General features: G+C 40.9%; 1 long non-coding RNA gene across 2 annotated transcripts; it reads left to right on the top strand.

Annotated features, from left to right (window-relative positions):
- The first annotated feature begins 4,737 nt into the window (after nt 1-4,737).
- LOC138990185 (uncharacterized) lies at nt 4,738-81,231 on the top strand. 2 transcript variants are annotated; one of them, XR_011466291.1, is made up of 9 exons: nt 4,738-4,812; nt 9,854-9,982; nt 14,071-14,216; nt 20,304-20,373; nt 25,529-25,618; nt 36,274-36,332; nt 72,098-72,185; nt 73,097-73,236; nt 80,845-81,231. It is a non-coding gene; the product is annotated as an uncharacterized lncRNA (long non-coding RNA). The 2 variants fall into 2 exon arrangements; XR_011466292.1 differs by lacking the exon at nt 14,071-14,216.
- Nucleotides 81,232-125,277: the final 44,046 nt, after the last annotated feature.

Genomic DNA, 125,277 nt, shown 5'->3' with positions numbered 1-125,277 from the left:
CTTGACAAGTGGACCTTTGTTGGCAAAGTAATGTCTCTGCTTTTGAATATGCTATCTAGGTTGGTCATAACTTTACTTCCAAGGAGTAAGCGTCTTTTGATTTCATGGCTGCAATCACCATCTGCAGTGATTTTGGAGGCCCCCAAAATAAAGTCTGACACTGTTTCCACTGTTTCCCCATCTATTTCCCATGAATGGTTGGGACCATGGTCTTAGTTTTCTGAATGTTGAGCATTAAGCTAACTGCAGTGATTTTGGAGGCCCCCAAAATAAAGTCTGACACTGTTTCCACTGTTTCCCCATCTATTTCCCATGAATGGTTGGGCCACGGTCTTAGTTTTCTGATGTTGAGCATTAAGCTAACTTTTTTACTCTTTCACTTTCACCAGGAGGCTTTTTAGTTCCTCTTCACTTTCTGCCATAAGGGTGGTGTCATCTGCATATCTGAGGTTACTGATATTTCTCCTGGCAATCTTGATTCCAGCCTGTGCTTCTTCCAGCCCAGCGTTTCTTATGATGTACTCTGCATGTAAGTTAAATAAGCATGGTGACAATATACAGCCTTGACGTACTCCTTTTCCTATTTGGAACCAGTCTGTTGTTCTATGTCCAGTTCTAACTGTTGCTTCCTGACCTGCATACAGGTTTCTCAAGAGGCAGGTCAGGAGGTCTGGTATTCCCATCTCTTTCAAAATTTTCCACAGTTTATTGTGATCCCCACAGTCAAAGGCTTTGGCATAGTCAATAAAGCAGAAATAGATGTTTTTCTGGAACTCTCTTGCTTTTTCAGTGATCCAGTGGATGTTGGCAATTTGATCTCTGGTTCTTCTGCCTTTTCTAAATCCAGCTTGGACATCTGGAAGTTCACGGTTCACATATTGCTGAAGCCTGGCTTGGAGAATTTTGAGCATTACTTTGCTAGTGTGTGAGATGAGTGCAATTGTGCAGTAGTTTGAGCATTCTTTGGCATTGCCTTTCTTAGGGATTGGAATGAAAACTGACCTTTTCCAGTCCTGTGGCCACTGCTGAGTTTTCCAAATTTGCTGGCATATTGAGCACAGCACTTTCACAGCATCATCTTTCAGGATTTGAAATAGCTCAACTGGAATTCCATCACCTCCACTAGCTTTGTTCATAGAGATGCTTTCTAAGGCCCACTTGACTTCACATTCCAAGATGTCTGGCTCTAGGTGAGTGATCACACCACTGTGATTATCTTGGTTGTGAAGATCTTTTTTGTACAGTTCTTCTGTGTATTCTTGCCACCTCTTCTTAATATCTTCTGCTTCTGTTAGATCCATACCATTTCTGTCCTTTATCGAGCCCATCTTTCCATGAAATGTTCCCTTGGTATCTCTAATTTTCTTGAATAGATCTCTAGTCTTTCCCATTCTGTTGTTTTCCTCTATTTATTTGCATTGATCGCTGAGGAAGGCTTATCTCTCCTTGCTATTCTTTGGAACTCTGCATTCAGATGGTTATATCTTTCCTTTTCTCCTTTGCTTTTTGCTTCTCTTCTTTTCACAGCTATTTGTAACCTCCTCAGACAGCCATTTTGCTTTTTCGCATTTCTTTTCCATGGGGATGGTCTTGATCCCTGTCTCCTGTACAGTGTCATGAATCTCCTATGTAAAGGTGCTATTTCTCATAGCTCAGATGGTAAAGAATCTGCCTGCAATGCAGGAGACTTGGGTTCCGTCCCTGGGTTAGGAAGACCCCCTGGAGAAGGAAATGGCAACCCACTCCAGTATTCTTGCCTGGGAAATCCCATGGACAGAGGAGCCTGATGGGCTATAGTCTATGGGGTCACAAAGAGTCAGACATAACTGAGTGACTAACACACACACATTCCTCATCAAAATTTTAACAACAGTATTATTTTCCATTGATACTTTCCAAATTTCATCATTCCTTCTAAATTTATAGAAGGTTGTCATTATTCTGTAAAAAAGAAATTCCCCATCTCCCATTTATTTATGTATTATGTATTTCTTTATATCGGTATGAACTCAGGGACAAATTTTATTGAGTGTATAATATTCTATTACTTTTATTATGTATTTTGATGTCCAACAGAAGGATTATCCTTCTGTATTTTACATCTACATATAAGTCAATAATATATGTTACTATTTCCTTTAAAAGTCAGCAATCTTTAAGGTAAATTAAGAGATTAAAATATTATTTTTAATTTTTTACCATTTGGGTGCTCTTTATTCTTTCTTATAAATCTGTGTTTCTCTCTGGTGTTCTTTCTCTTCTTTTTGCAAACAAATCTTCTCTTGTCATTTATAGTAGTACAGGTCTGCCATCCTATACTCTCTCTGTTCTCCTTCTGGAACTACAAATACATAGATAATACCTCACTTGATATTGTCCCTTAGTACATTTAAACTTTATTAATTTTTGAAAAACTTTTTTTCCTTCTGTTCTGTGGTTTAGATCACTTCTATTGATCTGTCTTGAAGGTTCAGTTCAGTTCAGTCGCTCAGTCCAACTCTTTGTGACCCCATGGACTGCAGCAGCAAGTCCTTCCAGTCATCACCAACTCCCGGAGTTTACTCAAACTCATGTCCATTGAGTCGGTGATGACATCCAACCATCTCATCCTCTATTTTCCCCTTCTCTTCCCTCCTTCAGTTTTTCCCAGCATCAGGGTCTTTTCAAGTGAGTCAGTTCTTTGCATCAGGTGGCCAAAATATTGGAGTTTCAGCTTCAGTATCAGTCCTTCCAATGAATATTCAGGACTGATTTCCTTTAGGATGGACTGGTTGGATCTGCTTGCAGTCCAAGGGACTCTCAAGAGTCCTCTCCAACACCACAGTTCAAAAGCATCAATTCTTCAGTGCTCAGCTTTTTTTAAAGTCCAACTTTCATGTCCATACATGACCACTGGAAAAACCATAGCCTTGACTAGACAGACCTTTGTTGGCAAAGTAATGTCTCTACTTTTTAATATGCTGTCTCGGTTGGTCATTAACTTTCCCTCCAAGAAGTAAGCGACTTTTAATTTCATGGCTGCACCATCTGCAGTGATTTTGGAGCCCTAAAAGTAAAGTCTGTCACTGTTTCATCATCTATTTGCCATGAAGTGATGGGACTAGAGTACATCATGAGAAACGCTGGGCTGGAAGAAGCACAAGCTGGAATCAAGATTGCCGGGAGAAATATCAATAACCTCAGATATGCAGATGACACCACCCTTATGGCAGAAAATGAAGAGGAACTAAAAAGCCTCTTGATGAAAGTGAAAGTGGAGAGTGAAAAAGTTGGCTTAAAGCTCAACATTCAGAAAATGAAGATCATGGCATCTGGTCCCATCACTTCATGGCAAATAGATGGGGAAACAGTGGAAACAGTGTCAGACTTTATTTTTTTGGGCTCCAAAATCACTGCAGATGGTGACTGGAGCCATGAAATTAAAAGACACTTACTCCTTGGAAGAAAAGTTATGACCAACCTAGATAGCATATTCAAAAGCAGAGACATTACTTTGCCAACAAAGGTCCATCTAGTCAAGGTTATGGTTTTTCCAGTGGTCATGTATGGATATGAGAGTTGGACTGTTAAGAAAGCTGAGTGCCGAAGAATTGATGCTTTTGAACTGTGGTGTTGGAGAAGACTCTTGAGAGTCCCTTGGACTGCAAGGAGATCCAACCAGTCCATTCTGAAGGAGATCAGCCCTGGGATTTCTTTGGAAGGAATGATGCTAAAGCTGAAACGCCAATACTTTGGCCACCTCATACGAAGTGTTGACTCATTGGAAAAGACTCTGATGCTGGGAGGGATTGGGGGCAGGAGGAGAAGGGGATGACAGAGGATGAGATGGCTGGATGGCATCACGGACTCGATGGACGTGAGTCTGATTGAACTCCGGGAGATGATGATGGACAGGGAGGCCTGGCGTGCTGGGATTCATGGGGTCGCAAAGAGTCGGACACAACTGAGCGACTGAACTGAACTGAACTGATGGGACCGGATGCTATGATCTTAGTTTTCTGAATGTTGAGTTTTAAGCCAACTTTTTCACTCTCCTCTTTCACTTTCATCAAGAGGCTCTTTAGTTCTTCCTTTCTTTGCTTTCTTTGCTTACTGCTATAAGAATGGTGTTATCTACATATCTGAGGTTATTGATATTTCTCCTGGCAGTCTTGATTCCAGCTTGTGCTTCATCCAATCCAGTGTTTCTTATGACGTACTCTGCATATCAGTTAAATAAGCAGGATGACACTATACAGCTTTGACATACTCCTTTCCCTGTTTGGAACAAGTCTATTGTTCCATGTCCAATTCTAACTGTTGCTTCCTGACCTGCATACAGATTTCTTAAGAGGCAGGTCAGTATTCCCATCTCTTGAAGAATTTTCCACAGTTTGTGGTGATCCACACAGTCAAAGGCTTTGGCATAGTCAATAAAGAAGAAATAGATGTTTTTCTGGAACTCTCTTGCTTTTTTGATAATCCAACAGATGTTGGCAATTTGATCTCTGGTTCCTCTGCCTTTTCTAAAACCAGCTTGAACATCTGGAAGTTCACGGTTCACATATTGTTGAAGCCTGGCTTGGAGAATTTTGAGCATGACTTTACTAGTGTATGAGATGAGTGCAATTGTGCAATAGTTTGAGCATTCTCTGGCATTGCCTTTCTTTGGTATTGGAATGAAAACTGACCTTTTCCAGTCCTGTGGCCACTGCTGAGTTTTCCAAATTTGCTGACATATTGAGTGCAGGACTTTCACAGCATCATCTTTTAGGATTTGAAATAGGATCTTGAAGGTCACAGACTCTTTTTTTCTGCTATTCCAGTCTGTAGGTAAGTCCATCTAGTGACGTTTTCATTTGTGATATTATGCTTTTCAGTCTAGAACTTTATAATCTTTTTCATAGTTATCATTTTTACTGTTGAGATTCACCAAGAATTATGGCTACTTTTCCTTTAAGTCATTTAATACACTTATAATAGCTGCTTTAAAGGTCTTGTTCATTAATTCCACTATCTGATCATCTTGGGCATCTGTTGATTGCTTTTATTCTTTACCTTGGGTCACATTTTTCTCTTCCTTCACATGTCTAGTAATTTGGATTTCAAGCTGATCATTGTGGATAATATATCTTGGAGAATCTTGGATTTTGTTATCCAGTTATTTTATGATAATTTACTTGGCTAAACTTAAACTCCAAACTCTTCCTCCCCTTTTGTGAGCAATAGTTAAAATTTCTGATCAGTTCTTATAGTCTTCTTCCTATTGTTTTCCTCTGAACTTTTTTACCCCATATGTTTGTAGTCCAGGATTCCACCAAGAAGTTGAATGAAATTTGTATGCAGAATTTTGGGATCCCCATGCTGTGGCATCTTTTTTTTCTGAGATTTCTTTGCTCAATTTCCAGCTACTCTCATAGCCTCTAAATTCTGTCTGATTCTTCAAACCAGTAAGACTGCTTTCTGAGTGAGTTCTAGCTGCCCTGTGTTACGTGGACTGGAGCTTGCTGTCCAGTGAAAACCCACAATCTACTTAGTGTGATTCCTTTCTTAAAAGGGTTGTATTCTCTCCAGTTTCCCCCTGCTTCTGATCAATTGACAGTGCCCTAAAATTCTTTAAAAACATTTTGTTTAGAGGTTATAACTATTATCTGTGAGAGGTTTAACCGCTACATGTTCCTCTGCCGTTCTCGGAACCAGAACCTGCCATCATTTCTTACCTAGACTATAGCAATGGCCATCTCATGGGCCTCCTTGCCCCAACTCTTACCCTTTCAGCCTGTTTTCTTTTGAGAAGTCTGAAGTATTCCTTTAACATTGAAGTCATCTCATTTCACTTTCATGGTCAGAACCCTCTATTTATTTCTCACCTCATTCAAGTAAAAGCAAAATTCTCTGCAATGACCTACAAAGCCCTCTACCATCTGGCCTCTCATTGTCTCTCTAACTGTATCTCATGTTCTGCTCTAGGAACACTTGGCTCCTTGCTGTGCTAGTACACAGTAAATACACTCCTATCTCAGGGCATTAGTCCTGGCTATACCCTCTGCCTCAAATGCTGTTCCTTCAGATATCCACCTTGCATATTCCTTCACTTCTTGCTTCAGGTCTGGCTCAAACATCACCTTCTCAGTGAGGCCCTGAGCATTGAAGTAAGCATGCAGTCCCTTCTCTTCCCCTCTCTCCATTTCTTATCTGTTTTCCTTAATATATTTTCTTTATAATACTTATCATCATCTAAAATATTTTCATTTTACCCTTTTGTTTATTTTCTACTTCTACTGGAAAAAATGAGCTCCTCAAAGGCAAGTTTTTGTCTCTTCTGTTCATTGCTGCCTCCCCAATGTCAGAACAGTGCCTGGCAGTTAAGAACTGCTCATTGGACATTGTTCAAAGGAGACCAAATAGCTTTGGATCATCCTCCTTTGCAGGTAGGTCTTTACTTAAACAAATTAGTGATGAAGTTTGATTTCTCCTAACTAGGGATCAGGTGATGTGGTAGGTCTACCAACCTGTTACTGTAAGACAAACCTATGTTCTTTCAGTTCCGGATATGAAGAGCAGCAATAATACACAGCATTTTACCTAAAGACCTGTCTTAACTTTTAATTTGTATGGTAGTTTAGACTCAGTGTAATACAAAACTCAGAGGCTTTGGTGTTGGACAAAAGTAGCCGCTCTGGGCTACTTGGCACCTCTGAGCCTCAGTTTTCTTACCTGGAAGTGGGATAATGGCCATTACCTAGACTTATTAGTTGAGATTAGGTGAGTTTGACTGACAAAAATCCAAAATAATGAAGAATCAAACAAGATAAAAGTTACTCTCTCTCTCATATATAGTCTGGAGGTTGGTCCAGAGCAGGTATAGCACTCCATGCCATTAAGGCCTCATTTCATCATGTGACTCTGTCCATAGTAGCCTGAAGTTCCAGGGTGGCTGCTCCTGCTCCAGCTTCTGTATCTACTCTCCAGCTAACTGCAAGAAGGGAAGAAGCAAAGTCTCAAAGTCTACCACAACACATTTATCCAATAATCAGAATGTAGATAAATACACATAAAATGTAGTGTTTATTTTGGAGGCTATCAGGTCACTTGAAAATGCTATTAACCATGGCAAAAGGGAAGAATGAATGTTACAGGGCAAATGGTAGCCTGCCATTCTAGCTAATTGTAAAGATTAAATGATTCCCAAGGATCATGATATCTTGAAAGCACTTAAACTATTAACTATCTTCTCCTTTTCTACACTGAATCATCTCTTGGCCTTTCCCTTTTAAGAAAATGAACATTCTTTAATCCTTTTCTTCTGGTTCTTGTTTATTACACATTTCTTTTTTTTATCAGTAGTTGCTTTATTTTTGAAGTATAGTTGATTTACAACATTATATTAGTTTCAAGTATATGATTTCTTACACATTTCTGCTGTAGTTTTCTAAGCCTCCTCCAACTCTCACAGGCAGAGATGAAATCTAATCAAACCAATCTAAATAGAGCTGTTCCAGGTCTCGTTAAGCCACTGTTGCACATTCTTGGTTGGACCTGTCATCCCTATGCATGCATGCTAAATTGTTTCAGACATGTCTAACTCTTTGTGACCCCATAGACTGTAGCCCACCAGGCTCCTTTGTCCATGGGATTCTCCAGCAAGAATACTGGAATGGGTTGCATGCCCTCCTCCTGGAGATCTTCCCCACCCAGGGATCGAACCCATGTCTCTTATGTCTCCAGCATTGGCATATGGGTTCTTTAACACTAGCACCTCATCCTGATAGCAGTTCCTTAACAACAAAACTGTCTTGATCACTGGTTTGCAAGAGGTGTCCTTCAGATCCTCAGAATTCCTTGGAATCAGATGTAGTAAGACGGAGTTACAGTATTTTATTTGTGTTTGTTCTGATGCCTTTAGCTCTTTTCTCAGCACTCTATGTAAATTGAAGTTCTAAGAGGTAACTCTCCACCTCTAAATGATCAATGCTTTTATTTCAAGTAGAGGAAATCTTCCTTCAAATAAAATCTTATAAATACACCCCGAACAGACTGAGGCACAACTGTACCAATTGAAGCAAGACTGGGGCCATAGGCAAGTAACTGGTCAAGATCATCTCTTAACTCGTTGAAAATCAGTTAGTAGAGGATGAATGCTACTGATTATGAAAAGGAGTTTGGAAGGAAGTAAATATTCTTGTTCACCTTGGTAACTCTGGCTATAAACTGAGGCCTGGTTGCCTAGCATCTCAACCCAATCCATGACAGGCCATGCCAGTACTTCCCCTGGACTCTGTCACAAAAAGAAGCAGAATTAATGATTTAAAATGTCTCCAAACTGATCCACAAATTATAAACAAAAGATAAACATACAAAATCTTGTCAGGCCTTCAGTGTGCTGGGAGCCCAAGGGCAGAGTGGGCAGAGTGGGGTGAGAAGAGTGAGATCAGTGAGCTCCCCCCCGCCCCGCAGAACAAATAATAAATTGGTCTGATTTCCCAACCATTTCCTTGCCTGCACCCCAACATAACACTGCCTTTTGCTCTTCACTTTTCTCACTACCATCTTCTGCATTAGACCTTCTAGTTCCTAGACTCTCCCTGAGTTCTCAAAAGTTGTCTTTCCTGCGTTTTGTCAAAAATGTTGTTCTGACTTTTGCTACAGATTGACATGCCTCCCTCTTGTTTATATGCTGAGAGCAGTGGTTCTCAAATGAGGTCAGTTTTCTCCCTCAGGGGACATTGGGCAAGGTCTGGAGATATTTTTGGTGGTGTCACTGGGGCAAGGGAGTGGGGTACCACTGGCATCTAGTGGGTCAAGTTACAGATGCTCTAAACATCCTACTGTAAACATCTTACTCTGTGTGGTGATCCCCCACAGCAAGGATTGATCTGGCCCCAGATGTCAGCAATGTCAAAGTTGAGAACCCCTAGCTAATGCATATATTCTCTACAAGGACAGTAAACTCAATTTTACAATGGCTCAAACCTACCTGACAAAATCTTATTCCTTAGTTACTTAGTATTTAATTTCCTAGGAAGAGGGGTAGCAGTTAATGTCTTAAAAGGATCCTTATGAGAACAATAATGGAAAAAGAGTTGAGAAACACTTAGCCTAATGTTGGGAATCTTTCAAGGTGAAGAATCAGTGTATCAAGCCTTTACACAAAGCACAGAGTTGCAATTCAGCAGAAGCTGGTTCCTGGCATTGATACATAGCAACCTCCTAGAATTAAACATGAGTCTAAGATAGATGGGTACTGCTTTTCCTGGCAAGAAGGGCAGGCAGGCCAACCATCAGTGATCCAGTCCTTCTTTGAGAAAAGCACATATTCTTTCAGATGCCCCAAAGGCATCTTAAAATGTTTTAGGCCAGTAATTTACTTAATGACACCCAGTGACCTAGAAGAATTAATGTGCCTTTAAATGATGAGTTTTTATGGCTTCCTTGAAGGCCCTAATTTATTCGGTAGTTGAACTCTGTAATGTAGAAAACACAGGCAAGACTTTTAAGAGCATCCCATTCCCATCACTGAAAAAACACTACTCATTTGAGTTAGCATATTTCTTTTTGCTTAAAGGTATTGCAACTATTAAAAAGGCTTGAAATCACATTCCTTCTCTGAAGGTCAAAAGCAAGCATATCTTGCTGAGACATTTTTTTTCTTGCCCAGGGTATTAGAAATGCTATAAAAATGACTCATATATATAATTCCAGACTCTGGGCCAATAAATTCTGTTTCCTCTAGCCAGTTACTATTTTTTTTATTATTAATACAAATTTTTATTAGACCTGTTGGAATCCCTTGAGATTTTACACTTTTACTAAGAGGAAAATGGAAGATGTGTGAAATTCAGCAGACTGTCACTCTGATACTCTTTCTTTCAAGGCTGTTTGGTTTCTCCAAGCTCTTGTACCTTGTACTTGGGAGCAGTTCCAGAAGATGGTTTGCTCAAGAAGAGGAGACTCCAAGGAACTTCCGAGGGTGGAGCCCACAGCAGCGGCTGGTCTAGGATAGGTGAGGAGGTGAAACTACTTTTCATATCAGAAAATACTCTCTCCACTTTTGAGGACAAAGTCTGGGGCTTTGTTGATCAGAATAATTAAGTGGAGGTCAGTCCAGGAATGTGGCCTTCTTGGTGGACACAGCTGCAGACGACTCTGGGAAGAAAGGCTTCTTGCTTCCTGTAACCGTGGGCTGTTCCGCTGGGACTTCCTGTCACAGGCAGTCCTGAGGGCTCCAACCATTCCCCCCACCCCCCAAGTTTTTCCTCCTACCAGTTTCTCTCATCTTTAAACAAAAGAATAAGGGGGAAAATGAGCTCATTGAAATTGATGCCAAAAAGATATTTTATAGCAGAACTACTTTATAAATGAATTCACATGTCTCAAAACATTTTTTTACTAAGTAATTTTAGTTATAGCTTAAAAAATAAAATCAGGAATAGGAAAGAGAGAAAGGCCTTTAGGAAGCCAAAATAGAAGTCTTATTGGATTCAGTTTCTAAATTAGAGTCCCTGGGTTCAACTCTTACTGTGACAATATAGGACAGAACCATTGAGTTTACGTGTACTCGATATTTTCATTTTAAACCTGGTCTGGCGTACCAACAGAGGAAATTATCTTGGCACCATGAAAGCTTGCATTTTAGAGTCCTTTGAGAATGATTTAATTGAGTTTCATGGTATTTTACATTTTTAATTTTAGTGTCACAATCATCAATGTTTATTTAATAGTACATAGAACGTGTATTGTTTTTGTTAAGCAAACAAATGATCTAAGGACCTAGAATAACCATTCCACAAGCCAAATGCAATGGCTTGAATAAAATGAACATACAGTTTTGTAGGCTTAGTCCTCTCACTTCCAAGTAAAGTGCAATGATGAGAAATTTAATGTTTTATATGGATCATACATAAAAAGAACTGTTCTGGCACAATGTCTCAAAGCTGCTGATAATAATACCTCAAGCATGTGTGCATGTCACCAATTTTCAAATACCTTCTTCACACATATTACCTCATTTGATTTTCACAGCCATCCATCAGGTGGGCCTGGCACACATGTAGTAGATGTGGATCCCACTGTCTAGAAACCACATTATTTCTGACTCTGGGTTGGTGGAAGTCAACTTTTGGGGCTCTGCTAGCACTCAATTTCCAAAACACACCCCTTCCAGATAGTAGAATCACAAGCACACCTTCACTGAGCAAGTCACAAAAAGCCTCTTCCTTCAGGTACAGAGCTTGGGGCTCAGAGAACACGTAGATTTCAGCCAGCCTGCACCCTCACCCCTCAGCTCAGGCACTTTTCTGTAAGCCACCAACATGCATGTGCAGTAGTCTTGACAACCTTCATCTTTCCTGGGCCTCTCCCCCATCCCATCTGGATAGGTGGATGCTTGGAATTTCTAAGACCTCAGGAAGGAGAGGTGGGAGAGCAGGGGAGCAACTCTGGTTGCCACTGTGCTTTCCATTGCTTTTATCTGCATCTCACCTGCAGGGCTGGAGGCTCGCTGCTGTTTCTATTACATATTCGGAGTGTGGGAACGCTTGCTCAGAAGCCTGTGATCCCTTCCCAGGGTTCACCATGCAGCCATTTCCCCACAGAGCTTCTGCAGAGAGCAGCCTCAGCTTGTGGTTCTCTCTCAGAGCTCACCTCTGTCTCCATTGCTCATTCTCTTTTGTCTTCTCTCTCACTTTGTCTTCTTCCTCTCCATAAGCCAGCCAAGAGGTCCTCTCTGAATCTGGGGAAAGAGAGGAAGAGGAGAGAAGGGTTTTTGTAAGACAAAGCCAGATCTTTGTCTAAGCTACTTCTGATCTGGAGATAGAATTAACATCAGGATAACCCTGTATGTCAGCCCTGCACTCAGGCCCCATCCCAGGGGCCCCTGCTCCTTAGTGAGAGGAAATGCTGGCATCTAGTCGAGGTCACATGCAGAATCTCGCCCAAGGTGTTGGAAGACCAGCATGCTGTCTGTCGCCCAGAAACTCTGCTCTGGCTTGCCAGCCAGGAGGGCTTCCCTGGACCCACGCGGGTAGCGAGGGAACCCCTTCCCCTCTGGCAGGGGAACCAGGCAGCGGGAGATTTGGGACATCTGGACAGCGTGGCACAGGGTCACCTTCTCCTGTCCTCCCCCCAGCATCTTGTCCAGACGAAGGTACTTATGGATCCCTGTGTTCAGCTACTTGGTCTTTTTATTATCTGCTCTGGAGAAGGAAATGGCAACCCACTCCAGTACTCTTGCCTGGAAAATCCCATGGATTGAGGAATCTGGTAGGCTACAGTCCATGGGATCACAAAGAGTCGGATACGACTGAGTGACTTCACTTTCTCTCCTGCCACAAGCCTACACGGAGACCATGAGAACATGGCTGACTTCTGGACCTCCTTGAATAGAAGGAAGGAAAAAGGAAAGGATACAAAGTGGGGAAAATTATCTACCCACAATTACTATTTTTTTATAATGGAAAATAAACTACTGTGAAGGATAGAACCTTCACAGACCGAGGCCAGAGTCTTTTACATCATAGTATGATAAAGTGAGCCAGGTATCAAAATAATTCCAGAGGCAAAGGATGAGCCAAGGTTGCCTATGTTTTGAATTGACTATTAGATCCATGTGGTAGAGGATAAGAATTGAGTTGTTCCATTTTTTTTGTTTTCTGCTCTGTTGGGTAAAAGATCTCTTGGGAGTAAAGGAGTCCAACCCTTGATGAGATCTCAGACAGGCTGTCAGGCAGAGAGATTCTCTGGGAAGGCCAAAACTAGCCAGCTAACCTGGATGTGTAAACCTTGCTCCCTCACTGTGCTTCCCCATATGTTGAACACATTGAAAAGCATGATGTTCTTGAAAGAGCCCCTTTGATGTTCTGTTTTTCTTGATGGAGAGAGTAATGTATGCTTTGAATTTCTTAGGAAAGCTTAGAATCTGGGTAGGGATTGGGGGAGTGGTGGTGGTGATGGTGGTGGGAGGGGACAAGAAAGTGACATCTTCAAGGAAAAATCACCACTATGGAGGTAGTGTTGGGGGGTGGGTGAAGGTTGAACAGAATTAAACAGGACAAGAGTTTAAGGGAGAGAGAAAAAAATAAAAGAATAAGCATATAAAAGGCCTATAGGTGAGAAGACATGACTTGTTGAAAGAATTGAAAGTATTTTGTTTTTCCTGGAGCAGAAAATGCATGGACAGGATAAAGAAAATGACATGGGGGAAAATTTGTTGTTGTTGTTGTTGAGTTGCTCAGTTGTGTCCAACTCTTTGTGACACCATGGACTGCAGCATGCGAGGCTTCCCTGTTCTTCACCATCTCCCAGAGTTTGCTCAAACTCCTGTCCATTGAGTTGGTGATGTCATCCAACCATCTCGTTCTTCTTAAAGTTGGAAAATTAAGGAAGAGAAGTTAGCAGAGGTAAAATTGACTGTATATAGCAAAAAACCCAAATAACAGTGGCTAAAATAAGATAAGTGGAGTGAAGTGAAGTGAATTCGCTGAGTCGTGTCCAACTCATTGTGACCCCATAGACTGTAGCCTATCAGGCTCCTCCTTCCATGGGATTTTCCAGGCAAGAGTGCTGGAGTGGATTGCCATTTCCTTCTCCAGGGGATCTTCCCAACCCAGGAATCGAACCCGGGTCTTCCACATTGCAGGCAGATGCTTTACCGTCTGAGCCACTAGGAAAGCCTATAAATAAAATAAGATATGCACTTGTTTTTCTCATGGAACAAGTGAGAAGTGGGTAGCTATTGGCTGATGTTCTTTGGGTGACTTGTAATCATCAAGGCCAAGATCTCAATATGCCTCTTGTCCCTTTTTCATGGCTTTAGCCTGCACTTCCACTTTTCAGGAAAAAAGGCAAAAATAGTTCATATTTATTGAATCTGATCTTTAAAAGTTTTTCTGGAAGCCCCTCTTCAAAACTTCAACTTAGTCTCATTATCTAGAACTATCCAGACATCACAGAAGAAGACATCACAGAAAAATGTTGGGATTCACTTTCAATGGATATATTTGATTTGTATTTTCAATTTTTTGAACTAATCACTGTGTCCAGTGCACTGATTGGCCCAATCCAAGTCCTTGTTTTGTTATTCCTGAACTACAGCAGGAATTTCTTTTGAATTTCATCCTGCCGGGCCCCTGTTCAAGAGACTTCACAGACTTTCCATGACCTGGAGGCCAGCATTCAAGACTCTACTCCAGTATGCCATCAATTAAATTCAACAAAAATATTTTGGGTAGCTACCCCAGGTAAGTAGCCTAGACTAGTCCATGCTGCTAAATGAGCACAATGATTTCCATGGCCATGCCTAAACCCCTGCTTCCCTCAGTCATCCTGTGCATCTCATTTCCTTGAATCCACTATGCCTTTCAGAACTCTGCTCAAGTCCATCCTGCACATTAACTTATGAGGGTTCCCTCCTCCTTTTAATTCACAAAACTGTTTGCCCAAACCAATGTCAATTAGAAATGGACTATCTTGTTGTCACTTGGTTTTTATGTTATTGAGCACTTGTCCTAAGTTTCCATATAACCATGTCCTATTCATGGGAAATAGATGGGGAAACAGTGGAAACAGTGTCAGACTTTATTTTGGGGGGCTCCAAAATCACTGCAGATGGTGACTGCAGCCATAAAATTAAAAGACGCTTACTCCTTGGAAGGGAAGTTATGACCAACCTAGACAGCATATTCAAAAGCAGAGACATTACTTTGCCAACAAAGGTCTGTCTAGTCAAGGCTATGGTTTTTCCAGTGGTCATGTATGGATGTGAAAGTTGGACTGTGAAGAAGGCTGAGCACCAAAGAATTGATGCTTTTGAACTGTGGTATCGGAGAAGACTCTTGAGAGTCCCTTGGACTGTAAGGAGATCCAACCAATCCATCCTGAAGGAGATCAGCCCTGGGTGTTCATTGGAAGGACTGATGCTAAAGCTGAAACTCCAATTCTTTGGCCACCTCATGAGAAGAGTTGACTCGTTGGAAAAGACTCTGATGCTGGGAGGGATTGGGGTCAGGAGGAGAAGGGGACAACAGAGGATGAGATGGCTGGATGGCATCACTGACTCGATGGACATGAGTTTGAGTGAACTCCAGGAGTTGGTGATGGACAGGGAGGCCTGGCGTGCTGTGATTCATGGGGTCGCAAAGAGTCGGACACAACTGAGCGACTGAACTGAACTGATCCCATGTTTACATCTTCTACATATAATAAAACCTTCAGATATGCTTAATGTTGAAGGAAGAAAACCAGTGAACGAATGAAAGATACAATTTGACTGCTCCAAAAGCATGTCTTTCAGTTTTAAGATTATTATGAAGCTTTCTTGAGTAAAATTCGTCCCTTGACCTCAGAACTATGTGACCAGATTTCCATTGAGAATGAATCCAGATACCCTGTGGGGACTTAATCTGTTACATCTCCAGATCCTTCCACATATTTATTATGAATACTTTCTTCTGTAGATAGAGAAATTGATTTCACAGAGCCTCAAAATAAATTTTAGCCAGGTGTTGATAACATAGGAGACTCATCAAGTTAGTATCTGTCCAAACAAAAGAAGCATATGTAATTGCTGGAATTGTTTGAAATAAAAGAAACTCAGATTGTACAGTTACTGTTTGATTCTGATGCACAACAAGATATATTCAGAAAAGTAACACTTGATTGCTAAGTATAACTATATCTAAATAGTAGTCAAATTTTCTAAGAAAGCCTCATAAAACTCTGGAGAGTTAATCTTGAATATAGCAAAGAATTCAAGTTAGACTTATGTTGTGTCAGTAATCAGTCCAGCTTTGTAATGTGATTTTCAAAATACATAAAGGGGTATTTGACTTTTCAGTAAAAGTGATGAACACTTAAACCTTGTGACTGTATTTGATTTATCTATGGAAACAATGATTAAGTGCGAGGTGGGTGCATGAGGTTTGCTCTTTTGATAAGGCATTTGAAGAGGAATTAAAATTCTTTCCTAGGTCTGCTGGCATTGAGTATATATACGAACGTCTCTTTAAGTAAAAAAAAATGCCTGGAATAATCTTTTCAAAATAGAAAGTATTTGCCTTCCTACTTCAGATAACTTTTGTTCAATAAGACTAGCCTACACACTAAAAATTAATGTCAGAATCTTTCATAATGTGAATTAATCTCAGCATCTGTAACTCTTTCTCAAATTAGCTCTTTCTCAAATGAGGCTCTTTTCCATCCTTTCTGCCTCTGGATAGCAGTTTGAGGCCCAGGATTACCAGGTCCTGTTAGCAGCATAAAGTAGTGGAGACAGCCCTAGGCCTCTCCCCTGAGTCAGTGTTCACCTCCACTCCTGCTCTTTGCTTACACTACTTGTGAATCCTGACTGTAAACTGATCACCTGTCTCATCACCCCACCCCACGTCTACACATGTGCCAGGAAACGCTTATCCTCCTGCTTTAGCTAAATTCCCATTGAGCTAACTTGGGGGCATCAAGGAACAGCCCCCAAACACAAATTTTAGCTAGACTCCTGATCAGAACTTGACCCAAGTCCCACTTCCCGACTCAACGCCAAGTGGCTCTTGCATGCCACTTATCTAGTGGAACCTTCCACTGTCTCTATTTTGCCTCCTAGTAAATTTGAAACAGAGTTGTCAAAAGCTTCTATGGAATTATTCTTATCCTATGAGATCAGGTCTAGGAATTGTTAGGTAAATTTTGAAATATTATTACAGTATAAAGTTTAAAGAATGATATGCATTTACCTTAAATAATCTATTTTAATGTACATTTACTCACCAACTTTTTGATGAAGGGCCAAGTTCTCTCTGATTACTATTCTGAGTGGCCTTTATTACATAAACCATTCCATTGTGTATTATCTATCATTTCTATTTTTGGTTTGTTTATTGTGGTGGGAGAGCTTAAAGATACTTTTAGATCTAAGTTTTTATGATTCTTTCAATCATTTAAAGTTTTCTTGCCCATGCTTAAATTGATAGAAACTTTATTTTGTGTAGTGCTTTGCTTTTATCAAGTCCTTCCAAAGCCTTTGGCTTTGTTTTCAGACACGACTCTCTTTACACACTCATATATCATTGATTTATACATATACATGATGTTATATAGTTATATTCAATAACAGGTTTTATAAGTGGGTTTAGGAACAAATGCAACCAGCTCTTGGTAAGTATGCATCTCAACCAACAGGAGCAGAAATCAGAAAACAAGAGAGTCCTCTAGAAGCAGTGCGTGAGTATTCAAAGTGCTGTGGGCATCATTCAGTGTGTGCTAAAGAAGGAATGAAGATACACCAGCAGTTAGACAAAAGCATCAACTGGACAATGGTGTAGAGCATCTCCCACTTTAGGCAACCTGAGAGAAAGAAGATTTTCTTTCTCTCTCAGCTCTATATAGTCAGTCAGTCAGTTCAGTCACTCAGTCATGTCCGACTCTTTGAGACCCCATGAACTGCAGCATGCCAGGCTTCCCTGTCTTTCACCAACTCCTGGAGCTATATAGTAATATAGGGAAAGAATCTGACTGGGTCATGTGTCTACCATATGATGGATTACTGCTACCAGAAACATAGGGTTCTATGACAGCTCAACTTGTATCACATTTGGGACTGAATGATTCTCCTGGAGTTGCCAGCATAACTGTCACAGCAGCCTGGGGTAAGTAACTAAATCATAGACAAACTCTGATCTAGTTAAAAGCAAGGCCTTGGGGTGGGAAGTGGTAATGGAAAATTCTTGTAAGGACACTACATTAAATGTTCAATATTAAATCCCTCTTCCTTCTTTTTACGATTGCTTAAAATTTCTTAAGAGTAAAGAGTATGAGATGATGTTGATGATGATAATGATAACAAATGGCTAACAATGATTGAATACCATGATGTGCAGCACTGTTCCAAACACTTCATATGATTATTACTTAATTTATCATCTCATGATCCCTAATCTCCACTGGGCCCATTACTGCTAGCCAGCCATCCCTAGTTTATTCCTACCTCCCAGAAAACTGTTTATAGCCTCATAGCTTTCCTCAACCTCTCCTCCTCTACATCTTTATTCAGTTGATGAATTTGCTTCTCATTTCACTGTGGAAAAAGAAGCTGTGACAAGAGCTCCTACCACTTCATGTACATACCTACCTACACATGTACTATATTCTCTGCTTTCCTGCTTATTTCCACGTGTCAACCATCCACACCCCCATCTACAGCCAACCCTTCCACTTGGGCGCTGAATTCCATCCATCCCTTCTCTCACATGGAATGTCTTATCTCCTTTAATTATTTCTTCCTCCAGGGCATCAATAATTGTCCCTTTTCCTCTTCGTATTTCTATTATCATACAAGACAGTCATTCCTCCCATGCTGAAAAAAAAAATCTCTAAAGTCTCTTTTGACCTCATATCTCATACTAGTTATTGCCAAATTCTCTACTCTCCTTGATGGAGCACATCTCTTGGTAGAATTATTTATACTTGTCTCCAATTTGTCTTTCTCTCCTAAACCCTCTGCAATGAAGCTTTTACTCCTACCATTCCATCAATTATTATCTTGTATATCAGCAAAATTGAGCAAAGTTGATCATTCTCTTCTCCTTGGAATTCTTCTCTTTGTTTCTAGAACAATCTTTAGATTTATTCCTTCATCACAGAGTGCTCTTGCTTAGGCTCCTTTCCTAGTTGCTCCACACCTTTCTAACCCCTAAATGTTGGAATACCTCAGTCTGAATACCTCATTATCTATACTCAAACCCTGGAAGATTTTGTGGATTTAAATATCTATATAAACTGATGGCTTCTCAATGTATATATTCAACTTTGGTCTTTTCCCTAAATTATAGACAGATGCCTGTTCAACAGCTCCACTTGCCTGACAGTAGACATCTCAAACTCAGTACAGTCTATTCTGCTATAACACTTATTTTGAAATTGTGAATTTGTCTAACATGATTGATACATTAGGGAATAATTTGAGCATAACACTAATTTTGCCTTTGCTTATGTTCAGTTTTGTCTGTGAGAAACACTAGGTGAATGAAGAAAAGGGCACCCAGCTGAGCGCACAGGAACACACAATATCTACCAGCTACCTCTATTCACATGGTGTGCTATTCCACAAGTGTGTGTTTGACTCTTCTTCCACCTTCATGAACTTTTCTCCACTAGAAAACACTCAGTCAATATCTCAAACACTTAAGTATCCTAGATGAAAAATGCCAAGCCGTGCACACAAAGAAGAGGTAGTTAAGTACTGAGGAGAGGCTTGAAATAATAAAGTAGGGTTTTTTAAACTAGAGAATACAGGCAGTCTTTGCATAGTGCCATGTTAACTGAAACTTATGCAAATAGGAAGGGGCTGTGTGCTCCGTTTCCTGGTTCCTTAGTAACTGACACCTCTTAGCAAGGACACAGTTCTGAAATGCCTGCGTTTTTCTTGACATGGTGTCATGCAATCAAGAATGCTTGTATGGGACTTCTGCTGACCAATAGGTTGAGGGAATCCACACTGCAGACTCTGATAGACAATGCCATAAAAATGAGAGTTTAAAAGTCCATGGTTGGAACAACTTTGAGTACAGTGGAGTCAGTAAGAATAAGGCCTAAAGACACAGAAGGAATGGAAAGGTATGGATTGAAGACCAAATAGTGAAAGGTGTTTGCTCAAATGCCATATTGTCAGTGGGGCCTTCTCTGACCATACTATCTAGAATTTCACCTCAAGTCCTCAAATAATAGTGCTGTCTATCCTCCCTTTAAAACTCTTCTTGGTCAAAGTTAGTCACCACTAGACGTAGGATCTAGTATTTCACATATTTATTAGTTTATTTTCTGTCAGCAGGTGATAGTTTTAAAACATGACTGCAAATTCTTTGACATTTCTCTCATAGAGCGGTGAGGTTTCTGCCCCTGTCCCCAGAATCTTGGCAGGCATGGTGGGAATGACGTTATGTAACTTCTGAAGCAAGGTGATAAAAGGTTGTGCACTCTGCCGTGTTCACTGGAACACTTGCTCTTGGAGCCTGACTACCCCAAGGCAGTCGAGCTGTGTGGAAGCCCTGGTCAAAAGGAGAAGTCACTTGTGGTGCTGGGAACAGCGTCAGCCAGGCTGAGTCTGAGTCATTTAGCCCACATGGCCAGAGTCTAGTGGGAAGATGAACGTACATGTAGTCTCATTACATAGTTAAAATTCAGTGTGAAAGATGCTACAGTGAGATATTAGCAGACAGCTGTGGGAACTAAAAGGACAGAGTACCTAATGGGTGAGGGCTTAGCCAAGAGGTCCGTCTGAGTTGTCCTGAAGGATGGAAGAGGAATTAAACTCTAGGTCTTTTTCCTATTACTTTCAGGGCAAGGAAGGTCCATTCTTCTGACCACAGGAATCAGCCAGCTGACAGGAAGCATAACCTGAGCAATACGGTGAGTATTGGGATTATGTAACCTGATGCTATGGAATAAAACTAGCAGGTTTAGGCATGACTGTAGATGGAGGTGAGCAAGGGATTCCCTTTGCTGGGCCTGTTTTCTAGTCTGTAAGAGACAGAGATTAAAGGATGTAGAGAAGGTCACTCTTACTCAGTTCTGTGATTGTTGTTCTTTCCTAAACTAGATCTTTTCAAGGTTAAACAGTCTCCATTCTGTCAAAAGCAGAGACATCACTTTGCCCACAAATGTCCATATAGTCAAAGCTATGGTTTTTCCAGTAGTCATATATGGATGTGAGAGTTGGACCATATCTATAAATGGAGTATAACCTTAAAAATGTGTGCATCACTGTATTGTAACCTGTAGCTTATATAATATTGTATATCAACTATACTTAAATTTTTTTCAAACAGTATTGTATCCCAGCTAGAGCAACCCAAGGGTTCATCAGCTGTCTTCCAGCTATATCAGAAGATCAAGGCCTTTCTCACATGACCTCCTAATTGATTCATCCATGTACCATGTATTGTGAGTTTATGCAATTGATCCAACCTAAATGTTGGACTTGACATTTGTTCATGTTGAATTTATCTTTTAGTCCCAGAAGCATCTAGCATAGTCAATAAATATTTGTTGAATTGATTTTCATTTTGCTTTAGACTGTCAACACAATTTAACAGAAGCTTTTTGAATTTTTATTAATTTTATATTCTATAACCCCAAGCCTTTCTACTTTAAAGATGTAGGTTTGAGGTTTGAGATGTGTTAAAACAAAACAAAACAAAACAAAACAAGACCACAGGCCCAAACTAAGTCTTAATTACATACTGGGCTCACCCAGAAATATAATCTTAAACCAGTCATTCAGGAATCACCTGATCAGCACTAGTGAGATAATCTGCCTGATAGACCCCTGACAACTCCTAAAGGAAAGTGACCTTACAGTAACCAACCAACCCACGTTTTTGCCTAGTATAACTTCCTTGTTTCTGCTCCCTCCTGTCTGTAGTCCTCTTTCCTTCTGTACAGCTCCCTAGAGCTCCTTTCTTTCTGCTAAATTGGATGCTGTCTGTTTTGAACTGATTTTTGCTCAAACTCTTAAAAGTTTTAATATGCCTCAGTTTATCTTTTAACACATGAGAGCATTGATCCTGTATTTCCTCTCATCTGTGTATTTTCTCCAAATTAGACAAAGATCCAATCTCTGCATCCATAATGAATGTGACCTGGAAAAGACGTAAATCTGGTGTTTTCTACCAGCCCTCTCCATTAATGAGTAAGATGTATCCGGCTAACAACTGTGCTAAATAAACTAACTCTGTGAAGATCACAAAGTACAAGGTTCTCAATGTGTGGATTTTTCCAACATGACAAATCATAACATAGTCCTTTAAATGAAGGACTCAAAAGTGACAATTCTCTAAGGAGAAGGAGATGTAAAATTCTCAAAGCTCTCTGTCAGTTACTCTCTGGCCCAGGGCTATTGATTTAAAGCACAAAGTTGAATCTGAAACTTCATATCAAGCCATCTGCTTTTTGTAAAGAATTGTAGAAGTTGTTCTGAATCAGATTGTTCAAGAGAGTTTCTGTGAGCGCCCGTGGAAAAGACCCTGAGACATAGCAGAAGCAGAATGGAAAAATGGTAAAGCCTCACAATCTTCATTGGTCCTGACTGTCCTTTTCACCCCAGAAACCATGCCCACCCTCCCAAATTCAATCCCTAGAAGTGCCTTGGTGCCTTCCCCTCCCTTGCAGCAGGTGAGGGGTATGAAGAGGAGGAGCCTGGAGGGACAAAGGACTCTAATGATTGTATTTTCCAGCAATTTTTTCTCTTAATTCTGTGCTTTTCAAAAACTGCAGGAGTGACTGCATGTAAATAGCCCTCTCTAATGGATGTCTGTTACCACTGACTCTTTTCAGGTTTAATCCATTAAGTGCCTTCTCTAGAAAAAGGATACATTACCCCACAATCCACAGGGTCAACCATAGAAAATAAAACACACCCTGAATGGGGCAATGTGAGAAGAGAAATCCAAACAGCCTCAGATGGTAAAGGGCTCTTTGTAAAAAAATTTTTTCAGAAGGGAAGCTAAATCACGAGCCTGATGCTTGTGCTAATCTTTTTCGCTCCTTTTTTTCCTCCTCCCTCAGGAAGGAAGCCATTCAGGACACAAGCAGGCTCTTATCCCGGGCTTCTTATCATTAACCAGAGGAGCCTGTGCTAGAAATGAGATTCAGAGTCACGGCCAGGAAAGGCTGTTTCCTTAATTGAGAGCCTCCCTTTTGAAGTCCTGTCTCCCTGATGGAGCCTGGAGCTGGCTGGGTCCCTCTGGCCAGGATCAAGCATGTATAATCTCTTGCACACCACAAGCAGATGCTCCAAGACATGGAGCCTTTTTGAAAGGTCTTTAATAAGATTTCTCAGCCCTGCACGTGTCGGGCAGGCGGCGGGAGAAATAGTTTTCAGAAAAGCCACTGATCAAAGGGCTCGAGATTTAAGGCATTTCAGGGCTTTCCGGCCAGATTTACCTCAGTTAGAACTCTGCAGTTCTGGGGGATTCTTGGCACCTTGAGGATATTCTCCATTATCCTTTCCCTGCCCTGTCTCCTCTGCCAGACTTAAGGACCCCTTCTCTTCCAGTTCCTACAGTTTATGGAAATTAAAATGAGTATTCTTTGATATGTCATCTTCTTTGGGTTATTTGGAGATGCACAAGGCTGTCAGGAATCCTAGGAGAATGTTCAGTAGATGAAGCTAACACCCTGTTTGGAGTTGATTTGGGGGAAGGGCATATTTTTAAAAATCAGCCAAGCTCATATGTTGTTGGAGTTGATTAGATTCTGAATCCAAATATCCTCTGTAAGTGAGGGTAAGAGCAGACATAAGGACAGGATTGGAGTGGAATTAAATGATGTAAACCATCCCCACTCCAGTACTCTTGCCTGGAAAATCCCATGGACGGAGGAGCCTGGTAGGCTGCAGTCCATGGGGTCGCTAAGAGTCGGACACGACTGAGCGACTTCACTTTTACTTTTCACTTTCCTGCATTGGAGAAGGAAATGGCAACCCACTCCAGTGTTCTTGCCTGGAGAATCCCAGGGACAGGGGAGCCTGGTGGGCTGCCGTCTTATGGGGTCGCACAGAGTTGGACACAACTGAAGCGACTTAGCAGCAGCAGCAAACTGTGAGAAGCCACTAGCACAAATGTTCCAAAAGGCTCAGAAATGTTTATTATTAGCTTATTGTTAGTTTGTTATTACCCCTGTGGTTGGGAGAGCCTTTAGCTAGAGACTAGACTGTCTAAGCCTAACACAGAGTTACTAAAGCACACTAAAGCACAAGAGTCAAGGCTTTGTCATCTACGGTCATGCAATATCTCCTGGATGGAGAAACTAGATTATTTTAAACACACAGTGCTGTGCTCCTGCTGTCCCACCTTGGCCCTGGCCACTCCTCCTCTCCCACTTCCTACTTCCTCTTCTCTATGCCCATTACCCCTTCCTTTTTGCCATTCTGTCCCCTACATTCAGCAAAACCCCCAAACCAGACCATTCTAATCATATGCATTCTTTTTCTTCAGCCTGGGCTGCTGAGTTCTGTGTTACAGAGAAGTCCTTGCTGCTCAGACAGAGGTCACCACAGCATCACAGATTCTGATGTCAGCAGGAAATGTCTCTATATGTCTCCAATTCACATGGCAGAGAGTTCATACTGGGCTTCCCTGGTGGCTCAGATAGTGAAGAATCACCTGCAGTGTGGGAGACTTGGGTTCGATCCCTGGGTTGGGAAGATCCCCAGGAGGAGGGCATGGCAACCCATTCCAGTATTCTTGCCTGGAGAATCCCCATGGACAGAGGAGCCTGGCGGGTTACAGTCCATGGGGTGGCAAAGAGTTGAACACGACTGAGCAACTAAGCACAGCACACATAGAGTTCATACTCCTCAAACCCTAGCCTACCTTCTCCCACCTCGTCAGCAGATGACGTGGTCTCTTTGGTTACTGAGAAAAAGGAGGCCACCAGGCAGAGATCCTCAACCCACTGCTTATGGGTCTGCACACTGACTGCCACCCAGACTCACCCCTCCCCATCCTCTAAGGCACTGGTCCATCTTTTTCGCTTGGGCTCAGGATCCCTTCTTCTGCATCTTATTCTTTATTAAACTTCCTAAATGCACTTAGCCACATTCCTCTCTCCCTTTCTCTCCTCCTCTTTCTCTTACACACACACACACACACACACACACACACCCCACACTCTTTCTCTTTCATCTATCCATATTTCTTTTATTCTGGCTTCTGCCTTATCCTGTCTTCTTCCCTTAATGGCCAAACTTCCTGAAAGGCCTCCCACATCATCTCTGTTCTCACAGTGTGTTCACTTCTACAACCGGGCTTCGCTTTCTACCCCTCCCCACAGTGAATCTACCTTGCTGCTAGGTTGAAAAGATTCTCTTCAGGCTCTGTGTCATTGGATCTGTCTGCAGCATTTCCCATCAACTTTCCTGACAATACTCTCTGCTGATTTCCATGACAGCACTCCATGCTAGTTCTCAACTCTTCAATCACACCTGTTCAGACTCCTAATTGACTGCCCCTTATCCATTAGTAGCCCTCCCTGGGTTCTGGCTTCTCACTCCGCACATTCTCCCTGATTATCTTATCCTCATTCCCAGCTGGAACCACCACCTCACTCCGACCCAGATCACTCTTTTAAGCTCTAACTGCCCACAACTGCCCATGGGACACATCTTCTTAGTTGTTCCACAGGCACCTCAAAATCACCATCTTGTTAACCAGTTTTCCTGTCCTCTTACCTAAACCCAGTCTCATCTCCCCCATCAAATCAGTCACCAAAGGTAGTTGGTTGGTTCTCCCTCCTAATTTTTCCTTCTTCAGCTCTCCATCCAATAGTCACTACTTAGTGCAGGAGCCTATTTTTTTGCCTAGGTGCAACAGCCCCAAATTCATCTGTCTCTGGTCCTGCTAGATGCCCCCCATTCCCCAACAGCATTGCCTTCAGGAAGAGCTTTCCACAACCAAATTTCATAGCCTCTTGGGTCCTTCATGATCTCCTTCTCTGAAAACCCAAAGGGGTGGGTCTCTGCAACTCTGATATCACTATATGATCCTAACCTTCCTGGCTACAGGTGAATGGCTCAAGGAACAAATATGATCCAAGCTGAACCAAGCAGATTCTACTAAGAATTTACAATGAGGACCCAGAAGATTCTAAACAGGTATGTCAGCACTTAAACTGAATGAGTATTCACTAGGTGATTTTTGTTTTCTTCTGTTTTCTGTGTTTTCTAAACTAAAAAAACCAACATATAGCAGTTTTCTAAGAAGACAAAAAAAACCTTGCTATTGGTTTTAAAATAAAAACTGTAGGATTTTATCTTCTACTCTCAAGTCAATTCTCATTGAAATGCTAACTTATATGAAATAAAAAGAACAGATTGACCATAAACAATAATATTTACTTGTGTGGTCAAAATATTCACAGGTCATAGGAATTAAGGATTTCTTCCTACTAAATTCCTTCACTGCTTTCCTCCTTTTCCTACTGTTTTTCTGGTGGGCCTCCTATAAAACCTTTAAGATTCGACACAGAAGCGATAATGGTTGGTTAAAAGTCTGGGCTTTTGACCAAACAAATGTAGATTAAAATCCTAGCTTTACCCTCAACAGGGTAATTGCGGACAATCTACTTAGTATTTTGTGTCTCAGATTCTTTCTGTGTGAAACAGGAAGATAAAGCCTGTGTCTCAAGATTGCAGTGAAGTTTATATGGCATTGTGTATATAAAGGTCTTGACACAGATTAAGCTTACGCAAAAAATCTATCTGTCGACTTGCTAGGGCCCTACCACCCTGAGTGGTTGTCGCTGATCTCTAACCCTCAGTGCCCCTGGTCCTGTTCCCCAATCTGGCCCTCACCCTTGGCTCTAACAGTTCTCCTTTTCAAGATCAGAAACTCTGAGGTCTACATATTAAAAAATTGCCCTCCTTTCACTGGACAGATAGGGCCTGGGTAGAGGATAAGGGAGAACATGGGTTATTTCAAGAAGTACTCCCAACCAGACTTCCCAAGGACAGACAGGGCACACCAATATGGCCCTATACAATGGAGCCCCCACCCCCACCAACTGTTCCTCCAACTTCAACTCCTACTCTTTCCCTGCTGGTTTAATGATCTCCTATCACACTGTCTTTTTTAGTTCTTCTTCAGACCCACCATGAATGTTCCTGCCTTGAGGCCTTCACCTCTGCTGTCTCCCCTGCCTCTTTCCTTGCACTTACTTGGCTGGCTCCTGGACTTCATTCAGTTCTCTGCTCAAATATCAGCCATGCCGTCTCTGCACACTATCTAAGACAACTCTCTCCCCCCAGGTAACCTCTGTCACCCTGCTTTATATTCACAGAGCACCTATTGCTATCTAAAAGTATGCTCTTTATTTGCCTACGCGTGTGCAGCCTAATGAAGGTGACGTGTTTGTCTTTTTGTTTGCTACTGCCAAGTATGATGTCTGAAACATAACAGGCATTCAATAAATATCTGTCAGGCAACTAAATAAAATGTTAGAACAATCAGAAAGCATGTCAGCAATATATATAGTCAGATAAAAATACGTGGGCTTGGGAACTTGATAGAAATGATAGGCTTGTAACTAATAAAAAGAAACCAGAAGGGTGAGCCAAGAATAGGAGTTGACAAGGGAAAAGATATGTGCTAGAATGACTTAAGACAAGTTCAGATGATAATTTAGACTGACCTGAATAGAGCAGAATTGTTATTTTGGAGGAAAAAAAAGTGGGGGGCGGGATGCAGAGATGGTAATGGTGGTGGTGACTGGTGGTAAATTCAGACTGCCTGTACAGCTGCGCAGGCTGTGCACCACACAAAGCATCACATCTCAATTGTTGTCATTCACAATGGGAAGCTTCCAGCCATTATTTCTTCTGCTTTTTTTGTTTCCTCTCTTCCTGGCACTCCAGTTATGCACATGTTGCTGTACTTAGACGTGTGTCACATTTCACTAAGGCTCTAGCAATTGTTCTGCATGTTCTTTCCTTCTTCAGACTGAACCATCTCCATCTATCTTCAAGTTTTCTGATTCATTATTCTGCCAGCTCACATTTACTGTTGAGCCTGTCTAGTGAATTTTTCATTTCAGTTACTGTATTTTCAACTTGAGAATTTCCGTTTGGTTTTTTAAAAATAATTTCTATCCTTTTATTAATGTTTTCTATTTGATGAGACATTATCACCGTATCTTTCTTTTTAAAGCATGGTTTCCTTTAGTTCTTTGAATATCTTTATAATGATTGCTTTGAAGTCTTTGTATAATCCCACATCTGGGCCCTATCAAGGCAGATCTTGTCTGCTCTTTCATTCCCTATGTATGGGTCACATTTTCCTCTTCCTATGCCTGTGTTATAATTTTTTGTTGTTGTTGAAAACTGTGTGTTTTAGGTAACAGCAACTGTAGCAACTCTGGATTCCAATTTCCCTCTCTTGTCTCTGGAGCTTGTTTTTATGGTTTGTTTGTTTAGTAACTTGGTTAGACTATTTTAGTGAAGTCTGTTTCCCCCTCTGTCTCACCCTCTGGCAGTGTTGCTCCTCAGAGGGTGAAAACTTGGGTGTGTACAGAACCACCCTGGAATGACAGCAGGTTTAGCAAGCTGAATGAGGCCTGTATCCTACAAAGAAGAAATGGGAGACTTGTACCCAGGAGGTACAAGGTACAAGTGACAGGTCCCACTGTCCTACTCCATTTTATACTTTGTTTTAAATAAAGTTGATTTCTTTAAGAAGCGCATGGGGGCTCTCTTTTCTTATGGACTTTGTCTCCCCCAGGTCAAAACCTCTAAGCCATGACTCTGCATGCTGGGAAGGGTGAGAGCCTCTCCTCTTCTCAGCTTGTCTCTTCCAGGGTACAGCCTCAACCCCATCAGTGAGTTGGGATGAAGGTGATCACCTTCCAGGGTTCTTGTTCCATGCCTGGGTTAGAGCCCTGTCTTCTAAGTGGTAGCTGAGTTTCAGAAGAGACCCGAACCTCTCAGCCACACTCACAAGGAATCTAGCCTCTTTAACAGACCTGGAGGGGATAAGAAATGCTCTCCTGGTGAGATATAGTAACTTTTGATAGGGAGCTGAGGGGAGAGGAAGCCCCATCTTGGCTACACCTGCCTGTAGTGGAATTTCCCTTCAGCTGAGATGCAGGGGAAGTGGTGGGGTGGTGGGGGGTTGGGGGTGAGGGGGATGGAAGAAATGGGTTGTTGATTCAGATGCCTCAGGATCTCTCTGATTTTGAAATAAAATTTAATAAATTTTCTTGAGTAAAGAAAGGTTTCCTCATTTAGGACAATTTCCAGAGACTTTAAATATGGTTTCTGTTGTTTTAATAGTTTTCACGAGTTTTGCTTATTCCTCTGGGGAGTGGGTCTGCAGAGCTCCTCACGCTGCTGTCCTTGTATATGCATCCTTGCAGGCTTGTATCTTTATGATAATGAACACTTTCTGGCAGATGGCTGTAAGACATCTTATTCTACCAAACTCAGCATGTTCCAAAACTTTCCATCAAATAAAAGTCGTGTCTTGGGGAAGGTACACATTTTCTTGATTTGTACAGAGGCTCCTTTAGGTCAAGCCTTGGCCTTGGTGGTGAAGGCTAGGGGGTGGAAGTATAATGTGATTGGAGGTGGAGGTGGTCCTAACCATATTATGGTGTCAGGACTGTTGCATTTGACTGTGCATGTTATATACTGTGCAGCTGTAGGGTCATCATAGATTTATATTTGTTATTATGATTCTGCAGGAGTGTTTCTCATTTGCTCCTCCTGGTCTACTCTTCCCACTTCATCACCTTGCTCTGTGTCCAAGAAATTGATCTGTATGAGCTGTTTCAATGTGCCGCCACACTCTCTGGCTTCTGGTTGAATTCAGAGAAAATCAGAGGGTAAAAAGAATGTGAGAGCATTTCTTATTCCCCTTCTGTTTGCTAGGTTACCATGTCTTGCCCACATCCCTCTACTAAAGGTCCCACTTTGGTAACTACATTCTGCCCTTAAATCTCCAGGCCTAGTGGGTGATAACAACTCCTGACTGTTGCAACCGCTGGGGTACTACACTCCCCATTATTTGTTTCCCTAAATCCTACCCAAAGCTTTGTAAATAGTCCTTTTATTAACTGTACCTAAAGTATCCAATTTGAATGTACCATCTGTTTCCTGGTGAGACCCTGGCTTATAACAAGGATTTTACTGCAGATGGTAGTCAAATATCTTGAGGGCAAAGTACCTTTTCTGTCTTGCACCTGAGCTAGCCATCCTAGAGGGGGTAGGGGAATTGTAGGAAAGTGGTAGTGGTGGTTGGGGTGGCAGGGCTTATGCAATTATTCTGAATGCCAGGATAAGATGAATATGTGCAATAGACATTACAGATTCTTAAACATGTGCACGATGCTCTCTAAGATAATTCTGGCAGCTTTGTGAAAACATCCTGGGATAAAGGATAACTTCAGAAAAAGAAGCCAACTAGAAAACTGCGGCTCTATTATTGGAACAAGACAGTAAGGGCCTAGAGTAGAAAAGAAAACCTAGAGGGAAAAGAAAGCATCCCGTAGACCTAGTAAAGGGTAAAGGCAGAATTTCCTGATGAGTTGTGTTGGAGACAGAAGGAAAACAAAACAAAACAAAACAGGAAGAATAACTGTAGAACCTATGGGTAAACTAGAGAGTTGAGGAAGATGATAGAAATAAAAATGATAAGAATGACTAATTGAAGCTTAGGTATTTTAAATGCTCCCTGAGTTGTGACCACAGGTTTTAAGAGCTAACAAGTATTAACCCTCTTAATCCCCTACCAACTTTGTGAAATAGATCTCGTTACTACAATTTACAGGAAACAGAAGCACAGAGAGCTCCAGTTACTTATCCAAAGTCACACAGGAAGCAAGTTACTGAATAACTGAGCTGAGATGTAAAGTCTAGAGCCTGAAGCCTGCTACCTCTGAAGATGTGTAGGAAGTGCTAAGGGCTCAGGGAGCTGGGGTCCTAAATCAACTCTCCAACTTTATCTTTATCCCTGGTGTGCATCAAAGTGGCCATAATTAACTCCTTACTGTTTCCATATTCACCACATTCTTTGTACCTCTGACTGGAATGCCCTTGCCTTCTTGCCCACCTAACAATTAAAATAATAACATTGTTGAACATCTGTTGTATATGCTGTGACTGTTTTGTGTGCTTGATATGTATTTGCTCCTTAATCTTCAATGACCACCTCTTGAGTTGGGTATTATTATTATGACTATTATTATGATTATTATTCTTATCCATTAAAAGGTATGCTATAGGGAGCAGGGATTTCTGTCTGTTTTATTTATCAGAATGCTGCCTAGCTCAGCAAAGATGTGTTGACTGAATAAACTTTACAGATGAGGAAACCAAGGCACAACTTGGGCTAAGATGACACAATAGTATGCCGTGGGGACTGGCTGGCGCCCAGCTGTCTGGCTTCCTAGTCAGTGTAGTATCACTAACTCCCTCCAACCCAGTTGTTAAGATCAGCACGGACATCACCTCCCCTGGAAGCTGGAAGGGATCTTTTGGGAAAACTTTCCCACTCCTCTCCCCTTCCCATGGGAGGTCTTAGGAACAGCTCATCCTGGGCTTTGAGCAAGATCACCAATCATGAATCAGCTTGCTCGATTTTCAAATCCTGCACTGCTTCTTTGTGGTCTTCCTCGCTTCTCCTTGGCCTCTTCCCTTGTTTTCTATGCTGCTCTCCTCGCATGTACTTATTTTAGATTCCCAGGATCACACTCCCACCCTCAGCCTTGCCCTTTATCTCCCTTGGCCAAATTCTGGCAGTAACACTGTCCATATAGCCACTCCCTGCCATTCCCTGGGGCCCAGTGTGCTAGCTTTGCAGAAGATACTTGGGTTTCCATTTCTATCCAAACTTTGATCCTCTCCAAGCCTCTTTTTATAGTCCGCAAATTGCATTTCCTGTTTCCTCTCAAACTTTGAAATTAGGCAGTGGAGGCTGCCCTGGGTGTGGTACTCTAAAAGTAGGACTGGCTTCACCTCCTTCTTATTTCTCATAATGTAGCAGAAGAGAGAGGATGGTCAGTGAGTATTTATTAGATGTCTAGTAGAATTCCAGCAAGGAGCTCAGGTGAACACACCTGTGGGGAGAGAGGACGGGTAGGATGGCCTTAGAAGGACACTGCTACTGCAAAGCCTTGCTTTAATTCATGTCCTAAAATTAAGCAAAAGGAAAATTCCAAAAGGATAAGTAAGCAGCCTCATCACATTTCCCAGACAGGAGCAGATTGTGTCAATGATTGTGTTCTGTTAAGCATTGCATTTGCTGTGACCTAATGTCCCACGAAGGAGCTCTGGTTCCAACAACTGACAGTGATAACTAAAACCAAAATCTCCGTTTTTCCAATTGGAGATTAAAACTTATATCTGGAGCCATGCGTTTAGGGGGAATACAACTTGGTATTTCATAAGCCACAAATACTATTCTTTTCTTTCGGGAAGGAACCCGTTCTTAGGAAACCAGTTAGGGAAGGCAAATTGCCTTTCGCGGTCTCGTTTCGATTCCTGGCTCTAAGAGTTTGTGACTCATGACCACAGACTTCAGCCTGAGCCTGGGCAGCGGCCTGGAGCTGGGAGTGGAGGTTATTACTGGAGATGACTAACCAGCATGTAGCTGAGGTAGCGGAATCTGGTGCAGCTAATGAGAAAAGATGACTACTGCTTTTTCTTTTCCATAAGCTGGAGGTTTTCTTTGGCAGAGTTTCTTCCTATGCATGAAAATGGCAGACTTGCCGCTCCAGATGTTAGGTTTCCATAGATGTAGAATTATAGAATGTCAGAACTAGAGAGGGATCATCTCTTCCATTGTCTCAAGTTATATAGAGAGAACTAAATTAGAAAGACCAGGTAACTGCCTTTGCTAATAAAAGCTTTCACTAATGCTAGGGTCCAAGGTTTTTCCTGTGGAAGCCAGAAGGATGTCTCCATGGGCCATCTCCAGGTATGGAGTAGAATAATTTGGAGAGAGCAGAATATTCTTCTGTGGATGACATTTTGTTGACACTCCTTTCGAGGTTTAGCAATGTTCTGATTATCAGTGACATAAGCAAAGTCAAGAGATGTGGGTTTGATTTCTGGGTCAGGAAGATCCCCTGGAGTAGGAGGTGGTAACCCACTCCAGTAGTCTTGCCTGGAAGGTCCATGGGACCACAGAAAGTCAGACATGACTGAGCCACTGAGCACACACAAGAGAACGTCTTCAGTGCTATCCTAGAAAAAAATAGGAGCTCGTGGAGCATTGCAGAAGTTGACCTTGAATTCTGCATGTTGCCCAGAGGGGCCTCTTGCATATTTCACATTTTCAGTCTGCCGATTGTGCAGACTATATGTGGTGGGTTGCACTATGCCAAGTTACCTTGGGTGGGAACTTTGTTTCCGTAGATCCTCTTCCTGCCCTGAGCCAGGTTAGAGTTGACCAGGAGTGGAAACTGCACAAGATTTGAAAGGCAGAAGAGAGGCCATGGCTGTCACTTTCTGAGGGTGTTTTTGGAGTCCCGTGTAGTGAAGGATGGGCAAAGCTTATCCTCACTCTGCTCTGCATCCAGACAACTGGCCATGCTGACCAGCAGCCCCGAGCCCCTTGCCAGATACCAGGCTACAGACCCACAGCAGAAACAAAGGCCAGAGCTCCCTGAAAACCTCATCACAACCCCACTTCATAATCGCCCTTCAGTCCTTGAAACATGATTAACTCCTCTGCTTGACTAGTTTACGACACTTCATCCCCCAACTTGCCCTTTCACACCTTCACTTCCCCAGCTGCTCCCACACTTGTGTGAGATCTAGTTCCTCTAAAAGGTACTTTATCCTGAAACATAGAGTGACTCTGCCCCTCTGACAGAACCCTGAGTCATTCATGCTGGATCTCTAGGCAACGTGAGCCTGGAACATCCAGGGCTCCTCCCTCTCCCTGCATTTGGAAATCCTCTATGAAATCCAGATGGTAAAGGAGGAAGCAGGAAGTGCTGTTACTGCACGCAGGCAAGTGTATGTTGTCAGCGCCTCCCTGTAAGCCTCCTCAGGTAAATAGAGAAGGGCCCTGACTGTTAGCAAAGTCAGGGAGGATGGAGGAAGCTGAGGGCTATACATCCTGGTGGGCCCACCCATGGGGATAGTGTTTCCATCAGGCTAAAGCCTTTCCTAAGACTTTGCAACCTCTAACCCTGTCTTGTTCCTTGCTTCCCTCTAAAGAACTGAGCTGTATTACAAGATTTTTGATACCCTCGTTATCTAATGGATCTACAGAACTGAAGACTGGCTTCCTTAATCTATTTTGACAGTTCCTATTTCCAGACCCTTCTGGAATGAGATAAGTTGTGAAAATCAATCTTAAAAGGACTATGATTAACTGAACTTTTCCATCCCCTATAAAATGCATAATTTGTAGCTTTTCATGTTATTGTTTTCACCCTGTCATTTAAAAACATGACATGATAGTGGTGAAAAAGTCAGACTATCATTTGAATTAACTTCCTGAGGCCTAAGGGGAAAAGCCCCAAATTAGAAAACTGCTAAACTCACCAGATTTTAGCTGAACTCTAAATGGCAGAGGAAAGACGTGACTATATCTGACAGTAGGATATCAGGTGAATTTTTTAGTAAATTTTTTTCTCTTTTCTTCTTTATTGGGCAATGTAAATTTTCCTTTTAAATTTCCACATTGATTTTTTTTTTAAAAATAGCTGACTCAGAAGTTTCTGAAAACACTGATAGCAGGTTGTTAAAACAGATGTTCTAGAAGAAAAGATTCTCTGGTTAAAGCTTGGGAAATATTGGCTTCATTCAAAACAAGAGACAGAATGCCTCCTTGTCTTAAGATCTGTGCTGGACACCTGGCAAAATGTATGTGGCCCCAGTATAGTTAAACAAGCTTGCTTCCTGGAAGGTTCTTTAGCACCAACGTGCATCATGAATTCCAAGGGGAAACACTGCCACATTTGTCCAACTGATCTGACCACCCTTCTTCCTCTTCCTCTCTCTTTTCTACAGCTTACACAGTGGAAATAGTTTTCCTTAGGATACTTGTTTGTGAATAGCTGACTTAAATAAAATCCTGAGCCTAACTCATTTGTAAAAAGAGTATTTTTAAAGAACACCATTGAACTCTTATCCAAGTCAAACCCCGCATCATTTAAAAAAAAATGAGAAGATGCTATCCATTTTTTTATATATGAACTAACAGCATTGACATCATATTTGTTAGCAACGCAAAGATGGATCTTAATGGTTTTTTACAGCTTTAAGTGAAACAAATGTTTAATGTATCTGCTAGAGTGGTGATAATTCACAAAGTAGAAAAACAGCAAGCAAATTCTTGACTTTGGGCTTGTTTATACTTCTGTTGTAAAAGATGAATTCAGTACAACTTGATATGTAGTAGAAGAAAAAATCTGAGACTGGATTGTTTTTTGAATTATAGTCCAAGTGTCTGCTTTTGTCCATTTAAGGACTATCTTCTCTGGTACTTTTAGAGGAAAGGGGAGCTTGTCTCACTTCTCCTTCAGGGCTAGTCCAAACCAGCCCAGTTCTCTCTTATGTCCTGGCTGCAGCTCCTGCTTGGACCTCCATTCACCTGAATCCTGGTACCCTGGATTCTGTTGCCTCCCTTGGTATGATGCTTCTGTGATACATGCTGCTGGCCTCGCTGGCTGAGCCATCCTGCAGGCTCATTTGCCTACATCATTCTGTTCCTGAACTTCCCACCATGATGTTGGTGGTAAAAGACTTCATTTTTTTAAGTAAAAGGAATGAGATTTTAGCCATTTCATCCTGATGAATTTCTAACCTCCTCGGAGCCCTGGATTGTCTCTTTTGTTTGCTCACACAGTCTCTCTTTCTCCCTCTCTCATTCTTTTAAAAGTTGAGCATATGGAGGTATAATTTATATATGATCAATACTATGTAAAGTTCACCCTGTTTAAATGTACAGTTATATGACTTCTGACAAGTGCTACAGTTGCATCTGTGTGTGTGTTTGTGTGTGTGTATGCTCAGTCATGTCTGTTTCTTTGGGACTCCATGGTCTATAGCCCACCAGTCTCCTCTGTTCATGGAATTTTCCAGGCAAGAATACTGAAGTGGGTTGCCATTTTCTTCTCCAGGGGAGCTTGCCAATCCAGGGATCAAACCTGCAGGTGGATTCTTTACCACAGCGCCGCCTGGAGAGCCCACAGTTGTATGACCACCACCTTAATCAAGATGTAGAACTCTGCATCACCCCCCTAAGTTCCCTTGTTCTCCTTTCTAGTCACCCTCACCTTACCACTAGCCCTTGCCACCACCAATCTGTTTTCTCTCAATATCTTTGCCTTTTCAAGTTGAATTTGGTGATTGGGATTGACATATAGACACTACGATGTGTGAAATAGATAACTAATGAGATAACCTACTATATAGCACAGGAAACCCTTCTCAATGTTCTTTGGTGACCTAACTGGGAAGGAAATCCTAAACACAAGGTATATATGTATATGTATGGCTGATTCACTTTTCTATACAGCAGAAACTAACGCAACATTGTAAATCAACTCTACTTCAATAAAAATAAGCTTTAAAAAGGAATTAAAGAGGAATCACACTGTATATAGCTTTACTTACTTAGCATTAATACATCTGATAGTTTTTCCATGAATCATCGGTTTGTTTGTTCTTACTGGTGAGTCGTACTCCATTGTATGGCTGCACATTTCTTTTTTTAACCAATTTGCCAGTTGAAAGACATTTGAGGTGTTTCCCATTTTTGGGTATTTATTAATAAAATCACTGTAAACATATACTTACAGGTTTCCATGTGAATAAAAGTCTTCACTTCTCCTGGGAAATGAGATAGCTGAATCATGGGGTAAGTGTATGTTTAACTTAATAAGAAACTGACAGCTTTCAAAGGTGGCTGTTATGTCATATTGCATTCCCACCAGCAGTGCATACATCTCCAGTTGATCCATATCTTCATCAGCACTTGGTATTTTTTTCTTTTAGCAGGTCTAATAGGTGCTTGTATAGTGATACCTCACTGCGGTTTTAATTTGCTCAGTGACTGACAGTGTTGCATACCTTTCATGTCCTGTGTGCCACCCATACACCGTTTTTGGTAAAGTGTCTGTTCAAAACTTTGGCCATTTTTAAAAACTGGATAGTTTGTTTTCTTAATATTGCATTTTTAAGGTTCTTTATACATTTTTGTTATAAGTGCTTCATTAGACATATTTTACAAATATTTTTCCCAGTTGGTGATTTATGTCTGTAAAGTTTCTTAATTGTCCCTCAAAGAGCAGAAGTTTTAAATGTTGATTAATCAATTTTTTATTTTATGGATAATACTTCTACTGTGGTATATAAAGATGTTTTGCCTAACTCAAAGTCAAAAAGATTTTCTCTTATGTTTTCTTCTAAGAAATTTATAGTTTTAAAATTAAAATTTAGATTTAATTCATTTTTGTATATGGTATAAGACATGGGTCAAAGTTTTTTTTTTATATATAAATATCTAATTGTCCACCACAATTTGTTGAAAATACTATTCTTTCTAAACAAATTACTATATTAAGTTTCTCCAGAGATGCAAAGGACTTTCCTGATGAGTCTGTTGGTAAAGAATCCACCTGCAATGTGGGAGACCTAGGTTCAATCCCTGGATTGGGAAGATCCCCTGGAAGAGGCATGGCAACCCACTCCAGTATTCTTTCCTGGAGAATCCAGATGGACAGAGGAGCCTGGTGGACTGCAGTCCATGGGGTTGCAAAGAGTCAGATACAACTGAGTGACTAAGCACAGCACAGAGACACAAAACCAATAGGATATATGTTTATATTTCTGTTACATGTACTTTATATTATGTTTATATTATATACAAAATATATACAATTATTTATTATGAGGAATTGACTAATTTAATTATGTAGGCTAAGAAGTACTACCATCTGCAAGCTGAAGCCCCAGGGAAGCTTTGGTATAATTCCAGTCCAAATTCAAAGGTCTCAGAACCAGGAGCACAGGTGTTTTAAGCTTCAGTCCAAGAGCAAAAGACCATTATTTTCATTCAAGCAGTCAGGCGAAAGGAGAGAAAATTCTCTGTTCCTCTGCCTTTTGTTTTATTCAGGCCCTCAATGGACTTGAAGATACCTGCCTACACTGGGGAGAGCCATCTGCCCTACTCAGTTTACTGATACCAATGCTGATCTCTCCCAGAAATACTCTCACGGACACACCTAGAAATAATGTTTATCCAGATTTCTGGACATCCTGTAACCTCTAAAGTAACACAAAACATTAATCATACCAATTACCTTGGAACCTTTGTCAGTAATCAATTGACCATGTATGTGTGCTCTATTTCTGAACTCTCTATTCTGTTCCATTGATCTCTCCTTTCATTAATACCACATAGTTTTGATCCATGTTGCTTTATAATGATTCTTAAAGTCAGAGAGAATAAGGTCTAATGTATTTCCCAGGTGGCTCAATGGTAAAGAATCTGTCTGCAATGCAAGAGACATGGGTTTCATCCTTGGGTCGGGAAGACCTTCTGGAGAAGGAAATGGCAACCCACTCTAGTATTCTTGCCTGGGAAATGCCATGGGGAGAGGAGCCTGGCAGGTTACAGCCTACAGGATCGGAAAGAGTCAGACATGACTTAGCGACTGAGCACACACACAGCACGTAAGATCTTACAGTCTTGTTCTTTTTCAAAACTGTTTTGGCTTTTCCACATAAATTTTAGTATCAGCTTGTCTATGTCTACAAAATATAGTTCTATTACTTTGGTTTAGGTTGTAGGTCGGATCTTCAGATAAATTTGGGGAGAGTATTGAGTACAATATAACAATATCTCTCTGATTCATTTATTTCTACCAATCTATCTTCTAATTCACTAATCCTATCTTCTGCCTCTGTTATTCTACTATTTGTTGCCTCCAGAGTGTTTTTAATTTCATTTATTGCATTATTCATTGTATATTGACTCTTTTTTATTTCTTCTAGGTCCTTGTTAAACCTTTCTTGCATCTTCTCAATCCTTGTCTCCAAGCTATTTATCTGTAATTCCATTTTAATTTCAAGATTTTGGATCAATTTCACTATCATTATTCGGAATTCTTTATCAGGTAGATTCCCTATCTCTTCCTCTTTTGTTTGGTTTGGTGGGCATTTATCCTGTTCCTTTATCTGCTGGCTATTCCTCTGTCTCTTCATCTTGTTTAAATTGCTGAGTTTGGGGTGTCCTTTCTGTATTCTGGCAGTTTGTGGAGTTCTCTTTATTGTGGCTATTCCTCGCTGTGTGTGGGTTTGTACAGGTGGCTTGTCAAGGTTTCCTGGTTAGGGAAGCTTGTGTCAGTGTTCTGATGGGTGGAACTGTATTTCTTCTCTTTGTTCAGTCGCGCTGTGGGGAGGGAGGGAGGGATGCTGCAAGCAAATAACACTGGCGTGCGCTCGCAGTGCCTCAGCCACACTGGGTCTGCCCCCGCTCACTGCGCGTGTAGCCTCCCTGCCCACACTGCTCGGGCTCTAGGTTGTTCCGCCAGGAACAATCCGAGGCTGGCCCTGGGTTGTATGTACCTCCCAGGTCCAAGCCGCTCAGGTTCAGGCACTCGGGTAGTCCTCAGAGGCGCAGACTCAGTTGGGCCTGAGTATTGTGCTCTTCCCAGGTCCGAGCAGCTCAAGTGATGAGGTGTTTGGCGAGCGCCAATGCTGCGACTTATCGCCTCCCCGCCACTCGGTTATCTGGGCGCAAAACCGGCGCACCTTCTTAGGCAGATGTTAACCGTCCAGACCCCCAAGAAGTTTTAGTTAGCAAAGAAGCCTGCTTACAGTTTTATAGATAATGTCTCTCTGGGGCTGCGATTGCCCCCTTCCGGCTCTGGCTGCCTGTCACCGGAGGGGGAAGGTCTGCAGCCGGCTATCTCTGTTCAATTCTTTGTTCCGTGCGCGGGCCTGGCGGTCTTAGGTTGGGGCTGGCTTTTCGCGTGGTAGATATCCCACAGTCTGGTTTGTTAGCCCAAATTATTTCGCTCAGATAGTGCTTAGGGTATTCAGGCCAGATTCTTACTCTAAGCGATGCAGCCCGCGCTGCGCCTCCCTGCCCAGCCCCCGCTTGTTAATGGCGCCTGCAGGCGTCTGCGCTGCTTCTCCGCTGGGGGAGTTATCGTAGGACTCGCAATCTTCGAGTTTTAATTGTTTATTTATTTTTTCTTCCTGTTATGTTGCCCTCTGTGCTTCCAAAGCTCGGCACAGATTCGGCAGTGAGAAGGTTTCCTGGTGTTTGGAAACTTCTCTCTTTTTAAGACTCCTCCCGGGATGGAGCTCCGTCCCTCCCTCTTTTGTCTCTTTTTTTGTCTTTTATATTTTTTCCTACCTCCTTTCGAAGAGTTGGATTGCTTTTCTGGGTGCCTGATGTCCTCTGCCGGCATTCAGAAGTTGTTTTGTGGAATTTACTCGACGTTTAAATGCTCTTTTGATGAATTTGTGGGGGAGAAAGTGTTCTCCCTGTCCTACTCCTCCGCCATCTTGGGATAGATTGGTAGAAATAAATGAATCAGAGAGAATAAAAGAAAAACGAATTAAAAGAAATTAAAAGAAATGAGGACAATCTCAGAGACCTCCAGGACAATATTAAACGCTACAACATTCGAATCATAGGGGTTCCAGAAGAAGAAGACAAAAAGAAAGATCATGAGAAAATACTTGAGGAGATAATAGTTGAAAACTTCCCTAAACTGGGGAAGGAAATAATCACCCAAGTCCAAGAAACCCAGAGAATCCCAAACAGGATAAACCCAAGGCGAAACACCCCAAGACACATATTACTCAAATTAACAAAGATCAAACACAAAGAACAAATATTAAAAGCAGCAAGGAAAAACAACAAATAACACACAAAGGAATTCCCATAAGGATAACAGCTGATCTTTCAATAGAAACTCTTCAAGCCAGGAGGAATGGCAAGACATACTTAAAATGATGAAAGAAAATAACCTACAGCCCAGATTATTGTACCCAGCAAGGATTTCATTCAAGTATGAAGGAGAAATCAAAAGCTTCTCAGACAAGCAAAAGCTGAGAGAATTCTGCACCACCAAACCAGCTCTACAACAAATACTAAAGGATATTCTCTAGACAGGAAACACAAAAATGGTGTATAAATTGAACCCCAAACAATAAAGTAAATGGCAGCGGGATCATACTTATCAGTAATTACCTTAAGCGTAAATGGGTTGAATGCCCCAACCAAAGACAAAGACTGGCTGAATGGATACAAAAACAAGACCCTACATATGTTGTCTACAGGAGACCCACCTCAAAACAGGGGACACATACAGACTGAAAGTGAAGGGCTGGAAAAAGATTTTCCATGCAAATAGGGACCAAAAGAAAGCAGGAGTAGCAATACTCATATCAGATAAAATAGACTTTAAAACAAAGGCTGTGAAAAGAGACAAAGATGGTCACTACATAATGATCAAAGGATCAATCCAAGAAGAAGATATAACAATTATAAATATATATGCACCCAACATGGGAGCACCGCAGTATGTAAGACAAATGCTAACAAGTATGAAAGGAGAAATTAACAATAACACAATAATAGTGGGAGACTTTAATACCCCACTCATACCTATGGATAGATCAACTAAACAGAAAATTAACAAGGAAACACAAACTTTAAGCGATACAATAGACCAGTTAGACCTAATTGATATCTATAGGACATTTCATCCCAAAACAATGAATTTCACCTTTTTCTCAAGCGCACATGGAACTTTCTCCAGGATAGATCACATCCTGGGCCATAAAAAGCTAGCCTTGGTAAATTCAAAAAAATAGAAATCATTCAAGCATCTTTTCTGACCACAATGCAGTAAGATTAGATCTCAATTACAGGAGAAAAACTATTAAAAATTCCAACATATGGAGGATGAACAACACGCTGCTGAATAACCAACAAATCACAGAAGAAATCAAAAAAGAAATCAAAATTTGCATAGAAACGAATGAAAATGAAAACACAACAACCCAAAACCTGTGGGACACAGTAAAAGCAGTCCTAAGGGGAAAGTTCATAGCAATACAGGCACACCTCAAGAAACAAGAAAAAAGTCAAATAAATAACCTAACTCTACACCTAAAGCAACTAGAAAAGGAAGAAATGAAGAACCCCAGGGTTAGTAGAAGGAAAGAAATCTTAAAAATTAGAGCAGAAATAAATGCAAAAGAAACAAAAGAGACCATAGCAAAAATCAACAAAGCCAAAAGCTGGTTCTTTGAAAGGATAAATAAAATTGACAAACCATTAGCCAGACTCATCAAGAAACAAAGGGAGAAAAATCAAATCAATAAAATTAGAAATGACAGTGGAGAGATCACAACAGACAACATAGAAATACAAAGGATCATAAGAGACTATTATCAACAATTATATGCCAATAAAATGGACAACGAGGAAGAAATGGACAAATTCTTAGAAAAGTACAACTTTCCAAAACTCGACCAGGAAGAAATAGTAAACCTTAACAGACCCATCACAAGCATGGAAATTGAAACTGTAATCAAAAACCTTCCAGCAAACAAAAGCCCAGGTCCAGACGGCTTCACAGCTGAATTCTACCAAAAATTTAGAGAAGAGTTAACACCTATCCTGCTCAAACTCTTCCAGAAAATTGCAGAGGAAGGTAAACTTCCAAACTCATTCTATGAGGCCACCATCACCCTAATACCAAAACCTGACAAAGATGCCACAAAAAAAGAAAACTATAGGCCAATATCACTGATGAACATAGATGCAAAAATCCTAAACAAAATTCTAGCAATCAGAATCCAACAACACATTAAAAGATCATACACCATGATCAAGTGGGCTTTATCCCAGGGATGCAAGGATTCTTCAATATCCATAAATCAATCAATGTAATACACCACATTAACAAATTGAGAAACAAAAACCATATGATTATCTCAATAGATGCAGAGAAAGCCTTTGACAAAATTCAACACCCATTTATGATAAAAACTCTTCAGAAAGCAGGAATAGAAGGAACATACCTCAACATAATAAAAGCTATATATGACAAACCCACAGCAAACATTATCCTCAATGGTGAAAAATTGAAAGCATTTCCTCTAAAGTCAGGAACAAGACAAGGGTGCCCACTTTCACCATTACTATTCAACATAGTTTTGGAAGTTTTGGCCACAGCAATCAGAGCAGAAAAGAAATAAAAGGAATCCAAATTGGAAAAGAAGAAGTAAAACTCTCACTATTTGCAGATGACATGATCCTCTACATAGAAAACCCTAAAGACTCCACCAGAAAATTACTAGAGCTAATCAATGATTATAGTAAAGTTGCAGGATATAAAATCAACACACAGAAATCCCTTGCATTCCTATACACTAATAATGAGAAAACAGAAAGAGAAATTAAGGAAACAATTCCATTCACCATTGCAACGAAAAGAATAAAATACTTAGGAATATATCTACCTAAAGAAACTAAAGACCTATATATAGAAAACTATAAAACACTGGTGAAAGAAATCAAAGAGGACACTAATAGATGGAGAAATATACCATGTTCATGGATTGGAAGAATCAATATAGTGAAAATGAGTATACTACCCAAAGCAATTTATAGATTCAATGCAATCCCGATCAAGCTACCAACAGTATTCTTCACAGAGCTAGAACAAATAATTTCACAATTTGTATGGAAATACAAAAAACCTCGAATAGCCAAAGCGATCTTGAGAAAGAAAAATGGAACTGGAGGAATCAACCTACCTGACTTCAGGCTCTACTACAAAGCCACAGTTATCAAGACAGTATGGTACTGGCACAAAGACAGAAATATAGATCAATGGAACAAAATAGAAAGCCCAGAGATAAATCCACGCACATATGGACACCTTATCTTTGACAAAGGAGGCAAGAATATACAATGGATTAAAGACAATCTCTTTAACAAGTGGTGCTGGGAAATCTGGTCAACCACTTGTAAAAAGAATGAAACTAGAACACTTTCTAACACCATATACAAAAATAAACTCAAAATGGATTAAAGATCTCAACATAAGACCAGAAACTATAAAACTCCTAGAGGAGAACATAGGCAAAACACTCTCTGACATACATCACAGCAGGATCCTCTATGACCCACCTCCCAGAATATTGGAAATAAAAGCAAAAATAAACAAATGGGACCTAATTAAACTTAAAAGCTTCTGCACATCAAAGGAAACTATTAGCAAGGTGAAAAAGACAGCCTTCAGAATGGGAGAAAATAATAACAAATGAAGCAACCGACAAACAACTAATCTCAAAAATATACAAGCAACTCCTCCAGCTCAACTCCAGAAAAATAAATGACCCAATCAAAAAATGGGCCAAAGATCTAAATAGACATTTCTCCAAAGAAGACATACAGATGGCTAACAAACATTTGAAAAGATGCTCAACATCACTCTTTATCAGAGAAATGCAAATCAAAACCACTATGAGGTACCATTTCACACCAGTCAGAATGGCTGCGATCCAAAAGTCTACAAATAATAAATGCTGGAGAGGGTGTGGAGAAAAGGGAACCCTCTTACACTGTTGGTGGGAATGCAAACTAGTACAGCCACTATGGAGAACAGTGTGGAGATTCCTTAAAAAACTGGAAATAGAACTGCCTTATGATCCAGCAATCCCACTGCTGGGCATACACACTGAGAAACCAGAAGGGAAAGAGACATGTGTACCCCAATGTTCATCGCAGCACTGTTTATAATAGCCAGGACATGGAAGCAACCTTGATGTCCATCAGCAGATGAATGGATAAGAAAGCTGTGGTACATATACACAATGGAATATTACTCAGCCATTAAAAAGAATACATTTGAATCAGTTCTAATGAGGTGGACGAAACTGGAGCCTATTATACAGAGTGAAGTAAGCCAGAAGGAAAAACATAAATACAGTATACTAACGCATATATATGGAATTTAGAAAGATGGTAACGATAACCCTGTATACGAGACAGCAAAAGAGACACTGATGTATAGAACAGTCTTATGGACTCTGTGGGAGAGGGTGGGAAGATTTGGGAGAATGGCATTGAAACATGTGAAATGTCATGTATGAAACGAGATGCCAGTCCAGGTTCAGTGCACGATGCTGGATGCTTGGGGCTGGTGCACTGGGAGGGCCCAGGGGGATGGTATGGGGAGGTTGGGAGGGAGGAGGGTTCAGGATGGGGAGCATGTGTATATCTGAAATTAAAAATTATAAAAAAAAAAAAAAAATAAGCAGGGTGACAACATACAGCCTTGACATACTCCTTTCCCAATAAAAAAAAAAAAAAAAAACAATATCAAGTCTTTGAATCTATGAGCACAATACTGTCTCCATTTGTTTAGGTCTTCTTTGGTTTCTTTTATCAATGTTCCATAGTTTTCACTCTACAAATAAATATTCCACAAATTTTGTTAGATTTATACTTAAGTATTTTTGTTTTTCAATGCTATTATAAATGGAGCATTTAAAAAAACTCATATTTCAATTGCTCATTCTTAGTATATACAAACACATTGATTTTTCTTTTTTTTTTTTTCCTCTAATTTTATTTTATTTTTAAACTTTACATAATTGTATTAGTTTTGCCAAATATCAAAATGAATCCACCACAGGTATACATGTGTTCCCCATCCCGAACCCTCCTCCCTCCTCCCTCCCCATACCATCCCTCTGGGCCGTCCCAGTGCACCAGCCCCAAGCATCCAGCATCATGCATCGAACCTGGACTGGCAACTCGTTTCCTACATGATATTTTACATGTTTCATTGCCATTCTCCCAAATCTTCCCACCCTCTCCCTCTGCAACAGAGTCCATAAGACTGTTCTATACATCAGTGTCTCTTTTGCTGTCTCATTACACGGGTTATTATTTACCATCTTTCTAAATTCCATATATATGCGTTAGTATACTGTATTTATGTTTTTCCTTCTGGCTTACTTCACTCTGTATAATAGGCTCCAGTTTCATCCACCTCATTAGAACTGATTCAAATGTATTCTTTTTAATGGCTGAGTAATACTCCATTGTGTATATGTACCACAGCTTTCTTATCCATTCATCTGCTGATGGACATCTAGGTTGCTTCCATGTCTTGGCTATTATAAACAGTGCTGCGATGAACATTGGGGTGCACGTGTCTCTTTCCCTTCTGGTTTCCTCAGTGTGTATGCCCAGCAGTGGGGTTGCTGGATCATAAGGCAGTTCTATTTCCAGTTTTTAAGGAATCTCACACTGTTCTCCATAGTGGCTGTACTAGTTTGCATTCCCACCAACAGTGTAAAAGGGTTCCCTTTTCTCCACACCCTCTCCAGCATTTATTATTTGTAGACTTTTGGATCGCAGCCATTCTGACTGGTGTGAAATGGTACCTCATAGTGGTTTTGATTTGCATTTCTCTGATAATGAGTGATGTTGAGCATCTTTTCATGTGTTTGTTAGCCATCTGTATGTCTTCTTTGGAGAAATGTCTATTTAGTTCTTTGGCCCATTTTTTGATTGGGTCGTTTATTTTCTGGAGTTGAGCTGTAGGAGTTGCTTGTATATTTTGAGATTAGTTGTTTGTCGGTTGCTTCATTTGCTATTATTTTCTCCCATTCTGAAGGCTGTCTTTTCACCTTGCTAATAGTTTCCTTTGATGTGCAGAAGCTTTTAAGGTTAATTAGGTCCCATTTGTTTATTTTGCTTTTATTTCCAATATTCTGGGAGGTGGGTCATAGAGGATCCTGCTGTGATGTATGTGGAGAGAGTGTTTTGCCTATGTTCTCCTCTAGGAGTTTTATAGTTTCTGGTCTTACGTTTAGATCTTTAATCCATTTTGAGTTTATTTTTGTGTATGGTGTTAGAAAGTGGTCCAGTTTCATTCTTTTACAAGTGGTTGACCAGATTTCCCAGCACCACTTGTTAAAGAGATTGTCTTTAATCCATTGTATATTCTTGCCTCCTTTGTCGAAGATAAGGTGTCCATATATCGTGGATTTATCTCTGGGCTTTCTATTTTATTCCATTGATCTATATTTCTGTCTTTGTGCCAGTACCATACTGTCTTGATAACTGTGGCTTTGTAGTAGAGCCTGAAGTCAGGTAGGTTGATTCCTCCAGTTCCATTCTTCTTTCTCAAGATCGCTTTGGCTATTCGAGGGTTTTTGTATTTCCATACAAATTGTGAAATTATTTGTTCTAGCTCTGTGAAGAATACTGTTGGTAGCTTGATAGGGATTGCGTTGAATCTATAAATTGCTTTGGGTAGTATACTCATTTTCACTATATTGATTCTTCCAATCCATGAACATGGTATATTTCTCCATCTATTAGTGTCCTCTTTGATTTCTTTCACCAGTGTTTTATAGTTTTCTATATATAGGTCTTTAGTTTCTTTAGGTAGATATATTCCTAAGTATTTTATTCTTTCCGTTGCAATGGTGAATGGAATTGTTTCCTTAATTTCTCTTTCTGTTTTCTCATTATTAGTGTATAGGAATGCAAGGGATTTCTGTGTGTTGATTTTATATCCTGCAACTTTACTGTAGTCAATCGTATGTCCTACCACCTAGCTGTCTGATTTTTCTTTTTATATTGACTTTTTATAAAATGTGACCTTGCTAAACTCATCCATTACTTCTAGTTCATATTTGGAAACTAGGGTGTTTTCTATGTAGACAATCATATCTGCTAATAGAGATAGTCTTATTTCCTCCTTTCCAGTCTGTATGCCACTTTTTCCCTTGTCTTATTACAGTGGCTGGAGTCTTCAGAAGGATGTTGGTAGGAGTGTTGAGAGTAAATATCCTTGCCTTATTTCCAATCTTAGCAGGAAAGTAATCAATCTGACACCATTATTATGATGTTAGCTGTAGGTTTTTAAATGATGTCCTTCATCATATTAAAGAAATTCCCCTCTACTCCTGGCTTGCTGAGAATTCTAGCATGAATAGTAATTTTGTCAGAAGTTTTATTCTGAATCTATTGAAACAATAATATGTTTTTTTTCCCTCAGTCTTTTGATACGGTGAATAATATGATTGGTTTTCAAATATTGAGCCAACATTGTATTTCTGGGATTAACTCCTTTTGGTATGATGTATTATTTTTATTACTGGAATCAATTTTTTAATTTGTATTTATTGCTATGAGTGTTTGACAAGACTCTTGAGAGTTCCTTGGACTGCAAGGAGATCAAACCAGTCAGTCCTAAAGGAAATCAATTTTGAATATACATTGGATGGACTGATGCTGAAGCTGAAACTCCAATACTTTAGCCACCTGAGAAGAGCTGACTCATTAGAAAAGACCCTGATGCTGGAAAAAATTGAAGGCAGAGGAGAAGGGGATGACAGAGGATGAGATGGTTGGATGGCATCAGCTCAATAGACATGAGCTTGAGCAAGCTCTGGGGGAAGCCTGGTGTGCTGCAGTCCATGGGGTCACAAAGAGTCGGACACAACTAAGCAACTGAACAATTGTTATGAGGATTTTTTACATCCATGTTCCATATCTATGTGAGATGTTGGGCACTCACTACTGGATATACTGACACTGTTCTAGCTATGTAGATGTCTCAGTGAACAAGACAGAAAGTATCCCTGACTTTGAGGAGCTTACATTCTAATTGAGGGGAGATGAGCATTATTTATTAAGTATATAGTATTAATATACGTCATGCTAGAATGTGATAAATGACATGGAAAGGAGAAAAATTATACCAGGGGACTAGGAATATAGGAGTTTGAGGTGGAGCAGAACTTAAGTTTCTTGAAAAGGTGAGATTTCAGCAAAGACCTCGAGGAGGAGAGGAAGTGAGTCTTGTGACTATGGGGAGCAGCTCTTCAGATGCAGGGAAGAACAAGTGCAAAGGCCCTGAGGCAGGAGTGCCTCTGGCCTGTGCAAGGGGACCAGGGAGGGGGCAGTGGAGGAGATGAGCTTGGGGAAGGAATGGGGAAATAAATCATGTGGGGCCTATGGCCATTTTGAGGACTGATTTCTAGACCAAGTGAAATAGAGAGCCATTGAGCAGAGGAGGAACATGATCTGAGTTGTCAGAGCATCACTGACTGCTGTGTTGAGAATAGACTGTTGGAGGACAGGAAGAAGGAGGAGGACCTATTAGATTAATGCAGAGATGGGGTGATAGGGCCAGGGTGTTACACTGAGGGTCGTAGCAGTGATGCAGCCTGACTTGTATGAAAGGCCCAGTCAGTGCGATTTGAAGAGGAAAACAATGTGAAGTGGGAAAGAAGGAGCACAGTAAAAATGACTGCAAGGTTTTTGTTTTGAGCTTCTGGAAGGATGGGGCTATTGTCAACTGGGGTGGGAAGGCTGTGGGTGGAATGGATTGGGGACCAGAGCATGAGGATCAGAAGTTCATTTTTGGAGAGGCAAGTTTGAGATGTCTTTTAGACATCAGGAAGTGTTATCTCCTAGGCAGTTGGGTGTGTAAACCTACAATTTGGGTGAAAAGTATGAGCAACAGATATAAATGGTCTCTAGAGGAAAACAGCAGCTGGCAACAACTTTTGTTTTAAATAGGGGATTTTTCCCTCCTCCTGGTATAAGGCTTCCAAATTAGTAAAATCCTTTGATGATTTTCAAAGTCTAATGTACTTTCACACATTAAACCACATTTTTTGGAGGGATTTAATCAAGGTAAAGTAGCTTAATTAAAACAAAGGATTGTTAACAGAATTAAAGATCCTTAATCCATTAATTCATTTTTCTTCTATTTTCCTGGCTGAATTTTGAAGGGAAGCAGGATGTTGAAATATGAAGGCTGTGGGCTCTCTTGACATGAGACCAAGGTTTGTGTCTAGGTTCCACAGTTTATCAGCTGTGTGGAAGTGGCAAATTATTTAGCCTCCATGAAGTTGAAATAACTCCATCAGGAGTAATTACAGCACTAACTGTCATTAAAATTAGAAAAAAAATTTTTACCAGCATCTATAGTAATTTATTAATTCAGCAAATAATTATGACCTATTTTGTGCTAGGTGATGAATATTCTGCTATAAATAATAGACTGTCTTTGCCCTTATGAAATGTTCAGTATTGGAAGCAAGCAGTTTATTAAAGAAGAAACTAGAATGTTAAGAAACTTGTGAAAACCTGCTCAAACTCACTGATGGGGAAATGCAAATTAAACTCAATGAAATATAACTTCATACTCATTAGATTAAGAGGGAAAAAAGTAAGAGTATCCAAGTTTGGTGAGGCAATGGGGGAAACAAATTCTTTTTTTGATGAAGGTGGGAGTTCAATTGTACAGCCACCTTGGAGATGAACTTGACAATATCTAATGAAATAGAAAATGCACATCCCCTCCAACCCCAAAGTTCCACTGCTGGGAATGGCGTCTGGGAAACTCGTGTTTCTCAGCATGCTCAAGGCAACATGCTCAGGATATTCACTGCAGCACTTGTGATAGCAAAAAGTGGAAACAACCTAAATGTCTATCAGTGGGATTCAAACAATGTGATATTATTCAGGACTTTCGATGAATTCCATAGGTCACTGTGTATAAATCTCCCCGCAAAAGATGGGTAAAAATGCAAGTTGCAAAAGACACTACCCTTTGTCCTATTTAAACACTACACAAAACAGTATCATATGTTCTTATGTAGGAAAATGTTAAAGTATAGATAGGAAGATACATGCAAAGGTGGTTACCTCTATGGAGGAGAAAGAGGAATGAAATGGATGGGGTGAGGAGGAGAGACTTAGCTGCTTCTGTGATGATTTCTTGCTTAGAAATAAAAAAGAAGTGAACAGGGCAAAATTATTAAATCTGAGAACTTATAAATGGACTGTTATTATATATACTTTTCTGTTTGAAATATTTCATAAGCATTTAAAAATGTTATTGTGGTAAAATATACATAACATGAGGAGAAGGCAATGGCACCCCACTCCAGTACTCTTGCCTGGAAAATCCCATGGATGGAGGAGCCTGGTAGGCTGCAGTCCATGGGGTCGCTAAGTGTCGGACACGACTGAGCGACTTCACTTTCACTTTTCACTTTCATGCATTGGAGAAGGAAATGGCAACCCACTCCAGTATTCTTGCCTGGAGAATCCCAGGGACGGGGGAGCCTGGTGGGCTGCCGTCTATGGGGTCACACAGAGTCCGACACGACTGAAGTGACTTAGCAGTAGCATACATAACATGAAAGTTACCATTTTAACCATTTTTGAGTGTACAGTCAATGGTAGTAAGCACCTTCACATTGCTGTACAGCCATCACTACCATCCATCTCCAGAACTTTTTTCATCTTCCCAAACCCACACTCTGTGGCCATTAAACACTAACTTCTCATTCTTCCTCCCCTCAGCTCCTGGCAGTCACCATTCTACTTTCTGTCTCTATGAATCTGCTACTCTAGGTACCTCATAGAGGTAGACTCATATGTTATCTATATTTTTGTGACTGGCTTAAAATAATATCCTCAAGGTTCATCCACACTGTAGTGTGTGTCAGAATACTCTTCATTTTTTAGGGCTGAATACTATTCCACTCAGAGAAGGCAATGGCACCCCACTCCAGTACTCTTGCCTGGAAAATCCCACGGACGGAGGAGCCTGGTGGGCTGCAGTTCATAGGGTCGTTAAGAGTTGGGCATGACTGAGCGACTTTACTTTCACTTTTCACTTTCATGCATTGGAGAAGGAAATGGCAACCCACTCTAGTATTCTTGCCTGGAGAATCCCACAGACAGAGGAGCCTAGTGGGCTGCCGTCTATGGGGTCACACAGAGTTGGACACGACTGAAGTGACTTAGCAGCAGCAACTATTCCACTCTGGGTAAATTCCACATTTTGTTTATCCAGTCATCCCTCGATAGATGCTTGGGTTGCTTCCACATTTTGACTATTGTGACATAATTAAACCATTCAAATCAAAATAAATAAATAACAGGGAAGTTATAGTTAGATAAAGTAAAAATAGAACAGTCTTTTACTCAATAAGAATACCCAGAGATAAGCTTTTATCACACTAAGTCTGTACCCACTGATCTAGGTATGCTCATGGGAACAGTTGGCACAATGTGAATGGTGTGTGTGTGTGTGTGTGTGTGTAGTGTTTTAAGCTGACAAGAAATCTTTTTCATTCATGGGGCACCATGGCACAGACAATCCACACTAGCAGGCCATCCACTCTGTCAGAGGTGGGGCTGGCTGTGAGGGGCGTCTGTGCTCTGCAATCCCAGCTTCTGCATCTGCCCCTCCAGGAGCCACTTCCCCCACCACAGATGGTGCCCTGGCTCAAGCCAAAGTTTCCTTCTCAGTAAAGCTGGTACAAGTCAACAAAGAAAACAATCCCAGTCGATTGGCACGTGGTAAGTATTTGGGCTGAGAAGTATTTTGAGCCCCCTGTGCCAGCACGACAGTTGCAGCTGAGGCAGACCGGGACCCACCCAATTCTGGCTCACAGCAGCATGCATCACACCCCATCACTACTGCTCATCTGAGTGGTTCCAGACGCCTGCCACCAGGGGTTCTCAGACTGAAAGTACTGGACCAGCTTCTCCTCACCAGTGTTCCTCAGAATTGCTTTAAATGACACAGGACAGATGAAAATGGAGCTGCTGTGGTTAAGGGGTGGGAGTGGGGTGAGTGTGAATTTGGAGGATCCAAACCCCAGTGGAGCTGCAAGGAAGCCCTACTCAAGGCTACTGACCACTAGTCTAAAAGCCCACTGGCATATGGGGACACAGGAAGGAAGAGGATTCTAATCCAGAGAGGGGTAAGCTCTTGTATGTAAGGTGAACCAGATATTCTGGTTGAAGTGTATGTGCGTGTGTGTGTGTGTGTGTGTGTGTGTGTGTGTGTGATTGCCAGAGCCCCCTCCATATTGCCAGTGTGGTCTCTTAAATATGTCTTCCAGACACTTAGGGTTCCTCAGGGAGTGATTTGAAAATCTCTGACTCGTCTAACCTCACTTAACCCTTATGATGCTCTGCAGACCGTGTGTCATCATCCCCACGTAACAGGGTGAAAACCCCACAGGCTGGAAGTGATGGAGCCAGGGAAGCTCCTTCCGAGATCTGAACTGCCCGTCTTTCAGCGGAGGCACACACACGCTGCAGCAGCTTAAAGAGAGAAGGCTTCTGGGAACTGAGGGTTCTGCCCCCAAATGAACCGTCCTTCTTGTAGGGGAAGCCCACTCTGGCATGCAGAATCAAGCAAATTCTAGCTGGTCAGGGTGGGGTTTGGGGGACGAGGGCCAAGCTCAGTGAGGTGGAACCAGGACTGGGATTACTGCTCATCTCCTGGGGAAGTCCCCTGCATTCAGGTCTCTCTTCCTCCAGCTCCTGATTCCCAGGCTCCTCACCCCCTTCCAGAAAGGGACCCAAGCTGCCAGGTGTCTGGTAGAAAACATATGACACATGGCAAAGCAGCAGTGGCTTCCTTCCTCCCAGACTGCCTGGCCCTCCAGGTGCCCAAGTCTACTCTTGTCTAAGGGGAAGGGGAGGGGCCGGCAGGGGACAGGGGAGAGCTCTGGAAAGCAGATGTGGTAGCTGTCTGTGGGGGTGCGGGGGGGGTGGGATGAGGGTGCCTTATGCCCAGTTGGAGGAGCAAAGGCCACATTGGGAGATGGTTGTGGCCATTGTTAAAAGCTCTGCTTAGGAACTGGGTTTCAGTTTAAGTCTCTCTGTTACCAAATGCAAGTCCACATGCCTGATGCACAGTAAGGCCAAACAAACCGAAATGTCAGAGTTTGGAACAGAGAAAGGTTTATTGCAGGGCCCAGCAAGAAGAAAGGGTAGCTTATATCCCCAGAACCCCTAAACTCCCTAAAGGGTTTCAGCAAAGCATTCTTTCCGGGGGTGCTGCATACAGCTTGCAGAATCCCAGACCAGGGGTTGAGCTAGGCCATGGCAGCGAAAGCACCAAGTCCTAACCACTAGACCACCAGGAAACTCCCTCAGCAAAGCATTTTAAAAGGCAGGGAGAGGGAGGGACGTCCCAGGATAAGGGATCAGCTCATGCACAATACTGTGATTGGCTGATATTGAGATAACAGGATGGTTAACATTATCAGTCCTTAGGCACCAGTAGGTCTGGGGGTTCTGTGCTCATAATCATCAAATAGTTAATTCTTCCGTTTGGTGATGGGTTTTGGCATCTGAAAAACTCAGGAAATACGCAAGAGATATTATTATCTGGGACTTCAGAGAGGAGCTACAGCAGAGGATGTGGAGAAGGCCCCATAAGCTCCTGATCCATCTCTAGACAAGACCCTTTTCTCTAAGGGCCAGTTGAAAGGTGAGCTATAAAAGGAAAAGCCCACAAAGGGCTCTCAAGGGTAGGACCAGAAAGAAAAATGGGAGCTATCTCAGACCCTGAGAAACTGTCTCCACCTTTGGTGAGTAGAAACAGATGGTGGCAGGCCACTCACAGAGACTTCGGTTCTGGAGGCAGAAGAGACCCTGCAGAGCAGCCCAGGGACATGTGGTGGAGGAAGGGAAGACTCGAGGGTGCTAGATCTCCTGAGTGCTAAGCCTGTTAAATGGACGCGCTTGCAGAGCTCACTGCCAGATGGGGCCGGAAATGGGCCCAGTGCCCAAGTTGACAGGGCAGTGAGTGGAGGCACCCTCAGACTGCAGCTCTTCAACCCTGTAGCCTGTTTGTTAAAGTACTTTTACCTTCTCCTTCTTAACAGCACCCCCCCATACACAGCTCCAGCCCCCCCTTTTTTTTTCTTCTTTTTTTCCTCCTTTCACTCTCTTTTCTTTTGTAAATGGAGTCACCCAGCAGATATTTGAGTGTGTAGGCATGTACACACATCCAAAGGTTTGCCGACTTGTTTTAAGATACTATTTTACTTTTAGAATTTAAAAGTACACTCATTAAAAAATGGCTAAACCTAAAATGTTTTTGCAAATTTCAAAAAGTCCTTGAACACAATTAGAGTTGTACTTTTTTTTTTTCTTTAACTTTCCCTGAGGAAATTTAGCATGAACCTGTCTCCCTCTTGTGGATTTAATCTTATCTCTTGGTTGTACTATGTGTCTAAAATCAGAGTACAATTTATTGCAAACTTTTTGCTGCCTTGCTTTTCTTTGCAAAAGAAAAGGAAGCATTATTATTATCAAAGGAAAAGTTTACTTTTCTGATTATAATTAGTATTTTGAAATAAACTTATTCTAACACATTATAATGCCAAAATTCTGCCTGTAAAATCTAATGCTTATAGATTTAAGATTAAATTAAAACTACTTAATCCTTAAATATTAGACTGACTATTTTCCATTTTATAGTTAAGAAAAGAAAAACCATGACAAAACTAAATTTGTGCCTCACAATTTCTTGCAGAATTGTTAGCAATGATGACACAGTACAACAATACTTGATATTTTATTGATCATTTTCTTCTTGCCAAGCATTGCGAAGCACTTCACCTAAATTATATTACTTACTCTTGGCAATGAAATTATTAGTCTAATTTTGCTAAGAAACTGAGGCATAAAGTGGTTAAATACTTGCTTAAAATCACACAGCCCTTGCTGGGGTTTAAGTTGGATTAATATCAGTAATCCTAAATGGAGACAGAGGAATGAAGAATAGCAGAAGCACCCATTAAATCCTCTCCCACATTTTGGCCTTTGGGAGATGAGCTGAAAGATATATGAATAATCCATAGGGATTTTTTCCCCCTCTGAAATATTTTCAAGGATAATGGGCTTGTAAATAGAGTAGATTAATCATATTTTATAATATTTGCAAAGTTAAACTTTAAAACATGGAATACTTACGATTAATAATAGACATCACTCCTGCCACAAAGAGGGGTTGAGACCTAGAAGTCTGGAGGTGGAGATGGCTGCCTCCTGTTGTTATTGCTCCATTAACACTTTCAGCCACACCCACCCCATTGATTTTGTGAGACAGAGATTACAAACTAGCAAGAACATGACAGGACAAGACTGCCCTGCAGATCCGGAAACCCCTGGGGCTGGACGGCAAGAAAGGGGAGGGTAACAGAGGCTCTTTCGAAACAAGTCAGTCTTTTAAATATTCACTATGGTGTCTTTGTCTATGAAATGTCATTCTGCTATCTTTGAACCACATTTAGGTCTACATACAAGAGACAGGACGAATGGATGCTATTAGCGACCTCTTATCAAATTACGGAAACTCGATGGCCTTGGTGATTCCTGTCTTCATAAATTTGGCTGTGAGTCAAAAGGAGCTGTTCTTGGGATGGGGCTACCCTATCACCCTGTCAGCACCCTTCTTCTTCCTGAGACCATATGGCATAAGGGGAAAAAAAAGGCCCAGGGAGTCCAATAGTCATGTTTCTGAGCAGAAACATCTGGTATTAATTGCCAAGAAGGCAACATAAACACAGCAATTCTAGAGTGGCTGGTGAATGAGATCAAGCATCTTTAAACATGAAGATGAAAATGGTAGCCCTTCAGATAGCAGCTCCAACTGACTTAGAGAAAATACATGTTCAAAGGAGTTTGATTTTAGTCATGCCTGCGTGCTAAGTTGCTTCAGTCATGTCCAACTCTTTGAGACCCTATGAACCATAGCCCACCAGGTTCCTCTGTCCATGGGATTCTCCAGGCAAGAATACTGGAGTGGATTACCATGCCTTTCTCCAGCGGATCTTCCCAACCCATTAATTTTAGTCAATGGACTTGAATACAAGGTACTGGGATGCTCTCCACACTAGAAACCAGAAAACCCAAACTCAACTGGCTAAATAAGGGGCAATTTTTTTCCCCCTCAGGAAAAAAAGAAATGTTGAGGCAGCTGCAGGGTTGATTAATTCAAAAGTAAAATGATATCATCAAGGATTTAGGTTCTTTCCATATTTTCACTCTGCTATCTCATCTTGTCAGATTTATCCTCTAGCTTACTGTAATTGTCACAAGACAGCAACTACAGCTCCATGTGTTTATGAAAACATTCAGTAGGAGAAGAGAATATCCCCTCCTTGGGATTTTTTTTTTTTCCTTTTAAGAGCAAAGAGGATGCTTCCCAACATTCCCTAGTTGGTATTTGCTCATTATTATATGTTGTCCAGGACTAGATCACATGTCCATGTTTAAAACAGTCACTGGCAAGAGAAATTATATCATCAGAACTGGCTTAGACCAATTATGATTCATCCTTGAGTCACATGGGAGAGGAATCACCTCAGGAGTGAAATAGGCGCTCTGCCTGGTGGCACTCGTGGTAAAAAAAACTCCCCTGTGAATGCAGGAGACACAAGAGATGTGGGTTCGATCCCAGGTCAAGAAGATCCCCTGGAGGAGGGCACGACAATCCACTCCAGTATTCTTACCTGGAGAATCCCATGAACAGAGGAGCCTGGCAGACTACAGTCCATAGTGTTGCAGAATCAGACACGACTGAAGTGACTTAGCAGGTTATTATAAAGAAAAGGAAAGGGAAATGGTTGTTGTGTTAGCAACAAATGTTGGCTACATATGGTTTAGAATATGTGAGTATGTATGCATGTGTTTTCTTTTTTAAACATTATTTAAAGATCCTATTTATAGTCCAGACCCCAACTCAACTATTTGGAATGTAACTTGGCAGAAATAACCAAAGCCAACACCTGTAGGAACTTTGAATAAAAACACCTCTTAGTTACAAAAGAAAGAAGGGGGGAAGAAAGGGATAGAAAGAGAAAGAGGGAAAGAAAGAGACAAAGAAAGCCTCTGAGTTCACTTCTCTTGGCAGGAGGGGATTATAAAGAAAAAACAGTGCTTAGTACTGTCACTTTATATTTCAGCCTGACAATGGGCATTCCCCAAGTACCTCTGCAGGCAGTTTCTATACCAACACAGAGAATAAAACCTATGAAGTCATTATTTCATGTTTTATAACTATAAAAGTAATTTTATATGATAAACATTTTTAGTATTTACCACGCTACCTGTGTATGTGTGTGTGTGTGTGTGTGTGTGTGTGTATGTTGGAAGGAGAGAGAGAGGGGTAGAATGAAACTGTAGTTGTTTAGGATAAGTGCTTTAATAAGTCTCTTGTATACAGAAAATGAGGCTCCAGGGCATGTTTAGAAGGAAATAGCAAAGAGAGAGTGAAATTGCCTTGCATGTGCAACAATCGAGAGAGAGGAGGAAAGAAGAAATGAGAAGTGAGCTGTGCAGCAAGTTGGGAGCTATGGCTGAATTTAAAATGAGAAATTTCTATAGCAGGGTGATCAAGGGACTTTTATGAACAAGGATATCTGAGACTTCATTTGAACTTGTGTGATATATGATCCTCTTTGGTCACCCTAATCTGTGTCATCTTGCTTCACATTCTAATGCTGGTGTGAGTGTTTTAGGGGAAATCAAAATGGCTGCATCCCACATCTGGATCAGTGCAGAAGAAGGCAGAGAAACATCATGATGTTTGCATGAGATCCAGAGTTTTGTAGAAGCCTGGCACCACAAATGACTCAGAAAGTAAACCCCAAAATGCACAGAGATTTTGGAGATGGTCACAAACTCCAACTGGGATTTAGAAAGGAAGCAAAATTTTGTTTAAATCTTTAAGGAAGGATAGTGTCAACTGACACTTGGCTTGCATCAACATAATAAAAAAAAATTTGCAAAGACACAGGGCATAATTTTACATCCTCCCCCCAACCCACATTTCATAGACATTCTGTGTTTTAAAAAAATATATTCTATCTAAATCTGGATTCTTAAAAATTTTATTACAAGTTATAGCCTATTCCAATTCAAAAATAGAGAAAATTTTATAGGCCTGCCATTACAGATGATAGTGGAAGATATTTGTACAGTCCTTATAAATACCTTTTTGTAGATTTGGACAAGTATTTTAAAATTCTTGTTGTGTGCCTACCAATAACTAAATGCTGAAATAGCAAATGACTTGCTCCCTTGAATTTTAAATAGTGAAATTGCATCAAATGTGCTAAAACCTCAAAATAGATGTATTGAGCTGACTTTAATTAGTGTGAACTATTAAAACAGATTTATTGTGGTTGTTCTTTCTTCAATATCTATTTATCTCTTACTTTTACATTATTCTTGACCTTTTGGCTCTAAGAGTTAGGAAATGTGTTAAAAGTCTGTCTTATGCAGGAAAAGTTTGCCCTTTTATTTCCTTACTGCTGCTGCTGCTGCTACTAAGTAACTTCAGTCGTGTCTGACTCTGTGTGACCCCATAGATGGCAGCCCACCAAGCTCCTCTGTCCCTGGGATTCTCCAGGCAAGAATAGTGGAGTGGGTTGCCATTTCCTTCTCCTTACTGGATATAGACAAATTTTCATGGTAGATACAAACTCTAGTTTTTTTAAAAGCAAAATACTGATCTTGAATATTAGCTGCTGACACAAACAGATGCGTGGACCTGTAATAATGTGCATGAAAGCTATGTTATGATTTCTAACCCTGCTGTTTAAGAAGTTTCCTTGAATATTACATAAAACAGATACAGATCACTGACAGCAAATTAGTGCCTGCTTTTCACTTTAAGGGGCCTTAATAACACTGGAGTTTTACAATCTGAGGAAATATTAATGCCACTTTTCTGTGCCTATTTCTGGAACATCCTTTCTACATCTGTGCTATAATCAACTCTTTCCCACCTGTGCACTAGAGACCCCCATTGAACTTGTGTAATTTTATAGAATATTAGGAACTCATACAGGAGTTGAATAGTTTTTTTAACCTGTGTGTGTGTATGACTCCTTGTAAAATGTGCATAGATACTACTGTGATTAAGAAAATACAAATTCATTGAAAAGTACTACTAGATTAATAGTTGCCTTTTATGGAAATTCCCTGATAGTCCAGTAGTTAAGATTCTGCTTTTCCACTACAGGCAGCACAAGTTCAACCTCTGGTCAGGGAACCAAGATCCTGCAAGCCACATGGCGCAACAAATAGTTGCCTTTTGTTTCTGGAAATTTCATCAGGAAATACTATGACTATTTCATGTGTCTATCTGATAATTTCTTTTTATGTTTGAAAAAGTGTTTGTAAAGGAGCAAAAAAAAAAGAAACAACCTGAATGCCCAACATTTTTGTTGTTTATTCACAGAGTTGTGGCCAACTTAGGGGGAGGGTTAAATAACAGATGGTGGATACTTGTAATTGAACTATTAGGCTTTCATTAAAAATCATGTTGTAGAATAAAATATTGAGTGACAAGAAAGAGATGTTAGCAGGATATTATTATACGGAAAAAAGAAAGTTATAAATCAATATAATGGTATAACATTACTGTTTAACAAGTTTGGTTCAGTTCAGTTCAGTCGCTCAGTCATGTCTGACCCCATGAATTGCAGCACACCAGGCCTCCCTGTCCATCGCCAACTCCCGGAGTTCACTCAAACTCATGTCCATCAAGTCTGTGATGCCATCCAGCCATCTCATCCTCTATCATCCCCTTTTACTCCTGCCCCCAATCCCTCCCAGCATCAGAGGCTTTTAAAATGAGTCAACTCTTTGCATGAGGTGGCTGAAGTACTGGAGTTCAGCTTTAGCATCATTCCTTCCAAAGAAATCCCAGGGCTGATTTCCTTCAGAATGGACTGGTTGGATCTCCTTTCAGTCCATGGGACTCTCAAGAGTCTTCTCCAACACCAAGTTCAAAAGCATCAATTCTTCGGTGCTCAGCTTTCTTCACAGTCCAACTTGCACATCCATACATGACTACTGGAAAAACCATAGCCTTGACTAGATGGACCTTTGTTGGCAAAGTAATGTCTCTGCTTTTGAATATGCTATCTAGGTTGGTCATAACTTTCCTTCCAAGGAGTAAGCATCTTTTAATTTCATGGCTGCAATCACCATCTGCAGTGATTTTGGAGCCCCCCAAAATAAAGTCTGATGCTGTTTCTACTGTTTCCCCATCTATTTCCCATGAAGTGATGGGACTGGATGCCATGATCTTCGTTTTCTGAATGTTGAGCTTTAAGCCAACTTTTTCACTCTCCACTTTCACTTTCATCAAGAGGCTTTTGAGTTCCTCTTCACTTTCTGCCATAAGGGTGGTGTCATCTGCATATCTGAGGTTACTGATATTTCTCCCGGCAATCTTGATTCCAGCTCGTGCTTCTTCCAGCCCAGTGTTTCTCATGATGTACTCTGGATATAAGTTAAATAAGCAGGGTGACAATATACAGCCTTGACGTACTCCTTTTCCTATTTGGAACCAGTCTGTTGTTCTATGTCCAGTTCTAACTGTTGCTTCCTGACCTGCATATAGGTTTCTCAAGAGGCAGATCAGGTGGTCTGGTATTCCCATCTCTTTCAGAATTTTCCATAGTTTATTGTGATCCACACAGTCAAAGGCTTTGGCATAGTCAATAAAGCAGAAATAGATGTTTTTCTGGAACTCTCCTGCTTTTTCAATAATCCAGTGGATGTTGGCAATTTGATCTCTGGTTCCTCTGCCTTTTCTAAAACCAGCTTGAACGTTCACGTATTGCTGAAGCCTGGCTTGGAGAATTTTGAGCATTACTTTACTAGCATGTGAGATGAGTGCAATTGTGCGGTAGTTTGAGCATTCTTTGGCATTGCCTTTCTTTGGGATTGGAATGAAAACTGACCTTTTCCAGTCCTGTGGACACTGCTGAGTTTTCCAAATTTGCTGGCATTTTGAGCGCAGCACTTTCACAGCATCATCTTTCAGGATTTGAAATAGCTGCACTGGAATTCCATCACCTTCACTAGCTTTGTTCATAGTGATGCTTTCTAAGGCCCACTTGACTTCACATGCCAGGATGTCTGGCTCTAGATGAGTGATTACACCATCGTGATTATCTGGGTCATGAAGATCTTTTTTGTACAGTTCTTCTGTGTATTCTTGCCACCTCTTCTTAATATCTTCTGCTTCTGTTAGGTCTCTACCATTTCTGTCTTTTATCGAGCCCATCTTTGCATGAAATGTTCCCTTGGTATCTCTGATTTTCTTGAAGAGATCTCAAGTCTTTCCCATTCTGTTGTTTTCCTCTATTTCTTTGCATTGATAGCTGAAGAAGGCTTTCTTATCTCTCCTTGCTATTCTTTGGAACTCTGCATTCAGAGGCTTATATCTTTCCTTTTCTCCTTTGCTTTTTGCTTCTCTTCTTTTCACAGCTCTTTGTAAGGCCTCCCCAGACAGCCATTTTGCTTTTTGGCATTTCTTTTCCACGGGGATGGTCTTGATCCCTGTCTCCTGTACAATGTCATGAACCTCATTCCATAGTTATTCAGGCACTCTATCTATCAGATCTAGTCCCTTAAATCTATTTCTCAGTTCCACTGTATAATCATAAGGGATTTGATTTAGGTCATACCTGAATGGTTTAGTGGTTTTCCCTACTTTCTTCAATTTAACAAGTTACAGACAGATAAAATATAGAAAAAAGAAGACATCACTATAAGCTTACTATTTTTTATCTCTGGGTAATGAAATTACAGTTTTTTCCCCAATGTTCTATAACTTCAGTTATAAGGGAAAATTTACATTTATGTTTAAGTTTCCTTTTTTAAAAGAGTTTGCTATTGTCCCTCAAAGAAATAGTATTGGTGACCATTGGCTTTTCAATCCATTAGATATACTAAAGCTGTTTAATCTGGAGGTGTGTGAGATAGTGTTGACTAGTTTTTGCTGGCAGCCCTCTCCCTCACCCCATCTGTGGCAGTTCTGCTAATGATGTGACTTGATGCCTGTCGCCATTACTTGGGGAGGAAGCACAGCTGGGCACTTCTTTCTCAGAGAACAGGAGAGGTCAGAGGCCTTCCCTGATGACCATGAGAAGAAGAGTCATTTTAGGTCGTGTTAAGAAGATAAAAAAATCCTCTTTATTCTAAACAAATGTGTGTGTGCATATTGGTGTGTGCAACATATATGTATGTAGTATTTTGCAATAAGGGAGAATGTAATTAAAACCAGTGTTGCTCTGGGCTATTGTGGGCCATTACTGGCCCTTTTGCTGAACTGCAGATGGACAGAATTATGTTGCCTTAATAACGTGACTCTTAAGTGCCAGCTGTCATACAGCATGGCAGCCCTCCACGCTAACAAAGCCCTCATTAAATGGTTTGCTCGGAATAATTTGCCTGCTCTCCCTGCCTTTCTAGCAACTGACAACTCTGCTCCTCCCCCTCTCCACCAGACCTTCAGTGGACACCGTTAATCACTGAAAGAGAAGTCTTTGCCATGTGTGATGGGATGGTAATTTTTTTAATAGTACATGTCTTTATATTATTTTTATGCCCTGTTTCAAAAGTTTTTAAATGAGGTTGGTAGCTAACATCCTGTGCTATCATTCATTTTGTGGCAAAATAATAATTGCTAATTTTCTTCTTCAGAGAACCAGGGCTTTATCAGGAATAATATTATGCAAATGACTATGCAAATATAAGCAGAGGAGTATCTGGGAAAAAAAGGAGTTTAGATAAATCCTTCAGAACACATCCAAAGTTGACTGAAAAAAAATAACTGTGCATTTTAAACTATGAGGTCACCATCATAGCAAAGGGAATTTATTACTAATGAGAATTTTGTGTGAAAGCTCTGCACTCAAAATAAAAGAGGTAGGGCATGCATCAGTATTTATTCAAGCTTAATTTATTTATGATATTATGGTTGTCCTTGTTAACTGTTAAATCTTCTTGGTATGGGTCTCTTCATTCTTTAAGTGATGCCTAACAGTCTAAAATACTTACTTAATGTTCAAACTTCTATTAGCATTAAGAATTAATCCTTTATTTTCTCCACTATCTATGTTTTTTCCTTATCATCAGTGTTTTAGTTCTTTCATGTTGATTATTATTGGAGGAAAGTACATTGAAATTAAGAGAAAAATGCTCAGATCTTTCAAGACATAGCTTATAGGATATTGGTAAAGAAAGAGAGTCTTTAAAAACTCTACATTATTCCTCAGGATCCTTTGGAACAGTGGGGAAAGAAGCCTGATTATGAACTCCAACACTGTTTATTTCATATATGTGATATATGTATATATTTAATGATCAAAGAGGAAAAATATGGTTATTTAGTACATTTCATGATAATAAACCAGAGGTTTTTTAAAAGACCTATTCTTTGAATTTGACATGAGATGAATATTTAAAAGGTCCTTGCTTTAAATCTCTATGAATCAAATCTATACCCAAGAGTGACCTATATGATATTAGGAGAAAAAACAAAGGCCTTTCTGCTGTAAAATATCTCACCCACTCTTGCCTGGAATTCCCACTGGAAAATCTCTCTCTGCTATGCAAATCTGTTGCCAGAAAATAGTGAAATATTGGACTAGAGTAAATGAAGGGAGCTGCCTGGGTCTGAATCAGGGGGTGATTCATAAAGAAAGGTGGATACCTGGGCCACACTCAGTTCTACCTCTTCACAACCTGAGGTTTGCATTTTCAGCAGACTCAGCACTCTATAGAACTACCTCAGACTGTGAAAAATTAGAATGGGATAATAAAGTATTAGTTTCTGTATAGAGCCCCTCCCCCAAGGAGACAAAGGAGCCCTTCCCACAAGGAGACAAAGAAGGGAGCAGTTTTATGATGATGCCCTGGGGGTTTGGTGGGTGGTGGAGAAGGTGAACTCCAGTTAGAGTTCAGAGACAGAAAGAGGATAGAGAATCAAAAAGAGAGAGGTGGCAGCTCTTTGAGAAAACCTCAGACATCACTTCAAGACAGACACAGAAGGCCAGACATCCTCTGAGATTTCTGGGGAAATAGAGCTCTGTGCCCAGTTGCCAAGGCTTTGGATTCCAAGGGATCTGAGGAGGACCCCAGTTACCACCTGCATTAAGTAATATCTCTGGACCTCAAGTGCCTCATCTAATAACTAGGTATAAAAGTGGGCTTCCCTCGTAGCTCAGCTGGTAAAGAATCTGCCTGCAATGCAGGAGACCTGGGTTTGATTTCTGGGTTGGGAAGATCCCCTGGAGAAGGAAATGGCAACCCATTCCAGTACTCTTGCCTGGAGAATCCCATGGACAGCCTGGCAGGCTACTGTCCGTAGGGTCGCAAGAGTCGAACACGACTTAGTGACTAAACCACCACCACCACATGAAAGTGAAATGTTTACCAGGAAGAAAAGTTGCTGAACAAGGAAGATAAAATAACAAGACAGCCAATGGTATGACTGTTGGAGCTTCCAGACATGGTGACCCAGCTCCAGCTTCTACTCTTTGTGTGACCTCAGCAGGTTATTTACTATAATCTATCTGAATCTCAGTTTTCTCAAGCATCCACTGCTGTTAAACATCTATCAGGCTACCCAGTGGGCTCAGTGGTAAAGAACCCACCTGCCAAGGCAGGAGATGCAGGTTCAATTCCTGGGTCAGGAAAATTCCCTGGAGAAAGAAATGGCAACCCAGTCCAGTGTTCTTGCCTGAAAAATTCCATGGACAGAGGAGCCTGGGGGGCTACAGTCCATGGGGTTGCAAAGACAGACACGACTTAGCAACTAAACAACAGCAACAAACTACCACGTGTTGTTTCACCGGCTCTTCCCTGGTGATCCAGTGGTAAAGAATCCATCTGCCATGCAGGAGATATGGGCTTGATTCTGATCTGGGAGGATCTTGAGTGCCCAGAGCAACTGAGCCCGTGTGCCACAACTACTGAAGCCTACATGCTCTAGAAGCTGTCCTCCACAACAAGAGAAGCCGCCGCGATGAGAAACCTGAGCACCACAAACCACAGAAAAGCCCGCACAGCAATGAAGACCCAGCACAGCCAAAAATAAATAAGTCAAATTATATAGTAAAAAGATCTCTCTATTTTATATGTGCATTTTCTTATGTAAATTGCATTATTTACATGTAAAGAATCTCTACATGTAAATACATGTAAAGAATCTCAACAGTACCTGGCACATAATAAGCAGCTTAATAATATTACTTCTCATCAATATTTCAGATATAAAGCAGTTGGCACCTGGTGGGAATTTAATAAATGAAAGTAATTATTAGTAATAATAATCACTTCTGGCTTCAAGGCAGGATCTGTAGCCAAAAGCTTCTTGTGCAATCCTGACTGAACCCCATACCTTATTCCTAGATTTTCATAATAGTTCTATTGAGGTTATTTGAGATAACATCTGGTTAGGAGAGTGATAGTTACACAGTGGTATAAGCACAGTAATCAGGCAGAGAAATACCTGAATGTTTTATGAAGGTGTGTGGGTGGAGAGCCTGGGGTGAGCTTCAAGACTCCCCTCAGTCCTTCTGCAGGGATAGCCTGACAGCTGTGTCAACAGCAAAGCACCAGCTCAGTCAGTAAGAGCTGATCTTTCAGAAGCTAATGGATATGCTTCAAAAAAAAAAAAGATTTGAAAATTTAAAAATTGTACTCACTTGATTAAAAGCCTACCACATTCCTACAGGTCCTGTTTCCTGCTTTGAGTTGAGCTGCCCAACAATCCCCACAGTGATGGCCACTTCTTTTTCAAGGCTGGAAATAGTTGTAATATTTTTCCCCCTCTGGTGACACTGTGTTTTATTCTCTGGTTTTCAAATTTGAAATGGGTGCCCAGTTCAGCATCCTTTGTGGCCACATGCATCCTATAGTCTTTGTAGAAGAATAAATACAGGAAAACTGTTTGAACCTTTCTTCCTGCCAGGCATTGGTGTAATTTATAGTTAAATGGCAGTCAGAGTGGGGGCAGTGTGGTACTCATGGGTGAGAGATACAGAGAGATAGATGAACCCAGATAATTTCAAGAATCTCAAGTTGTGGTTTCACTGTGGCCAAACATGGGGCCATCAGCCCCTCGCGGGGAGCTCTAAAAAGCACTGGTGATGTGTGCTAAGTTGTGTCTGACTTTTTGCGACCCTATGGACCATAGCCCACCAGGCTCCTCTGTCCATGGGATTCTCCAGGCAAGAATACTAAAGTGGGTTGCCATGCCCGCCTCCAAGGGATCTTCCTGACCCAGGGATCAAACCCTGTCTATTCTTTACCACTAGTGCCATCAGCTCAGTGTTTTGGGAAGCCCCAAAAACACTCAGGTGAGAAAAGTCTCTGGTGGAAACATTACAAGCTTGGCTGCCACTCACTTCACTGCAAAACTGAAATTATTGGATGCTAATTTGTGTCTCTTACATTTTAAGGCTTTAAAAAGACATCATAGATAACATTATTAGCTAGAGACTCTTAAGTAAACAGGTAAATTCCTCTTGTGGCTTAGGTGAAGTCCTGGAGTGGGTAGAAATAGAATGCTTATGGCCTGAAAAGCACGTGTCTATGTGCATATCGCCTAACTATTGATTTATCAAGGAGCAGACTAGTGATCTATCTAAAAACCTCCCAAGCATAGTTCTCTTTTTATTAAAACCAATAACCTGCTGGTTCTTGTGGAATGTCAAGAACAGTAAACACATATGAAAATGCACAGTCACAAGAAATCTTTTAGTTAATAAGAGAAATGTAGAGAGGAAGTAGGATCATTCTTTTCATGTAAATGCTCTAAAACAGTTGCTCTTTGAATCAGGATAAAATTAATGTCACTACTAAAGTTTCGGGCAATCTTGATAATTCCAGTTAACAAATATTTATTGTGCACCTGCCGTATATTTGGGTACAGCGTGATGAACAAGAGAAAGAAGGTGCCTTCAAAGACTTTCGTGGGAAAGATGAAAAATACAAAACTTATGTAAACACAGGATCTATAATGCAAGGGCATATGATATGTAACAGCTGTCACTTTGTGGGCTGTTTACTAATAGCTAAAGAGAATAAGATATTTTTCAAGAATCGGTGATTAGGAAGATCATTTGAAGATGCATTTGACTTGGACACAGGAGCTTGGCTTAGCTGAACTTCACAGGGTCTGTGTATAAGAAAAGTGAGGTGTCAGCTGCTGTCATATTTAAGAGTCTGGACTTCATGCAGAAGTGGTGAACCATTGACGTGTTTGAGCAGAGAAGTGACATAAAGTGGTAATTAAGAAACCGTAATCTGATGGAGTTGAGCAGGAAAGATTGTATCAGGAAGGGTCTGGAGGCTACGAGATAAGCAGAAGAATGTAAGAAAGAGGCTAAATGGGAAGGGATCCAGTCCAGCACGAGGGTATAATCCAAAGGCACAGAAAAGAAAAAAAATATATGGAAAGTCAAGTTTTATGGTTTAGAAACTAACAGACTCATGAAAAAATTGTTTGAGTACCATCTAGAAAGCATCTAAATAGCTTTGCTAGAGTCTGAGGCAAAAAACTGATTGCTTCAATCAACTCAGTAAATACAATTATATGCTAAATATTTTTATTGTTCAACTAGGTCTTTTGTAGCAGCTTTGTAACAGAAACAACATAAGCTAAAACTTAAAGATACACACATACTGTTCAGTCTGTTTGTATGTAAGTTTATGCATTTTTGTGTGTGTTCATGCATTAATTTCTGGGTGGGGAGGAGCTGTTTGTAGAGCAAGTTGATTTTGAAAACAACAGTTTGGGCCTCACAAAAGTTATGGTTTTAAGGGAAAATATGAATCACTATTTGGAATATTCTTCTTTTTTTCCCCTGAAGTACAACTTCATATTCCAGAAGCAAAAGATAAAAATTTTGATAATGGATCACGTGGCAGATGAAGCTTAGCTATTTGTTCTTTTGTAATTCCTGCCACATGAGAGCTGTGTTCCCTGGCACCAAGATGACATCCACTAGAGTAAGAGCATTGCTTAAGGCTCCCAAAGAAAGAAAGAGAAATTGGAAAATAAGGTTTGACGTTGGCCTCAATTTATGATAATGGGTACTTAAAATAGGGAAAAAAAGCTTGTAATTTTGAGAGGTGTGGGAGGGAGTGGTTGAGCATGTATATGATACAGCTTTTGTCAATAATTAGTATTCAGTTTTCCTAGAAGTTGTTTTCTCCCCGTCTTTCTCCTATTAAAAAAAAAAAAAAAAGAAACTGTAAGTGAGAAAAAAAGAAAAGAATTGACAGCAAGGGCTTAGTTCTAGCTCAAAATCCATTGTGGAGGCATATGCTCTATGCAATATTTACGAGGGATGATCTTTGATCTTTGTAATTGGTAGGAAAGCAGTCTCTGGTGCTGTTATGAATTGGAAAGTGCATATGACTATGGTTCTATTTCCCTAAGCAATGACCATTTTATAGGTATAGGTCCTGTTTGTAATTGAAGATCTTTAACCCTTTAATATGATACTGTTGAAGAAGTCAGAGCCTTCAACTCTCAAAGAGGCTGTCTTGAATCTTTCTTTTACATATGATTCTCTTCCTGTTCCATTCTTCTTCAGAAGGCCTCTTATTTATACTATTTGCTTAATATTTCTCTCCTCCCATTGGTTGTTAAGTTTCAGGGGTATCTATATCTAGCCATCTAGTCCTGACCACTTCTTTTTTTAAAATTAATTAATTAATTTTAATTGGAGGCTAATTACTTTACAATATTGTAGTGGTTTTTGCCATATATTGACATGAATCAGCCATGAGTGTACATGTGTCCCCCATCCTGAACCCTCCTCCTACCTCCCTCCCCATCCCATCCCTCAGGGTCATCCCAGTGTACCGGCCCTGAGCGTCCTGTCTCATGCGTCAAACCTGTACTGGCAATCTATTTCACATATGGTAATATACATGTTTCAATGCTATTCTCTCAAATCATCCCACCCTCGCCTTCTCCCACAGGGTCCAAAAGTCTGTTCTTTACATCTGTGTCTCTTTTGCTGTCTCACATATAGGGTCACCGTTACCATCTTTCTAAATTCCATATATATGCATTAATATACTGTATTGGTGCTTTTCTTTCTGACTTACTTCATTCTGTTTAATAAGCTCCAGTTTCATCCACCTCATTAGGACTGATTCAAATGCATTCTTTTTAATAGCTGAGTAATATTCCATTGTGTATATGTACTACAGCTTTCTTATCCATTTGTCTGCCGATGGACATCTAGGTTGCTTCCATGTCCTAGCTATGGTAAACAGTGCTGTAATGAACATTGTAGTCCTGGCCACCTCTTTGAGCTTCACTTACCTATATCCAGTTGTCAATTCAATTTTTCTATTTTAATATTTAATAATCACCTCAAATTTATCAAGGCCAAAACAATATCCCTCCCATCCAAGAAAGCCTGCTTCTCACTCAGGCTTCTCCATCACTAGATTTCTCAGCCAAAAACTGAGGAGCCATTCTTGACTTTGTTCCCTCCCTCACATACTGTGGCCAATCTACTGACTCCCTGTCACCTCTAACTCTCAAGTATATTCATAGTCTGTCTGCTTCCCTTCATTCCCACTGCTACAATCCTAGTCCAACCACCATCCTATCTTTGTAATGGCCTCTGAACTTGCCTTCTTGACAACATGATACTTTAAAAGGGTAAATCAGGTTGAATCATTTCCCAGCTTAAAACACTCCAGAGGCTTCTTGTTGCAATTAGAATGAATTCCAAGCCCCTTGTCTGGCCCACCAAGACCCTATGGCACCTGGCAGTATTGATCAATTTCTCCTCTACTCACTATTCAGTGAGTCAGTCATAAAGATCTTCTTTTAGACTCTCAGAAAAACAGACACTTTGCAAGCTTCTGCCTAGAACTCTTTCCCCAGATCTAATCTATCTTATTTGCCTTAATATCTCTGGTACCAGAAAGGGTGACTAGGATGTAGTGGACACTCAATAATTGTTGGCTGAAAGAATGAATACAGTTAGAATTACAGAAGTCAAATATTGTAGTCAAGGAATCATCAAGACAGGGCAAATCCATGTTACCTAGAAAACTTTGAAAATGGAGGAAGCATATGTGGAAAACAAGCTCAGGTCTATTTATCTTTAAGAAAGTTATCATACATAATACATCATCTTAACATATGATAGAAATATATTATACTTCAGATATTACATTATTCCTAAGAAGCTGTGTAAGTTTTCACAGTTCTTTTACAACTCTAAAATACAGTATTCCTAAAGATAAGAGGAGAAAAGGTGCAAAAGTATATTCCAAGTATATTTATACCTTGATTTTTGCATGAATAACTTATATAGCAAGTGTTTTGCATATGAATTTGATTATGGAAAAACTACAGGGCCTTACAAATGAGAGATATAACTGTCTAGCTGATTTTTTTAACATATGCTATGTTAAAAGTGAGTTCATACCAGACCATTTTCCAAATCAAGCCCCAAAGCAAATGCATTTTTAAATGAAATGAAATGTATACAAAATATTAGTTTCAATATCAGACAATAAAATAATACAATTAATCCTTCACCTTAGGCCTTCTTTTTCATCAAGAACACAATTTTCCCCTCTTTCAGAAAGGGCTGACAATTGACTTCTTCCATGGTTGAAGGCAAAGTACCTGTGAACAAACCTGTTTTTCATTTAATATAACTTTCTCTCTTGCCCCTTTAAAGACACATACAGAAAACTTTCCTAAGGAAACCTTTTAGCTTTTCTTCCCTCAGGATTGCTATTAATAAGCACACCAAAAACAAGGGAGGTTTGAACTATTTTAAAATATGCAACCCATAGTAATGAATTAATTACCATATAATACTTAAAGCTTTGATTATTCGTACATGAGAGCTTCCATTATTAATGATTGCTTATGAAATTAATCTTTCTAATTTCCATTATGATTCAAATTAACTTGATTAGTTGGTCTCATGATTCACATTTCTATCAACCTCTACTTTTAATTTCTGAAGCATAAAATGACATAAAATGTCTTTGGGGGAAAATCACTTAAAATTAAGATTTTACTTTGATATACTAAGTAAATGAATTGAGTTAGATGAATAGTAATTGAACTTTGTTTTCATTCACACACTGTCCTCTGGTGTTTAAATGTCCACATTGCATGTTAAAAAGGAAAACCCAACATCAAATGCAAAAGTTAATCGCTTCTTGCACTTGGGAAGGTACGTTTGTCTTTATGTTCGGTCTAATCAACTATCTGCCTTATTTAGATTGTAGGTAAATGGATGAAAAATTCAAATAACATGAAAAAATTAAGTGCTTTCTAAAAACACAAACTAAAGTCTTAGAGAACGCACATTTGTGTCAATAGGATACAGACTGTCTTCTTAAGGGTAGACATGGAGATTTCTTTTAAAGTAAAATCAATCAGTACTAAGCAGTATGCTTCATTTCTTCTCCCTCCCCTGGATTTTTTTTCTTTAAGACACTAGTGTTTTCCCTAGAGATTTTGACAAGGAAGAATTTAGTGATGATCTAGTGCAGGCATGAGGAGCAATTCAGCCCTCAATCAGGGCTTTGTGCTTATTTAGGAATTATGTAATTCTAATAAATATCCCCTAATTGCTTTAATTGAACACTTTCCCCCTCAACATCTTCTGTCCCTTGATTTGAAGTGAAACCAGGGTTAAAACTCTAAAAGCTGTCTCTTTGTTTCAGTTTAAGTATCTTTTTAACTGGCTGGAGGCTGGACTCATGGATTTAATTTTTTTATCGTTGCATTTAATTTTTTGAGCAGTCTTTCTCCCCATTTTCTTGAATGACAACTATCATCATGTTGCTTTTTCAAATGTCTTGAATCTAATTTTATTTGTTTGGTAGAGTTGACTGAGGAAGCTCCATGAGGTCCATGACCAAGATAATGGGAAATGATAAATGTCTGCCTGAGGGAATTTATCTTTTTATTACAGTTATGTTCATGAGAAGCTCGTCATTCCAAGTAATCAGCATGATGCCATGAGGGAGAAGCTACTTGCTGGGAGTGATGCGTTTTTGCAGGTAAATCTATTTCCCTGAAGCTGGAAGAATACTTCTCAGACATATCAATGGGAGCAGTCCCTCCTCAGGAGCAAAGGGGGGCCAGATGACCTCTTAGGTGATTGCTGACATGAAGAACCTGTGACTGAGAATATCTTTTTGTAAATTTCCCACTATAGGGTAGTGATGGATAATACCCAGCAAAACCTGATCCCCAAGAAATGAGACATTTTCTCTTAGAGTGAGTGATTTGTATTCTGGAAAATTAGGATAACAATCATTGGATGCTATTTCTAGTAGTAAAATAAAATTATTTGTACATTTAGAAAGGAATATATCTTATGGATCACCTTAGATGTATCACAGCCCTGCTGAGTATATCTAGGACCCTCCCTTTCTGGAGCTTCATGAGGGTAGGGAGCATGTTTGGCTTCTCTCACTATCAAATCTGCTGTATCTAATAAAATACTTCGCATCTAATAAGCCTTCAATAAATATTTGTTGGAGGCAATGAACAAGTGAAAGTTGGCATGGTAAAATCTAAAGCATCCAAATGGTAATATTTTTAACACTCTACCATTGATAATCTATATCTACCTGTCGGCCTGTCTACCTGCCTATCTATGTATCTAATCTCTCATATATATATCTATATCTTACATCCAGGAAAAAGATTACCTTGAGATCTGTAAGGAACTAATATTAATGGTTTAATTTTTATAAGTAAGGAATTGCTTTAGTGAGAGACACAACATCAAAGAGGTTTAAGAGAGAAGTCTGCTGACTGGCATGGCATGGTGAGGTCACTATGGTTTGAGGTCTGGCCCTAAGCTTGACAGATGCAGAATCTAGATAATGTTGCTCAATCACTGATGTTACTGCTATCTCAAAATTTACCAATACTACTATTGCTACTGCTGCTGCTATTACAGGAGGCCTGGCGTGCTGCGATTCATGGGGTCGCAAAGAGTGGGACACGACTGAATGACTGAACTGAACATTTATTAGAAGTCAATCGTGCCAGGCTCATAGTCTTAAAAGCTTCATTTAATCCTCATAACAACTTCCTGAGGTCAGTACTATCATTGTTTCCATTTTCATAGAAGAAGAAACTGACATTCAGAGTGGTTAAGAAATTTGCTCTAACTCACACAGCCATAGTCTCCTTTGTGAATGGGGAACCCCTGTTCAGCAACTCCCTTACTCCCCATGCCCCTTGGTAGGCCATGGGATATAAATCTCTGTCTGGGAAGGTCAGGCCTGACAAAGCCTAAATCTTCCTTCTCTACTGGACAGTCTCTGGCTTCTTCTCTGCCACTGCTGTAACTTCCCACCCAGTACATCTGGGCAGAGCGGGTGGGGAGCCTGTCCTTTAGCAATGCTGTGGAGAAGAATATGATTTGGATAATTCGGATGATGCAACTTGCTAGATACTGTGTGCAAGCCTGAGCTTAGCATCCCCAGTAGTAATGTGGAATGTCTTAAATCTGGGCCTGCCTCTGTCCTCTCTGTCTCCTACCACTCAGGAATGTCCCAGGCACACTCACCCCAGGCCTACTGCATTAGGATCTCCCCAAGTTTGGGTCCAGAATCGTAAAAAAAAAGAAAAATCCCCAAAGTATTCAGATCAACTCAATTGTGCAAATACCAGTTAAAGTCCTTGATATCCAAACCTGAAAGAATGAGGTCAAAAGAGTGAAGGTTTCCTCTGAAATCTCCACCTGGTTTCCTGAGACATACGAGACCAGACCTCCCAGGCCCATTTGGTACAATACCATCAACACAAACTTTGCTGCAGGAGGCAACAGTGGTTGTTGAGCACGTACTGTGTGTTTGGCACAACTAAGTGCTTATAGGTATTGTCTTAATGGGTCCTACCTAATGTAGTAGGCCTGGGGTGGGTGTGCATGGGGTACTCCTGAGGGGCAGGGTTCAATAAGAGGATAAGGGCTGGTCCAGATTCAACTACATAATAGCGCTTATACTGAGGTATAAAGACTATAGGTAGCTTTGGTTAGGGAGACAACCTGTTTCCAGATAATAAATAATGCAACCCCATGGACTATAGACTCCATGGAATTCTTCAGACCAGAACACTGGAGTGGGTAGCCATTCCCTTCTCCGGGGGATCTTCCCAACCCAGGGATCGAACCCAGGTGTCCCACATTGCAGGCAGATTCTTTACCAGCTGAGCCACCAGGGAAGCCCAACAAATAATGAAACAAAATACTATTGGCTTGTTTTCTTCTTTAATTCATGCCCCTGTCCCTCTGACTTTGAGAACTGTCAGGGCAGGGAGCCTGTCTGTCTTGCTCACTGTTCTGTGCCTTGGGCGTATTTTAGTGCACAGAGCATAGGAGGCTCAAAAATATTTGTCAAATGCATGAAAGAAAGGGCAGTGAAATGCTCACTTCTACTGTTAAAACCTTTATTTTCTGTGAGAAAATGTGAAGCCAAATTACATTCAGATTTCGAGCAAAGAGTTATTTGGAAGGCATTGTTGACTAGTGGTGTCACACTATGATGGTCTCCATTCCCTAGATTATTCTGGCTAAGAGGGATCATGACCCTCCTCCTTAAATAGAAGTGAGTTTTTTAAATAGCAGTTTTATTGAGACATAACTTACATGCTAAAAAATTCACCCCTTCAAAGTGTAGAATTTTAGTATATTCACAAAGTTATGCAGCCACCACCGTTATTTCATTTTAGAATATTTCATCACTCAGAAAAGAAATCCCATACTTATCAGCAGTCACTCTTTAGTCCCCACCCCGAACATCTAGTAATTGCTAATCTTTCTGTTTCTATGGACGTGCCTATTTTAGATATTTCATATAAATGAATTAATACATGTGAACTTTTTGTCTGGCCTGTTTCACTCTGTGTTCAAGGTTCACCCATGTCATAGCATGAATCAGTACTTCATTCATTTTTATTTCCATAAAATATGCCATTGTATGAATATATCACACGAACATATCCACTCTTTGATGGACATTTAAGCTGTTTCCACTTTTCAAATATTATAAACAGCACTGCTATGAACAGTCATGCATGAGTTTTTGTATGAACAGACATTTGCATTTCTCTTGAGTGTATATCTGAAGGAGAATGAATGGATCATAGGGTAACTATGTTTTACTTTTTGAGGAACTACCAGACTATTTTCCAGTTGTGTCTGACTCTTTGCGACCCCAGGGACTGTAGTCTACCAGGCTCCTCTGTCCAAAGGATTCTCCAGGCAAGAATAATGGAGTGGGTTGCCATTTCCTTCTCCAGGGAATTTCCCTGACCCAGGGATTGAACCAGCGTCTCTTTATGTCTCCTGCATTGGCAGGCGGGTTCTTTACCATTAGCGCCAGTTGGGAAGCCCCACATAGATAAAGATGAATATTCATGTATGAGTTTTTCTCTGAACAGATATTTGCATTCCTCTTGACTGTATATCTGAAGGAGAGTGAATGGATCATAGGGTAACTACGTTTTACTTTTTGAGGAACTACCAGACTATTTTCTGGTAGTCTGCAGAATGACTGCAGATTCCTACAATTCAACCAGCAATGTATAAAGCTCCCAATTTCTCAGCATACTAACACTTGTTATTGTCTATCTTTTACATTTTAGCCATCCTAATGGGTGTGAAGTGGTATCCCATTGTGGTTTTAATTTATATTTCCCAAATGACTCTAAAGACTAATGATGTTAATAGCCTCATCTTTTCATATCCTCACTGGAATGTATGTCTTTTTTGGAGGAATATCTATGAAGTCCTTCATCTGTTTGTCTTTATTGTTGAGCTATGTTTTTTATATATTCTGCAAATAAATTCCTTATCAGATATATGATTTGCAAATATTTCCCCCCATTTAGTGCATTATATTTTCACTTTGTGGCATTATCCTTTGAAGCACAGTAATTTTTGGACATAATAATGTCCAATTATTATTATTATGTCCAGTAATAGTTATTATTTAATAATTTTGACAATGTCCAATTTATCAAGTTTTTATTTTGTTGCTTACACTTTTGGTGTTATAGCTAAGAAACAATGGCCTAATCCAAGGCCATGAAAACTTACACCTGTTTTCTACAAAGAGTTTTATAGTTTTATCTCATACTTTTAGGTCTATGATTGATTTTAAAGGAATATTTATATATAATGTGAACAGAAGTGGTTTAACTGATGGAATTCTTTCTTTTGAATCTTCTGGGCTCATAGAAGACCATTCTTTATAGTGTACATGATCTTTCTTCAGATATTGAGAAGGCTGCAAATGTTTTTTAACCAAGCCCAGATTATTTGATTTCTGAGACTTGCTCTCCTGGTCTGTTGACCAGAGAGGCTTCTTTTCTTTTAAAGTGACTTTTGTAGATTTGTAACCATGTTCACCATGTGTTGACTCTGAGAGAAACTTTTGGTCAGGTTCTTTGGGGTGGGCTCATCTAACAGTGGCTTCTTATGTTGACCACACAGAATCAGTTCAGTTCAGTTCAGTTGCTCAGTCATGTCCGACTCTTTGCGACCCCATGAACCACAGCATGCCAGGCCTCCCTGTCCATCACCAACTCCTGGAGTCTACCCAAACTCATGTCCATTGAGTCAGTGATGCCATCCAACCATCTCATTCTCTGTCGTCCCCTTCTCCTGCCCTCAATCTTTCCCAGCATCAGGGTCTTTTCAAATGAGTCAGCTCTTCGCATCAAGTGGCCAAAGTATTGGAGTTTCAGCTTCAACATCAGTCCTTCCAATGGACACCCAGGACTGATTTCCTTTAGGATGGACTGGTTGGATCTCCTTGCAGTCCAAGGGACTCTCAAGGGTCTTCTCCAATACCACAGTTCAAAAGCATCAATTCTTCTGCAGTCAGCTTTCTTTATAGTCCAACTCTCACATCCATACATGACCACACAGAATAGATTGTTCTAAACTTTTGGTCATGGTTGTTGTTGTTCAGTTGCTAAGTCATATTTGACTCTTTGCACCCCATGAACTACAGCATGCCAGGCTTTCCTGTTCTTCACCATCTCCCAGAGTTTGCTCAAAGTTAAGTTCGTTGAGTCAGTGATGCCATCCAACCGTCTCATTCTCTGTCGCCCTCTTCTTCTCTTGCCCTCAGAGTTTTTAATTTAGTGAAATATATAGCTTTGTCTGAATTCAGTTGAAAATCAAAATAAACATTTTGGTAACACTTTATTTTTAGGATCTTAGAAGAAAATTTTTTGTTAATGTCAACTCAAGTTTATGGCTAATAGTTAGGGGCTTAACAGGCCAACATTTACCTTGGCACTTATGGAAATATGTCTGCTTTCTAACTAGGTTACACATTTACTCCTGAGACTAACTCATGGTTTATAATTAGCTGGTGAAGGCTTTCAGGTCTGGGCTTCCCAAGAGTGAAGATGAACCACGTGTTCCTGTTAATTGCTCCCTGGGCTACAAACTAAAGAGCTAGAAGCCAACAGTTCATGGTAGACAATTCTCATTTGGCAGTTGAGTTTTCCCAAGTCAACAAAGCATAAGGTCGTTAATTCTTCAAGGATAGGAAAGGGACTTTTTCAAAATGAAATCTTATTTGTTGGGAGCATGTAGAATACAGGGACCAAGTTAATTTATTTTCTAATTACTGTACTTTACTTGACTGATTTACATATGCAATGGCACTGTGGTTTTGCTGTAGGTATGAGAATCACTGAGAATAACAGTTTTCTTCAACTGGATTAAAGGAAGTTTCCTAAATTTATGAAAAGCCTTCCATCATCATTATTTTATGCTCCAATATCCATACTCATGTTCACATTAAAAAAAATCATGTTGTCTTCTCTTATGTAAGAAGATATAAATAGACATTCAAAACATAAGCAACATGATGTATGGTTGAGAAAATAGGAACTCAAGAAAACAGTTGACGGATTGTCCATCTGGTTATAGACAACCAATTTGTGATTAACTGAGCTACAGATCAACATGGAAATATACCTTAAAAATTCTCAGTCTTTCAATTAGTCATCTGATTTTAAAAATGTACCTTGCATGTGGATTTGCCATAAAACTAATGAACCTTAAGTTTTATAGCCTTTCATTTGCCGATGCCCTATGTAGGCCCTATACCAAATTTGCATGTAGAATTTCATATTCTTTTATTTAAAAGGAGCCTGAAAAATGTTTACTTCAGGTCTTATAAATCTGGATTCACCCTTATCTGACTTAGCTATGGCTCCTATCTTTATAAAGGCTATTTTTTAGATTGCAAAAACAAATGGTTAAATGCAGGTGATTCCTAAAATGAATTGTTTCTTCAAGTTATACCAAGAGATGGCAAAGGGGAAAACCCCAGACTCTTATATCTTAAAAAAGTATCTCTATTTTATCCATTGACTTTTATTCTCTTTTGCTTCATACCACAATGTATCACTGAGTGAACTGCTGAGGTCTAATGTGTTTGGAGAAGACTCTTGAGAGTCCCTTGGATTGCAAGGAGATCCAACCAGTCCATTCTAAAGGAGATCAGCCCTGGGTGTTCTTTGGAAGGAATGATGCTAAAGCTGAAACTCTAGTACTTTGGCCACCTCATGTGAAGAGTTGACTCATTGGAAAAGACTCTGATGCTGGAAGGGATTGGGGGCAGGAGAAGAAGGGGACGACAGAGGTTGAGATGGCTGGATGTCATCACTGACTCGATGGACGTGAGTTTGAGTGAAGTCCAGGAGATGGCAATGGACAGGGAGGCCTGGCATGCTGCGATTCATGGGGTTGCAAAGGGTTGGACACGACTGAGTGACTGAACTGAACTGAACTGAACTGAATGTGTTTGGTGGCTAGGAAGTTTGTTTTTATTCTTGACTTGGTAGTAATTGTGGAAAATCCAGTTCTACTTTTCTTTATGGCTCCACAGACCTGCTATGGGGAGGCTCAGTTAGAGAGATCTAGATTTGTCTTACCCAAATGCCACGTCATGACTGGGTTGTAGTTTTTATGTATATGAAATAGGCATAAATGACTTTCCTACTTCAGAGATTTAAGGTGAAATTCAATAGAACTGATACCATTAAGAAGATAAGAGGACTTCCCTAGTGGTACAACAGATAAGAATCCACTTGCCAATGTAGGGGATATGGGTTTGATCCCTGGCCCAGGAAAATCCCATATGCTGCAGAGCAACTAAGCCCTTGTGCCACAACTACTGAGCCCATGAGCCTAGAGCCTGTGATCAGCAAGAAGAGAAGCCACTGCAATAAGAAGACCATGCACTGCAACTAGAGAGTAGCCCCTGCTCTCCACAACTAGAGAAAGCCCATGAGCAGCAGCAAAGACCCAGCATAACCAAAAAAAAATAAATTTTAAAAAGAAAAACAAGATGATTTGAAAATTAAGAGACTTCTCTGTAAGCCCTGAACAGGATGGACTAAAACTCTTTTCTGTATCTTATAGCCCCCAAAGTTAGTACCAGGTCTGGTATATATAAGTGCTCAATAAATATTTGCAGCATGAAAAATTACATGTAGCAGACTTTATTTATTTTCATTGATCTAATGCTTTAGTTAAAATACCACTAGTTGTTTCAAGATTAATCCCCCAAATCTCAATGGCACAACACAAAAAAGATTATTTTTGCTTATGGAAAAGTCAATGGTGAGAGAACGAAGGATAAGGGCTGGGTGGGGAGCAGGAGGGATGGCAGAGCGAGGGAACCATTGAGAGGCCCAGGGCATCAACATCCAGCCAGGTGAGACAGAAGGTAAGAGCATAGAAGGTGTGTGTAATAAACCAGGTCTGAAAGTAGAATGCATCCTTCCCAGGTTCAAGGCCAGAAGAACTCAGTCACTTGTCTTCAACTTACTCCCAGGGAGGCTGGGAAATGATGTCCCTGGCCAGGTAGCTGCCTCCCAGGAGCATCTGTGCCCCGTGGAAGGGCAGCATGAATGTGGCTGTTGCATGTCACGGAGGCTCTAATGAGAGAGCAAGGGCAGGTGATCCCAGGTAGAAATGATGGGGTATGTGACCAGGAGGGAAGAAGGACAAAAAAATCTCTAGAACATCAGTTAGAGAAGAGGAATGGACGCACAATACGGATGCACAGCAAAAATAGAAGCAATTAATGTGAGAAATGCCCTTTGATCCCTTTGTATAAAAACAGAGCAGCATGCTTTAAAACCTCCCTCCATGCGTCTCTTGCCTACATTTTTCTCCTTGGACTAAATCTTCCATTCATTTTCCATGCTACATTCTGCCAGAAAGACTCTGAAAGCCTTTCAAAAGCAGTTTTCCGTCTTGACTTTGAGTAAGAATGCTACACAATACTAAATCTCTAACATTCAACTCACTCCAGTTTCACCTTCGTGATGTTACTCTGAAAAACTGTATGGCTATGAAAAAAAATGCCAGCACCACTTACTCGTTTTTTTTGTTTTGTTTTGTTTTGTTTTTTAACAGCTTGTCATCCATTAGCAGTAGTTTTTTTTTTTTTTTTTTTTTAAGTGTTATTCTGCCAGTGACCTGGAAGTCTCTGAAATGAAATGAATTTCTAAAGAAGGAGGTCCACACACCAGAGCAAAGGTGGCAATCTACCTCTGGAAATCAAATTGTGCTGAAGTAGTTGCAAGTGAGTCAGCCTCAGCGAGAAACAAATTGTTTGAACAATAGACTTAATTAACTTGTGTTTATGTCTTCCATCACGGCAGGTGTGAAGTCCCAGGGCATCTGCTGATACACCTGAGCTGAAAGCCAGAGCTGCTTCTAGAAGAGTGTGAAAAATGACGCATTAAATAAGGCCGTGATGGTACTGGTAGTTCATTCCTGTTGCCTTCCGAGAGGGCTTTGGAGGGAATGGAGACAGAGGACTGAGTCTCCTGGAGCTTTGTTTACCGCATTTCTTTTCATTTTAAAAAAGCATTTAACATTCACAGAAGTGCAGTTTGGGTTGACTTATCAGGAGGACTCTCAGACACATGCTCCTTCTAGATGAGACAGGGAATGCCAGGAAGGTGAGGGCAAACTGGTATACATGGAGACCCAACTCCAGTTGATCCCTTTCTTACTTCTAATCTGATTGAGTGATTGCTCATACAATAAAACACATTTGGAAAAGTGCTTCAAGAACTTTCTCTGGTAAACAGAATTAAACACTTTTCTCTCTGAAAATTCCGTTGGAAGACGGGCTTACCTTCATTAAACATTCTTTCTCTTAGACTTTTAATGTGCTTATTATTATGTGTAGTAAATATGGCAATAAGATGCCTGGGGACAGATTCTACAGAGCACAGAAATAGCTTCTTGTCTAGTTGTGTTTTCAAGCTTGGTTTCATCCGCTAATGATTGGGTGATGAAATTAACTAGGGTTTCCTACATATTAAAAAAAATCCAATCTACTTATTATCAATTTTACTGATGAGAATAACTGCATTCTAGGTCAATGATGAAATGCTCAACTAACAGAGAATCTATGCTTTTCCTTCAATTTTTATTTTCTGTCAGAAATTTTGCTACTAATTTATGATACAGTTTTGGAGAGAAAAATATAATTGATAGGTAGAACTTTTTGAAAATTCAAGTGAATTCTAAAAGAGAAATATGGAACATATTGTAACTGTCTTACTAAAGACTCTGATTAAAATGCTGATATATAACATGTATTTTTATACATGGTTTATTCATTCACAAATATACATACAGTCAACAATCATTGAGTACTTTCTCTGTGACCAGATGTGCTCTGGATGCTGGCAATACAAAGGTGAGTGAGACTACCCTAATGAGTTTGTAATAGGACATCGGATCTGGTAGGTTTATCAGTTCTGTTGTTTTTAAGATACGTTCATTAAGATGTGACCTCAAGAATAGATTTCGTGAAGTTCCCTTAAATTGTCCCAGATAACTGTCAGCCTTTTGAAAGATGAGAGATACGTTGCAGTTTGGTTTCTCTCAGAAGCAGACACAGATGGCATCAAGAGGGCAGAGTCTTATCGGGTAATAACACCTGTGAAAGGAAAGGGGAGGAAGGTAGCTTGTGTGGGGGAGACTTCAGTCTGCAATGCAGATCTGACCAAGCCTCTCTAGCTCAACCAGGAGCTCTGGAGCACAGACTGCCCATTGGAGGAGCCCTGCATTGGGTAGAAATGGTTATGCTAAAGGTTCCAGAACTGTCCACTCAGATTCTCCAAGATGCCATGTATGTACAGGGGCACTGCAGGATATTTTTAAATTTCCAGGGAAACACAGTAACATCTGTCAGATACCCTACAAACGATTACTCTTTCCTTGTTTGGATCTAACTATTTAACAAAAGGAACTGGGAGGCAATTTCTTTCAGTTTAGGCAGTGCTATGAAAAAAATGACTGAGCCTCTGGGTGCCATGAACTGATAAGGCTTGAGGACTTCTGGGCTAGGCTCTTGTACCTTGGGACCTCAAGAAGGATGTGAGCACGGCTATCACTACCCTGCTCAGTCACTGACTGACACCACCTGAAAAGAGTGTCTCAGTCTGAAGGCTTGGTGGTCCCTAGTGAAGCTGGAGGCTGTTCCACTAACCACAGCCAAGCCCATTTTCTACAAATGACATGCTCCACAAATGCTGGGAAAATGAATAAAAACCTATTTGTATGACCAGGGGCCCCATGCTACATTGAAGGAACCATCCAGAAATGTTCCATACATAGATTAGGGTTGTAGGAGTAGCTTCCCAGGGAAGTGGAGATCTTAGAAAAAATCAGCAGTTGCTCCAGGTTGGAGGCAATATTGTGGTTCAGTTTAGCTAAGGTTGAACCTTGCCATGGGAGGTAGCCCGACACCTTTTCCACCAGCCCAGCCGTTCAGTTCCTTGATATAAGCAGACATGGTTGTCAAAAGAATTATTAGAGAGCTGCAGTTGGTGATTCCAAACAATTTCATGGAGAACAAGGAGCTAATTCTAATACCCGGCATGCCCCTGAGCCCTCACTATTTTTTTTAACAACTCATTTCCCACTCACAAATGTGTTATATGGGTCTTAGTGTGACTATTAAGTCACCAGGCCCAGGTTGATGAATTAAGCTTTTATGCATCAAGTATTGTATCTTGTGAACTGCTTCGTATCTAGATGATAAAAAGCAATTTCAGTAGCACTTAGCTTAATTGGTTTGTGACCAAGACAAGGACCTTGGGTCCCACTTACAGAGCTTGGGCTGTATGCCTTGGCAATTCTAGAAAGCATATGTCCCGTATATTCAGTCACCACCTTCAGTCACTCATTACTTCTGAACCTGAAGGTGGACAAATTCTCTACATGTTAAACAAGGTTTGTGGAACATAATCTAGAAAATCACTGAAAGAAATTTTAGACAACATAAAGGTTGAGCTCTATTTCAAAAAGTTACCAGATTTCCCATCTGACCTGCCTCTTTTCATATTTTAACTCCCCCTACTTATGGAGCTGCAGTTATTCAAGCTCACATTTGCATCCTATTCCAATGCTCCCATTTACAAATGTTTCAAAATATTGTTTTTTTGTTTTTTGTTTTTTTAAATAAGCAGGTTTCCTTAATTGTCAGCTTGGTCAGAGGAGACCACATCTTACTTTTGTGAATTGGGAATTGATAAAAAGAGCCCTATACACACACATGACATCAGCTTTGTCACTAACTCTGTGCATGCTCTTGCAAAGTCCCATGTCTCCTTTATCTCAGCTTCCTACCTATAAACCGTGGAGCCAGGAGAGGCCCTTCTGGGAGTCTATAAACTCTAGAGCCCTACTACGGCTTACTTCCTGCTCCCGGAAGCCCCTTCTGGCCCCTTGCCAGTCGGGGAGATGGGTCTCCAGTCTCCAGGCTCCTCTCCTCATCAGGCCTCCTGTCTTCCATCCCCAGCTCTAGGCTCAGATAAAAGCTGCTCTGGAAGCTGCTGAGGCAGCCACAGCCTCCTCCTGGAGGAGAAGAAATTTGCTTTCCTGTCACCCATGGAAATTTCTTCATTTCCCCTAGGGAAGTGCCTGTGATAAATGCAAAATAGCACCAGCGCCCTCTGCTCAGCTGGTGACACCTGACTGTGTTTTCTGTTGACTCTAGCCGGTGATACTCAAGCTGCCTGTGGGGAAAAAAAAATCTATTTTTATCTGAAATGATGGACAGTAAATCATATGCCTGGTTTACAGTAGCTCAAGGCCAAGAGCCGCCCTTGCCCCTTAATGGGCGATTCTAACCTAGGGCACACAGGGCCAATCTTTGGAGAGGAAACAACCCACACAAAAGATGGGCGGGGCAGATTTTGTGACTTTGGTTAGCTCTCACTTGAATGAGAGACTAATTAACATAAAAATTAATTTTAATGTGGCCATAAACCAGCCCAGAGTTTATATGCTGTAAGAGAATTATGGTAATTAGTGCATTCAGCCAGCACAACAGTACAAATATTCAGTGGCATTTGTGATTTCCAGCAGTACCTTTGCTACCTGCGCAATTCTCCTTCTGAGTATCTGTTTCTCAAGAACATGCTTTTTAATAGCTTTGACTTGACATTTATGTCTTGAGCAAAACTGAAATAGGCAGCTGAAGACTAATTATGCTAAATGTTCCAACAAGCATAATTACGAGCATTCCGGCAGGGGGCACTGGAAGCAACATTTCAGTGTGTGTGTGTGTTTTTTTCTTTCCTTTTTTGTTTTTTTCCTCTTCTTCTTCTTTTTTTTTTAATTAAAAATTTCTTTTCATCCTTTAACTCCCCCCAGCTCCTTATTTTAGACTTATTAAATGGAAGCTGATTGCCCTATCATAATGATTTTTTTTTTTTTTTCCATAAGCTGCACCGCAGTCACCTAGAAGAATTTTTATTTCAGCATAATGTTAAATTTTGCTTTCTGCTCTGTTAGATTCTTTCCATTCATAGAAGAAGCAAAATCTTGGCCTGAGCTCCAGCCTGGGACATTTTTGAGCAGAACATCTTGACTCACTTTAAGGACCACTGTGCTGCATTCTAACCGTGTGCCTGGCTTGGTGTTGGAGTTAATTGCAGAGGGGAGGACAAGGCATGAACGTGTACTTGCAAATTGGGTTTCTATTAAGTCAACAGCAAAATTGAGAAATGGAGCGTTTCACAAGCAAATGTTAATTATAACGAAAAACTCCTAACAATATACACAGGAGAAAAGCAGATATATAACTGCTGCTCTGTAATTTCCTGTGGCTCATAGTCAGCAGCATTTGCCTGCACAAGTCAAGGACCTTATAGGCAAGATTATCTAGAAAATCCCTTGCTTCAGAAGCCAAATCCTTTAAGTCTTCAGTATTTAAATGCAGCTGTATTGCTGATTAGATGTCAGAACTGGAGCACACTGAAGTGCCCTGTTCAGTGATTAACTCAATGGACCAATTTTGCTTTCAGATACTTCTACCAGAGGGAAAATTTGCATATAAATTTGGAAATGACTATCATCTTTTTGGGTTATGCAGGGACTGGGGGATGTAAAAGTTGTGAATGCCACAATAATCCTGTTCCACATTTGTCTTCTCTCTAATGTAATGTCTTAGTGAATTATCTTTATTACCAAGAGAATGGCAGGGCCATAGGGGGGGTTGCTAGATCAAATCTTTTCTCATTTTTTTTCCCCCATTGTTTTATTGATTTGTATCCCCACACTGTCTGCTATGTAGGAATTAGCACTCAGAGAGGACTTTCAACTCTGTATCATGGATTAAAATCTTTAGCTATATCTGAGGGTTTCCCAGTAGGTATGTACATGACTTTTTTGCTTTCATGCTTATAATTAATTTACCTAGTGCATCATGGCTTCCCTGATGGCTCAGCGGTAAAGAATCTGCCTGCATTGCAGGAGATGCAGGAGATGCATCATAGATTTGAGGTATAATCTTAGCACTCCCCAGCAGACAAATTCCTATACACATCAGCTGAAATTCTCCCTCCTTTCTGGATCCCCAGGTAGACAGGGCCTCCTTTGGCATCCAATCATGTGGGCAAATGAAGGCAAGAGATGGGCTATGAAATGGTTTAACTCTGTCAGCTAACACGGGCATTGCGTAGAGATACCAGAATATGTACCCATCACTCTGGACGCTCAGACTCAATTTGGAAACTGCATTTCCCACTAAAAAGACTGAGTAGAAAATAGAAGGGACCAAGAAAAAGACTAAACTCCAAGCTCTAAACCCCTGAATATATAAAAAGCCACAATAAGTGATAAGCAGCAGATGTTTATTAGGGTATTAGAGGAAGCGAATGCAGTTGATAAAGACTATATATAAAATCTGAACTGTGAGCAGCTGCAGAAACAGAGAATATTATGCAGTTAGTAAAGAGGGATCTGATACAAGGAAATAGTCACAAAGTACATATTGGTAAGGGGACAGAAGAGCAGGCCCCCTCCTAACATTTCTAAGGTTCAGGACAAGAGTACAACAGGAAGCTCACATAATGTAAGTCTAAATATTTAAAAACTATTAATCAGGTTTAAAAACTGGTAAATAAAACATGGTGTAACCCCCTACTTTGATAAATGTAATTGCATAAAGACCTGGAAGCAGGTTCAAGTAGAGATTCTGCATTGTCCTCTGGCCTGTGATCTTCCTCCTTTTATCACCCAGGCTCCAACCACATAGCAAGAGACCACCTGTGCATCTATGACCAGTTCCATGTCTATCTGAGCTCTGGCGATATTGCCTGGCAATAGGCACCCCCTGACCACACCACTGGCCTTGGAATTGTATACACACCATTATCAAGGTCCTATACTGGAGTAGACAACCCAAGAAAGAAGTATGTGCAGCTTGGAAGTGGGCTCAGGGCTATTGACAGGGAATTCCAGGATCCTAGATACTGACAGAGGGACTTAGAAGGGAACCTGGGCTCTAGATGTGCCCCATGGGGAGGACAGGATGGGCTTTTCTAAAGTGCTGAGACCAAGGCAGGGCCCTCTTACCTGAGTCTAAGACAGCACAGGCACATAGAAGAGGATCTGTGGATCCAGGTGATGAAAGAGCAAGAAGGATGCCTTCCAGGTAAGAGTAGGGACAATTATCTTAGTCACACCAGGAATTGCTGGTATGGCTCCAGCAGTTCCTGGTGAAGGGAAAATGGAGTTTCATGCAATAATAGCACTCTAAGCTATGCTATTTATAAATTGGTATACATGGTTGTTTATTAGTTACCTATATATGGTTCTCATCCATAGTGTGGGTTCAATAATTTACACTTTATCTTACCTCCTTGAATCAATGACTTGGGCAGATGAACTCCAGTTCACAATGGCAGTACACAGTCTGGCACCCAAAGTGGGAAGATCATGTAATCAGTCTTCTCTTGGGGATTTAAAATGTTTAATCCTAGCTGGGCATGCTCTAATCACCTCAGTTCTATCACAATTATGGGGTAGGAGAGGTAATAGGAACAATAAGGAGACTAAAAAAAAGTAATCCATTAAATATATAGTAGCACTTTGCCATGTTCTTCTTTTATCCCCTCAATAAATCTAAAAGATGAGGTATCATTAAATCTACCTTGTCTCAGAGAGCTGGAATAATGCCACACAGCTCATGTTCCTAATAAACATTATTGTATTTTTTTCACTATTTTTTCCCCTATGGATTCTTTATGTGTAGGGTCCATGTTTCTACCTGGTGCATTGTAGGTAATTCATAAACATCATTAAATACACATTTGGTTTCTCATGTGGTTAATATTAATTATGTTTTCAAAAGTCCAGAAGGTAATGTGATATAGAGACCAAGTGTAAGTTAATAGACTGAGGTGTTCAAGAAGCAGGCATGCATAAGACTGGGGCCTGTTAACAATGTCATTTCTAGTCTCTAGAGTAGTTTGGCAAGTTAGGCTTGCAAAGGGGTTCACCCATGCTATGTTCCTGAAATGCAGCTGAACCCTCTCGTGGGAAGGGCTACTTGGTGCTCATCTGCACGGGACCACAGAGTGGAGGAGCACACAATATCCAACTCTGTGCTGAACAGCAAACAAAAATGAGTGAAGGCAAGGAGCCTGGGCAGAAGCGATGTTTTAAATTGACCCAGGAAGACACACGCCTGGATAGAGGATGTGAACTAACATGTCGTCCTCAGCAAGGGGGCTAAACTCTCTCAGCAAAGGGTAAGGTGCAGTGGGTCACGTCTGGGCCCATCTGTAGCAAGAGCAGTTCCATCACATTGTGCCCTTTTGCCTATAAAGAAAAGTGTGTTTGCATTTCCTAGCTGTTGTGGAAGAGGACAACCTGTCCTCCTTGGGAGATACTTTGATGAAAACTATCTACCTTTTTTTACAGGTAATGCTGATCAGTAAACAAGCATAGATCTATTGCCCAATGGGTTTCCTATCATTTCCTCACTTGAATTATAATTCCTACCTGCTCTGATAGGCTGGAGGCATACAGAATGGCCAAGTGGGAGACAGCAGAGAATGGGCTGCTCTTGAAAGGCAAAAATACAGTGCTGGGCGTGGTCAATTTCTCCTCCCAGGCTCTCACAGGGAATCTGTCATCTCTGGGGAGCAGTAAGTGAAGGGCAGGCTGGCCTGGCATTGCTGGGAAATGGACAGGTCCCAGCTCGCCCCAAGGGAAATTCCAGTGGTATTCCAGTTATATCTAGGTTATATCTCAACTGAATGACTTGGAAGATTATTTGAATGCAATGAGTTAACTAATGGCTTTAAGAACCTTATGTAGCTCAGCCTGCCAATTTTTGCTCTGCAACTGCAATTAAAATACTTAAGAAGCAACAATTTCTTTCTAATGAGTTGTACTCCTTATTAATACAACTTTAGATCCTCTTTTTCAGGACATTCTCCTTCTGCCTCTTACCTCATAGGCTTGATGTAATTTTTTGCAGCAATTTGGGGCCCACCACCTGCTTCCAGCTCTCATAGTATGTGACAACTGATAGACTAAACAGAAATTACCAAAAATAAAACTATATGGACCTATCACATAGGTCTTAACCATGAAACTAAATATAGTAGAGGGTGCTGAAAGAGAACAGAAAATATCAAGCATGCTTTTCATTTTGAGCCCATTACCTATTGCTTTTCATTGAAAGTTGGTGGCCAGCAGTGTCTTTCCAGTTCTCTTGAGATGATATGCTATCCCAGAAGCTCAGTATGATGGATGAGACACTTTTCATGACATCCATTTTTTGAGAAAGCACCAGGAGAGTTAAAGAGCCCTATTCCTGGGCAAGCACCCCGTGGTGTTAGCCCAGTTGATATTAACCCTTTACAGTCATTCAGTATTTTCCCATTATTTTCAGGAGCAACAGTACTCTGAAAAGAAATCAATTTTTTTTTTTTTTTTTCCAGCCATGCCACACAGCTCATGGGATCTTAGTTCCCTGACCAGGAATTGAAACTGGACCCTCAGAAGTGAAAGTGCAGAGTCCTAACCACTGGACAACCAGGGAATTAATTCCTCAAACCAGTCATTTAGAAGGTAAGAATTCAAGATAAAATATTATTGACTTGTAAAAAGTTGGAATGCATTTCTGCTTGATTTTCCCTCAGCAAAAAACAACATGAAAGAAGTAACTTTTCCTTCCAGAGTCCATCTGTAACTATGTTTCTCTTTGTGCTCATAGTGACCAAGGGTCTAGAGAAGACAGTTTCTCATAGTGGCAATACTTGGGCAGTGGTTGAGGCTAAAGACATCATTTCTGCTTTAAACTTGGCTTGGGGCATTCGTGTGACTGCAGTTAAGTCATGAGATTCCCAGCTTTTGTCTTTGTCAGATGTTTAGCAATTTTACACCTCATGCAAATATGTCCCCGGGAGGGAAATGCTCTTTAGCAAACCTACTTTATAGTATTGGATTTGGCTTTGGTGCCCATGGAGATATTTTTTTACCAGCTTTACAAACAGATCAAAGCTCTTTAAGCCCATGCTGCAGGCTTGTATCCAGGTTCATGATGCCTGTCTGACTGCCTCTCCCAAGCAAGACACACCTCTCAGCCCCTCGGTAAGATCCACAAATGATACTTGGGTTCGCTCCTTCATGGTGTCACCAGCTGGTGATGTGCTGCGGGTCCAGCTGTGGGCATTGTGTGTTGAAAACAGGCTTGAGCTGAAAGCTGTCTCCTGGGTTAAGCAGCAGGTTTTAAGAGGAGTATGAGTCAGGCATTTTTCTTTATTTGCTTTACATTATGAGGGCTTTCTAACTCAGACGAGCAACAAGAAAATAGGTCAGTTCATGGATGTAAGATTTTCTCATAGGATGATTTCAGAAGGAGCAGCCAGGTTTGCATGAATGCTAAAGCCTCCTTTTGCAGTGGCAGGTGGTAGTTTCCTTCCTGCCCCTCATTCCTTCTCTTCTCTAGGTGTGAATGCATGGATGCTAAGATGCTTCAGTTGTGTCCTACTCTTCATGACCCCATGGACTATAGGCCACCAGGCTAATCTGTCCATGGGATTTCCCAGGCAAGGATACTGGAGCGGGTTGCCATGCCCTCCTCCAGGGAACCTTCCCAACCCAGAGATCGAACCCGAGTCTCTTATGTCTCCTGAATTGGCAGGTGGGTTCTTTACCACTAGTGCCACTGGGGAAGCCCCCTCTCTAGGTTTATGCCCCCATAAATGTTTCCTGGGGCTTATCAGGTGGCGCTAGTGGTAAAGAACCGCCTGTCAATACAGAAGACATAAGAGACTCAGCTTTGATGCCTGGGTTGGGAAGATTCCTTGGAAGAGGGCATGGCAACACACTCCAGTATTCTTGCCTGGGAAATCCCATGGACAGAGGAGCCTGGCAAGCTACAGTCCATGGGGTTACAAAGAGTTGGACACTAATGAATCGACTTAGCACACATGTATGCAAATGTTTCCTAGGGGGAACTTCCTTTCCAGGAGGAAAGTGAGGAAGCACCCGTTCTAAGTTCATCCTTGCTGTGTGACCTTGGGCAAGATACTCAACCCGTCCAAGTGTCAGATTTCTTATCTGTGATACCAGTGTCATAATGCAGTTCCTGGTGTGATCATGAAGATCTCATTAAACACTGAATAAATGGTAGCTCTTATTTTGATGATAAGAGTGTGATAAGCCAATTTACTTGCCTGATGTTTAGCTGCTATTTACCTAGGTGTCAGGAAAGGTCTTAGGAAGCAGGCCATGGGGCTTCGGGAGGTGAGGGAGGCAGGCATAGGTCAGGCCTGGGAATCCTGTCTTCTTTCCTGGAATTGCCCCCCCGGCAGATCCCTGAACTGGAGCCTGTGTCTCCAGGGGCCTTGGTCCTTCAGTGGCTGCTACTCCCTGTGCTGTCCTCCACTTTTCAATCCCATCCTGCGAGCAATGTTCCTTTCCCCTCCTGCAGTGAGGGCACATCCTCCCTTGTTGCTCCACTGCTTCCCCATGACTTTTAAAAACATCCAGCTGAGTTTTCAAATATTGAACCTGTCCTTCGGCTGCTCAGGTGAAAGTTGGTCCCTTTTCCTTTCTCCATCTTGCCTATGGCTAGTGCAGCTGGCTGCAGGAGACACACCTCTCTTTTCTTTTGCTCTATGTCATGTCAGTCATTCTCAAAGTGTGGTCCCAGGATTAGCAGCATCAGCATCCCTTGGGAATTTGTTAGAAGTTCAAATCCTTGGGCCCCACCCCACACCTTGTGGATCAGAAACTCTTGGGTGGGGCCTGTCACTCTGGGCTTGAACAAGCTCTCCGGGTGATTCCAGTGCTCATTTAAGGTAAGAGAATCACTATTCTACACCTTTGGATGCAGAGTTTGTCTCTAACATGCTTCTCAGGGAAGCCTCCAGTGATGGGTATTAAAGTAAAGGACTGCTGTGTCTGCTGAAAGCATCCATTCTTGCACTGACTAAGCTGAGGCAGACAATCCCATCTGATGTGGATTACCACTGGGGCACTGCCTAAGCTGGCCTGAAAGTGAAAGTCACTCAGTCCCGACTCTTTGTGACCCCATGGACTGTAATCTGCCAGGCTCCTCTGTCCATGAAATTCTCTAGGCCAGAATACTGGAGAGGGTAGCTATTCCCTTCTCCAGGGGATCTTCCCAACCCAGGGATCGAACTCAGGTGTCCCACATTGCAGACAGATTCTTTACCATGTGAGCCACCAGGGAAGCCCAAGAATATTGGAGTGGGTAGCTTATCCCTTCTCCAATAGATCTTCCTGACCCAGGAATTGAACCAGGGTCTCCTGCATTGCAGGTAAATTCTTTACCAGCTGAGCTACCAGGGAAGCCCCTAAGTTGGCCTGGACTCTACTTATTTCTGCCCTAACTGGCTTCATGCCCTCCCTCTGCATCCTACTCCCCTGCATTCTCCCCAAACTCCACTCTCAGTACCTCCTTCTTCTCAGAATGAACCCGCTGACGCTTCAAATGTGCTGCAAGGAACTTGATGGACTTTCCTGATCAAATCTGTCCAGATTTGTTCTGCATACTTGGAACAGATACCCCAGTCATTTTTTCTCTAGTTTTATTGACATATAACTGGCAGAGAGCGCTGTGTGTTTAAGGCATACAGCATAATGACCTGACATACATACATTGCTAAGTGGCTACCATAGTAAGTTTAGTTAACATCCATTACCTTGGATAGTTAACAAAATATTTTTACCTTGTGATGAGAGCTTTTAGGATCTAAACCCAGGGACTTTCAAACATACCCTGCAGCAGTGCTAGCTAGTCATCGTGTTGTACATTCTGTCCTCAGTACTTATTTATCTTGTACCTGGAAGTTTGTACCATGATTTCCCCAGTCTTTAAGGTGAGATCCCAAGTGCTCCAATTATGGAGACCACCTGAAGCTTTAAGAGGTTCTTAATGTTATTTTCCTGAGTACTGTGTCCTTTGCTCCACAGGTATGGCTCTGGTCTACACTGGTACTGCGGCTTCTCTTTTTCTGTTAGAGTTTTCAGGTCCCAGGGAGCCCTCTTTTTCAGTCCTGTCTCTAATAAGAGTGGATCCTGGGAGCATCTTTCTCTGGCCTCTTTTTTGTTTTGGTCACACTGCATGGTATGTGGCATCTTGGTTCCCCAACCATGGATGGAACCCACGCCCCTGCATTGGAAGTGCTTTGTCCCAAACACTGGACCACCAGGGAAGTAAGTCCCTCCCTGGCTGTCTTATCTGTCTGGCCTGGCCTCCAAGCTCTCATTCTCCTTTCTGACTGTGTGTGCTCAAGATGTCTGTCTCCCCCAGAGAAATCAGTGCTTGTTTTCCTCTCCAACCATCCCCTGGTTTGCCTGCCTTCTCTGTTTCTTCCCTTCTTCCTGGGCACTGGCCCTGGTAGGAAAGTCTGACACACACATATATATTTTTTATCCCATCATTTAATTGTAGAAAATTTCAGACCCAAAGAAAAGTGGACAGAATAGTACAATGAAAGTTTTTATACTCTCCACTGGATTCACCAGCTACAGACATTTTGCCACATTTACTTTAGCCTTTCTCTCTCTCTCCACACATGCATATGCACACACACACACACACACACACATACTTTTTGTCCCTGAACCATTACAGACATCATAACATTTTCCCCTTAAATATTTCAGCTTGTAATTTCTAAAGCAGGACATTCTCTTGCATAAACACAATATCATTATTATATACTATGTAATTCCAATCCCAAAGAAAGGCAATGACAAAGAATGCTCAAACTACCACACAATTGCACTCACCTCACATGCTAGTAAAGTAATGCTCAAAATTCTCCAAGCCAGGCTTCAGCAATACGTGAACCGTGAACTTCCAGATGTTCAAGCTGGTTTTAGAAAAGGTGGAGGAACCAGAGATCAAATTACCAACATCCGCTGGATCATCAAAAAAGCAAGAGAGTTCCAGAAAAACATCTACTTCCGCTTTATTGATTATGCCAAAAACTTTGACTGTGTGGATAACAATAAACTGTGGAAAATTCTTCAAGAGATAAGATTACCAGACCAGCTGACCTGCCTCTTGAGAAACCTATATGCAGGTCAGGAAGCAATAGTTAGAACTGGACATGGAACAAGAGACTGGTTCCAAATAGGAAAAGGAGTATGTCAAGGCTGTATATTTTCATCCTGCTTCTTTAACTTATATGCAGAGTACATCATGAGAAATGCTGGTCTGGAAGAAGCACAAGCTGGAATCAAGATTGCTCGGAGAAATATCAATAACCTCAAATATGCAGATGACACCACGCTTATGGCAGAAAGTGAAGAACTAAAGAGAGTCTTGATGAAGGTGAAAGAGGAGAGTGAAAAAGTTGGCTTAAAGCTCAACATTCAGAAAACGAAGATCATGGCATCCGGTCCCATCACTTTATGGCAAATAGATGGGGAAACAGTGGAAACAGTGGCTGACTTTATTTTTCTGGGCTCCAAAATCACTGCAGAGGGTGACTGCAGCCATGAAATTAAAAGATGTTTACTCCTTGGAAGAAAAGCTATGACCAACCTAGACAGCTTATTGAAAAGCAGAGACATTACTTTGTCAACAAAGTTCCATCTAGTCAAGGTTATGATTTTTCCAGTGGCCATATATGGATGTGAGAGTTGGACTATAAAGAAAGCTGAGTGCAGAAGAATTGATGCTTTTGAACTGTGGTGTTGGAGAAGACTCTTGAGAGTCCCTTGGACTGCAGGGAGATCCAACCAATCCATCCTAAAGGAAATCAGTCCTGGTTGTTCATTGGAAGGACTGATATTGAAGCTGATACTCCAATACTTTGGGCACCTGATGCGAAGAGCTGACTCATTTGAAAAGACCCTGATGCTGGGAAAGATTTAGGGCAGGAGGAGAAGGGGATGACAGAGGATGAGATGGTTGGATGGCATCAACAACTCAATGTGCATGAGTTTGGGTAGACTCCAAGAGTTGGTGATGGACAGCGAGGCCTGGCGTGCTGCAATTCATGGGGTTGCAAAGAGTCAGACACAACTGAGCGACTGAACTAAACTGAACTGAATATATGTAATTATATTATATGCATATATTTTAACTAATGTAAACAGTCCCTAGTCAAATTACTCCAAGTATCCTAATACCTTTATGTCATCATGTCTATTTAGTTTTTTTTAATCTGGAGCAATTTGCATGACTTACTTAAAAATTTTTTGAACTTTTCCATATGGTGGCATTTTGGAAGAGTGCAGGCCAGTTGTTTTGCAGATTGTCTCACAACTGGGATCTGTCTGATTGTTTCCTCATAATTTGATCCAGGTTAAAACTTTTTGAACCAGATTACTACATAAGTAATATCCTGTTCTTTTCACACCCAGACATTGGTGCGATGTGCTGAAATTCAGGTTACACATGAATGGAATATATGCTATGATCCCAGAACCAAAGAGCAGCAGAGACCCTTACAGCTTCATGCAGCTACTTCATATCACAGGTGGATACACTAAGGCACCAAGAAGTCAAAGCCTTTCCCGCAATGCAGCTGGTGGCACTTAGCTGTGGCCGGTACACCATGTGGTAAACTCTCCTAAAATGCTAGCGTCCACTTTCTTCAACTTCTCAGGACTCCAGTGATTGTGAGAGGAATCCTGGAGATGTGGGCAGTTAACATGTGTATACATACGCCAGAGAGTGTTATCTCGAAGTGTTTTTCTTTTCCCTGCTTTGAAGTCTGACAAATCCCCCTTGTGCCCTCTCTAAGAGATACCAAAGAAGAAACAAATGCCTGTTTTTTATGGGAAAGATGAGCTTATGTAAAGAGTGGCCCTGTACCAACATTCAGAAATGCTTCTAGGTTATGAGAAGCAGCAGCCCTGCACTTCTGAGCTATTTGCGTCAGTTTAAAAGGCAGATGTCTTTCCACTGACCTGTTTTCCAGTGCTATAATCCCATTAGCTTGGCACTGTCCTCTGGAGTTCTGCTTTGTTTGGGAATTTAAATTTCTTTATTTGTAACAGATCAAAAGCTATCTGGCACATATGTCACTTGTGGATCAGGGCACTTTGAAGGATCGTGCTCCCTTCCTGACTGCACATGTCTGCTGCTTCCTGGATAACTGCTCAGGGTCTGCCATCCCTCTCAATTTTAAGCAGCAACCCTAATTTCAAACCTTTCAACTCCTCTCCCTAAGAGAGTAACTACTAACTTTGTTGATGAATGAAAAACCAAAACTTAGTGTGAGACTTACCAGGCTGCTCCATGCTGTTGAGTAGGGCATCTCTAACAGACCCTTCGGTTTGGGTTTCAGTAGGGGTGTCTTGGGGCGTTGGTGTGCTAAATAGTCTGAGTAGTGGACTGTTAGTTTGGTTGAGTTTGGGTTACTGTGGGATGTGGATCCAGTTGCACTTGTGGACATGGGACTTGGGAAAGGTTGGAGTTGGAGATGCTGAGAATCACCAGCATGTGGGAAGGAGTGGAAACTCCTTTGAGCAGAAACTTCCCAGGTCACGCTGCCACTCCTGTGAGGATGGTGTGAGAACAGAAGAGGCCCAGGAAAGAATCTTGCTAATGTCCACATTTAGGGGGACATTGAAAGGATGGAAACTAGTGAAGAAGGAGTACAGGAAAGAGAAAGAGACAGTATCGATCAGATAATGGAAGGGAACCATATTTCAATTCACTTCAGTCTCTCAGTTGTGTCTGATTTTCTGCAGTTCCATGGACTGCAGCATGACAGGCTTCCAGGTTCATCACCAACTCCCAGAGCTTGCTCAAATTCATGTCCATCAAGTCAGTGATGAAATCCAACCATCTCATCCTCTGTCATCCCCTTCTCCTCCTGCCTTTAATCTTTCCCAGCATCAGGGTCTTTTCCAATGAGTCAGTTCTTCGAATCAGGTGGCCCAAGTATTGGAGTTTCAGGTTCAGCATTAGTCCTTCAAGTGAATATTCAGGACTGATTTCCATTAAAAGTGACTGGCTGGATCTCCTTGCAGTCCAAGGGACTCTTAAGAATCTTCTCCAACAGCACAGTTCAAAAGCATCAATTTTTTGGTGCTCAGTTTGCTTTATAGTCCAACTCTCACATCCATACATAACTACTGGAAAAACCATAGCTTTGACTATACAGATCTTTGTTGGCAAAGTGATGTCTCTGCTTTTTAATATGCTGTCTAGGTTGGTCATAGCTTTACTTCCAAGGAGCAAGCATCTTTTAATTTCATGGCTGCAGTCACCATCTGCAGTGATTTGGAGCCAAAAATAAAAGTTTCTCACTGTTTCCATTGTTTCCCCATCTATTTGCCATGAAGTGATGGGACCAAATGCCATGATCTTCATTTTTTGAATGTTCTGTTTTAAACCAGCTTTTCCACTCTCCTCTTTCACTTTCATCAAGAGGTTCTCTAGTTCCTCTTTGGTTTCTGCCATAAAGGTGGTGTCATCTGCATATCTGAGGTTATTGATATTTCTCCTGGCAATGATTCCAGCTTGTGCTTCACAAAGCCCAGAGTTTCTCCTGAAGTACTCTGCATATAAGTTAAATAAGCAGGGTGACAATGTACAGCCTTGACGTACTTGGAAACAGTCTCTTGTTCCACGTCCAGTTCTAATTGTTGCTTCTTGACCTGCATACAGACTTCTCAAGAGGCAGGTCAGGTGGTCTGGTATTCCCATCTCTTTCAGAATTTTCCAGTTTGTTGTGATCTACACAATCAAAGGCTTTGACATAATCAATAAAGCAGAAGTAGATGTTTTTCTGGAATCCTATTGCTTTTTCGATGATCCAACAGATGTTGGCAATTTGATCTCTGGTGCATCTGCCTTTTCTAAATCCAGCTTGAACATCTGGAAGTTCATAGTTCATGTACTGTTGAAGCCTGGCTTGGAGAATTTTGAGCATTACTTTGCTAGTGTGTGAGATGAGTGCAATTGTGCAGTAGTCTGAACATTTTTTGGCATTGCCCCTCTTTTGGGCTGAAGTGAAAACTGACCTTTTCCAGTCCTGTGGCCACTGGTGAGTTTTCCAAATTTGCTGGCATATTGAGTGCAGCACTTTCTCAGCATCATCTTTTAGAATTTGAAATAGCTCAACTGGAATTCCATCACTTCCACTAGCTTTGTTTGTAGTGATGCTTCCTAAGGCCCATTTAACTTCACATTCCAGAATGTCTGGCTCTAGGTGAGTGGTCACACCATTGTGGTTATCTGGGTCATGAAGATCTTTTTTGTACAGTTCTTCTGTGTATTCTTGCCACCTCTTCTTAATATCTTCTGCTTCTGTGAGGTCCATACCATTTCTGTCCTTTATCGAGCCCATCTTTGCATGAAATGTTCCCTTGGTATCTCTAATTTTCTTAAAGAGGTCTCTAGTCTTTCCCATTCTGTTGTTCTCTGTTTCTTTTCATTGATCACTGAGGAAGGCTTTCTTATCTCTCCTCCCTATTCTTTGGAACTCTGCATTCATATGAGTATATCTTTCCTTTTCTCCTTTGCCTTTAGCTTCTCTTCTTTTCTCAACTATTTGTAAGGCTTCCTCAGACAACCATTTTGCCTTTTTGCATTTCTTTTTCTTGGAGATGGTCTTGATCACTGTCTCCTGCACAATGTCACTGATCTCCATCCATAGTTCTTCAGGCACTCGGTCTATCAGATCTTATCCCTTGAATCTATTTGTCACTTACCCCACATTCAAGGTCAGGAGCAGCGGCTGTGCTTTGCTGGAGCACCTATGAAGAGATATGTCATGTCCGTGGTAAGAGAAGCCCAAGTAAGATGGTAGGTGCTGAGAGAGGGCATCAACAGGCAGACAGACTGAAACTGCAGTCACAGATAACTAGCCAATCTGATCACACAGACCACAACCTTGCCAACTCAGTGAAACAATGCCATGCCATGTGGGGCCACCCAAGACGGACGGGTCATGGTGGAGAGGTATGACAGCATGTGGTCCGCTGGAGAAGGGAATGGCAAACCACTTCAGTATTCTTGCCTTGAGAACCCCATGAACAGTATAAAACGGCAAAAAGATAGGACTCTGTAAGATGAATGCCCCAGGTCAGTGTGTGCCCAATATGCTACTGGAGATTAGTGCAGAAATAACTCCAGAAAGAATGAAGGGATGGAGCCAAAGAAAAAACAACACCCAGTTGTGAATGGGGCTGGTGATAGAAGCAAGGTATGATGCTGTAAAGAGCAATATTGCATAGGAACCTGGAATGTTAGGTCCATGAATCAAGGCAAATTGGAAGTGGTCAAACAGGAGATGGCAAGAGTGAATGTTGACATTCTAGGAATCAGCAAATTAAGATGGGCTGGAATGGGTAATTTAACTCAGATGACCATTATATCTACTACTGTGGGCAGGAATCCCTTAGAAGAAATGGAGTAGCCATTATGGTCAACAAAAGAGTCCAAAATGCAGTACTTGGATGCAATCAAGTACAACAGAATGATCTCCATTTGTTTCCAAGACAAACCATTCAATATCACGGTAATCCAGGTCTATGCCCTGAACAGTAACACTGAAGAAGCTTACCGGTTCTATGAAGACCTACAAGATCTTTTAGAAATAGCACCCAAAAAAGATGTCCTTTTCATTATAGGGGACTGGAATGCAAAAGTAGGAAGTCAAGAAACACCTGAAGTGATAGGCAAATTTGGCCTTGGAGTACAGAATGAAGCAGGGCAAAGGCTAATAGACTTTTGCCAAGAGAATGCACTGGTCATAGCAAACACCCTCTTCTAACAACACAAGAGAAGATTCTACACATGGACATCACCAGATGGCCAACAATGAAATCAGATTGATTATATTCTTTGTAGCCAAAGATGGAGAAGCTCTGTACAGTCAGCAAAAACAAGACCAGGAGCTGACTGTGGCTCAGATCATGAACTCCTTATTGCCAAATTCAGACTTAAATTGAAGAAAGTAAGGAAAACCACTAGACCATTCAGGTATGACCTAAATCAAATCCCTTATGATTATACAATGGAAGTGAGAAATAGATTTAAGGGAAAAGATCTGATAGACAAAGTGTCTGATGAACTATGGATGGAGGTTCGTGACATTGTACGGGAGACAGGGATCAAGACCATCCCCAAGGAAAAGAAATGAAAAAATGCAAAATGGCTGTCTGAGGAGCCTTACAATAGCTGTGAAAAGAAGAGAGGTAAAAAGGAAAGGAGAAAAGGAAAGATATACCCATTTAAATGCAGAGCTCCAAAGAATAGCAAGAAGAGATAAGAAAGCCTTCTTCAGTGATCAATGCAAAGAAATAGAGGAGAATAATAGAATGGGAAAGACTAGAGATCTCTTCGAGAACATTAGAGATACCAAAGGAACATTTCATGAAAAGATGGGCTCAATAAAGGACAGAAATGGTATGGACCTAACAGAAGCAGAAGATATTAAGAAGAGGTGGCAAGAATACACAGAAGAACTGTACAAAAAAGATCTTCATGACCCAGATAATCATGATGGTGTAATCACTCATCTAGAGCCAGACATCCTGGAATGTGAAGTCAAGTGGGCCTTGAAAGCATCACTAGGAACAAAGCTAGTGAAGGTGATGGAATTCCAGTTGAGCTGATTCAAACCCTAAAAGATGATGCTGTAAAAGTGCTGCACTCAATATGCCAGCAAATTGGGAAAACTCAGCAGTGGCCACAGAACTGGAAAAGGTCAGTTTTCATTCCAATCCCAAAGAAAGGCAATGCCAAAGAATGCTCAAACCACAGCACAATTGCTCAAAATTCTCCAAGCCAGGCTTCAGCAATATGTTAACCATGAACTTCCAGATGTTCAAGATGGTTTTAGAAAAGGCAGATATATGAGAAATAAAATTGCCAGCATCCACTGGATCATCAAAAAAGCAAGAGAGTTACAGAAAAATATCTATTTCTGCTTTATTGACTATGCCAAAGCCTTGGCTCTGTTTCACAATAAACTGTGGAAAATTTTGAAAGAGATGGGAATACCATACCACCTGACTTGCCTCTTGAGAAACCTGTATACAGGTCAGGAAGCAACAGTTAGAACTGGACATGGAACAACAGACTGGTTCCAAATAGGACAAGGAGTACATCAAGGCTATTTTTTGTCACCCTGCTTATTTAACTTATATGCAGAGTACATTATGAGAAAGTCTGGGCTGGAAGAAGCACAAGCTGGAATCAAGATTGCCGGGAGAAATATCAATAACACCAGATATGCAGATGACACCACCCTTATGGCAGAAAGTGAAGAACTAAAGAGCCTCTTGAAAGTGAAAGAGGAGAATGAAAAAGTTGGCTTAAAGCTCAACATTCAGAAAACTAAGATCATGGCATCCAGTCCCATCACTTCATGGCAAATAGATGGGAAAACAGTGGAAACAGTGGCCGACTTTATTTTTTTGGGCTCCAAAATCACTGGAGACAGTGATTGCATACATGAAATTAAAAGACGCTTACTCCTTGAAAGGAAAGTTATGATGAAACTAGACAGCATATTAAAAAGCAGGGACATTACTTTGTCAACAAAGGTCCGTCTAGTCAAGGCTATGGTTTTTCCAGTAGTCATGTATAGATCTGAGAGTTGGACTATAAAGAAAGCTGAGTGCAGAAGAATTGATGCTGGGCTGCAAGGAGATCCAACCAGTCCATTCTAGAGATCAGTCCTTGGTGTTCATTGGAAGGGCTGATGTTCAAGCTGAAACTCCAATATTTTGGCAACCTGATGCAAAGAGCTAACTCATTTGAAAAGACTCTGATGCTGGGAAAGATTGAGGGCAGAAGGAGAAGGGGATGATAGAGGATGAGATGGTTGGAAGGCATCACCGACTCAATGGATATGCATTTGGGTAAACTCCGGGAGTTGGTGATGGACAGGGAGGCCTGGCATGCTGCATTTCATGGGGCTGCAAAGAGTTGGACACGGGTGAGCAACTGACTGAGGGTTACATGAACCCTGGTTCAGGAAGATATCCTGGGGAAGGGCATGGCAACCCATTCCAGTATTCTTGCCTGGACACTTCCATTAACAGAAGAGCCTGGCAGTCTACAGTCCATGGGGTCACAAAGAGTTGGACATGACTGAGTGACTAACATTTCCACGTTATCTGAACACAAGCACGGCAGTACTGTGACAATTGATCTGATAGCCTAGGTGGCTCCTAAGTGACTAATAAGATATGATGGACAAAAGGATGATCCACGACTGGGAGGGACAGAGCTGGATAGCAGGAGATTTCATCATGTTACTTGGAAGGGCACAAAATTTAAAACTCATGAATTGTTTGCTTCTGTAATTTTCTATTTAATATTTTCAGGCTATGGTTGACCTTGGGTAACTGAAAACCTCCCAAAGTGAAATCACCATTGAGAGGGGGTCTATTGTACTCTTCATGCATGAAATCAGATTTAAATAGCAAGGTTCACAAATCAGGACAAGCCTTCACCATAGCTTTACCTTCATCCTTGCTGCTCTACTTACCCAGGGCACTAGTAAGTAAGTAAGTGAAAGTCCCTCAGTCGTGTCTGACTCTTTGTGAGCCCATGGACTATACAGCTCGTGGAATTCTCCAGGCTAGAATATTGGAGTGGGTAGACTTTCCCTTCTCCAGGAGATCTTCCCAACCCAGGGATGGAACCCAGGTCTCCCACATTGCAGGTGGATTCATTACCAGATGAGCCATGAGGGAAGCCCAAGAATACTGGAGTGGGTATCCTATCCCTTCTCCAGTGGATCTTCCTGACCCAGGAATCGAACCAGGGTCTCCTGCATTGCAGGTGGATTCTTTGCCAACTGAGCTATCAGGGAAGCCCAGCCAGGGCACTGGCTTGCATTAAGTTCCCCAAAGAGAAAAGCTTACTGTTATCCTACACTGAAAACCCTCCGCCAAGCTACTTTCAGCATAAACCTTATCAATGTATCACATTCCCAACCAGTAGAGGTTATACCATCAATGTAAAATAAACAGAAAATAAATGCTGTGGCTAATCCATGTGCAATTTAGAGTTCCATGTCTTTCTGGCTGTACATAAGTCACCACAGGCTAGATACATTCATACTAGAATATCCCAGAGGCATGGTTTTTATTGGTTGGAACAGCAAGAAATAAAAACTAAGATAAATTTAATATTTAACTCTCAATCTTTAGTTTCCCTCATTAGCCTGACTTGCCCACAGCCATATTGCTGTAAATTAAATAGCTGAAGCTGGTGTGTTGCCAAAATGCACAGCCAGAGAAATGTTAACAATTCTCTCCTTGTTCTTATGCTTGATCAAGTTAAAAACAAAGAAGTAATCTGTTTGTCATCCAGAGAAGTCATTAGAAAACTCTCAAATTATTTTTGAAGTTGGAAATAGAAAACTGGCTATATGTTCAGCTCTAAGATGGTCTTCAAAAACGAAGGCCACCATGAAGACCATGTTGAAGGTGGTCTTCAACATTCAAAAACGAAGATCATGGTATCCTGTCCCATCACTTTATGGCAAATGGATGGGGAAACAATGAAAAAAGTGACAGACTTTATTTTCTTGGGCTCCAAAATCACTGTGGATGATGACTGCAGCCATGAAATTAAAAGACGCGTGCTCCTTGGAAGAAAAGCTATGACCAACCTAGACAGCGTATTAAAAAGCAAAGACATTACTTCAGTTACAAAGATCCATCTAGTCAAAGCTATGGTTTTTCCAGTAGTCATGTATGGATGTGAGAGCTGGATAATAAAAAAGACTGAGCACTGAAGAATTGATGCCTTCAAACTGTGGTGCTGGAGAAGACACTTGAAGGTCCCTGGACAGCAAAGATATCAAAGCAGTCAATCCAAAAGGAAATCAACCCTTAATATTCAGTGGAAGGACTGATGCTGAAGCTGAAGCTCCAATACTTTGGTCACCTGATTGAAAAGCTGACTCATTGGAAAAGATCCTGATGCTGGGAAAGCTTGAAGGCAAAAGAAAGGGGGCTGCAGAGGATGAGATGGTTAGATAGCATCACTGACTCTATGGATATGACTTTGAGCAAACTCTGGGAGACAGTGGAGGACAGGGGAGCCTGGTGTACTGAAGTCCATGGGGTAGCAAAAGAGTCAGACATGACTGAGTGACTGGACGACAACATCACTGAAGAGTTTCAGAGAAGTTTCCTCCAATCAAAACATTATCAAATTATTGTCACCCAAAGGAATCAAGAAAATGCCTCTGATCAGTTCAGTTCAGTTCAGTCGCTCAGTCGGGTCCGACTCTTTGCGATCCCATGAATCGGAGCACGCCAGACCTCCCTGTTCATCACCAACACCCAGAGTTTACTTAAACTCATGTCCATCGAGTCGGTGATGCCATCCAGCCATCTCATCCTCTGTCGTCCCCTTCTCCTCCTGCCCCCAATCCCTCTCAGCATCAGAGTCTTTCCAATGAGTCAACTCTTCGCAGGAGGTGGCCAAAGTACTGGAGTTTCAGCTTTAGCATCAGTCCCTCCAATGAACATCCAGGACTGATCTCCTTTAGAATGGACTGGTTGGATCTCCTTGCAGTCCAAGGGACTCTCAAGAGTCTTCTCCAACACCACAGTTCAAAAGCACCAATTCTTCATCGTTCAGCTTTCTTCACAGTCCAACTTGAACATCCATACATAACCACTGGAAAAACCATAGTCTTGACTAGATGGGCATTTGTTGGCAAAGTAATGTTTCTACTTTTGAATATGCTATCTAGGTTGGTCATAACTTGCCTTCCAAGGAGTAAGTGTCTTTTAATTTCATGGCTGCAATCACCATCTGCAGTGATTTTGGAGCCCCCCAAAATAAAGTCTGACACTGTTTCCCCATCTATTTGCCATGAAGTGATGGGACCAGAAGCCATGATCTTAGTTTTCTGAATGTTGAGCTTTAGGCCAACTTTTTCATTCTCCTCTTTCACTTTCATCAGGAGGCTTTTTAGTTCCTCTTCACTTTCTGTCATAAGGGTGGTGTCATTGGCATATCTGAGGTTATTGATATTTCTCCCAGCAATCTTGATTCCAGCTTGTGCTTCTTCCAGCCAAGCGTTTCTCATGATGTACTCTGCATAGAAGTTAAATAAGCATGGTGACAATATACAGCCTTGATGTACTCCTTTTCCTATTTGGAACCAGTCTGTTGTTCCATGTCCAGTTCTAACTGTTGCTTCCTGACCTGCATATAGGTTTCTCAAGAGGCAAGTCAGGTGGTCTGGTATTCCCATCTCTTTCAGAATTTTCCACAGTTTATTGTGATCCACACAGTCAAAGGCTTTGGCATAGTCAATAAAGAAGAAATAGATGTTTTTCTGGGACTCTCTTGCTTTTTCCATGATCCAACGGATGTTGGCAATTTGATCTCTGGTTCCTCTGCCTTTTCTAAAACCAGCTTGAACATCTGGAAGTTCACGGTTCACGTATTGCTGAAGCCTGGCTTGGAGAATTTTGAGCATTACTTTACTAGCGTGTGAGATGAGTGCAATTGTGAGCATTCTTTGGCATTGCCTTTCTTTGGGATTGGAATGAAAACTGACCTTTTGCAGTCCTGTCTTTGCCAATGTTACTTATTTGCCCATGATCAGTCTTGATCTTAATTTTTTTTTTCTTTATTATTATTTATTTTTGTTGTGCTTTGTCTTTGTTGCAAGAGGGTTTTTCTCTAGTTGCAGTGCACGGGCTTTTCATTGCGGTGGCTTCTTTTGTTGCGGAGCACGGGCAGTACGGTGTGTAAGCTTCAGTAGCTGTGACTCCCGGGATCTTCAGCACAGGCTCAATAGTTGTGGCTCAAGGGCTTAGTTGCTCCAAGACATGTGGGCTCTTCCCAGACCAGGGATTGGCAGGCGGATTCTTTACCACTGAGCCACCAGGGAAGCCCCTTGACCTTAATTTTTAATCCAAAAGATGGAATCAAGTATCTAGCAAGTATCGCCCTCTTGAAACACTTTGTTTGGAAAACAGAAGCTTTCTGCCTTCCCCAAGCTCTACTCAAGTGGGCGTTGGGGGCAGGGTGGCCCTTTTTCCTTTTGGACCACAGCACACAACCTTCTACGAAAAGTGACCTCAAATCCCCTTTTAGCCACCAGGTGGCAGCAGAAATCCAGCTTCTGGTCTAGGCCAGGCGAGGCTTAACTAGCATGGTTCTGATGTACGTTGTTTAATTAGTATTCTGATTATAGAACTATAGAAATTGAGATGTGAAAGAACATTTCTTAAAAGTTCTAATGACCACATATGTTTAAGTGAAGGGAAAAAGAACAAATATATATGTTAGGAACACAATATTCAACACAACAGATTTCATCTGTGAAGGGAAGGAAGTATTCCAGACACCTACTATGTGCCAAGCACTTTACTAAATGCCTTGTATGCTCTTTCATCTGATCATTAATACAGACTTGTTGAGTGGGTGCCAATGTCTCTATTTCACAGATGGAGAAACTCTAGTGGGGATAGATTAAGTAACTCGCCTGAAGTTTCAGAGAATTAAGACAGAGACAAGGTGTGAACTCAGTTTGATCACATAAATCCATGATTTTCCTGTTATGTCAGACCATCTTCTGTAATTGTGGCTATCAGAAACTGGTTAAAACGGCCTTTGAAGGATGGCTTAGTGTTGGACTACTGTATGCTTGGGGAGGGGGTGGATTTACTAGCCAAATAGCGGGATTTTGATAGTGAGAGAATGTGATTATTGTTTGTGTAGCCTCTGTTTTATGTCTCGGTACTTGGGCTTGTTATAGGAAGTAGGAGGTCAACAATGCTCTCTAAATTTGAGCTGTCAGTATAAACAGGAGAAGCTTCTTGGAATCTGTAGAGTCCTGACCTAGAGAGAGAATTATGTTCTGAAGAGGGGATAGAATGCTTTTTGCCCCAGGACAGTATGAACCTGAAGTAAATGACAGATTTCATGTCAAGTGGGAATGTTTATTAGTGTGGGAGGTTCTGCTATACTTGTTGCCTTTATAATTAAATAGTACACTTCAATCTCTCCTTCATATCTCTGACTCCCATTAGGTGAGATGAAGAAATTATCTCCCTTTGTGTTCCTATACCTCTCCTTCCTATAAATTTCTCAGTTTTCACTAGTTAAACCCTTATTTTTATGTCCTCAAGGATAGTAATTTACATTTTGTTCTGCAGCTGTAAATAAAAACAATTGTGGTATAATTACATAAAGGGTATTTATCACAAAACTGAGCAGTGTATGGTCAGTAGGGAATTCTCTCCGACTGAATCTCAAGTCTTGAGAGGGGAATTCTGTGATCATCAGGGTCCGTGGATTCTCCTCTCTAACGAGCTCAAAATCACACCATATCTGGTTTAATTACATCTGGGCCACAATTTCATGTAGATACTTTGTTTTTCTTAACAGTTCTGTTTGCCATTTCTTATTCTGATTGTTAGAAGAAAATAGAACTTGTTTGTCATATCACTGGTACATGGCCCCTTGACCTTCTATCAACTGTATGGAGCAGTGTAGTTCCTTTATGGGTTTGCTCCACATGTGTCACTGTGGGCTTTCTTTGAAAAGTGTACTGCTTGGCTGGTTTCTCTGTTTGTTAGATCTCAGGTTTCCTCCTTAATTGGATTTGCTTTTGTGTTTTGCTAAAACACATCCTTAATAATTATTTCAGAAATAGTGCATGAGGAATCTATTTTCCAAGGGTTTGCATATCTGGGATATCTCCCTGCCACTCTTGATTCAAATTTCATAAGAAAAAAATGTTCTTTGATTTCCCTCTTAAAGTTTTTAGTATGTCTTTATTTGTATCTAATACTAAGTCACTGAAATTAATGTCATGTCTCATAATTTCTTCTGGAATTCAGTACTATCTTAATATCATTTTAATTAGTATATTAATATTATTTTAACAAAGGAGATTCTATGGGTAAATTTTGATCTTTGATGAGTCTTTTGGGCTGCACCCAGTAATAAGAAACCACCTCCTATTTCTTTTACACCTTTGCAATACCAACTAGGCATCTTTTTTTCTTATACATTCTATTTTGTTACTATGAAGCCTTCTAGAGGGGTTTTATTTTGTTTATTTTATTTTTTAAAATTAACTTATTTATTTTAATTAGAGGCTAATTACTTTACAATATTGTAGTGGTTTTTGCCATACATTGAGAATCAGCCACGGGCACACATGTGTTCCCCAACCAGAAACCCCCTCCCACCTCCCTCACCATCCCATCCCCAGGGTCCCCCCAGTACACCAGCCCTGAGCACCCTGTCTCATGCATCAAACCTGGACCAGCGATCTGCTTAACATATGATAATATACACATTTTAATGCTACCCTCTCAAATCATCCCACCCTTGCCTTCTCCCACAGAGTCCAAAAGACTATTCTTTACATCTGTGTCTCTTTTGCTGTCTCGGATATATGGTTATTGTTACCGTCTTTCTAAATTCCATATATATGCATTAGTATACTGTATTGGTGTTTTTCCTTCTGGCTTACTTCACTCTGTATAATAGGCTCCAGTTTCATCCACCTCATTAGAACTGATTCAAATGCATTCTTTTTAATGGCTGAGTAATATTCCATTGTGTACATGTACCACAGCTTTCTTATCCATTCATGCTGATGGACATCTAGGTTGCTTCCATGTCCTGGCTATTGTAAACAGTGCTGCGATGAACATTAGGGTACATGTGTCTCTTTCAATTCTGGTTTTCTCAGTGTGTATGCCCAGCAGTGGGATTGCTGGATCGTACGGCAGTTCTATTTCCAGTTTTTTGAATCTCCACACTGTTCTCCATAGTGGCTGTACTAGTTTGCATTTCCACCAACAGTGTAAGAAGGTTCTCTTTTCTCTGCATCCTCTCCAGCATTTGTTGTTTGTAGACTTTTTGATAGCAGCCATTCTGACCAGCGTGAGATGGTACCTCATTGTGGTTTTGATTTGCATTTCTCTGATAATGAGTGATGTTGAGCATCTTTTCATGTGTTTGTTAGCCATCTGTATGTCTTTGGAGAAATTTCTGTTTAGTTTTTTGGCCCATTTTTTGATTGGGTCATTTATTTTTCTAGAATTGAGCTGCAGAAGTTGCTTGTATATTTTTGAGATTAATTCTTTGTCAGTTGCTTCATTTGCTATTATTTTCTCCCATTCTGAAGGCTGTCTTTTCACCTTCTTATAGTTTCCTTCGTTGTGCAAAAGCTTTTAAGTTTAATTAGGTCCCATTTGTTTAATTTTGCTTTTATTTCCATTACTCTGGGAGGTAGGTCATAGAGGATCCTGCTGTGATTTATGTCAGAGAGTGTTTTGCCTATGTTTTCCTCTAGGATTTTTATAGTTTCTGGTCTTATGTGTAGATCTTTAATCCATTTTGAGTTTATTTTTGTGTATGGTGTTAGAAAGTGTTCTAGTTTCACTCTTTTACAAGTGGTTGATCAGTTTTCCCAGCACCACTTGTTAAAGAGATTGTCTTTTCTTCGTTGTATATTCTTGCCTCCTTTGTCAAAGATAAGGTGTCCATAGGTATGTGGATTTATCTCTATTTTGTTCCATTGATCTATATTTCTGTCTTTGTGCCAGTACCATATTGTCTTGATGACTGTAGCTTTGAAGTATAGTCTGAAGTCAGGCAGCTTGATTCCTCCAGTTCCATTCTTTCTCAAGATTGCTTTGGCTATTTGAGGTTTTTTGTATTTCCATACAAATTGTGAAATTATTTAGAGGGGTTTTAAAAGCAGTATTTCTGTCATTATTTTTTGAGTCTTATTTTCCCAACTCACTTAGAAGTAAAATATTTCATGAGAAGTGGTGTGGGGCCCAGAACAAGTGAACCACTGGTTGTCAGGCAAGATTTAGAAAATATAAGCTTCCTGTAGATTTAAAGCTAGAAAGCCCACATGCATAAAGAAAGTCCTCTTAGTCCACTGAGAAATGCTTATAGGTTTCTGAAAACTCCCTTTCCCTCCACAAAAGAGAGAAAATCATTAAACATGTTTATTTATGCCCCAATCCATTGCTTTCTATAGCAAAAATCTGTAATTCTCTTGCCAATGGAACAAAAATTGCTTTAAATGGTAACAGTCAAAAAATGCCCAAACCAAAATATTTGCTGCATTTTTCTTTCTAGTGACCTCAATAATACCTAAGTGGATATATAGTTATTTCTTGGACTAAAGGAAACAGAGGATTGTGTTTAATGAAGTCTAAGGGACTTTAGAGTGTAAACATCTGAACCCCTGAGAAAAAGTGGGGCCATCTCCTCTGCTACTGAATGTGTGTAAAACACACAAAGGGCTTCCCTGGTGGCTCAGTGGTAAAGAATCCTCCTGACAATGCAAGAGATGCAAGTTTGATTCCTGGAGAAGGAAATGGCAACCCCCCTCCAGTATTCTTGCCTGGGAAATCCCACGGACAGAGGAATCTAGCAGGCTGCTGTCCATGGGGTCACAAAGAGTTGGACACAACTTAGCTACTAAACAACAACAAAAATATACAAAGATAGACATTGTGGGGAAACCCAGGAAGATTAGTCCATAAAAAGCTATGTTCCTGTGATTCATGTGTTAAAGACTAGTGGAGGAGGGGATAAAAATTTAAATGGAGATCAAATCTAGCATTAAAAAAAGGAAAAAAAATACATAAAAGCTGTGGGGATGTTCAAGATTCTTCCCAGGGATTTGAGGCAAATTTTGAATAGTGTTCAGTGAATATCTGGGTGTCTGTGCAATAATAAGGATGATGTCAGTTTCAAGGAAGAAAGTCCTCATTGCTCCATTTTCATAGGCATGGACAAGATTAAGAGTTCTGCTCAAATGGACCCCTAAGCTCTACTAAATTTAAAACCTGACATTGTGTTTCAACAATTATGTTGGGATTATCTAAAATTCACTCAACTATGTATTTTTGATATCGTTAGCATGGCTTGCTAATTGCTAATAGCTTAAAGCTCAACATTCAGAAAACGAAGATCATGGCATCCGGTCCCATCACTTCATGGGAAATAGATGGGGAAACAGTGGAAACAGTGTCAGACTTTGTCTTTTTGGGCTCCAAAATCACTGCAGATGGTGACTGCAGCCATGAAATTAAAAGACACTCCTTGGAAGGAAAGTTATGACCAACTTAGATAGCATGTTCAAAAGCAGAGACATTACTTTGCCAACAAAGGTTCGTCTAGTCAAGGCTATGGTTTTTCCAGTGGTCATGTATGGATGTGAGAGTTGGACTGTGAAGAAGGCTGAGTGCCGAAGAATTGATGCTTTTGAACTGTGGTGTTGGAGAAGACTCCTGAGAGTCCCTTGGACTGCAAGGAGATCCAACCAGTCCATTCTGAAGGAGATCAGCCCTGGGATTTCTTTGGAAGGAATGATGCTAAAGCTGAAACTCCAGTACTTTGGCCACCTCATGCGAAGAGTTGACTCATTGGAAAAGACTCTGATGCTGGGAGGGATTGGGGGCAGTAGGAGAAGGGGACGACAGAGGATGAGATGGCTGGATGGCATCACTGACTCGATGGACATGAGTCTGAGTGAACTCTGGGAGTTGGTGATGGACAGGGAGGCCTGGCGTGCTGCGATTCATGGGGTCGCAAAGAGTCGGACACGACTGAGCAACTGAATTGAACTGAACTGAATTGCTATTGCTACTGCATATAGTAGGTAGGTTTTGAGTAACTCTCTTGAAAACAAATATTCAAAAAGAGTTCTTATGTCCATTGCATTCCCTTTCTTGAGCTGAAATGAGCAAAACCAGCTGTGCTTCAGCCTGGAATCACAAAAATTAAGGCTAATGGTTTATCATGAATGAACTTCCAGTATAATTTCAAGTCTTGACCTCTCAACCATAGACGCATGGAGTTCTCCATTTGAGACTGTAAATAGTCAGCTCTGCTGAATATTGTTGCAACCTGGATGTAAAACAAAAGGCACTTTAGAAGAAAAAATGACTTTTCTTGAATGTAAATATGTCTTTCCAGAGGTTGGAAAAGTGCAGATGATCTCAAGATGTCCATCTGACAAAACTTGGCCTAACAAAGGGCTGAATCAGGCCAACAGGGCCTCCAAATGCATCAGGCACTATTTTTTCCCTGACGTAAAGCACTACAAACTCTTTTTTACCCACAATTTTACCAGTCAGAAAGCTAACACAACCCTTTATCCCCAGACTCCATCTTTAAGAGAAAGCAGTAATTAATGTTGTGTGACTTTAGGATTATATCAACACAATAGGACCACCTTAATTTAAGCCCATTCTTCAGATGATGTCAGTTTTGTGTAACATTCCTGGTGGTACCCCTAAAGCAATGCAGAAACTTGGGGTACCTGTGCCTCCTCAGAGATTAAATTGTACAGTATCAATTTCCTAGTTGTATTGTACTGGTTTTCTACTTCCAACCATCTCTAATCATTTCAAATAAATCTAAAGCCAGATACAGATGTAGTGAGCTGAGCCCCTATATATATGTTTAAAATAATCTTTGAGTGTAAAAGTTTTCCCTGATAAAATGACTTTTGACTCTTTCCACCCTCCCTACACAACTTACCTTTAAAAATTGATAGATAAACAGATAAATGGATGAATCAAGCAATCTGGCTGTGCATATTGATAAGCTATAATGCAAGAAAAAGGTTAGGCTTCCCAGGTGGCAAAATTGGTAAAGAAACTGCCTGCCAAGGTAGGAGACAGAAGAGACACGGGTTTGATATCTGAGTCAGGAAGACCCCCTGAAGGAGGGCATGGCAATTCACTCCAGTATTCTTGCCTGGAGAATCCCATAGACAGAGGAGCCTGGTGGGTTACAGTCCATAGGATCACAAAGAGCTGGACTCAACTGAACCAACTTAGCATGCACGCAAAGAAAAAAGGTTGACTCAAGAAACCAGTGGGATCTTTTTTCCTTAAAGTCATCACTACTTTTTTTCTTAACTTCTTATGAAAATAACTCAGTTTCTAGCAGCAGCTTATGTTGGTAGAGGCAAGCCTGATATCCAGTAACTGTGGTATGATTTGAGAGGCATGCGAATTAAGTGAAATTTCAAGTGCCTTGCCCATCACTTTATACACAAGGCCTTTAACAAATATTAATTTCTTCAGAGTCCAGCATTAGCATCAATCTTTGAATTCTTTTTCCTTTCAGTCCTCTTTAAATATACTCAGTTCATCCTTTCATTCACACCTAGATTCTCTCCCCCAGTATTCATCATGACTCCCTGTGTGCCACCGCCTGTGTGGGTATGGGGAAACAGTACTGAATAATAAATCCCTGACCCCACAAAGCAGCGAGTCTAGTGTTAGCAATAGAGCAGAGATTATTCTTCCCATAAGAGGAATGCAGCCAGGAACCTGGAGGAAAGCGGGGGAAAGGGTCAGGAAAGTGTCCCAGATAAGCAAAAGGAATTTTTAGGTCCCTCAAGCTATTTCTCACTATGGTTCAGTGCTGGCTTCAATACCACCCTTGACTCTGCACCAAAGACCAAGGTGAGTATGACTTCCCTTCGTTAGCTCTGGCTCACATCCAAAGGCAGTAATGCCAGAAGAATTGCTGCTTTAAAACAAAGAAAAAGAACAAAACAATAACCATCATGAAATAAAAGGCTTAAAGCTAAAGAAAAACAAAAATGTCATGATATGTGCATTTTTTTTCTGCAAACTGATTTGTTCTGTGGTGGAAGACAGAGTCTGCATTTGATTTCTACAAGATATGCAGTAATGGGCTATGTACTCCAGGGGAAAACTATCCTTAAGGGAGCAGGAACATGATGGATTCACTTCTCGGTGAGGTTTATAATATGTGGCAGTTTTAGCACAAGCAGGTACTTGGTCTATAAACTGGGAGAGCACAGAATTAGCCGTGGCTCGTTTCAAAATGAAGAAGAATGCAGCTCTCCCTCTCGCTCTTGGTTGTGAGTCCTTCTGGGGATAAACAGGAAGATTAAGTGTTTTCCTGATGTTGTGTTTGCCTGTCACGGTAATGTGCACACGCCCCATTGCCAGCACCTTTACACAGCCCCCAAGACCTGCTATTTTTGTTGGCAGGAGATGTTCGTTGTGAGACCCAGGTCTCATTCTGTGCTGAATGAAGTCAGGGTTATTTCCGCTTCTTGTTCCAATGCTCCCTCTCAATTAGATACTCTACGATTAGCTGCTTCGCAATTAGACACCGGATCTCTCAGTCTGTGAACATCCAGTTTCTTGGTCCCCGGAGGCCATTTCATGTCCTCCCTCCTCAAAGCCTGCTGTTCTGCTTGTTGCCATTTAAATGGTGCTAAAGAGAGCAGCCTGGCTGCCAGCTGGCTTCCCAGGGGCCCCCCGGTGCTGTTGGGCCTCCGAGACCCTGGTCTGAGCTTCAGCCGGTGTGTGGAAACCCCAGCTGTCAACTCCAAAAGAGATTTCATGTTACTGGCCTGATTCACACTAACTCATCTCATAAGAGGTTGCTGATAAATTAAAATGCCAATATATCTATTTACCATTAGAAATATACTTGCCAAGCAATAAATCTGCATCAGCCACTCAGCTTGTTCTTTTCACACAATTAAAGTCTGTTGGGGAAACCAAATTCTAGATCACAAGGTTTCTTGGTGAGGGGGAAAACAGACTCTCGAACGCTGCTTGTTGGTGTGTAAATGGAGACACGTCTTCTGGAAGGCAGTGTTTTATTATGTGCAACATTTACATTGAACAAGCATGATGAGTTCTTTATTTGTGTCTCCTATCACCCCTTGAAAATTTATTCAGTGGTGGAGCTCCCATGTCACTGTCTGAAAACTTGGCCGGCCCCCTGACTTTTCCACTTACTCATATGGAATAGATTGGCCTATGATCAAAGTCATAAACACTGGCTCAATTCAGAAATGAAAACTATACAGTGCAAGCTATTAATCAAACTTCAGTCTTCATTCAGAGGTCAGACTTCTCCTCCTTTTCTCCCAGCTGGGGCCTCCGGTTGATGGGCCACCTCTCTTTAGGATGATGGTTTTGGTCACGTCATTGAACTCCTCTCTTTCCCTCTTTCTAGTTACTAATCGCATCTTCTGGCCTCCCAGAGGATGGAGCAGGGTGAAGGAAGAGGCTGTCAAGCATGGTGAGGGGCACCATGCTTCCCTACCCCTACACCTGCCCCTCTGATGGGGCCTCGCATCACAGCTCAGCTAAAGACACTCTGGTCAAAAATCCACTTCTTCCAAATTCTCAGCCCTTTTTGCCTGAGTAATCCAAGGTAGGAGGAATTGCCTTTATTTTCATCCTTGATATTTTGTTCAGGCATTTAACTTTGGTGTAGAACATCATTGCAATTCAGATCCATGTACTTTTGGTTTATTTGGGTCTATTTCTCAGACTGAATGCCTAGAATGGAAAAAGTTGTTTTCGTGGGTGTTAGTAACGTGGTGGGTAGGAGCGAGGGTTCTGGAGTCTACTGTTTCCAAGGCCAAACTTCACTTTTTAATGTCCTGTAACATATGCATTGAAAGACTTAAAGATGTGCATAATAGTAGCAAATGCTTATTTAGCACCTGCTAGATAGCAGAGACTATTCCAAGAGGTTGATCTGTTCTGATAACTTCAGTTTCTCAGCAATCTTGTGTTATGTATTATAGTTATCTCCATTTTGCTGGAAAGAAACTGAGGCAGAGAAAGACTACACGCCTCAAGTCATAAAATGATAAATTCCATCCAGCAGTCTGACTCCAGAACCCATGTTCTTGATTTCTTTGCTTAGTAGTGCTCATGAACACAAGAATTCTAGTTCTAGGAATTTAGCCTCAGGAAATAGACACATAAAACAACACAGCTGGATCTTAATTGAAATATCTCTAATAACTTGAAAAAACTGGATACCACTTTTGTGTTTGATAGTAGGAGATTGATTAAATAAATATGCTAGTATAAACCCAAATCCTTTAAACATATATTTTAGAGGAATATTCACACATAAAAATGCAAAACCGCACCAGTAGTCAAGGAAATGCAAATGAAAGTAAGATCAGATACCATTTTTAACCCACCAGAGTGGGAAAAAGAATGAAAAGGAGACATAATGTTCAGTGCTGGCAAGGATGCAGGAACAGGCACATTCCTTAACTACTGATGAGGGTAGAAATTGTTAGGCTATCTTTGCAAAGGAATTTGACCAGAACTTCTAAAGTGCTTAAAAATTAGAAAGGTGTAAAACCTTTGGCCAATAATAATATTTATGGGAATCTTCATTATTTAAGATAAAGCATGTATATAAGGCAAAAATCTGGAAATAATTGAATGTCAATAAGACAATGATTGACTAATTTTGGTACATTCATGCTGTTATGTTAATCCAGCTCTTTAAATAATGAATTGGATCTTGATTTATTGACCTAGAGGAATGTCCATGATATACTGTGTGAAAAGAAAAGTTGCTTTCACAATAATGTGTAAAGCAAAATCCCATTTTGTGAAAACAAGAATCTACATGTGTATGAAAGTTTGTATGAGGGTGGAAAAAAGTGTGGATAGTTACAAATCAGGATATTAACTTCGGCTATCTAGCATAAATGTGTGGGGCAGGGTATGTGTGTGTGTGTTTATGAATCTTTGGACTATTTCATTGGCTGCATAAAGCAGTTATATTTAGAAATTTTTTATTTAAGAAAAAAGAGTATTAGATTATATGAAAGACATATGTGTTTGTTTATGTGAGTGCTGAGAAAAAGACTTAAAAGATTATAGAATACAAAATATTAAAAGGAATTATTTCTGACTCATGGGATTTTTATTGTCTTATATCTGTCCATGTTTTCTGAATATTAATTATATAAGGAAAAAAAACTTTGCTAGGAAAAAAATGAGAAACTTGTTTGTAAGGAAAGATAGACTTAAGAATTGAATTTCAAGAGAAATTTTTTTAAGAGGGTGATTGGTAAATGGAGTCAGAGCAAAAAGTTCAATGTACATTTGGACAGTTCAGGGTTTGAAAATGTCTTCTCCATTAGAGGGCGACAGCTTCTGTGTCATTAGCTAGCAATCTTGTTCACAATACATGACCTATAAAGATTAGCGGAAAGCCCAATTTTGAGATTTCCTTTGGCAATATTTTCTATCTAAACTGCTGTGGCTTATACAAAACTGTCTTTTATCTAGAAGGGGGGAGATAAACAATTTGGATTAAGGAAAAAAAGTAATTTGGAATAGAAGCTTAATAAGAAACGAAGATGGATCCAGGCAGGCTTGGGGACACAGGACATACGAGGAGTGCAGAGGGGAAAGTGGATCACTTGATTTCAGAGCAATCCTGATGCAGGGTGCCCTAGGGCTTAGTGCAATGTAGCCATAAAGCCATGGAAATATCCACTGAGAACAAAAATGCATTTTGTGTTAAGAATTGGACTTAACTTTTTCAGCCAAAGGCCCATGGTATTTGTGTCATTCATCACTTGCCATCTGCAGCGCTTTGTCAGGTACTTTTGTGGGGGCAGCGGGGGAGACTATATGCAACATTCATCAAACCCTCACAGAATTAGGAGGGAGGTATTTTAGGAAAAAAATTCTTTTTATCTCTTCCTCATCTAGGTAATATTCAAACCAAAGCTTTAGTTATACAGAACCTCAGCTCTGGTATCTTCTCAGGATAAGGTTAGTACATGAAGAAAAGGAAGAAGAAAAATATTATGTAATTAGAGATAGAAAGAAGAAGGCAATGGCACCCCACTCCAGTACTCTTGCCTGGAAAATCCCATGGATGGAGGAGCCTGGTAGGCTACAGTCCATGGGGTCACTAAGAGTCAGACACAACTGAGTGACTTTACTTTCACTTTTCACTTTCATGCATTGGAGAAGGAAATGGCAACCCACTCCAGTGTTCTTGCCTGGAGAATCCCAGGGATGGGAGAGCCTGGTGGGCTGCCATCTATGGGGTCGCACAGAGTCGGACATGATTGAAGCAACAGCAGCAGCAGAGATAGAAATTTAATGACGATTAAAAATCCTAAGCTTCTTTGTCATTTACAACTATGGTTGAAGCAAACCTTCATTGAGCAGACTGGATCATAAAACTGAAGCTGTGAAAGACCAAAGACCAGAATTCTGGTTTTTCTACAGGGATCCCATTCAGGAAGAGGACCGTCATGTGAAAGGAGGAATAGACGGCAATTTATTTTTTTACTGTCTGTGATCCCAGTTGTACAGTTTTGAACCCATTGTTGTGGGGAATGTCAATGGTCCCTAACTGGTCCAGCATAACCAGGTAATGGGTTTCAGTTTGGGGCTATCTGCTGTTTATTGCAGCTGTTGAGAGGTAGTGTTTCCTGGTAATGGTGAAATGGAATGCCTTTTCTTTTTATGTCCCTTTTTGTCTGATACAGTATTTTTAGTTGTTAACTCAAGGTTGAAATAGACCTAAATAACAACCTGAAAATAAGAGCTTCAAGTAAAAACCTCTGTTTGGCCCATGCCAAGTAAACCGAAACCCAGACTTCTGGCTTTTCAACATCAATTAGAACAAGTGCTATGGAAGATGTTTCTAATTAGGCATTTCTGGAGAAATATATGACATGCAATCAAGAAATAATTATAATCCTAGAAGCTGATTTGTAAGGAGCAAGTCCTTGTTTATGCTTACTCCTTCCCCCCTATTTGGAGGCTTAGATGTGAATATTCCTACAAAAGTCACTCCCCACCTCTTCTCCTTCAGCTCATCCTCTTGTAGTCCACTGACTTTTATCTCTGGCCTCTCTCTGTCCACCAGGGGCTTTCCCTTTGTCCATAAACACACTCTAGTCTACTTCATCCTTTAAAACTAATCATCCACACCCCCCGCCCCAAAGCCTTCCTTCAATCTCCAATCCTTTTGACCTCCTGTCTAAGTCCAAAGTCACTAGAAGTGTAGTATGAATTTTCCTCTCCTACTGTTTTCTCTCTCATTCTCCCATTACTCACTGGTGACTCAGGAAAGAATCCGCCTGCCATGTGGGAGACTCACGTTTGATCCCTGGGTTGGGAAGATCCCCTGGAGAAGGGAATGGCAACCCACTCCAGTATTCTTGCCTAGAAAATTCTATGGACAGAGCAGCCTGATGGGCTATAGTCCCTGGAATTGGATACGACTGAGCAGCTAACACACACACTCCTGTTACTCATTTCCAGACTAGTATTCATATTCGTCTCCTTATGGAAGGTAAAAGGGACCCTAGATTAACAAGTTCTCTTCCTCCCTGGGCTCTAGAGCACTTGACCTTTCTGTCCCTTTTTCTTTCTTGAAATTCTTCCTTGGATTTTGCAATCCTAATCGCATCGTTCTTCCTCAGCCCTTGTGGGCTCAATCTCATTCTTGTCCTTAGAACCTGGTATTTTTCAGGTTCTTCCCTTCTCTCTCTTCTCCGCTTGTGTGCATGCTAAGCCACTCAGTTGTGTCTGATTCTTTGTGGCCCTATAGACTGTAGCCCCTCGGCTCTTCTGTCCATGAGATTTCACAGGCAAGAATACTGAGTGGGTTGCCATTTCCTTCTCCAGGAGATCTTCCCAACTCAGGGATGAAACCCATCTCTCTTGTGTCTCCCTGAATTGGTAGGTGGGTTCTTTACTGCTAGTGCCACCTGGCTTTGGGATAAACAAAATGATATTTATTCATTTCAGGTATTGCGATAAAAGGCAGGAATGCAAGATGACTAAAACATCACCACCTATTAGGAATACTTTGACATACTAACCTCTCATAGCCTCAATTTCCAGATGTCGTCAGTACTTGAGATTGAGATCTTCATTTCCAACTCTTGACTGTGGATCCCCAGTTGAAGACCAAAAGCAAACAACTCAAAACTGCTCCCTCATTGCTTCCTCCCTGGTTCCTCCCACGCTTAATGGCAGAAACATTCCTCTCATGTAGACACACTGGAAACCTGTGAGTCATCCTACATCCCTTTCTTTCAACCTCCACATCCAATAAATTTCCAAGTCCATCACTTGTCTAATAGAGGTTGCTAGAATACCTGTCATTTCTTCACTGCTTGGTCCACCTCCTCATTTCACACTTGGAAAATATTAATACTACAGAATCTTTTGCTTCCCTTTTCTCCAAGTTCTGCATCAACCCCAAATTTATCCTCCACAATGCTGCCAGAGTGCCTATTTAAAAATACAAATTTGATCTCATCTAACCTGCTGTACTTTGGCCACCTCATGCGAAGAGTTGACTCATTGGAAAAGACTCTGATGCTGGGAGGGATTGGGGGCAGGAGGAGAAGGGGACGACAGAGGATGAGATGGCTGGATGGCATCACTGACTCGATGGACATGAGTCTGAGTGAACTCCGGGAGTTGGTGATGGACAGGGAGGCCTGGCGTGCTGTGATTCATGGGGTGGCAAAGAGTCGGACACAACTGAGCAACTGAACTGAACTGAACTGAACCTGCTGTAAAAGACTTCAGTGGCTCCTCATTGTCTAAAGATAAAGCCTAGATCATTTGTAAGACCCTTCCTATTTTGTTTACAACCTCCTTTCACAGTTTCTTATCTTGCCTTCGCCCTTCACCCAGTCACTCTCATTTCAACCACGTGTGTTACTGGATGTTCCCTGAGAGGAGTGAAGTCTCTGTCTTGGTTTATGCTGTTCCTCTCCTCACAGTGCTTTTCTCCTATCACCCCACGTGGCAACATCCTCCTGTTTCAAGGCAAGGTCCAAAGGCTGTCTCTTCCTGAAGTTTTCTTTGACCTTTCTCAGGAAGAATAAAACACTCCTTCTTCTCATGTGCTCACAGAACTTTGCTCCCCCTTCTTTTGTAGCCTTATCAGGTTGCATTCATAGATGTTTGAAAGTTATCTTGTCTCCTTGTGGATCAAGGACTGCTTCTCAGGCATTTCATCATCCTGATATCTTATCTTGGTCCAGCTCTCAACAAACATGCTCCATGAAGGGAGGAATGAAAGATGCCTGCAGAACGCCACCGGCTCCAGGGTTCTGTGGCCAAACCAGTCTTGTGTGACGCGAGCATTAAAGCAGTATTTGTTCCTGGTTCCAACAGACCCTAGCATATGCACCACTACAACTGAACCCTGTGACCCACCGGAGTCTAAGGAGCAGAGCTGTGAAGAGAAGCATTTTGTCCTTGTGGGAACGACACACTCATTTCTACAATCTGCCCATGGTGTCTCGGTCTAGTTAGGTTTTCTACCCTGAGGGTGAGAATTTCTAGCCAGAATTGCAGACTTCACTTCTTCCTGAGTTGAGTTTCTGTGGATCACTTTAGAACCCAATTCTCTTTCATCACTTTTTCCTGGGCCACAGACCTCCAGACCAATAGTGCATGCATATGTACTAAGTCACTTCAAGTCATGTCCAGCTCTTTGTGACCCTATGGACTGTAGCACACCAGGCTCCTCTGTCCATGAAATTCCTCCAGGCAAGAATACTGGAGTGGGTTGCCGTGCCCTGATCCAGAGAATCTTCCCTACTGGGGTTGAACCCATGCCTCTTGTGTCTCCTGCATTGCGGGTGGTTTCTTTACCCTCTGATCCACTGGGGAAGCCCCAGACCAATAGTAAGAGGCCTTAATTTTAAGATGATTAAAACAAACCAAAAAAATCATGTCTGTTGGTTAATTGTAAATTGCTTGCTCAGCAAATTTAAGTTTACAGGGGTAAATTTAAATCATTCACTGTGTTTCTAAGTAATGAAGGCACTTCCCCATGGCACCATCATGTACCCAGATGGGAAATGCCTTTTTTTGGTGGGACTGGACATATGTGTTGCTCCCTCGGAATTCATGCTGGTTAAAGACAAGCGGCTAATAACTCCCAGACTCGTGCATGATAACCACATCTCTGGTGGCAACAGTACTACTAATTTTTCCACAAGAATTTTCTTTCTGTTACATGCGTACTTTTAAGAGTAGGTAGCCACAGCTGTGACCAGTATGACATTCCTTTCCATTTGTTTTTAATAACGACTCAAGTTAGCTTGTGAAGAAGATTCTCAACTGAGATTTTTCTTTCTTTCTGTCTTCTAAAGTGTTTATTACTAAAAGATTCAACTTTTAGATTCTCTGAAGAAAATTTTTTCCTAGGAAAGGTAAGAGGTTAAAGAAAATGTAGCTAAAATTAGTTTCTTTTTTGACTCTGCAAAAGGGATTGCAGCCATGGCAATAGTCAGAAGCAGTGACTTAACGAACGGTTTCAGAAATGAGCTCTTCACTGTGATTTGAACGAGCGCTCCATGAATCCTATTTTATAATTACTGCTCGATTCTTATGGGGCACTTGAAAGCTTGAGTGACTGTCTACCAGGTTCATTCCTCAGGTGAAGCTTCTGCTTAACTGTGTCCAATCTGAGGCATCACACTGAACTCTCACCCTACCGTTTGTTTGCTGATGACAATTTAATTACACCTGCTGGCCTTCAGAAATCTCAATGATTAAGAATTGCTTTGTTTGTTTTGTACTCTGTTTCATTAATCCTCCTGGATTCCTTTTCCTCCGAGGAAATCAAAGTGTTTCTTGTTAATAATTTTCAGTATACCTAGAGGGATTTGGTGGGCTTCTCTGGTGGCTCAGAGGGTAAGAATCTGCCTGTAATGCAGGAGACCTGAGTTTGGTCCCTGGGTTGGTAAGATCCCCTGGATAAGAGAATGGCAACCCACTCCAGTATTCTTGCCTGGAGAATTCCATGGACAGAGGAGCCTGGTGGGCTATGGTCCATGGGGTGGCAAAGAGTCAGACACAACTGAACGACTAACACTTGCACTTTTTCAAAGAGATTTGGTAATAAGTTGGAAGAAAATAATGGTAATTGACCTCCCAAGGTCATTCTAAGTCACCAGAAATTGGGATAAGAATTTGGAGATTCAAGTGTCCTGGTTGCTTAGTTAAGATGAACTTTGACCAAAACATCTAGACCATATTGTCTGTCATATGTAGGCTTAGCTGGTCCTTAGCTCTGTAAGCAGGACATGCTGTGTCTGTGTATATACAGGCTATACTCCAACCCTACAGCTAGTGCTTATCTCTAAAATGCAGAGAGGACAGGATAGCTGTGCCGAAGTGGGTCCACAAACTTCCAATTACTCTGATTCTCATGCTGTTTACCAAACAACCCACCAAGATTTACAGAACAATCTGTGGCTAACTTTTGGAATTTAGAATGTTATCATTACGGGTTTGCATGTTCTGTTGAAATGAAGGAAAAGGGGAAGGAATGAGAAGGACAGTGATGATCTAGAGTCTAATTTAATGTTGCCACAGATCTCTGTGTAAATAGCAGTGAATTTCTATTCTTTTTTTATAATAACTATAAATATTTTATTTTTTAAAGTTTATTTAAATTTATTTATTTTAATTGGAGGCTAATTACTTTACAATATTGTATTGCTTCTGCCACATATCAACATGAATTTCTATTCTTTATGAAAGATGGTACGATTCCAACCAAGTCAATTGTTTCTGGAGTCAGGAAATGGGGTGTGTTGGTAATGCATGGAGGGGAAAAAAGACTGTTTATGCAAATACAGGCCTTCCCACAATGGCTGGGTCATAAAACGTTCACTTAGCAGCTCGAGATAAATATTAGGAATTGAGGAAACAGAAGTAAATGCCTTTTTCAAAAACAGGAAAACCAGGGATTTCCTTGGTGGTCCAGTGGTTAAGACTTGTGCTTTCAATGCAGAAGGCACAGGTTCAGTCCCTGGTCAGGGAACTAGATCCCACGTGCAGCATAGTGCAGCCGGAAAAGAAAAAAAAAAAAGAAAGAACAATAAAAGCAGAAAACCAGACTAGAGGCCATGAGCAGAACTTGTTCCTAATGTTTGTACTGTGATAGTCAAAGGTAGCGGGACTGACATCTAAAATGTGACACTCATCTGATCAGCTAGGTCGTCTGAGGACAGTTCGGATTTGGGGGAGTCCCTGTTCCATTTGCAGTGCCCTGAAGGATCTCCAAAACTGTTCAGCTCAATTTAGGTCATTCCTTTAATTATCGTTTTCCCATCAGTACCCCATTACTGACTCTGAATGATGGCTTTGTGCATTTTTCACTTAAGGGTAATGAACTGCTCTCTTCATAAAGTGCCATCATTCAACTTTGTTCCAAGGAGCTTCCTTACAGACAATTTCCATTTTAATCAGAAGTGAATGGGACTATTGCCTTGAAGTGGACCATCTGTGGGTTTACCAGGAATTTTATCAGCTTTGATCTTTATTCAATTTAACTTTCTGCCAGAGCTTCCAGTAAGGTTCTTTTAAGGCTGCAGAAAGCAGAGCTCAGAGCTCAGGGCAGGCAGTTCCCTTGCACTCACTGTGCCAGCCCATATGTTCTGCTCAAAATGAGGCCATTTGCTTTTGTGAATCCCCATGTTGGAGGGGTGGGGAAAGCCAGTTGGGAAGGTGAGAGGATGGAATGTGTGGACACAGACTTTATTGTTGGTGTCAGTCTAGATGAAAGTGAGAGCTGGAACCTTCTTCCCCAAGCTCATGGTCTGTTTCTTTCTTTTTTTTTTAAAACAACTTTATTGAGACAACTGATATACAATGAACTGCAGACTGAAAGAGTACAATTTCATAAAATTTAACTTATGTTAATCTGGGAAACTGTCACTTCAATCAAGATAATACACATATCTTCCACCATAGAAGTTTCATAGTGCCTCTTGGTAATCCTTTTTTGTTCCCATCCCTAGTCAAGCACCATGACTATAGATTACTTTGCATTTCTAGGATTTTATGTAAGTGGACTCATGTTTTTTGGGGGAGGTCTGGTTTCTTTCATTTAGCATAATTATTCTGAGATTAGTTCATATCATCACAAGTATAATTATCCCCCTTTATTGCTGAGTGTTCATTGTATGGACATACTGCAACTTGTTAACCCATTGAGCAATCATTCTTTTTGTTTTATAAAATCATTAAGTATTAGAGCTAGAAGGGGCTTTACAGTTCCCTTGTGTGTGTGCTAAGTTGCTTAAGTTGTGCCTGACTCTTTGTGACCCCATGGACTGTAGCTCGCCAGTCTCCTCTATCCATGGGATTCTCCAGGCAAGAATACTGGAATGGGTTGCCATGCCCTCTTCCAGGGGATCTTCCCGGGGGAGGATTTGAACCCGTGTTTCTTACATCTCCTGCATTGGTAGGTGGGTTCTTTACCACTAGTGCCACCTGGGAAGCCCTTAGATTACAATTCCCTTAATCTAAGGAGATTGTTGGAAAGATAATTGGAGCCAGAACACTACTTGAGAATTTCCTTGGAGATATTGAAAATACCTCTTCCTGCCCTTCAATCCCAAAGATGAGGTGGACCCGGGGTTCTGCATTTTGAACTGTATCTTCTGGTTATTCTAATCCCGATACGTGGCTAATAATACTTCAGATGGTGAACCAAATGGTTTAAATAATTTGCT

Source organism: Bos mutus, chromosome 2 (genome assembly GCF_027580195.1).
Source record: "Bos mutus isolate GX-2022 chromosome 2, NWIPB_WYAK_1.1, whole genome shotgun sequence".
NCBI lineage: Eukaryota > Metazoa > Chordata > Mammalia > Artiodactyla > Bovidae > Bos > Bos mutus.
This window is presented reverse-complemented; position numbering and strand designations above follow the sequence as displayed.